Source organism: Rhododendron vialii, chromosome 13a (assembly GCF_030253575.1).
Source record: "Rhododendron vialii isolate Sample 1 chromosome 13a, ASM3025357v1".
NCBI classification, from domain to species: Eukaryota; Viridiplantae; Streptophyta; class Magnoliopsida; order Ericales; family Ericaceae; genus Rhododendron; species Rhododendron vialii.
Window position 1 is genome coordinate 17,752,672 of NC_080569.1, and position 144,179 is coordinate 17,896,850.

Consider the following 144,179-nt stretch of genomic DNA (forward strand, 5'->3'; position numbering starts at 1 on the left):
TAGGAATCCTAGGGCAACAAGGATGCTTGGGCAGCAAGCATTTGTGAATCTATAAATATGAGGTAAACCTAGAGGTAAAAGGTACACAATATGTTGCATTAATATCGTTCTTCTACTGATAATTAGGGTTTTATCTGGTACATGATACTAACTTAGGCATCGGAGGGCCTTTGCCACGAGAGGCAAATGTGTGCTCACCCCTTGTCTGTTTTGCAGATTAGGGTTCCGGCGAAGGCATTAGGGTTCCGATCAAACAGCATGGGTAAGTTGTAACATTACAACGCTGTTCTAGGTACTATTCGTTTTTCTCCACCTACATCGGGTGCCAAGCCTTGGAGGCTGGCTTGAAGACCTGGGATAAGCAACGCATATTGATACAACCTTATTTTGTATCGATACGCATTAGCTTCGTGGGAAGGCAGGTTATATTGTATCGATATGGCCTTAACTCGTATCGATACGGGATCACAACGGGAAAATGACCCTTTTCAACTTAGCAGTGTGGTATCGATACTTTGCTTAATCCGTATCGATACCACGAGTCTTTGGCCAGATATTTTGTTACTTTTTGAACTTTTCACTTATGGAATAGTTGCCTTTTCTAGGATATTTTTAGATATTTTGTGAGATAGAAACCCATTTTGTATAAATAGGGGGTTCCATCTCTCTCCTTTGTATCTAGTTCATTATTAGCTTTTAAGTCTTTTTAACTTTGGAACTCCATTAAAGCTCTTTAAGTTTTTCAAGTGTAATTTCCTTAGAACTCAAGTAAGTAATTCTCGTTTGTTAATTTCTCACTTATTAAAGTTGTAGCTACGGCTTGGATCTTTCTTAATATCAAGTTTATTTTTCATTTCATCAGTTAAAAATAATGTCTCGTTTTTATGCTTTCTTTTGTGCTTTACCTATGTGTGAGTAGTCGTTTGGCTAAGTCTCGGGGTAATCTTTCCCGAGGACTTAGGTTGTTATTTGGTTCTCAAACCTCTTGGGTTTAAAATCATGGTTTTTGGAATCGAATTAACCTAGCCATTTTGGTCTAAGCGAGGAGTGTTAACTCCTTAGTATGTCGTTTAGTCAAGCGACATATTGAGGGCTCGTGGTATCCTACGTGTTAGATACATTAGCAAAAATAGGTTGATTTAATTCTGTTTAATCTCATCTTTCTATAAACATAGTCGTTAAAGCTAAATCCTCCGAGCGAGAGCACGCGATCGTGTCTCTCGTTTGAGTTATAATTGAAAACCGATAACGGCTTTTGTCAAGGGATAGACGATCCCTAGACTTGCCTCTTTAAGTTTATAGAGCTCATTTCTAGTATTTCGTTTTACCATTTCCACCTTTTAAAGCGAAACTAAGTTGGCCGCCTTAAACGCCACAATCCACCATATAAAGCCTACAATCCGATTTAAGCTATATTCGATTCTCTGTGGGTATGATCTCAGACTTCTGGAAAATATGCTATGGACAATCTAGCCCTACGCTTGGGGTTTCTCGAACCTTATATCTAAGGCAAAGGTCTTTTTCGGTTTAAGCAAGGGCCCTGGTGCATTTAGCCTCTTACCAAGAACAACTGATGAAGTGTTACAATAAACACGTTCACCCCCGAGAATTTGATGTTGGAAACCTTGTACTTCGAAAAGTACTTGGCAATACCAAAGTGGTGAACGAGGGCAAGCTGGGGGCAAATTGGGAAGGCCCATATCGAGTGACTGAAATTGTGGGCATAGGGGCCTATAAACTGGCAGACCTACACTGGAACCCAATCCCAAGGCCCTGGAATGTCCACAATTTGAGAAAATTCTTTGTTTAAAGGAGTTTAGTTTTATTTTTATTCTGTTTCGGATGCACTATGTGATTGTGTGGGAGTTACGAATAAAATTCCCTTGTTTTATTTTATTGATTAGCTGCAAGGGGTACGGATAAACGCCCCCTTGAGTTCAAAGATTATGAATAAAATCAACTTTTTTTCAATATCTCAATTTTTTAGCAATTTTGATTTTTTGTTTCTCTAAATACGACAAATGGCCTTGTATTCCTTTTTTTTTTGTATTGGGGAGCAGGGAATGGGTATGGATTTTTTGTTTCTCTAAATACGACAAATGGCCTTGTATTCCTTTTTTTGTATTGGGGAGCAGGGAATGGGTATGGATGCCCTGCCACATAAGCATACACACATTAATTGTCTAAAGTATGGGAAACTTAGACTGTTCAAGAATGAAAAAACTGGTATATATGCACAGATTGCTAAGTACGACAAAACTTAACTGGCTGTTTCAAGTATGAGAAAACTTGTCAGCAACTTATAAGCAAGTATGAAACGCTTGCTTCTTGTCCAGGTATGAAACACTTGGATGTAAACGTAACGAGCATATGTTCAGACGTATTTGGCTAAGTATGAAATACTTAGGGTTAAGTTTAAGTATGAGAAACTTGGGCATAGACACAATGAAATATGTCAAGACAATTAGACTAAATATGAAACACTTTGATAACATATGCATCCGAGTATATGCACTTGGAGCAAACTCGAAGCCTACACAGATGGTGATATGAGGTACCAGACAACATTTCAAAACAAGAGTTTATGGTCATGAGGGGCCGACCAAAACGTGTTGTCATGCCACAAAGGGCCGATTACCTGTATTATCCAAAAGTGTAAAAATACTGGTACCACGCAGGGCTAAAAAACTACGGTCATGCAGAACCTGCAAAATTGACTTAGAATATTTAAGGGGTTACTCCACGAACTTACCTTTCAGTCCAAGTTTTGGACTTCTGGAGGAGTTTCACCTGGAACCTCTATGTTGATTTCAGCAGTAGAATCACTTCTAGCTGTATTCTCCTCCAGGTTGATAGGTTCATTAGATGTTTCTCGAATAGGTGAATGCACGGGATGAGCATTATGAGAGCCAGTTGGTATATCCTCTTCGGCATTAGCAAAGTCATCAATCTGTTGCTCCACATCATCCTCATGTTGCCCCATGGGATCTTGAGTATGAGGAAGCCGGCTGCTCGGAAGATCATTCTCAACACCATCTTTCGTCAGGCACGCTTCCCAGCATGCAGCCCAGATCTGATCCTAGATGGCCTGCATCTATTCAACGTAACTTGCAGTCGCAGCATCAAAGCCTTTTTGATATCCATCACCATAAGCCACCTTCTTGGTTCTGTCAATCTCAGACAGTGCCTGGCTAAGACTGTCCTCAGTAGTTTCAAGTTTCACCTTCATTCCATCCACTTCCAGCTTTGCCTTGTTTCTTTCTCTTTCGAGCCTAGAAATAGTTTGCAACAGTCTGGTATTGTCCCTCAAGAGCCTGTTTCGCTCAGATTCTATCTTTTGCAGCTTATGTCCAAGTACCATCATCTTTTGAATAAACTAGTAAGAGCCGAATATTTTGAGGCGATTAGGATCAAGCAGTATATGCAAGGATTCAAGATTGATACAAGGGGACAGTCACATTACCTTAATACCACTGACTAGACCAGTGGACACCAGCCGATCAAGAGTGGCAGCTACTTCTTTTTGCATATCAATAGGCACCAAAAGGCCTTGGGCAAGTGCCAGTGTAGTTTCTGAGGAACTTGCACTATCCCCAACATTAACGGGCCGATCACCCTTAATGAATTGAAGGGCCCAGGTTTGAGGAAGTATATGGGTACTCGACAAAAGAGGTTGTTGAATCGAAGTTGTGGCCTATGCGGCGGCATCCCCGGAGTTTTCAGTTCTAGGACGTTTGTCCCAATGAGCATCACCGGCTTCATGGACGGTATCGAACCCTCGAAGAGATGAGGAGGACCGGGTAGAACCGCCCCTATTACGGCGGGGTGGTGGCGGGGCATGACCGGTGGATGAGGCACGGCCAGAGGTACCGCGTCCTCATGCAGATACAGTCAAAAGAGAACTCAGATTCATCAGTTGACGAGACATCGTACCTATATTTGGTGGAGATGGGGAATAACCAGATGAGAAGGACTGGCTAGTGTCACGATCAGGCACTGGTTGTTCGGGTTGTTGTTGGGAGACAGCCTAGCATTGGGAGGACCTTCTAAAGACTACGGGGGGGTAGGGGTATGCCTTTAGACGCTGGAATTTCACCAAGCTGTCCTGCGATTGTCACACCGGCTTGAGATCTCGAGATCCTCGGCTGGGGAGCAGATAAAGTGGAAACAGCACTGGTGCTTGGGTTGGCTAGCCTCCTATCAATAAACCCTTTGTAGGAAGGGTCGTATCCTAGTAACACGTCTTCGTTGCGACCCCGACCAGTATTTGGGGTACCAGGCTTACCTTTGTATTTCAGAACCTTATTGATAACTGTTGTTCGGATGTAAATAGGTTCCCTTCATGTACGCTTGTTAGCATTAGTTGCTGAAAGAACAATCACAAAAATAAATTAGAAATGCAAAGAGAATGCAGAAGACGAAAAACAGTTATAACAATAAGGAAGCAAAATTAGGAGCATACGTGGGTAGCCCTATTCGTGGGGGCAATGGAAGCCCACCACTTAGCCATCTTCCCCCGTTGGCTCGAAGCCTCCAGTGACATAGAGAAAGTCGATTTCATGATCACGAGCAGAATCCGGCAAATTAAGCATGAGACGCTTCTCTGCTTTCCTAACCTTGAAGTAATAAGTGTTGTACTCAGGGTTTAGCATGATGCTATACCACCACTAAATATCCCAAATCCCAAGTGAGTTCCCAGGAAGGAATTCAGGGCTACAACCCCCATTACTAATCGGAAAACATTGGCAGATACTTGCATGGGTGTAAGTCGATACCAGTTTAGAACATGACGAAGCAATGGGTGGAGAGGGAAACGAACTCCTCCCTCTACAATAGCTACAATTGGGATACACATTCTATCCCAAGAACCCGCATCTCTATCTGCACCTAGAGGGGCGAGTTCAAGCACTACATTCTCTGGAACATTATACTCGGTCCTAAAAGCAGCCATGGCTGCAAAGGTTTCACAGAGTTTCCTAAATTTACTGGGTTTCAGGGGATTATCATTTTCATCCGCCATGGGGTACTGTTAAAGAAACTACCAGCACAGAACAAAAAATCTGACAATGAAGGCGATCGAAACAAATCAAAATCTGGAAGTGGGATCGAACGAAACCCTAAGTACAGAAGGATCTGAGAATGAAATCTCAGAATGAAATGGAAAAAGAGAAGAGAATGAGAGTCTTACGAAGACGTTGCAGAGGTCGCTTGGAATGCAGTCGAGTTTATAGACGGCGGCGATGGCAGAGGTGAGGTGAGCTTTTCGCCTAATTTTTACAAAGAGAAAGATAAGATTCATTTTTTAAGAAAAAACCCAAAAAGATCCCTTTTAGGAGTTCAAAGGGAACGAAAGGAGGTGAATCGACGCCTCTGACCCCGTTTCATGAAAAGTAATGGAGTAAGGGCTTGAGAGAGAAAGAGCCATAGTAACGCCGTTCTGATAGAACGTTAATTGAAATTAAATACAAAGTGTACGAAACACGCCACATGGAGTCATTACTTCGAGAAAAATAATGACCAAAGCCGCCAAAAACATCAACAAGTATAGATACTATATCTACACAGAACCTGAGGAGTTCGGCCTAAAATCTGTTTTCTAAGCTTCATTCGATGCACCCAAATAGTGACAAAAGAGTAAAAGCTGAGGAGCAATTGTAGGGAGGTATTCCCGAACAGGTAAGAATATTAGCCAAACAAATGGTATACGGGGATCCGTGTAAAGAGTAAAGTAATGTAAAACACCGTGCAAGATGTAAGGAGTTACTGGAAGAAATGGTCTGTTCGGCGGTAAGGCACCAAAGACATGAGAAGTCATTAATCTGTTCGGCAAATGAGAGTGCCGGACAAATAGAGTTATCTGGAAGAACATAACCTTAAAGAGATAAGGCAATGGGAGAATTCTACAAGAAGAACCCAATATCCCGTCAAGATAAGTAAGAAGGCAGTCCTGTTATGGAACGAGTCCCACAACAGAAAGAGTCCTTATGAGTTAAGGATCTCGGTTGATTGGGCAGGAAGATCCCCAGTAAGGCCAGGTTTCCCATACGAGGGCAACAAAGATGCTTGGAAAACAAGCATGCTCATATCTATAAATACAAGGTAAACCTAGAGACAAAAAGTACGCAATAAGTTGCATTCATTCAACACTTTCGCACGGATAATTTGGGTTTGCTACAGTACGAAATACTAACTTAGGCATCAGAGGGCCTTTGCCACGATAGGCAAAGTTGCTCTCAACCCTCGTCAATTTTGCAGATTAGGATTCAGGCGAAGACGTTAGGGTTCCGATTGAACAGCGCGTAGAGTCGTTGCAATCCAGTGCTGTTCAAGGTACTGCTTGTTTTTTTCCACCTACAGTTGTTATGGGTAACGTTTCTATTAATGTGGTAAATATCTTACAGCAAATACAATTGTCGTCTTTTTACTAGTTTAGGGTATCACGTATGATGCCAGTGTGGTACCCTATTTGTAACCAAAAATTTCTCGGAAAGTGGACTTGCCGGGATGATGTAGACACCCTATTTTGGACTATTCAGATTAGTTTACTTACGGTATTTGATTCCCCAATGATGAAACGGATCAAGAACACCCCGGGAATGTTAGTGTATTTGAGCTTTGTGCAGTTAAACCCTGTTAAACCTTTTAAACCTAACCCAAAAAGCCTCAGCCAAAACCCTACTTGCATATGCTGGTCCCACACTAGCGTCCGCTGGTCTGCTTGCCACGTGTCAATCATCGATCAGTTTTGACCATTGACTAGGCTTGGACCCGCACATGCAGGTCAATTACCGGCGTACGCCGGTTAAACCTAGTCCTATCATCTTTATTCAGCCATGATCACAGGACTTTTGGGGCACCCCAGGCTCTGTTTATTCGTCTAAGAACAGGTTTCGGACAAGGGGATGTTCCCTCCCCCTCTCACACAACTCTCATCACCTTTTCTCCTTCATTTAATGGAGGAAGACTTCCTTGCCAAGCCAACCAGCCATCCTTGGCTGGTTACACTCCATATCCTCCTCCTATATATATCCCCTCCATTGGTCTTAGAAGGGGTTACAAGTTTGGTTGTGTAGACACCCCATTCTGGTCTGCCCAGATAACGTTATTTGTCGATCTTTTATCCCCCCAATGATGATTAATGGTCGAAAACAGTCTAAGGACGAAGGTGTGTTTGAACTTTGAGCGTCCCAAGCCTCTTGCAAACCCATATCAAACCCTTCAAACCAGAGCCAAACAGCCCCAGCAAAACCAAACTGGCTTACGCCAGTGTCTTGAAGGCGTACGCCAGTTATCTGCCACGTGTCAGTCATCGACCAGTGGCCCAGCTTTTACTGGCGCACGCCAGTCAAACCCAGTCAAATCAACTTTATTCAGCCACTAGGGCGGGACTTTTGTGCCACCCTGACGTCGGCTACAGTGTCCCTGATGATTACTTTCGGCAGAGACGTTCCCTCTCTCCTACACCTCCCCATCAAGCCAAGTCCCATGCATTTAATGCATGGAAGGCTCCCTTCCTCTTCCAACCAGCCAAACAAGGCCTTGGTCCCAGACTGATCTCAGTCTCTCTCCCCTATAAATACCCCCCTTGCATTCATTTGCAAGGGGTTAGCCTCATTAAGAAGAAAAAGCTCTCTTCTCCCTTCTTTCTTGCTCTCCATCTCTTTTCTTCCATTGAAAGAGAAAGGAAAACAGCCCACTTCCACACACCCTACTGATATCCAGTCACCATCTAAGCTTCCATCTCCAAGCTTTAAGTTCAATACCACCTTCAAACCTCAACACCCAAAAAGGTATATCACCTTTGTATTCCTTGCTGTTTTCGGCCCCTGAGGGGAACCAGCAAGGCCCAGGCTAGTAAACAATACTAGTCCGGGCCTTGAACTGGTAAAATACAACAATCGTATGCGATGATACGTGGCGCACGCCAGTTTCTACATGCCGTACGCCAGTCATGGCAGTACGAGCACAACTGGCGTGGGGATCATGGATCGTCATTCCTTTTTATTTTATCTTTCTGTCAATCACCCTTGCATGCTAAGTAACCAGTTTACTGCTTTCGGTATATTTAGAACTGCTTAGATATGGTAGTTATTGCCTACTCTTTGTCTATTCAAAAGGCCTCTGGGATCCTTCTGGTCATGTTCCAGAGCCCAGATGATGCAAAAGCCAAGCACTGGATTAGGGTCAAACGTGCGTACGGCAGTCCATGACTGGCGTACGGCAGTTAAAACTAGGATCCAGTGACTGGCCCTTGCATCTTAGTTTAATCTTGGCCCCTTTTATATCCCCACACTGTTTTTGGGGTATTATGCTACTTTTCTTGGCTTGAAGCCATCTCTCTTGTCTGTAAATGTATATGTTATGTTCTATTAAACTGCATGGTTTGTCCTGGGTGTGCGCTGGTCCTTTTCCAGAGCCCAGAGGGTTGCAAACAAAGACTGTGAAACCAGATAAGTGGAGTACGCCAGTCTTTCTCTAGCGTGCGCAAGTCAAACCAACATGCAGTGGCTCGACCAGTGCATGCTGGTAGAACTTGCTCATCCCCCTGCGGGGCAGCGTACTGCAATTTGTCCAGTTTGCTCCGTGCTTGTTCTCAATCTATATTTAGCATTGCAATCAAGTCATCCATAAACATTTTGCCACATAAATCACAGCTTGTTACAGTTTTAACCCCCATTAACTGTTCCCCCGCCCTAACTGGCTAAAAAATGATCAAATGAGAGAAAAATGCAAATGTTTTATAAAATGCCCGAGTAGAGACCGATCTCCGGATTGGGCGAGAGGGGTGCCATAAAACCCTTCCCCTCTCGTAACATGGCTCCCGAACCTCAGATATTGAAGGTGACGACGGACCGGTCTATGCCTTTTCAAAATCAAACAAACGTGGCAAACGTTTTCGAGTTCGGTTCCTTGGGTGTTTTCACCGCTAAAACCCGAGTGGCGACTCTGAATTGAGGCGTTTCGCCGCGCTATTCCAACAAAAAGGGCCGCACCCCAATTTTACAAACAAAATTTCCGGGTGGCGTGCCCACAGGTTGCTAAGTTATAAGTTGCCAAGTTCAAAAGAAACCACCAAACAATCTCTAACCTCTTATTCATCTCTTCCTTACCAAAGGAAGACACTAACAAGCAAAATACCACTCATTCACATCCAGCCATAAACATCATTCATCATCCAAGCCACTACTCAAAGCTCAAACATCCAATCAAACTCATAAACCCAAGGTATAACACCTTTGTCTACTCTCTGTTTTGATCCCTGAGAGGGGCTGGCAGAGTCAAGGCTAGTAATCTATACCAAGCCCTAGCCCTAAAGCTGGCAAGGTTTCAAAAACCATCATGGCAAAGACCAGTGTGCGCCAGTCTATCATACGCGTGTGCCACTCTTTGGCTGCATACCCAAGACAGCGTAGTGTTTGGTGCCTTGTTATTTTATGTTCTCATTTACATATACCTCATTGCAAGCATAATATAACCAGTCTACTGTTTTCCTTTGTTAAAACTGCTAGTTTTTTGGTAATATTCATACCTGCTGCTATGGAATACCCCTGGGGTCTTTCTGAATATGTCTTAGAACTCAGAAAATGTAAAACCAAACACTGGTCAAAGAGGTCGAACCTGCGTGCTGCAGTGGTTTACCTGCGCACGCAGATCCTTTCCTGACTAGTGGCTGGCCTTTGCATTGGGTAACTAGGCTTTGGCCTCTGTTTTGTTCCCACACTGTTTATGGGATGTCTTTTTCTTTTGTGGCTTTGTAGCCCATTCAAACTGCTTATAACTGTATATAAGACTTTTTGGTTTTGTCCTAGGTGTGCACTGGTCATTTCTATAGCCCAGAGGGTTGAAAATAAGAACTGTGGGCTTAGGCTTACTGGTGCATGTGAATGCTGAAGTGGCGTACGCTGGTTGAATCAGCATGCAGTGACTTGATCAGTGCATGTTGGTTTCCTCTTGCCCACATCACTCCAGAACAGTGCCTTCCAGTCTGTTTAAAACTCCCACATGAGTCTATTTTCATCCTATACTAATTGTTTCAATAAGCGAGCATGCCATTTGTCACATCCTGCCAAACGTGTTACGGTTTTAATCTCCTTTAACTATTCCCCTGCCCTAATTTGCTAAAATTCGATTAATGAGAGAGAATCAAATGTTTTACAAATGCCCGAGTAGAGACCGATCTTCGGATTCGACGAGAGGGGTGCCTCCCCTCTCATAATTTGGCTCCCGAACCTCAGATATCAAGGTGACGACAGACCAGTCTACGACTTTTCAAAATTAAACAACGTAAGAAATGTTTCAAGTTCGATTCCTTGGGTGGCATGCCACAAAAATCCAAGTGGCGACTCTGAATTGAGCGTTTCACCGCACTTTTTCAAAAGGGCGCACCTGACAAAACAAATTTTTAGTGGCGTGTGCCCACATTGGCGACTCTGCTAAGTTGAAGAGGCTGTACAGGAAATGAACCAGAAAATGGACAAACAAATTATTATGGTCCAGGGGCTGGTTGACCTTTTTACCTCTGCCATATCAAAGCCAGATCTCGGGCTAATCAAAGAACCTCCATAAGCCTGCCACACTTCTGCGGTCAGAATCAACCTATTCACGAAAGACATGTTCAACAGTCTGGCCGATTTCCATAAGGTTAGAGTCCACCCAAAGGAGGATGCTGATTCCTTGTCCAAAGCCAATCTCGAAAAGGAAGATATGCACGGCAATGAAATCAGCCTCCAAGGCCAAAGAGTGCACCCAATTGCTGGCATAATTTTGTGCAGCTGCAAAGCAAGCAAATGTTCCACCTTGAACCCTCAATCTAGTCGTTGGAACCAACCAAGGACTTTTTCATGCTTCCCTACACCTTTGGCCTCAGTTTACGAGAAGCTCATCGATGCTGGTTCCATCAGGCCTCTAGCCCCAACTCCATTGCCTAAGGTTCTCGCTGTCAGCCACAACCCCAACCACTTCTGTACGTACCATCAAATGCCTGGCCATTCCACCAATGCCTACTGCAGACTCCGATATGCCATTCAAGATCTCATCAATAATGGCACCATTCCAGCCCCACTCCCATCAAAGCCCAATGTCATCTCCAACGTCATGCCTCAACACAATTCCAACCTTCATGTAGCCTTCCAAGGAAGAATTAAAGAGGAAGCTTAATCAATCAAAGGAGAAAAGGAACCAGCTAAGGTCCTTCAATCATGAGAGCTTGGAGCTGCTGTTCAAGGTATTCTCTCAAGAAGGTTTGGTCAAAGATGCTGAGGAAGCTGAAGTGCTAGTGCTTGGGCTTGATATCCCCGTGAATCCTATCTCTCCGACTGTGGAGGCCAAGGGTAGCTGTTTACACCCGTTTTTGGCACGCAGTCCTGGGCAAGCGTTGGAAGGCCATTTAATAATCGTTTAATTAAATTGGGCCAAAAAATATAGATATATTGGGTTAAAATTAATGGGCCAAAACAATATTTATTGGGCCCGATTAATTTTAATTTAATTTGGCCACGGACTTAGTGTTCTGGGCCTATATATAAAAAGAAAGAATAGAAGGGACCATAGCCCATGGAAGTTGATTATGTCTCTGGAAGCATTTTTGTGGGTTAAACACATAAGTAGGCCATTTAATTTGATTAAATGGCCCATTGCCCTTAAATCCCATGAAAAGTGGAAGGTGGGTAAGTGCTTGTTGACTTGCAAAAAGACATTTGACCAAGTCAAATGACTGGTGGTTTTTGATAACCCACGGAAATAGCAAATGGAGGTGGCCCACTATCTTCGTAACTGCCCATGAACAAGAGTAAACACATGGGTAATTCTCTGTTAACTACCCATGACCCCATGATCCCATGAAGTGGAAGTTACAAAGGACACATGGCGCCACAAGAGGAGGACAACAAGGCCTTTGCATGCAGAAAAACCGTGGAGCACCTTGCCTATAAATACTAGAAGACAAGAAGAAAAAAAGGTTCCCACACCAATCAAGCTCATCGCTTAAAACCAAAGCCTTCCTAGCGAAGCAATTATCTCATTTCTCCCTCATTTCTATCTCTCTTGTACCCCAACTTTATTATTACGACATAATAAAGTTATTCCTATCTCTCTTGCACCCCCAGCTTTATTATTACGATATAATAAAGTTATTCTTACGTTGTTACTTCTTTTCCTACACGGTTAGAAAATTATTAAGTCCTCGCTCGTAGAGGCAAAACCACAAACCTTCATTGCAATCCAGCCCTTAGGTTGCAGCACTATCGCCCTCACGGTTAAAAAGTCAGAAAAGGGGTACTTAGTCATTTACGTTGGACGCGACAAGTCCTGGCACGCCCGCTCAGTCCTTGAGCCACTTCGGAGCCGAACATCTTTTGGCGCGCCCGGTGGGACCCTAATCGTCTAAGGGTTTTATTATGGCAAGGAAGCAATAGCAGCAGCAATCGGATCCACCCATCCTGGATCCACCACAGAGTCCTGAGGGAGTGGCAGTCGACGTGCCATTACTCGAGGAAGTTGGTCCTCAGATTAGCGCCCAAGATCTTAGCGACGCTACCGACAGCGTCAAAAATTATATGTTTTTAGCAGGACGTGAGATCTCCCGCGACGTGACACACTCAATTTCACAATCATTCTCTTAGTCCTTGGAACCTCTGACCATAGCAGTCCATAAAATGGTCGCTACGCTTACAGAGCTCCTCAGCAGCAGGGCTTTCCACAGTTTGGTGTTTGTGGCAACGGTCAAGACCAAGCTGGCTTATTGGGGGTACCTCACCCTCCTCAAACATTCTATCACACTACATCATCTAGCAGTCCTGCACTCGGGGGGCAAAAGGAGAAAGGAGTCGTGATTGGAGGAGCCCAGTCGCCTTCAGCAAATAATGATCAAAGGTTTGTTTTGGTTGAAGACTTGAACAAACCTGACAAGTCGGACAGAAGGCCTTTGCAAGGAGGCCAGGGCTCTGGAAAGGACAAAGGAGTTGCCCATACTTCTCAAAGCTTTGATACTCAGGGGGCAAGTCCAACCCAGAACCAATAAGCACAAGAGGCACACCCGCAACCGCCTCCTATGCCAGACCTTACTATGGGAAGGGATCAAGTCCTGAACTTACTCCAGGAGCAGTTAGGGCTTGGTTTCAGACCTTTGGGAAGGCCAATATATAGGAAGCCTCATACCGAGGAGGTGGACAATACACCTTTCCCAAAGGGCTATAGGGTTCCAGAATTCCAGACCTTCAATGGTGAAAGCGCGCAGTCAACAGTGGAACGCATTGCCAGGTTTCAGGTTCAATGTGGAGAGGTTGGCACCATTGATGCTCTAAAGTTGAGGCTCTTTCCCAATTCTCTTACAGGGACAGCATTTACTTGGTACATCAACTTGCCGTCTAACTCCGTGCAGACCTGGGCACAGTTGAAGGAGATGTTCCACCAGCAGTTCTACAGGGTAGAACCAAAAGTGACGCTGGCAGACCTGTCATGCTATCGTCAAAGCCATCTAGAATCTATGGAGTCCTACCTCTTACGTTTCAAGACTACTAGATTCAAGTGCAAAATAGTCCTTCCAGAAGCCGAATACGTGCGTATAGCATTAAACGGCTTAGGCTTTAAAATGAAGAAGTTCTACGGGACAGAATTCAGAGACTTATTTGAATTGTCCTCTAAGGCCTCTCATTATGGAAAGTTCTTGGCAGAAGAGCAGGACAGGAAGACAGCATCCAAGGGAACGTATTACCGGGACCCTAATTACGAGGTTACTGCAGTGGAAGCAGAGCCAGAGCCAGACGTGGCAGTGGCTGAAATTATCAACAAAAAGCCATACGTTTGCAAGGCCTTTATCAAGATGGAGCCCACAAAGCAGCCAATCCAAAACACCTTTAATAGGCCAACCAGGGCCTATACTTTTGACGTTGGTAGGGCTGAAGCAATCTTTGATCAACTCCTGGCCGACAAGCTGCTCAAACTACCCTTTGGTCATAAGATTGCAACTCCGAAAGAACTGAAGGGCAAAGAGTATTGTAAGTACCACAACTCTTGGAGTCATACAACTAATAACTGCATAGTATTTAGAAATGATATCCAGGACAAAATTGACCGGGGGGAGTTCAAATTTCCTGAGAAGGACAAGCAGCTCATGGGGGTCAACGGCAATCCTTTCCCTTTAGGGCTGAGTACAAATATGGTCTCTTTCGACATGAGAGGCATGCCTAAGAATGTTCTTAGGCAGAAGATAAGTTTGGGAGCTTCTTCCAGGGCAGCTTACAAGTCCAACCCAGGTAGGTACTGGTATCCTTATTATGATGAGAGGGATTTCAACACTGAAAGGGTCAGAAGGTTTGAAAAGCTAAATTCATGGTGGAACCCAGGCAGGTACTGGGATCCTTATTATGATGAGAAGGATTTCAGCACTGAAAGGGTCAGAAGGTTTGAAAAGCAGAATTCATGGTGGTCCAGACCTATAGGGGTGAAGAAACCAGAAAGGCCAACCTGTTCCATGATATGCACGGAGTGCGGTCATCATGCCAGTCCTAGCAGGCCTATCAAACCAGCCCTAAAGAGCATTATCGTGGGAAGGACTGAACCAAGGTCTGAGGAGTCACACAGGTCTAAGGGAAGGAGGGTTATACGTGAATCTGTGTCAAATTGAATTCAGCCAGGGTTGGTTGAAATTGAAGATGACCTGGAGAACTTAAGGATATCTGCTCCTTCCAAGGACAACCAAGGGTTATGAGACCTCCAGTCACTCCTCTAGATGAGTGGCACAGGGTTGAACATCCAAAGTCTCCTTCTGAACCTCCATCTTTGTCCAGATCTCAGAAGAGGCGTCGCTAATGATTCAGGCAAGCAGCAAGAAGGGCTGAGGAAGAAGCAGATCTATTGGACGACCCAATGATGGAGGATGATCCCAAGGGGAAGACGAAGATGGAGATCCCAGTGGAAGAGCCTATGGTTGAAAAACCTAAGGCTAAAAGAGTATTCAAGCCTTTGGAAAGGACTATGGAAGAGGCTATCGTTGAGTCTCCTCCAAGGACTTTACCCGAGAAGCAAGTCCCCTTCAAGAAGACGTACAAGGAGGCCATTACCCAACCACCTCAAAAGCAAGCAATTGTATCCAAGAAACAACCTCTCTTGGAAAGAACTCTTAAGGAGGCTAGGATTCAGCCTCCATCAAGATAAGTCACTTTGCTCCAGAAGACAGCCCTTGAACCTAGAAAGCCAGACTCGGAGGGCGAGTCAAATCTGAATCCACAGGCCAAGGAGTTCAAGCCTGGACAGGGTTCTAATATGCAATGCAACATGGTTGTGTTCCTACTAGCAGATCTGAAAGCCAAAGACAACACCCCAACAGCCATGGAAGGAGATGTTGTGGAGATGGGGTAGACTGCTGAAATTCTAAACGAGTCCTTCTCTGTAAGACTGAACGGGCCTTCAGTGATTGTGCTAAAGGATGAGACTGAAGGAAAGACTGAGGATCAGGCAGCTAGTGTGATCTTTGAGAGGCCAAGTCTTAAGATGAACAAACACATCAAGCCCTTGTACATCACGGGTTGTCTTGCTGGAATGCCAATCAATCGTCTTTTTGTGGACAATGGGTTAGCAGCCAATCTTATTCCTAGGTTTATGATGCAGAAGGAAGACTGATCAAGACCTAGTCTTCTACACTTCAACCTTGACTGATTTCACTGGAAAGGAGATAGCTTGTCAAGGTATTCTGATCATGAACCTAACAGTAGGATCCAAGACCTTAACAACACCTTTCTTTGTTGTTAATTCACACTCTTCTTTCAACGTTCTGTTGGGGAAAGATTGGATTCACTCTTGCCTGGCAGTTCCCTCAACCCTTCACCAATGCCTCATTTTCTGGAATCAAGACGATGTGGAGGTGATATGGGCTGACCGCAGACCTTTCCAAGCCTCTACGAATCATGCAGAGGCCCATTTATATGATGAGGGGGTGGGTCCAATGAAAGTGGCAGGCCTTGACAAGTATGGCCACCACAAGATAGCTCATATACACGGCAACAAGTCAATAGAAGAGGTGAAGGCACTTTTTCAAGAGTTAATCGGCCCAATGATCATGGAGTCAAGTAGGCCGATTACGACTTCATTCAAACGCCCTTCTCTCTCAATGTCAGTAAACCCTTCAGAAGAAGAAAAGAGTGTGGCCCTTCACGCCACACTATCAAAGTTTGAAGCCTACTTGCTTGAAAGAAGGCTGATGGGTGTTCAAGAATCAGAGGAAGATCATTCGGCTTGTGCGGCCAAAGTAATCAATGAGGATGAAAACCTGGTTGAAGATCTAGATGAAATCAGACTGGAAGACCTTGAAGTAGCCCCAGCCAAGTTGGATGATCTAAAAGCTGACGTGCAAGATCCTTTGGAAGAAGTTAACTTGGGAGATTCAGAGAATCCCAAGCCTGTATATATTAGCCAACTTCTCCCAGAAGATGTCAAGAAAAGGTTTATCCAACTATTAAGGGAGTTCAAGTCATGTTTCGCCTGGACTTACGAAGAGCTTCCTGGTCTGTCCAGAAACCTAGTGGAGCACAAGTTGTCTATTCAACCAGAATTCAGACCTTTCAAGCAACCACCAAGGAGGATGTCCAACGAGGTCTATTTGCAGGTCAAGGATGAGATCGAACGACTCTTCAACTCTGGGTTCATACGAACAGCCAGGTATGTTACTTGGCTCTCTAATATTGTGCCAGTCCTTAAGAAGAACGGCAAGGTCAGAGTATGTGTGGACTTCAAAATTTTGAATTTGGCATCTCCAAAGGACGAGTACCCAATGCCAGTTGTAGATCAATTAGTAGATGGAGCTTCTGGTCACAAGGTCTTGTCCTTCATGGATGGACATTCTGGTTACAATTAGATCTTCATCAATGAGGCCGATACCGCCAAGACTGCTTTTAGGTGTCCTGGAGCCCTAGGAACCTTTGAGTGGGTCATAATGCCCTTCGGCCTGAAAAATGCAGGTGTTTCGTTTCAACGAGCAATGAACGCCATATTTCATGATTTCATTGGCCGTTTTATGGAAATCTACATCGATGATATTGTGGTCAAATCTCAGTCCTATGACGAACATTTGGAACACTTGAGGAAGTCATTCTTGAGGATGCAATAGTTCGATCTGAAAGTAAACCCCTTAAAGTGTGCCTTCGGAGTGTCCGCAGGCAAATTTCTTGGATTTCTGGTCCACAACAGAGGAATTGAGGTCGACAAGAACAAGGCTAAAGCAATTATGGAAACAAAGCCTCTTACCACCAAGAAGGAGTTATAGAAGCTCTTAGGTTCATTCAACTTTTTGAGAAAGTTCATCTCAAACCTAACTGGAAGGGTCTAGGTCTTTTCTCAACTCTTGAAGCTGAAGGACCATGATACTTTTGTTTGGGAGGCAAGCCATCAGAAGGCCTTTGATGAGATCAAAAGCTACTTAGCAACGGCTCCAGTTCTTATGCCTCCCATAAAAAACAAGCCATTGAAACTCTACATCTCAGCAGCTGAAGGCTCTATTGGAGGCCTTTTATCTCAAGACAACGCTCAAGGAAAGGAACAGGCGATTTATTATTTAAGTAGGTTGTTGACTCCTTGTGAAAGGAGATACATTCCTATTGAAAAGATCTGTCTTGCCTTGTACTTTTCAGCAATAAAGTTGAGGCACTATATGCTCCCTGTTTTGGTTTACATTATGAGTAAAACAGACCTAGTTAAATACTTGCTTTCTCGGCCAATCATGAGAGGCCGAATTGGCAAATGGTCTTTAGCTCTAATGGAATTCAGTTTTCAATACATTCCACAAAAAGCTGTGAAGGGCCAGGCCTTAGCAGATTTTCTTGCTGATCATCCGTGCGTAGATATCGACGATGAATCCGAACAAGGGCTGAGCACTTTTGAAGTATCACTCATTCCTTGGACACTGCTTTTTGATGGATCAAGGACTCAAGAAGTCTCAGGCTGTGGAGTAATTATCATCTCTCCCCAAGGCATGAGGACTGAATTGTCTTTTCAATTTGATTTCCCATGTACCAACAATCAAGCCGAATATGAAGCGGTTGTTATAGGCCTTGAAATTCTTAGGGATCTAGAGGCCAAAGAGGTGCAAGTTATTGGGGATTCAAACCTTGTTATCAATCCCTTAGCAGGGACATTCAAATGCTATAATGAGGACTTAGCCCCTTATTATATGGCAGCCATGCAATTAATTCAAGATTTTGATAATGTCACGGTCAAACACGTCTCAAGGAGTATGAACACTGAAACCAACAGCTTGGCTTAGGCCTGTACAGGCATGAGGTTAGCTCCAAAAACTATTTGTAAGACTATCACAATCCAAAAGAGATTGTTACCTTCTGTAAGGAGAAGAGGTCTAGGACTGGAAGTATTTACTTCTGATTTCACGGGAGAAGAGTCAGACGATGAGCTCGAGAACGATTGGCGTACACCTATTATTTCTTTCCTCAAGAGGCCCCATCATAGAGCCTCAAGGAAGGTAAGGAGAAGAGCAATGAGCTATATCCTCATGGGTGATGAATCATACAAGAAAAGCTTTGAAGACGACTTACTTTTAAGGTGTTTAGGGCTTCCTGAGGCCATGAGTGAGGTCCATGAAGGAATCTGTGGAGCCCATCAATCTGGGATAAAGATGAGATGGTTAATCAGAAGGTATGGATACTATTGGCCAACCATTTTAGAGGATTGTATTCGTTTTTTAAAATGATGTCAACCCTGTCAAGCCCATGGCCCAATTCAACGTGTCCCTGCAGCTGATTATCATGTTGTGGTCAAACCTTGGCCATTTAGAGGCTGGGCCCTTGATGTAATTGAAAAAATTTATCCACCCTCTTCTGGAAATCATACTTACATCTTGGTAGCCACGGACTATTTTACTAAATGGGCAGAAGCGGTGCCATTAAAGTCTGTGGATCAACAAAAAGTAATCAAAGTGATCAAGGAAAGAATCATCCATAGGTTTGGATTGCTTAAACACTTGGTTGCAGATAGGGGTACAATATTCATGGGAGAACAAGTGGTCAATTTTGCTGCCCAGCAAAACATCATTATGTCCAACTCTACTCCTTACTATGCAAAAGGGAATGGCCAGGCCGAGTCCACCAATAGGACTTTGGTCAATATTATAGAGAAAATGATGGAGAACAACCCAAGGGCTTGGCACGAGTTACTTTCTGAGGCTTTATGGGCCTACAAAACTTCAAAGAAGGAAGCTACCAATATAACCCCTTATATGTTGGTATATGGACATGATCCAGTCCTACCAATGGAAGTGGCAGTGAAATCAGCAAGGATAGCATATCAACATGGCCTCACTCCTGCAGATTATACTCAGGCTATGTTGGTAGAACTTGAAGACTTAGATGAAATTAGACTCGCAGCCCTTGACCACATGTTGGTTCAGAAAAGAAGAGTTGCTAGATCTTATGACAAGCGTGTGAGAAAGAAGAACTTTTCTGAAGGTGACTTAGTTTGGAAAGCTGTATTTCCTTTAGGGGAAAAGAATTCAAGATATGGCAAGTGGTCCCCAACCTGGGAAGGTCCTTACCAGATTGCTCAAGTCTTTAGAGGTAATGTGTATCTTCTTATGGACTTAAGTGGTGGTTTGTTCAAACATTTAACAAATGGAAAGTACCTAAAGCATCATTACCCTACTATGTGAGAAATGAGAGAGTTTGGGGAAAATCAATCTAACTAACCATAAAAAGCTACCTGCAAGGCCTGAACATAGGCCATGATACTTGTTATGCCAAATTCATAAAGGCCTCAAGTTCAAGCCACATAGCATCAAACTAAACCTGTGCCTTTGGCCAGTTAAAGAAAAGTTCCAGGCCATGCACAAAAGGGACAAATTTAAAGTTATTACAGGCCCAAATCGAAAGAAGGAGTAAGTTTTAGAGGATAAGACCTACAGGAGGCCTTCAAAGCTGTTTTTGAGATTCTCCCAGGAGGTGTTGAAGCTAGCAAGCTGGGCTTCAAGTGTTTCCCGCTGCCCTCGAAGATTGGGAACTTCTTCGACCAGGAGATTCAACTTCATCTTCTGACTTTTTGATCCAGCCTTCAGCTCATCATGATACTTGGCCAACTTCTTGGATTCCATTCGAAGTCCTTCCAGACGACCTTTAGCTTCTGCCAGTTTAGTCTTGAGGTCCTGGATTTCATCGGAAGTTGCAGTGATGTTAGCCTCATTGGTCTTGACGTCCTCTTTCAGCTGGTTCCATTCAGTACTGAACCTGGTTAGTTCCATATCAACTACGTCTAATTCGGCCAGCTTAGCATTTATCTTGTTGAGCTCGTGGGTAGAAGAATCATGAGACTTAATCATGTTAGGGAATTCCTTTTGAAAAAATACTGGAGGGAGGTCTCTCTGTTTCCAAGGCCTTTACCTTCACCAGCACGTCCATGGCTTTCTTGATGTTTGAGGCTCTGGTGGGATGCACGACTGCCTTAAAGCTCTGAAGGAGGGCCATCCTGAGGGTTGTCTTGGCCTCGTTAACTTCTTCTGGAGTAAACTCAGACTGAGAAGTTGAGCCAAGACCACTACCTGAAGTACCGAATGTGGCTGCCTTTAACAAGTCCAGGGCAGATTTGAACAAAGAATCTAGGTCCTCGTCTTCCTCCTCCTCCTACACATTGACAAACTCAGGCTCGACGATAGGGTCGGCTAGCGGTGTGGACTGTATGATTGGAGACCTAGGCTTCTCTGGAGTCCTCGAGGATGCTTCATGTTCAGGTTCCTGTTCAGGCATGTTTAGTCCTTCATCTGCTGGTTCTGCCTCTTCCTCAAAGTAATTGTCGAGCTCCTGTGGATTGAAAACAAGGGGAAGTTGATGATAATAAGGAGCCATAAATGGTTGGAAATTCCTGTCACAATACATCCTTACGATGGGATTATGTTCTGTAGCAGACATGGTGTTTTCAAAGTCGGCTGGGGCAGAAGTTTTCTTTCTCAGTCTTTTCTTTTTGGTGGGAGCAGATTTAGCTCGTCCTTCTTTGATCTTGGAGGTGGCTTGGAAGAAATGGAGTTAATGGAGCATTCAAATAAAGCACAAGGAATAGAGATGAGAAAAGTGTAGACCTTCTCCGAGGGGTCAGTTTCAGGGAAATTGGTCTTGGCACTGCTCCTAGTTCTTCCAGCAACCGCTGTCTCTAACGCCTGAAAGAGGAATAGATACTTAGGCTGCAGATTCTTGACAACTATTCTCACTTGATCTTCCTCGGAGGGACAATTCTTCATCTTGGCAGTTTTTTCTCTCCATCTAGCCACGAAGGTAACAAAGTCTTCATTTGACTCCTGCTTGGTCATCTCCAAATCTCGGGTGGTTAACTCAATTTGGACATTGTATGCGTACTGCTTGATAAAAGCATTGGCAATTTCGGGCCAAGTTTGATAATGCACAAATTTCAAAGTGAGGAACCAATCAAGGGTGCTTCCAGTGAGAGTTCGTTGGAATAGTTGAGCAATGAGCTCGTCATTCAAGCCCATTGGCTTCAAGGTGTTGATAACATGGCAGACATGGCTGGTATGGTTGCCTGTTCCATTGAACTTCTCAATGTTTGGCATTTTGAATCTTTCAGGCAATTGAGAATCTAGGAAGAGGTAGAGTCCCTCAAAGTCTAGAATTCGGTCCCCCTGTGAATGGGCTAGAGCTTGTTTGATCTCCTTGACTTGTTTGGCCAATTCAGGGTTCTCTGTTGTTATTACTTTAAGAGGATTCTCATCTTCTATCGATTTTTCTTTGTCCTCGTCATCTCTTGCAGCTTTCTCTGCTAGCAAAGTAGCGATTTGAGCTTGGAGATCGGCAATAGTGGCGTCATTGTCTGCCATGGGAGTGGGAGGATTGCTTGGTGAAGCTTGAGATTTGATAGACAATTGGGTTTGTTGAGAAGATGACCGCGAAGTCCCTGGAAGTGATTGGGACAGTTGCGGTGAAGGTGTTTTGACAAGCGAAGGTGACAGACGAGACGGTTGCAAAGACCTCTGTTTGGCATGGCTTCGGGTGTTGTAAGAGTATAAAACTGGCTGTGGTTGCTTACTTGGCTTATTTATCGTGCCTACTCTAAAGTAAAATACCTGTAAGTCAGTACTTGGCCGTATAGAGTTAGGATTTGGGCTGAAAATCCCAACCCTTCTGCACAGAAAAAGATGTTACAACAACAGTCTACACAGGGTGTGAGGAAGAATTTCAAAGCAAATGCAAGAAAAAAAACTTAATCTGCAGGTTCCTGCCTTATTTTGATAACTTCTATGGCTCTCTAACACATGTAAGGTTTGGGTAGTCTCAAGGGTGCTCCGTTGTCAAAGGGCACCAGTCCTTTCGCCAGCCCATCATCATAGGCGGTGATTGGGTGATTTCCTTTTTGATATACCACTAGGTACCAAGTGACTGTGGAGTTTGCTGGAACCCCTAACATAGCCTGTGACATGCCGGGATATCAGGTGAACTCAACGAGGTTGCCCGCTCAATGCATATGATAAATGAGTTAAACAAAACATGTGTTAGTCTTATATCGAACTTTCTAGTTATGGCTCTTAGTCCCCAGCAAAGGCGCCAAAAATTGTAGACACCTCCTGAAAGCGGAGCATCGCCGTACAGATTGATCATCGTTTGTTTGTTTGCTTTCTACTTCATAAACCAAGATCGTGGATATTCCTATGGCTAGGAATATCGCCACACGATAGCGGTTATCATCAAAACAGAGTCGCCACCTAGTTTATAAAAACTAAGAAAAACAAATAGAGAGTCTGGGTACGGGAGCCAAAAGTACAATAAGAGGAAGGTGTTAGGCACCCCTCTTTGCCCAGTCGTGAGACTGGCCCAGTTGTTCGACATATGATTAACTCACGCTTTACTTAATTCTAAACACATAAACTAGTTATTAGCCTTTAACAGTTGACATGGTGAGCCAGAACGATAATTAAAACATGCATTATAAATAAAGCCAGATATATAAACTGTCCCAGGAAAATAGATCCTTCGGCCGGTGAATAGATGTCACGGCTGAAGGATTCCACTGGATCGATGTATCGGCCGAGGGATTAATTCCCCAACCGATGTTCTTCCTCACACTAGACTAAATGATTAGCAGAAAATCAAAATGCTATGATTATAGTACAAAAACGTAAAAGAGATCTAACCATAGGCTCTTGGGCCTCACCACCTTGATCCCTCAGTTGCTTGATTGCTTCGGATTGAGTGTGATTGACTGATTTTGCTCCTCAAAACCCTAGGTTTAGGGTTTGAACTTCGGGGTTTGATCGTTGGATCGCGGCTGCCTTCGGAAGGTTAGGGCTTTTGTAGAGGGGAGTTGAGAGAGTATAATGGAAGCATTTCGTGGCTAAAGAGGGTGTATTCTGTCTCTAATTTCGGAACCCAAAAGCCCCTTTATATAGGCAATTGATGACTCACTTCAGCCAATCAAATGGCATGAATCAAAATGGAATTCTAGGGTTCACAAACCTCTAAACGTAATCTGCTGCGTGGCCCGAATGCATCGAAAAAAGGCTGCTAGGGTTTTGGTGAACGAATCAAATGATCGACAGAACATTCCAGAATCTGAAAAATAGGCGATCTGGTGGCCGAGCAATAGATCTGGCAGCTGAGGAAATGATGTTGCGGTCGAAGAATGGATCTGGCGGCCGGCTAATCAATCTCTCAGGGAGATTTTCAAGCAACAGGTTTCACGGGTGAAGAAATGATGTTGAGGCCGTGAGATCAATGTTACGGCCGATAGAAAGATTGTCCTAGGATTTTGTATTTCTATCTAAAAGGCTATTTGGCCCTGGGTTGGGTCCTCTAAGTGGCTAGAAGTTCTCACCATAAGTCCTGAGATTCACGAGAAGTCAATCAGCAATCACTGTATCCATATATCATCATTGGGATAGTCTTTAAAGTTGGACTTGAAATAATCGTTAGGCCAAATTGGGGTGTCTACACCAGTTGTCAGCTCCAGGTATGCCACAACAAAATGGTGTAGTAGAGAGAAGGAATAGGACTCTTACGGATATGGTAAGATCAATGATGAGTTATTCAGATTTACCAATTTTGTTTTGGGGACATGCACTAAAAACAGTAGCGTATATTCTTAACTTAGTACCATCTACACCCACAGAACTATGGACTGGGCACAAACTTAGTCTGCAGCATGTTCGGATTTGGGGTAGTCTAGCACATGTGCTGAATGGGAACGCAGATAAATTGGAATCGAGGACAGAAGTTTGCCTGCTTGTGGGGTACCTTAGAGGAACGAAAGGCGGACTGTTTTATAGTCCTACAGATCAGAAGGTCATTGTTAACACTAATGCCTGATACTTAGAAGAGGACTATGTAATAGACCACAAGCCCAGAAGTAAAATTGTTTTAGAGGAATTGAGAGGAGAGAGACCAACACAAACTTCTTTACCACCAATAGTGCAGGAGGAAATGCCACAAGAGACATCTGTAGAGGCACCTACTGACACACCAGTACCTCGTCATAGTGGGAGGGTTATTGTTCCACCTAGTTAGTATACGTTGTTGAGAGAGTCTTTTGAAATGATCTCTGATGATCAACATGCCAAATGTAACGCCCCTGAATTTTAGTCAATAAAAATTTTGTTAAATATTTGAATTTTATTTTTTACTTTTTATATTCCTTCTATATTTCCGATAATTCGTGATAATTAGATTTTCGTCCCTAAATTTTAACCATTGGCTAAGTAGTTTCCCGAGCACATAGAACTAGATTCTAAACCGATTAGTTAGAAACCAACTACCTAGTTCCTTGGATCCTTTACCCATTGGGTAATAACCGTTAGGGAAGTTTGTGACCCTTGGGTAATAGAGTCTCATGACCAATAAAGTACCGATGTGACTAGGGAATTTTCCAATAAATTTGTTTTGACTAGTCATAATAAAGGAATCTTGTACCTTGTTTCCTAAAAGCCAACCTTGTCACTTCAAACTTTCTCATCAAAGTTACTTTATTCTTTATCCATTGGTCCATAATGTTAGGGTAACTTTTGTCCATTGGTTAATAACCTTTTCATTATTATATTTTGTTTAAAGTACATATAGGACATGTAGCCTTTTAAGAAATCTTATTTTAAGTATAAAAGTACTTGTACTTCTTTTATCCATTGGTCTTTACCCGCTAGGGAAATTATTACCCATTGGTTAATACCATTAGTCATTCGTTAATTGACTTGTACTTGAAAGACTAGAAGATTTAAGTTGTACCTTGAGATTCTTTTGTACTTTAATATTATAGTTTAATAAAAACATGTGCTTATTTGATTTCTTTAATGAGGGAATCTTGTACTTGCAATCTAGAAAGATTCGTATAGTACTTAATTGTAGTTGTACTTGGTTATATACATATATATGTGTGTGTGTGTGTGTATACTAGCATGAGAGAGAGAGAGAGAGAGAGAGAGAGAGAGAGAGAGACGTGGGAGAGAGAAAGAGAGGGAGGCCGGTTGGGAGAGGAAAGAGAAAGTGAGGTGTGTGCTAGTGTGTAGTACACTCCAAGCTACTTATTAGCCCTAAGCCTATTTGCCTAATGACGACCTATTGATGGGCCATTATGACACAATCCTAGCTTTTGTTAGCCTAAGATTTTGACTACAAGCTAGACCTAGGTTGTAATTACCTAGATTCACCTAAAAAGCCTAAGATCTTACTTGATTCTATAGCCTTACACATAAGATATGATTGGACAAGGCATGGCATGACATGTGATGTGATTTGACAACTTAATGGAGCAAATCCATGGAGGATTTGGAGAGAGAGAGGGACGGCCATGAGAGGGGAGGGAGAGCCCAAGATTTTGGCTATAAATAGCACCCCATGTTTCTCATTCAACTCACACCTTCACCTAGCAACTTCTCTCTCTAGAAAATCCTAGTGTTCTAGTTTGTTCTTACTTTGTTCTTGAGTGTTCTTGAGTTCTTCAAGAAACTCATCCAAAGCCGCCACTAAACTGCCACCCGACCACCCTTCAATCCATAAAGTGGTAGTAGTATTAGCCAAGAACAAGTTTCGAGGGAAACCTTCTCTTTCGAAGCTACAGGAAGACCACCGTAGGAAGTTATTCCGTCCGACCACCGATTGCCGTCCGTAAGCCGTTACTACCGCCAAGAAATAAGGTAGGATCTCCTTATCTTCCATCCCAAGTAGGAAGTAGGTTATCTTTATTTACTTTCCATCTCAAGTCTAACGTATGTTGTTTTGATCTCCAAGAAAGAACGGTTTTTCAAAAGTTAAAACTTTACTATTTGGATCGAAGTATTCGTATTTTGATATTTCAAGGAGTTTGAGTTGCATATGTGAATTGATTGTGTTACTTGTGGTATATTATGGAGTTGGATGATCTTGTTAGATTCATGCTTGCTTTTGTCCTACCGCGGAGTCTTTGTATGGAAACGAGACACGAAAATCGAGAAAGTAGAAATAAGGCACCTAGGGTGTGGTCAATGAAAGAAAATGTATTCCGAGGAAGGAAATATTTTGAAACTACATTATGACCGGTTTTGGTTACATAATGTGAGTTGTGTGTGTGCGTGTGTAAAAGAAAGATTTGTGAAAAACCCAATGAGAACCCGGAGCGGCGGAATCATTGTGGAGATACTCAGGAACCCGGAGCGGCGGAACCGAGGGTTTTGAATTGTGGCTTGGTTATCCGCGGTACGGAGCCAATGCAATTGTGTACCAATGGGAACCCGGTGTGGCGGAACCATTGTAAGGATACTCGGGAGACCGGCGCGGTGGAACCAAGGTTGGGTGTGTGGCTTGGTTATCCGCGGTACGAAGCCAATGCAATTGTGTGTCAATGGGAACCCGGCGCGGCGGAACCGAGGTTGGGTGGGTTAAACAAATGATTTTGGGAAATGTTGATTTGTATATGAAAATGGAGACACGGTCTACGATGAGTTGCGTAGGAGAAACACGAAAATCTTGGGCACCAACAATAGATGATTAACGAATGTGGATGTGTGATTGTTAGTGTTGTTGTAAATGATTTATTGTTGTAAGGTTGGTGGGTAAGGATTTCCTATTGAGCGTTGTAGCTCACGGTGTTACCTTTTGGTGACCCTGACATATTATATGGGTGGCGACGCCGGTATAATGTGTCAGACCTCATAGATGAACAGGGTAAGATGTACACCTTGGAGGCCTTCGGTGCCGAGGAGCTTGCCAGAATGGAGGAGCAAGCGGAGCAGTAGTTAGGAGCCCTAGTTCCTCCCTTGTTGAATAAATGCACCCTTTGGTGTATTTATGATGTAATAATGAGCCAGACTCTCTTTATTATGTAATAAATGCCTTATTAACGTACCCAAAATTCGGGGCGTTACATCAAACCTGTAACTACAATGAGGCACTTTAAGATAAAGATGTGAAACCTTGGCAAAAGGCTATGAAATCAGAGATGGAGTCAATGTACTCTAATCAGGTCTGGGATCTTGTAGAACCACCTGGAGGGATTAAACCCATTGGATGCAAGTGGATCTACAAGAAGAATGAGGGGCGGACGCGAAGGTGCATATCTTCAAAGCTAGGCTTGTTGCGAAAGGGTATACTCAGAAAGAAGGGATCAACTATGAGGAAACTTTTTCGCCAATAGCCATGCTTAAGTCCATCCGGATTCTCTTATCCATTGCGGCTCATCTCAATTACGAGATTTGGCAAATTGATGTCAAGACCACGTTCCTTAATGAAAATCTGGATGAGTGTACCTATATGGTGCAACCAGATGGATTCATAGCAAAAGGTCAAGAGCACATGTTGTGCAAGCTTAAGAAGTCTATTAATGGGCTTAAGCAGACATCTAGATCTTGGAACATCCGTTTTGATCAAGCAATCAAGTCTTTTGGTTTTAATCAATGTCCGGATGAGTCATGTGTGTATAAGAAGCGCAACGGAAAAGTTGTGGTGTTTCTAATACTATATGTCGATTATATCTTACTCATCGGAAACGATGTGGGAGTGTTGTCTTCAGTGAAAGTGTGGTTATCCGGCCAATTCAAAATGAAGGACTTGGGAGAAGCCAGTCACATCCTAGGCATTAAGCTTATACGAGATCGTAAGAATAGGATGTTGGGCTTATCATAAGCTACTTATATCAATGTCATTATTGCCCGTTTTAGCATGCAAGATTCAAAGAAAGGGTTCCTCCCTTTTAGACTGTAACAACTCTGATTTTTAGTAAGTAAAAATTTCGTTAAAAATTTGAATTTTATTTTAATACTTGGATTCGCTTCCAAAAATTCCTTTTGTATTTCTAAAAATCTGTCATAATTAGAATTTTAGTCTTTTAAAATTATATTTCTTGGCTATAGAGATTCTACTTGGCAAGTATAGTTAGATTCTAACCAATTAGTCAGAGGAACCTAACTACCAATTCATCTAGTTACTTTCTCCTAACCCTAAATGAGCCTTTTAAACCTCCTTGAGCTTTTTTGAACCTTTCAAACACTAGTGGAGCCCTTTGGATCTTTAACCTTTACCCATTGGACGATAAAAGTTAGGAAAACTTTTATCCATTGGACAATAGATCTTTCATCCAAGATCTTTTGATAGATTTGTTAAAGTGCAAGGATATAGTTATATATAGGTATATATACACATGCCTAAATGACATATGGTATTATTCTAGTGTATATAGTACCTCACCATTTTATCCATTGGTCAATAACCGCTAGGGAAATTATTATCCATTGGATAATAGAATTAGCAAGTACTAGGATTTTATTTAACGGGGCGGTTCCGGGAACACCTAAAAAAATACCTCATAGTTTCCGATCAAATTTTTATGATCTAAGCCGCTCAATGTGATCAGAACGTGATTTTAAGGGTACCAATGAGAAATCGGCAAAAAAAATGACCGGGAAGGGCTTGATCCGAATAGTTTCGAACAGTTTTTTATTGAACGGTTCAAATAAAAACTGTTCAAATCAAGTCTTTCCCGGTCATTTTTTTTGCTAATTTCACGCGGGCACCCTTAAAATCACATTCTGCACACATTGAACGGTTCGGATCATAAAAATTTGATCAGGAACTATGAGATTGAGATTTGGGGTGTTTTTTTAGGTGTTTTTTTGGGTGTCCCTTGAACCATCCCGTTTATTTAATAATCATTTCCTAGATTTCCCATGTGATGATATATTTGTATAAATATATATGTGTGTACTTTATAATATACCCTAGATTTCCCTAGGATTCTCTAAGTACAAAATCTAGTATTTTAATGGGGCATGTGCCTATTTGATTATTTTAATGGGGAATTTTGATCTTGTAATTTTTTATTAGATATTTGAAAATCTTACTAGATTTCATAGTACTATTATATATATACTTGGACTTATATATTTATATGTATACTTATTTTATTACAAAGTACACATGTGTTTAATTGAATAGTTTATTAGGAAAATCTTGAATTTGAAATCTCATTAGATCACATAGTACTTTAAGTACATTTTATATATATGTTTATTTGTACGTAGGAGTGTGTGTATATATATATGTACTAGAGAGAGAGAGAGAGAGAGAGAGAGAGAGAGAGAGAGAGAGATTTGGTTGTACCTTGCCTTGATCTTCCATGATCTTCATACATCCTTTCAATCTAGGGTTATATATTCTTTCAAGCAAAAATTTATCCTCCATTGTCCTTATATATTTACCTATTCACACAATCTTTGAACCATCACCTTTTCTCCATCAAATCTTCCAAAATCAAATCCAAAGTACCAAATCTAGCCATGCAAGCCTAGAATTAGATCTTGATCTTTCAAAGATAGCATGACAAGTTGAATAAAAAAATAGATATGGAGAGGGAGAGAGAATTCGGATGGGAGGGAGAGAGAAAGGAGCCTTGGACTATAAATAGCAAGCCATTCCAAGCTTAAACTCACACCTTCACTCCTTGCTCCAACTTCTCTCTAGAATTTCTAAGCTTCCTTTATTCCAAAGTTCAAGTTTCTTGAGTTTTCTTGAAGTTCTTGAGAGCTACCACCAAACCACCTCCAAAAATCACCCATAGATCTTTAAAGTAGCCTAGTTTAGTTAACAAAGTTGTTTCTAGGAAGAGAAAATCCATCTCTCTTCCTTTCGAAGCACTTTGAAGCTGTTACGCCACCGATTTGCAAAACCGACGACCTATTCTCAAAACCGACCTACCGCCAAGAAGAACGGTAGATTCTCCCTATCTACTACTCCAAAGTATAAGTAGAGTTCCATATACGCTATCTCTAAGTATATGTAGAATATCCTTAACCGTTTTCTATAAGTATATAAGGTTATCTATTGCAAAGTAATGTTTGGAATGAATGATAGTTAGTAAACTCGTTTTGCTAATGGTGGTATGAACATGTTGAATAATTGACTTTTACTTCGATAAACATATGTTGTTTAGAACTTGCCAAAAAGGAAGAAAGAACGGCTTTCGAAAGATAGACTTATCGTTGATAGAAGTATTCGTATTTTGATCTTTAGGATGGTTATGAGCATGAGTACTAATATAGAATTGGATGATCTTGCTAGTTAGTTTCAAGACTACAATGAATGATTTATGATTACTTTTGTGAAAAGTCCTACCGCGAAGTCAATGCATGAAACGAGACACGGAAATCGAGAAAGTAGAAACATGACACCTATGGTGTGGTTAACAAAAAGGTGTGTTTTGACTTGGATAAAATATTTTTGAAACTACACAATGGCCGAACGTAGTAGCCATTGTGTGGGTGTGTTTTTCGAAAACCCAATGGGAACCCGGAGCGGCGGAACCGAGGGTTTTGAATTGTGGATTGGTTATTCGTGGAGAGGAGCCAATGCCAAATTCAATGATTTTGTGTGCCAATAGGAACCCAGAGCAGCGGAACCATTGTGAGGTTGTGTGCATTTCCATGGGAACCCGGAGCGGCGGAACCAACGTATGGCTTGGTTATCCGTGGAGAGGAGCCAATGCAAATTTTGTGTGCCAATGGGAACCCGGAGCGGCAGAACCGAGGTTGGGTGTGTAAAAACGATTGTGGAAATGATGATTTGAAAAATGAAAAAAAAATGGAAAATGGTGACACGGTTCACGACGAGTCGCGTAGGAGAAACTCAAAAAACCATGGACACAAACGATAGTTGATTAGCGAATGTGGATGTGTCATTGTGAACTGTTTTGTTAAATATGCATGTATTATGTGGAAATCGTTAGTATTATGATCTACTGCTTGTAAGTTAAGGGTTAGTGGATATGGGTTATTCTATTGAGCTTTTGTAGCTCATGGTGTTACCTTTGGTGACCCTGACATATTATATCGATGGCGACACTGGTATAATGTGTCAGACTTTGTAGATGAACAAGGTGAGGTGTACACCTTTGAGGCTTTTAGAGCCGAAGAGCTGGCTAAGATGGAAGAACAGGCGGAGCTGTAGTTAGAAACCTTAGTTTCCCTTCCCTTGTGTAATGAAAGTACTCTTACGGAGGTTGTGATGTAATAAAGAGCCAGACTCTATTTTGAAGTTGCAATAAAATTGTCTATTTAACGTACCCAAAATTGGGAGCGTTACATAGACATAGAATCAACCTATCCAAGGATCAGTGTCCTAAAACACCTGAGGAGATGGAGAAAATGAAGGCAATTCCTTATGCCTTGGTAGTAGGAAGCCTTATGTATGCTATGTGTACTAGACCTGATATTTGCTTTGCCGTTGGCATGGTTAGCAGATTTCAGTTTAATCTAGGGCAAGAAACATTGAACTGCAGTGAAACATATACTCAAGTATCTGAAAAGAACTAGAGATCATATGTTGGTGTTTCAGTCAGTTAGTCTGGTACCTCATGGGTACACATACTCAGACTATAGGATTCCATAAAGTCTACCTCGGGATATGTGTTTACCTTGGGAGGTGGAGCCATAAGTTGGAGGAGTGCCAGGCAATCTTGCATTGCTGATTCTACCATGGAGGCCGAGTATGTGGCAGTTTCTGAAGTAGCCAAGGAGGCCATTTGGCTCGGAAACTGCTTGTTGGATCTGGAAGCGGTCCTTTCAATGTAATCAGTCATTACACTCTATTGTGACAATAGCGGTGCAATTGCTAATTCGAAGGAGCCAAGGACTCACAAGAAGGGCAAACTCATCGAGCGTAAGTATCATCTGATTCGAAAGATCGTAGAGAGAGGTGATGTTGTTGTGACCAAGATTGCATCGGCGAACAACCTGACAGATCATTTTATGAAGAGCTTATAGGCTAAGACTTTTGATAGTCACGTAGAGGGAATGGGAGTGAGATGCGTGGCAGTATGGTTTTGAGTCTTAATGAGAGTTTGTTAGGAGGTTATGTAAAAGTTATGTTTTTATTTGATGGATTAATATTTAATTATTAATCAGATTTATCCCCCTTTTTATGAGAATCTTTTATGGGCAATATTTGTATGATATTTTTGTATGTTGTGCATATGTGTCTTTTATTCTACATAGTAGATAATCAAGTGTGTAGAGTACGGCTTACGCACAAAAGATTGGATCATCGTTTCTTGTGGAATATAAGTTATGGTTCACAATCTTAGATCGAATTTGACACACCATCGGTAGGACTGTAGCACAATATTTTAGTAGGTTTGTCTTGACTACAAGGAATGGTACTAATTTCAACTCATTGTGCTAGTATACTTTGTGTGTATTGAACGTGACCGCATTGAGGTAATTGTCTTTGTACTAACTTTATAAGACAATTGGAACCTTATGGGTATTGTGGATACTTATGCTTTTAATCCAAAGATAATTATTAGAGGTATATATTTAATGTTGTTGACTTTGATTCATTAAAGAGCGAGATCTTTATACGGTCAATAGTCTTGGTGAGTTGGGTTGCAATATTATGTATATGACAACTATTAATTATTAATGGAATCCATGTCCCGAGAGGGATTGATGATACCCCATTGAGTAAGCTTATAAGTTTCAAATATGTCAAACCCTGCAGGTGGATTTTGTATCCGACATATTGAATAAGTTAAGCGGATAGTCTCAAGGTAAGATGTTGATTAAGTGGGAGATTGTTAGTAATTTATTTTAATTAACGGGTATCTATAATCTTAACATAGGGAGATTAATAAGTATTAATATCATGGAGCTCGTAATATAATTGAGATAAGGACGGGAGTGCAATTATAATTCTGTAGTGGGGTGAATTATAATTAATGAAGTAAGAAATAGAATCCTGGTGCGATTAGGTTTTCTTATTTACACTAGGAGTCTAGACTTATTACTCCTTAGGTCCCTATTGTAGCCCTATATGCACATTATGCTTTATAGGTCAAATACACATTTTTCTATTATTCACAAAATAGAGGCAGACTTAGAGAGAGCAAACAGATCACGAAAGAGTCCACAATCAGTTCGTGTTCTAGACGTGCAGGGAATACGATAGAAGATCGTAAGGTACGGTCGAACAGTATTCGTGGTTTATAGCAAGACGTGCTATAACAAGTTCAACTAGTGTTCGTGTCACAGAGAGTTGAGGTAGAACCCTAATTTCGCCTTGTAGGGTTTTGCAATTTTTGTTATCTAATCAGTACGTGTCATTACTAGGTTCTGGGAATTGTTTCCCATGCTACTGCCGGAACTCCACCATCGTCGCCTTCATGAGTCGTCGGACACTAGAGCACCAGATCCACCACAGAGGGTGGAGAACCAAAAATAAAGGGAAAAGGCCAAAGGAGATCCAAGAACGCACCCAACAAAGAGAGAATATCTCAACCCAAATCCACACGAATGGTAGAGAGGAGAGTGGAGAGATCAAGTCTGGGAGAAGGGCGATTGATAAGAGATGAGGAAAGAAGAGATCGGGGGGAGAGGAAGCGGAAAGTAGGGGGAAGTGGAGGGGATAGGAGGGGAAGGTGATGGGGGGGGGGGGAACCCACCCCAAACTCACTCTCTCTCTAACTCTCGAACTCTCTACACCATCTAGTATGCATTTGTTAGGACAAAACTAACTTAATTTCTTATAAATTTAGGAGAACTCACCTAAAAGAGAGAATACCCAATTCAAGTTTGTTTGAGTTGTTTTTATCTGCTCCATCAACAAACCAAAATCTACCAACATAAATGCCTAGTAACCCACAATGATAAAATAGAAACAATAAGTCTATAGACCATGAAACCAACCCACGGCCCAACCCACAACCACTAACGTGGTGGTGGCCCCAAGTCAGCAGTTGGGGGGAAAAAAATCTGGTTCTCTCTCCTCCTTCACCAATTCCCCCCCCCCCCCCCCCATAACCCACTCCCACCCACTGCCGTTGCCTCCAATTCCACCCAAATAATCTCCTGCAAGAGAAAAACAAATTTCATAAAAGTTGCAAAAAATTTGAGTTTGGAACACCCACCTGACAATTTAAGAAGTTTTGGAGGGGAGGAGACTGGAATTGGGCAGCGGAAAAAGACTGCTGGAGGCGAGGGCGAGGAGGATGACGATGCCGGAGACCGCTATATTTCAAGATTGAAAACATGTCTAGAAAGAGTTGAAACAGAGATGATATTTCATTTTTGGTGGGTGCATGATTGGGTCTTCAATGGAGGTCGTTTGGGTGGAATCGACAGCGTGGGTGGGAGTGGGTTATGGGTGGAGGCGCGGCAGCGACAGTCAATGTTCTAAAACTCGATACTCGGTACTCGCTCGGCCGGCCACCCTGTACCTTGTAGGCCGAGTACTCGGCAATTACTCGATGATTACTCGGCGAGTAGAAATTACTTGGAATTTTTTTTTATATGTTCCCTAAATGATATTCATAATGCATAATGAGAAGTTCAATGTTCATAATTCAAACCAAATGAAACTAAGTACAAAATTACTAGTCCATTGCAAAGCTTAACGTTCAAACCAAATGAAACCAGATACGAAATTAATAGTCAATTACAAAGTTCAACGTTCAAACCAAATAAAACGAAGTACGAAATTAGTAGTCAATTATTCCTCGAAGAAGAAGAGGAACAGCAGCAGTAGCTTGATTGGTGTGTTCACTCGATTAGGGCAAGTATAAAACTATACTGAAATTACACTAACGACCCTTCAAATTTAACATATTATGTATTTTACCCCATTTTTCAGTTTTTTTTCGATTTTCTCCCCACTTCCGAGTAATCTCGTTTTACCAAGTAATCGGTACTTGCCGAGTAATGCCGAGTAATCGGCTGGCCGAGTAATTCCACTGAGTAGCCCTAACTCTACTCGGCTAGGCACCGAGTACCGAGTACTCGTCCAGTATTTCCGAGTTTTAGAACACTGGCGACAGTAGAGGTAGGAGGAGAGGATGAGGGTGGACCGACACGGGTGACGGGGCGATGACATTGTGGTGGGTGGAGGCCCGGAGGGTTTGTCACCGGAGGTGAATTTGATGGTGCGCCTCTCTCTCTCTCTCTCTCTCTCTCTCTCTCTCTCTCTCTCTCTCCCCCACGTATATGAACCAGAATGGGGGTGGGAAAAATTGATTTTTTAGTTTTTAAAAAAAAATTTGGGCTTTTGCTAACATTGCATGGGGACCCACTGCCACGTCAACAGGCATGGGTTAGGTCATGGGTTGGTTTCATGGTCTGTAGACTCATTGAAATAGAAAATACCTAGTAACCCACCGCGCTAAGCAAAAGCTAACCATTTTGGGAGAAAAATAGTGGACATATGCAAAGGGCTGTCCACCTTCGACCACCCACTTCCTTTTTGCTTTTTTGTTTACCGGTCTTGTAAGCTAATCTCGAATTTATTTAGATGATCACATCGTTCATGTATAAAACTTGCTTACCAGATCGTCCTTGACAAATAATTTCATGATTTGAATTTTTTTTTTCTAGCTTGACATATTAGAAATTTTGAAGTATATCAAATCATTTTGTGTTTATGTTTGATAAAGTATAAATTGATAATTCATATGAATAATCATCTCAATGAACTTTAAGCAATGAACAATTTAAAATTATTAAGCTGGGCGAAAGATTATCGAAGTAAGAAAATTTGGCTTGCCACTTCTGCGTAACTATTGGAGTATTTATTTATTTATTGAATTATTTGGCTCGTTTTTCTTAAAATAATTTATTAAGAGTTCCAGTAAAAAATCAACTCGATAGAATATCGGTAAGGGCTTTTTCAGAAATCGTAGGGCGAATCGGTCCGTTTCGCTTTACGATTTCTAAAGAAATTCTTACCGATATTCGATACAGCTGATTTATTATAGAGACCCTTAAAAAATACTTTAAAAATAATGAGTGGTTCGGATCATCTTTGAGGGACCCGAGTTGGGCCCCACAGAAATGTATGTGCACAATCTGTGCAAAATAGTCTGTGCAAGTAGCACGGCTCCCATAAAAAATTGCATCGAGAGTAAAAATTGTAGAGCATCAGTAATGGATTCGGTATATTTGTGTGTGTGTGTGTTAAAATGTGTATTAGGAATAAAATGTTTGTTAGAATAAAAAATGAGTCTTACAAATGTGTATAAAGAGTAGTGGACATTTATGTTTTATAGTTAGAGTTTGAATTTATAGAGATGAGACTCACTTATTGTTTGCTAGCATCTTCGCCAAACTTGGCACATATACTAGCATGCTACAAGATTTACCGCACTCTAACACATAAACTAACTAGCGTTTGTGCCCATTCAATGCATGGGATAAAAAATCAAACAGGCACAACGCTAGTCAGTGGCGGACACGGAAATTTGACATAGCGGGGGCACCAGTTTTCTTTGTAACAATAATATATGAGTTACAGTTAAACACATTCACACAAAAAAAATTAGCATTCATGATAAAGTATATATGTACTTTAATAACCAACTACTTAGGCAAATTTGCACACCTTGACTATTTGTTAAAACAAAATTATCATATGTTCATCATCTATTTTCCTATTATTAACTCTATGAATACAAATTTCGGAGACCAAAAGTGTATAAATGCAATGTGCGAATTCATATTGATCAGACATATTGGGAGAGTGGGGAAAACCTTGGTTCTGGCTATGGGAGGATGGATTTCTGTTTTTTCATTTTTCCTCCCAAGTGCGGAATATTTTCTAGTGTCAAGCTTTTGGAAAAAAAAACAAAAAAAACTTAGGGGAGTGGGGGAAGATTCGAACTCACACTCTTGTTCACAAAGCCAACATTTTACCATTGCACCGAATATTACTTAGTTGCACGTATTTTACATATAATATATATATATATATATATACACACACAAAATCGAAAAAAAAATTTAAAAGAAAAAAGGCTATGGGGGCACGTGACCCCACGTGCCCCAAGGTGGGTTCGCCCTTGACGCTAGTGATAAAAAAGATAATTTAATATTTTTCGGTCCCGAGTTCGATGCACGCTAGCATTAGTCTCATTTTATGCACTGAAAGGACATGTATGGTGAAAAATGAATTTGAAGTACCGCGTGATGGTACCCTACTGAGGCATAGAATAGTTTTTCCTCCATATTCAACACCCAAGTCTCTCTCTCTCTCTCTCTCTCTCTCTCTCTCTCTCTCTCTCTCTCTCTCTCTCTCTCTTTATTTTTTATAAACAAAAAAAAATAAAAAATATAGAAAATTAGGATTAAAAACTTTAGAAGCTTTTGAAGAAAAAACACATATGCTAATATTAGGAAAATGTGAATTTTTTTATCCTATGCATTGAACGAGCACAACGCTAGTTAATAGAAAGATAGTTTAATATTTTTCGATCCCTTTTTCGATGCACGCTAGCATTGGTCTTATTTTATCCATTAAAAGACATATGTGTGGTGAAAAATGAATTTGGGGCACCACTTGACGATACTCCAGAAGTATAGAATGATTTTTTCTCCATATTCAACCCCGCACGTCTCTCTCTCTCTCTCTCTCGCTCTCTGTCTCTCTCTCTCTCTCTCTCTCTCTCTCTCTCTCTCTCTCTCTATATATATATATATATATATATATATATTATAAAATATATTTTTTTGTTTGCTAAGTCTTATTGTCTTAATACACATAATTAAAATACTACTCCCTCCGTCCCTAATTAACTGTCCACTTTCACTTTTTCCAAATTTTTTAAAATGAGTTATATCTTTTAATTTATACTATTTTTCATAATTTTCAAAATTTTGTCTAATAGAATCAATCGAGATCTATCAAACAAGATCCATATTGCATATAAAAAATATTATACTTTGGAAGATATAAATGATTTTTTAAAATGTCCGGAATAGTAACATGGACAGTTAATTAGGGACGGGGGAGTAGTTACTAAACCCTTTGTGGATGTGAAACTCTTTGAAGTAGTTTCCATTTCTTAGGTTTCTCTGCCCCTCTCTCTAGAACCAAAGGCAAAAAACGAGAAGTTGGGTTTTCTCCGCCCGGGGGGGAGGCGGCGCCCCCCCTCCTCTTCTCCTCCATCTTTCTCTACCTCTCTACCACCCTATCTCTACCTCTCCGCCTTCTCCTTCTCCTCCTCTTCCGCTTCTTTTTAACCTCTTTTTCATTTATTCTTCAAATCTGATTGGCGTGGCATCGAGTTGGAGGTGATGGTGGTTTTCGGTGGTGGTGCTGGTCGTTTGATGGGTTTTGCTGGAGCTTGTGGCTGTCTACAGGTGGGTTCTTCCAGATTTGTCTTTTGCGTGTTGATTTTGGTCAACGGATCATCGTTGGGGTTTCTCGATCGCCAGAGAGCGGTTTTGGTTAGATTTGTTTCGTCTGGCAAGAATTCGTTTCCCTCGTCTTCTCCGGCTCTGATCTCTTTTTTTCCGACCCCCTTTCCGTGCTATGTGAGCTTGTTTCTCTTGTTTGTTAGCAGGCTTGTCGTTCCCGATTGGAGGTACTGCTGGGTCCTTTGATTTCGCTTAATGGCATGGATTCTCTCGGGTTCGGTGGAGCAATCGGCGTTGGCTCCCGCTGTGGCCGTCATTGGGCAGCTCGATTTTTGCCTAACGGCTTGGTGTAGCTTCCATGACTTGCTCTGGGTTCAGGCTTCTCTGTCGTGGGTGGCCTATGGAGGGGTGGTGATTATCGGTGGTGTTTTCCGGTGGTGGTGGTGGCTCTATCTGAGGCGAGTGGCGGCGGCTTCTAGGGTTAGGTTCTGGATTTCTTTTGGATTGGGTTTTATTTGCTGTATCTAGGCTTTTGGCTTTTTGGCTTTTGTGCTTATTGTTTATCTGGGCGTTTTGGGCCATTAGGTGTTGCATTGGGCTCCTCCCTTTGCTTTGTTTCCAACTTTTTGCTGGAAACTTTCCCCCTCCCCTTAATAAATTTTGCTTCGCCGTTCAAAAAAAAAAAAAAACCCTTTGCGGATGCTCTAAACGACTAGAGTGCCCAGATTGTTTTCTTCCACTTTCTCAGTTTCTTTATGTCAAAGTAAAACATCTGTGTGTGCGCAGCAAATTGTATTTGAATTTTGAATGCCTTAAGAAGGAGTTAAGATGAAAGTGTTAGCATGGCTTTTCACGTATAGTGTGTTCTCTAAATGCTAGTTTTCGTTACTATTTTATAGGGGTGCTAAAGAAAACCATCCGAACCGCAAAATTGGTTTGATTTGGTCTGGACCGTCATATTTGGTCCGGTACTACGATTCATTGGTCTTGTTATGGTTCCAAAAAAGTAAGAACTATTAATTTTGGTTGGATTATTGGTTCTCAATGAAAGAACAGTGGTTAGAACTGAATCGTTTAGAGCTAATATATATATATATATATATATATATATATATATATGTGCGTGTAATAAAGTATGCATTTAGATTTGATAGGTTAGAGTGTCAAGTAGATAGGTTAGGAGTTGCTTTAGTGAGGGTAGAGTGTCAAGTATTTCGTGGACCATATTGAGTTTCGATTCTTAATAAAATTTCTATTATTATTTTATAAGTTATTTGGTGCTTTAAATTTTTAAATTTTTGAGTTAATATTTTGTGATTAAGTGTTCGGATGCTAACTGGATAAAATCGGAACTGAACCAAAACTGGACAGGTCTTTCGGTTTGGTTCTGGTTAGGTTCCATGCATATATTGGTTAGGTTTTAGTTCCTAATTTTCTAGAACCATTTGAAAATGGTCCGGTTACTGATTTTCGAAAGAACCGGACCAATCTGTACCGTGTGCACCCCTACTAGTATTTTTTTATATTTTTTGGATTAATCATTTATTCTCTTGACAAATAATATTTGAAAAACTTCTGTTTGGAAATTTTTTTTTTTTCTATTGTTTGGTTGGAAAAGAAAGACGAAAATACAAATTTCAAATTTAGTAAATAGTAAATTTTTCTTTTCTTTTCCTTTCCATTTCTTAAGTTTCAAATGGAGTAGTGCTACTGGTACAGTAGCTGCTGTACAGCAGTTGCGTACAGATCTCTTTTGCACCCGCCTCGGGTTCCGCAAAGATGATCGGAGCCGCTCATTTTATTCAAAATATGTCGTTTAAGGTCCTTGAAAAAAATGACCTCAATCCGATATCGGGAAGGGTGTTTACGAATCATCCAACTTTGCTTCAAAATTTGGATGATTCGTAAACACCCTTCCCGATATCGGATTGAGGTCATTTTTTTCAGGGATCTTAAACGACATATTTTGAACAAAATGAGCGGCTCCGATCATCTTTGCGGGACCCGAGGCGGGAGCAAAGGGGATTTCTACGCAGCTGCTGTACAGCAGCAGCTGCTGTACCAGTAGCATTTTTGTTTCAAATGGAGCCTACAAAAGTTCAATGAAAAGTAAATAATAAAAAATCACCAAGACGAAAATGTTGAGCAAAGAACGGTCGTCGGCCCCACGCACAACAAAAGAAATTGTCCAGTCTTGCACGTACCATCCCCACTACCAGAACACTTCCCCCATTCTTCGGGTTTCTTCAATAGATCATTCTGGAAGCCGCCTGCCTTCTTTCCACAACCCCAAAACCTACCCCACACAGAGCCGCGAACGAACCGAGCGGTTCACGACTCGGCTCGCTAAAAGCTCGTTCAAGCTTGACTCGTTCATAAACGAATGAGCTCGAGCTCCACTACCTAGCTCGTTTAACAAACGAGCCGAGCTCGAGCCACCTTGAACTCGCCTCGTATGAGCTTGCAAGCTGACCTTTATATATATATATATATATATTCATACACACTCAGACAAATGTTTTAACTTTATTATTATTATTATTATTATTTATTACTACAAAAAGGGTTATCATCCCCCAATCCTAATGTACAGCTGTCTAGCTACTAGCTAGAGCTTCTTATACACGAAGTGGCTAGGGAGCCCACGTATAACCTTAAGGGAAAGAGGTGCTTTTATAGTAAGAGAGATGTTACAACCATGTGTAAATTTAGGTGTGGTTGTAGAATTTTTTTTATAGTAAAGTGAATGCCTGAGTAGTCTAAAAACTCTCCATGTGGGATTAAAAGTGAAAGTGAAAAACTTCTTCAAACTCTATTACACAAGTCCCACATCCAAAAAATGAAGAAGTGGTGCCCAAAGAATCCTCTACAAGTAGAGCCTCCAGACCATTACAGCAACAGACAACTTTTCTTGTGCTTACCGAGCCGAGCTCGAGCTGTGGTGCGATGTTTTGAGCTGAGCTTGAGCTAAGTTTGTGCAGCTCGAGCCGAGCTCGAGTTGTGTGAAACTCGGCTTGACTCGGCTCGTTTGCAACCCGCCACACCTCGTATCTCTCTCCTTTTTAGTACTAGTATGTAGGCTCTCCTTTTTAGTACTACTAGTACGTAGGCTCCGTTTCTAAACGTGAATAAGAACTTATTTTTTGCTTATTTTTTGTCTAATAATAAGACATGTTCTACAAAAAAGAAATAAATAATTTTTTTTAAGAAGACAATTTCAAACTCAAAAATCATATATTTACACAAATAATTTTTTTTATTAATATGGATTTTGTTTGATAGATCTCATTGAGATCTTTAATACGGTACAAAAAAATTTAAAAATTATTTTTTATTTACATTATTTTTGAATTTAAGAATGTGAAATAAATTATTTATTTTAGTTCTGTGGAACAACTCCTTTTTTTTTTTTTTTTAGAAATTCTAAAATGAGTACTTATTTTTAAAAAAAATTTCTGGAACGGGGCCAAATTCTTTTCTTTCCTTCGAGGCGACGCTTCAGAATCCCTTCCCCTGCTACCTAAGGGTGCTTCCGTCATTCAACACAATTGCAGTTAACTCCCCCACCTCCCTACAAAACCCTCCTCCTACTCCTACGCACACTATTCTTGTTTTCTTGAGAGAGAGAGAGAGAGAGAGAGAGAGAGAGAGCAATCATCAATGGAGCGAGGCAATTACGGCAGAGGAGGCGGTGGGCGTGGGCGAGGCGGCGGAGTTAGAGGAGGGAGAAATGGTGGTGGTGGTCGAGGAGGCGATCAGAATCAACAACAGCAATATCATCATCATCAGCCGCAGTACCAAGGTGGGGCCCGAGGAGGAGGAGGAGGAAGGGGTAGTAGGGGTCCTCCTCCAAGTTACTTCGATTCTGCTTCTGCTTTTCCTGTCCAACAACCACCTGCTCAGGCGTGGGGTTTACGGCCTTGTGGTAATCAGGGTCCGTCGCCTGCTCAGGTGTGGAGTCCACGCCCTGGTGGTAATCAGCCACCGTCCGGTCAAGATTTGGGACGCGGGAGGCCGGAATCCGTTGGAGGAAGAGGGCCTTGGGGTGGAAGGGGGTGGGGCCCTGCTCCTGCTCCGGTGCCTTCTTCTACTACCACTCCTCCAACTCCTCTGAGATCCACTCAACCTCCTCCTCCTGGTATAGAATAGATCCCTAAAACCCCTTTGCGTTCGTCTCTATAGTATCCCTTAAATTTGAGTAAAAACTTCATTTGGCATGTGTGTTCGAATGGGTAAACCCAAACCTAAGCACAAACAGTGGAGGACCCAGAAAATCACAACGGTGGGGGCACATAATCTTTTGTAATCTTAGAGAAAAAATTTGTAAAAAAACAAATGACGCAAAGCTTAAATATTTAGTACCGAATAAAATTATATAATATGTATATTTACAAAAAGTTTCTACAATACATGTACTCCTCCATGTTTTCAATAAAAAAAAAAAAAAATTTCTCCTTGACTTTTACACAAATAAGATAAACTTCAAATACTACCTAGTTAAACGAAAAGCCTTATCAATGACAAAGTACAAGTACAAATAAGGCTACAAAATACATTAAAAGCCCTAATTTTTTCAATATAGAAAGTTGTGATTTGTATCAAACCAAAATTGCAGCGGTGGGTTAGCTTGTTGTGGAACAATTCCTCTTTGAAATCTGAGGGATACAATCTAAAAGGATAGCAAATACAAATACAAAAAAAAAAAAAACAAACCTCTGATTTGGGTTTTCATTAATGGCAATATTGTGAATTTAAAGGTGTGAAAGTTGCATTAAAAAATTTGAGTAAGGGTTTGAGTCTAACCAAATTTGAGTGGTATAGGTGTGGGTAAGGAATGGAGGAGGGTTTTGGGTGACTTTTACTCAAATTTGAGTTTGGGTCAAGATTTGAGTAAGGAGTGGTGATGCTCTTAGTGCATGCAAATAATACTAGCAAATGTTGTTGTCATGTTAATTACGGCTTTCTTCTTCTGATTAGATGTAGTTATTTGATTGTTGTTTAACTGGGTTTTTTGTGCGGTGGTTTAAAGTGTTGATGCGCTTATTTATCTGTGCGCAAATAGAGAATGATTCGTTTAGGTTGGAGACTTGTAACGATGGTTTCAATTTCGTTGGGGTTTCTTTCTTGAATTGATTTTTATTGTATTTCGTAGTATGTTGATCGTTTTGTTTGGGTTTTGTTGGTTTGTAAAATTAAGGAATTAGAGGACTTGGTATAATTTGAGGGTTTGCTGGTTTATTATCTGATCAAATGCAATTGTTCGATTGCCTGTTTGGATTGGAGGATTTGATGATTAATGTAATAAATAAGAAAAGGGAGCGAAAAGAGTATGGACTAAAAAAAGCCTCATTCCATTTCTCGCCTAAAGTGCTGAGATTTGGTGACAACCGCTGATCAATCGTGTTATTTTCTCACCTGCGTTTCTAACTGATAGTAACTTATTCTGTGACTAGTTTTATATGGATGGGTTTTCTTTGTTGGTTCATGTTAATGATCCGGGTTAAGAAGAAGCTGATTTAGTTTCTTAGAAAGTCTGATGATTCATAATCACAGCCATGTCCTTTTGAATAGAATCATTTTGTTGGCTCTTGTGAGCATAGGCTTTTGAGTGCTAGTTATGGAGCTCTTTTGATCGTTTGGTTTTTATGACTACTTTAATTAGTTGGAAACTTGGCTTTCTATGCAGATCTTTCAGTTGTGAAAGATATGCAGTCATTGAGGTTATTGGAACAGTTGGCTGCACAATCTGTTTCAAGAACTAAGGAGAGCAATCTGCTTCCTGTGAAGCGACCTGACAGGGGCGGCACACTTGCCATCCAGCGCCCCAAACTTCTTGTCAACCATTTCCCAGTGCAATTCAATGCAAAGACGGTGATTACACATTATGATGTAGATATCAAATTCGAGGATCCTCCAAAGAAGGGCCGTTCTTCCAAAATCCACAAATCCCATCTTCGTATGATCAAGGATAAACTGTTCTCTGATGACCCTTCTCAATTTCCTCTGTTGAGCACTGCCTATGATGGTGAGAAGAACATATTCAGTGCAGTGGAACTTCCCACTGGTACATTCAAAGTGGAGTTTGCGATGGCGGAAGATATGAATAGTTGTTCTTACTCTGTTACTATAAAGGAGGTAAATAAGCTGCACTTTGGCAAGCTGAAGGATTACTTAAGTGGGGATGTCCTATCCATTCCTCGTGATATACTACAGGGTATGGATTTGGTAATGAAGGAGAATCCCTCTAGGTGTAGAATTCCTGTTGGTCGTAGCTTTTATCCCAAAACATTCAATAGAAGAGACGACCTCAATGGTGGAATTACAGCATCTAAAGGATTCCAACAAAGTCTAAAACCCACATCGCAGGGTCTTGCAATGTGTTTGGATTACTCAGTTTTGGCATTTCACAAGCGCTTGCCTGTTTTAGATTTCCTCAAGGAATATGGGGAATTCAAAGAGGTAAATGATGTGAACAAGTACAAAGAGCAGGTCACGGAAACACTGAAAGGGTTGAAAGTTACAGTAACTCATCGTGTTACCAAACAGAAATACACGGTTGCGGGGTTGACTGCTCCAACACGAGATTTGTCATTTGAAGTTGAGGATCCAGAGGGCAAGGCTCCGCCAAAGAAAATGAAACTTGTTGACTATTTCAAGGAGAAGTATGGCAAGGAAATCATGCACAAAGGTATCCCGTGCTTAGATTTGGGAAAAAATAACAGGCCAAATTATGTACCGATGGAATTCTGTGTCTTGGCAGAGGGGCAGAGGTACAACAAAGAGCAGCTTAGTAGAAATGGATCCATTTTGTTAAAGAACATGTCACTGGTTCCACCAAAGGACAGAATGAGCACGATCTATGAAATGGTGCGGGCTAATGATGGGCCATGTGGGTATGTTTTCATCTAGTGTATGTTTCCTGTTGCTTCTTGAAAGATATTTGCTTCTTCTACATGCTGTGGTTCGTCGATAGGTTTTGATGGATATGATACATCGATTTGGTGATGCAATGATGACCGGAATAGTTAATTCTCAGCAATCTCTGCATCAAGCTAGTTTGTTGGGGGTAGTTCAAATAAATTCGTCATACATCGTTTTTATCCTTTCTTTTTTCTCCATATCGTGAAGCTTAGTTGAAAGTGGATGTTTTTTTGGCCCCCGAATATGGTCTGGAGTAATAATTTCAGCACTTGAGTGTCTTTTGCAAAAAGCTAGTTTGTTGAGGATGCTTTAAATTGGTGTATTTCCTGCTGATTTTTGTCCTCAATTAAAATCCATGTTCTGAAGCTCTGCTTGAATCAAGATTCTTACTCTTCTCTAATCTGATTCTTATTTATCATTTGTTAATGAGGTCTTTTGGCCAAAGCAATCTGTTTATTTTTTTAATCCACCCAAAACTAATATGTTGAAGGTGGTTTAAATGATTTATTTCATGCTGATTTTTTATCCTCTCTTCTTTTATCCTTCATGCACTGGACCTGTGGTGCTTGTTGTGTTGACGTTTGTTTTTTCCTTGTTTTCCATTCACAAAATCTGGTATGTAATACTCTAGGACCTCTACATACTTGTCATTACTTGTGCTCCTCTAGTATTCTCATGGTCATAGTGGTAGCAAAAGAAATATTTGAAGACTCTGGCTATTTTTGTCTTGATCACACGAGTTGATGAAACCATTGGCTAAATTTTGCATTTATTTTATTTTCCTAAATTTAACTCTTTTTAATGGAGTTTCTTATTCATACTCATTACTCGTGCTCTACTATTTTTGTGCAAAGAATAATAGAATTTGAAAATGTTATGAGATACTGCAATTTCTTTTGATCACTTACGAAACAGTTTCCTAAATTTGCTCTGAAGCAGTAGTTATGGAAATGCATTCTACTATTATCAATCTCCCTTGTATTTCATTATTGGTAACCTTACTATATGGTAGTTATGCTTGATGAGGCCCAAATATCATCGGTATTGGTTGACTTGACCAGCAAGCTCACATCTGACTTGTATTAAAAATGCACCATCACATTCTTTGAATCGGCAACCTTCCTTGTGTGCTTCAAATGTAGTGGGCTGGTGGCTGGCAAATATTCATTATGTTTTGGTTGCTTTTGCATATATCTTAACTTGATTTAATTTACTCTCTTTTTTGGTTAAATTACTGTCAGTGGGGATGTTGCTGAAAATTTTGGCATCCAAGTCATCAAGGACATGACAAAAGTGGAAGGGCGCGTCATTGGGCCACCGCTATTGAAGCTTGGCAACATGGAGGAAGTAAGACTTAACAACGAAAAACGCCAATGGAACCTTGTTAAGAGCTCAGTAGCAGAAGGCAAACCACTTGAGCGATGGGCTTTAATAGATTTCAGTTTTAGGGATCGCTTCCAACTGGATAGTTTGAATTTTGTTGAGAAACTCAGAAACCGTTGTGGAAAGCTAGGGGTCCGTATGGAGCAACCCCTGGTTTGTCACTCAACTGACATGAGACCATTCTCTAACATCAATGAACTACGGAGACTTCTTCTGAGTGTTATTGCAAAGGCTGAAAGGGTAAACCGGGGTCGATTGCAAATGATTGTCTGTGTGATGACTAGGGTTGACCCTGGGTACAAGTACCTCAAATGGCTCTCTGAGACAGAGATTGGGATAGTGACCCAATGTTGTCTGTTGAAGCATGCAAATGAAGGAAAAGATCAATATCTCGCCAACCTCTCCTTAAAAATAAATGCCAAGCTTGGAGGAAGCAATGCTGAGCTCAGTAAGCCGCTTCCCCGTTTTGAAGGTGAGGCCCACGTTATGTTTGTTGGGGCCGATGTCAATCACCCTGCTGCGCGAAACACAACATGTCCATCTATAGCGGCAGTTGTTGCCACTGTTAATTGGCCTGCTGCAAATCGCTATGCCGCTAGGGTTTGCCCCCAGTACCACCGGAAGGAAAAGATTTTGAACTTCGGAACCATGGTTTTGGAACTTATCCAAACTTATGAGCTGATTAACAAAGTAAAGCCTCAGAGAATTGTGGTCTTTCGCGACGGTGTCAGTGAGGGTCAATTCGAAATGGTTCTCAATGAGGAGCTGTTTGATATGAAAAAGGCCATTTATGCAGAAGATTATCGCCCCACGATCACTCTTGTTGTGGCTCAGAAGCGACACCAGACCCGTTTGTTTCCTGAGACCAAGGACGATGGAGGTTCCAATGGGAATGTGCAACCGGGGACAGTTGTGGACATTGTGATCACTCATCCCTTTGAGTTTGATTTTTACCTCTGTAGCCATTACGGGAGCTTAGGAACTAGTAAGCCTACACACTACTATGTCCTTTGGGATGAGCACAGATTTACTTCTGACCAGTTGCAGAGGCTGATTTATGAACTGTGCTTCACATTTGCTCGATGCACCAAACCGGTTTCTTTGGTCCCACCGGTGTACTATGCCGATCTTGTTGCTTATAGAGGACGCATGTTCCAAGAGGTGTCGATGGAGTTATCTCCTGATTCAGCAGCTTCTCCATCTTCTTCAGCGTTGACATCCTTGTCCTCTATTTCGTCGTTTGATGATAGTAGGTTTTATAAGTTGCATCCTGAACTTGAGAACATTATGTTTTTTGTCTGAAGGCTCAAAATGGTCATCAAATCATCTTCTTTGGCTATTTAGAGAATAGAGAAGGGAGATTCTGCTTGTTACTTTTTGGCCCAGCAACCGAGGATCACATCTCCTTTTCTTCACGGTAAAGGAGTTTGTGCGTGAATCTAATGGGTTAGATTTCCATCTGTTTCTTCAATACAATGTGTGTTCTAGGGTTATGGTGTGTTTTTCTTTTGGATTAGAGATCAAGGGTTATGGTGTTTTGGGTTTCATGTTTTGTCAACTGAGTTGATCCTACTATGGGGTTAACATATCTACCTAAATAAGAAGAAAACCTGGATTCTGTAATATTTCTCTTTTGCTTTTGTTATTACTTGTTGATTGGTGCTTTCCGAAGATTGATCTTCTCCCTTATTACTGATTTATGTTCAGGGGAAATTTTCTACATTTGGGGGCGATTGGTTATGCAAACAACTCAGTGTATGCATGCATGTATATCATGTCCACATAGGTGCTAAGGTTTCTTAACGTGTTTCCGGGTTAGCTTGCTAGGACTCAACTCCATCGTCTACTTGTGGGAAGTCAGATTAAAGCTGGTATAGACTGGCCCGTAAGAGTAGATAGCACCTAGGAAATTTCGAAACGGAGACCTTTTTTTAAAAAAGGTGATTAAAGAAATTTGACCTTAATGGAATGAGTTTTGGGGGTATTGTTTATGGAGGATGGGCGATTTTTATGGAAAGTCGATAAAAAAGTAGTTGGTTTGGATAATGTATTAAAAAATGAGAGATAAAATATTACTTGGTTTGGATGAGGGATAATATTGTTTTATTGTTAAAATTTTGGGGGAGGGGCCTCATCCGTCAACATTAAATATGGATAGGTCAAAGGGTGTCCAAAACTAATATCCCATAGGGGGCTGATTGGATGCGGAATGAGTTTTGGAGAGATTATTATTGGAGGAGGATACGATAGTATGAAGTATTATTTATGGAGGGTGGGCCTACATTGAAGTGATTTGTATGGAGAGGGATGAAAAATAGTTGGTTTAGATAAGGTTTTAGAAAGGAGGATAAAACAGTACTTGGTTGGATGGGGGATAAGGAAGGATAGATGATATAAAAAATTGTCAAATGACTTTTTTTGCCATTGTACAGTCCCAAAATTAGTTATTCATTATATTAATTATATAATTGCAAAATCCAATAAATTTAATTAGTTTTGGACAATTAAGCTATAATAATTTATTTTAATAATAAATTAATTAGTTTAATAAATTAAAAAATGAAAAATTTATTTTTTAAGTGTTTGTTATACATTTCGGTTTTTTTTAAAATATAAATTGTAAAAATGTTAAGTTTGGTTATTGTGTTAATTAATTATTATGTTCTAAATATTGTGTGGCATGCACATATCCAAGAAAGTATTAATTATTGTGTTCTAATGTATTATTTTTTTTTTCAGTTTGGAAATTGCAATTTTTAATTGTGTGGCATGCACATATCCAAATAATTTTTTTGATACTGTTTATATTAAAAAATATGTTTAAAAAATTAAGTTTTCCAATTTTCAATCCGTTTGAACTAATGCAAAGATTTTATTTTTCTAATAATTTTATTCTGAAGGGTCATAATTAAATTTTGTCTCTAGGGCTCTTATAATCAAGTTTCTGTTTCAAAGGATATCAAATAAATAACATATACTTAATTATACTTATGGGTACTAGGGTTGAGGGAGGGTGGATGAGGAGGGGCAAGATTGTCAAAAAGCCAGCTGGATTAGCCAGGATAAATTATGGACTGTTGAAAAGCTATTCAAAAATAATGCGGTTGCCTCTCCTTTAGATTGGGAAATTTTGTAGTGTAAGGCCCAGCAAGGCATCCTGTAGGGTGCACACGAGCCATCGATATTGACAATGAGTGATTGAGATATGATTTTTAATTATGACTGGTAAGAATCATTTATTACGGATCATAATTGATTTTTGATCTGGACCGTTGATTGATGAGATCAACGGTTATGCACTGCACTACAACCCCTGTAGGGCATTCTGCTCTACAGGATCCCTGGATCCCCTTCCTTTGGCTGGTTGGATGAGTTTATAGGGGGAGATTTAGTCTATCCAAACTAAGGGAAAGCTAGGCCCTATTGGGGTCCACCCATGGTGGTGGAGTTATTTTGTGTAACACCCTTAGTGTTGGGTGTATTTACCTTTGGAGTCCATATATATATGTGTGTGTGTGTGTCTTGTAAACCCTAGGATTAGGGTGTGACAGAATGTGAGGGAGAGGATGAGGTGAGCGTGGGGAGCCAGTTTGTGGCTTCCCAGAGAGGAATCAAGTGTTGGTTCCTGGAGAGTTTTTTCATCTTTGTGTATATTGTGTGAATATATATTCAAAGGGAGTTTTTTTCTCTAAAATTGCTGTGTGGGTTTGTAGGAGTGGTGTTTCTCCGGTGAGCGATTTCAGTGAATATATATTATTCGACTAAATAATATATACTGTGAATATATTATTCGACTAAATATGTATATTGTGTGAATACATATTTTGCCTTTGTTTGTGTGAATATATTATTATTCGACTAAATAATATCACCTTTAGTCGAACAGGATGATTGAATCAGGGTGTGATTTTGTTTGCCAAACCAAGGCAGAAACATCACATCTCCTCATTTGGGCGGATTACATCATTTCTGTGTGGCCCGTGATCCTTTGATCTGGGATCCTCCTCCGTTTGTTCGTGGATTTCTTAGCCTTCTCTCTCAATCCTGCACAATGAACGCACGACTAAGACCTGGCCGGGGTTGCCCGGCAAGGCCCTTCGGTGAGAGGATGAGAATGTGCAGAGAATCAAGTAAGAGACTAGGGTTTTGAGATAGCGTAGCGTGTGTGTCGAAGCACGTACCTTTTAGGGTTGCCCTCGCTTTCTATTTATAGAGTCCCCTTAACTTGCCCCCCAAGTACGGGCATGTGCCTTGCACGAGCTTGACGACGTCTCATGACATCATTGGATAGAACCGGTAACTGTTTTTTGGGGTGAGCTGGCATGGTCATGTGCGCTCATCATTATCCTTTGGCATAACCGTTTCAGCACGTGGGAGAGCACGTACCACGGTGGGTGGCCGAGCTCCATAACTGGCCGAGCCCAGGGGACAACTCAAGTGAAAAACCTATCGGAGCTGTTTCCTTGGAGGTGGCCGAGCCCGGGTGGGCTCGGCGTGAGATGGGCGCCATGTAGGCGGGCAAAAAGCCTTGACTCATTGCCGAGCCCCGGGACAGGCGCTCAGGCACGGCCGTGAGTGCTAAGGCACAGACGGTTACGTTCGGTCTGCCACAATAGCCCCTCAATCACTGCCGACGCCGGACGCGAGGTAGCAATTGATGTTGAGTCTTGGCCGAACTTGTCGATTGCCGAACCCGAATCAATGATTTTGTTTTGGCCAAGCCCTGCTCATCCTTATCCTTGAGGTTACAGCAACTGCCGGGGTTAAACACCAATGAGTGAATGTCAGGTGTCGCTACCCATTTGGACACAGCTGGCTGGAAGGACATCGGGACCGTGGAAGGACTCTGCCAGGTCGTCCTATCAATGCCACGTGTCAAACGTCGATTGGTCAATGGTTCGGCGGTGTCAGAACGGGTGGGAAAATCGAATCTCAAACCCTTCCCCTATATAAGGGATGACGAAAAGGGAGAAAAAGGTTACAGACTCTCTCTCTCTCTCTAAAACTCCATAGCTAGAGCCCTTTCCTGCGTCCGTTCATTTTCTGATCTCAGTTCCCAGTAGATTCGTCACCAAATCTTGTTGAAATCTCCAGGTATGTGCTCGATTTTCACCCCTCTAGTTGTTCTTATAGTTCTTATACCCTTTCTATACCTTTTCTTTGGGTTTTTTTATCCCGTATGAACAGTGCATCGCTGGGGATGAGTGGTCTGTTCATCTTCATCTTCAACCTGTTCTTCCGAGCCCCAACTTCGATGCTGGGGGGTCCTGGCCGACGATGGTGTTGGCAGAGCCCCGCAACTAGTCTTTCACGTTTCCCGAGCTTGAGTCATCATAGGACGTACGGTGGGCCAGTAGGGTAGCCGAGCGTAGTGAGATCCTTGCCCTCTGTCCGGCGATGAGGTTCCTCATTATTTTCCCATTTGTTTTGTTAGGTCTGGCTCACCCAGTTATTATCATCTCATCTGACTCTGAAAGCTTGGGGGACGGCTCTAGTGATCTAGTCATCCGAGAATACTTGGACAGGCGCAGGAGCCGACGTCAAACTTCTTCTATTGCTTCAAACATGTTAGGCTCCAGTGATTCCAACGCCGAACGCGATTATGAGTATGATGGCGGTTTCAACACCGAGCCTGAGATATCCTTTACCACTGCAACTCAATTCGACGCCAAACACGAGCCGGGACCTGAAGCTGAATCTAGGTTTCGTTCACAGGCCGAAGCTACTACTTCTTCCTCATCTAGGCCTAGCGAAACCCCATCTGAGGATAGGGAGTTCGCTGACCTTTACGAGAGGGGCAAGGTTTGCCCATATGCCCATTATTTTAGTGGGGATCCAATCGAGTATGAGAGTTTTTGCCGAGAGTACAACATTCCTGACGACGTTGTTATCAGTCAGGTAGCCAGTAACCGTATAAGAGATAAGAGAGAACACCGTCCCGAGCACATAACGGTTCCTTTGATGGCCATCTGTGAGGCTGGGCTCTGATTCCCACTCCACCCGTTTTTGAGGGAATTGTTTGCCCGGTTCGACCTGGTCCCTCATTACTTCGCCATCAACAGCTATAGGATAGTGATGGCTGTGATCAAGTTGAAGGAACTCCATAACCTCGAGTTTACGGTTGCCGACCTATTCCACACGTATATAATGTCTAGGCACGGCAAGACCGAGCGTAGGTATTTATTGACGCGAAGTAACAGGGAGCCATTGATAGGGGCTGCCTGATACCGATAAATGGGCCAATTTCTACGTCGAAGTTAGTGGTAATTATGAATTCGGTAATCAGCTAACGCGGCTGCACCATGTGCTGAAGATAAAAGACTTTCGAGGTTGTCTTATTTCCCATATTTCGCCGAGCCTGTCTATTGATTTGTTTATCTTTTGAGTCTTTAGTGTTGATTGGTTAACGCTTTTTGCAGATCATCGTGCAATAACTAAAAGAGAGCAGTCGCTGGCCGTCGAGCAAAATATTGAAATTTTGAAGGCCCAAATTTGTCATGATGCGCCGACTCTGTTGGGCTACGTTCCTTCGTACAGCGGGAAGTTGAAGAGAAGGGAGAAGGGAAATTTGCCGAGCATGAAAATTGATGGTAGCAGGAAGGTTGCTGAAAAACAGGTTGGGAAATACAAGCAACCGAAGCCGAGTGACAAGGAAAAGGAGCTGAGGGTGAAATTCCCCACATTCAGGAAGCCTGCTGAATTCTGGTTGCGCGAGAGCCAGCCGCCTGAGCATATCCTGGTATAGACGTTCCCTTTCGAACTCTTGTTCCTGAATTTGCAGAAGAAATGGGAAGAAGGAACGTTGTGCGAGTGAATATTAGGATGGCGCCGCGATTCGTCAAAAAGATGTTGAAGTGGCCGAGCTTGCTGAAAAGAGGCAAAAGGTTACTTATGACTTTTCCCGACGGGACAGCCAACGCCACATCCGAGGGAAAAGAATTCAACTGAGTCTTCAGCTGTAGGTGCCTCGAATGCTCTGGAGAAGTCGGTGGGTTCAGGCGGTAGGGCAATTGTACAAGAGTTTGCACTGTCGTTTGCAATGGCCGAGGGGAGGGTCGTTACCATCACTATCCTTCACGGCCTTGCATTGCCAAGAGATATGGAGAGGGTCCCATTGGAGTTGTAGCCGAGCATCGTTCACGCGAGCGCCTACCTTGTTCAGGTCTGTTTTTTATTTTCATTTCTTTTGATGTCGCCAAGCTTATGTACTTGTTCTGTGCAGGCTGGACAGGCCTTGCTGCGAGCTTCTAACCAGGCCGAGCTTCTGGCAGCAAAGAGGACCAGGTATCGTGATGATATCAAGACTGAGCGTGATAAGGCGAAGTCCCTGAAGAATAGTCTGAAGCTGGGAAAGAATAAGATTGCCGAGCTTGAGAAGGAGAGGGATGAAGTTGTGGAGAAGGCTAAGAAAGCCGAACGTGAGCTTGGGCAAGTTTTGCGGAGGAGAAGAGGAAGATGAAAGAGGTTGATGAGAAGGCCTATCAGGCCGGGTATGACCGAGCGGGTGCTGAGTACATAAGGGATGCTCGGTCAATGGTCATTGATGAGGTAAAAATGAGGGTTCCAATCGCATACTGAACAGCGTACAAAGACGATGTGAAGGCAGCGTGTGGTGTCTTGCAGCTTGAATTCGACCTTAACATGACAAAGTCGATTCCTGGACCCACAACCCCTGATCTTGTCCTTCCTTACACTGAGGAGGAGTGTGCACCACTCCCTCCGGAAGAGTTTCCTGAGAGTGAGGACGATGTTGACGATCTTACCAATGTCGAGGTCGACGGTAGAGACGACTTTGGGGAGAAAAATTGTGAAGGGGGAGAGAAGGCAGCTGGGAGTGGTGAGCCGGAGCCCATGAATTTTGATAAGGTTGTAGGGGCCGTTGATAAGGGGGCTGAGACTGTTGCTGATGTTGCTTCTGAGGATGTTCCTCAAGTTTAATTGTTTCTCTTTATGAACTTGTTTTTAATTTTGATCTTTTAGTTTTTGTTGGTCTGTACGTATTTGAGCTTGGTGTAATAGTTTGTGGGGGGTCGGTGCCGAACGATATTCTATGCCATACCTCCTAGCTTAGGGATTTTTTTGCAACACTTGTTCCTTTTGAATGAATGAATGTTTGATTTCTGCTTGCAACACATCTGTTTTGCCAAATCTTGATTGAATGTCTTTGTCCTTTTGGAAAATTCTGATAGGCTTGCTTGTTTGAATAGTAATTTTTCGTAGTCCCCACTTTGGTTTTGGTTCGGCTGAAAAAATGAGTTGTTTGCCGAGAGAGAAGTGGCTATCTTTAAGTCGCTTTTGCCGGGCCTATACCAAAGTAAAAAACTAGAGCTCATTGGTCGTCGATCTTGTTTTCTGTCTGCCGTCATTCTGCAAGTATCGTAGATGAGTCTTTGATTGGGCCATAAGAGTTCTAGAAGCCTCCTTGCTTGTGCTTGGCTACTAGGCCAAAGTGCCAGAACATGGCCAAGGTATGGAGGACTTGAGATTTTGAATGTCTGTGGGTGGTTTGCTCATCAAGCGTGATTATAACCTGGGCGTTGGCCGACCTTGATGTCTTGCCAAGCCGTACCGAAGCCAAATTCTAGCCGTAACGAGTGTCTTTGCTGTCAGCCGCGAGATCTATCTCACGGCCTCAACTTCATTTTTTCACTCATGAAATGTGTTGCTTGAAAATCTCCCTTAGAGATTGATTACTCGGCCGTAATATACTTTCCTCGGTCTCCAGATCTATCATTCGACCGCCAGATCTTCCTTTTTGCAGATTCTGGAATGTTCTATCACTCATTTGATCTGATGTTCAAAACCCTAGCAGCCAAATTCTGATGCGATCAGGCTACGAAAGGAGATTACGAAAAGAGATCTTGTGCATATTTACTTCTGATTTAATCAAGCTTTGTGATTGGTTGGAGTGATGTCATCTAGTGCCCATATAAAGGGGCCTTTGGTTCTAAAATTGACAATAGAATCCACCCTCTCTAGCCACGAAACCCTTAAAAAATACTCTCTCATACTCCCTCTACAAAAGCCCCTAACCTTCCAAAGGTAGCCACAATCTGATGATCAAACCCCCCAAGTACAAACCCTAGCCCTAGGGTTTTTGAGAAGCAAATTAGTCAATCATCATCAATCCTAAGCAATCAAGCAACTGAGGGATCAAGGTGGTGAGGTCCAGGGGCCTATGGTTTGATCTCTTTTATGTTTTTGTACTATAATCGTAGCATCTTGATTTTCTGTTAATTAATCATTCTAGTGTGAGGAAGAACACCGGTTGGGACATCGTTCCCTCGGCCGATACATTGATCTAGTGGGATTCCTTGGCCGTGACATCAATTCACCGGCCGAGGGATCTATTTGTTGGGGTAGTCTTTCTGTTCTGCTTATTTTTGATGCATGCTTTCATTACTGTTTTGGCTCACTGTATCAATTGTTTAAAGGTTAAAATCAGTTTACGTGTTTAGAATTAAATAAAGCAAGTAATAGTCATATGTCGAATGATTATGAGCCAGTCTCACGACTGGGCAAAGAGGGGTGCCTGACACCTTACCCTTATTGTACTTTTGGCTCCCGTACCCAGAATTTCTACTTGTTTTTCCTAGTTTTATAAACTAGGTGGCGACTCTGTTTTGATGATAACCGCTATCGTGTGGTGACGTTCCTAGCCATGGGAATATCCACGATCTTGGTTTATGAAGTGGGAAGCAAACATGATCAATTTGTATGGCGATGCCCTGTTTGGGAGGTGTCTACAACATTACTGCTATCAGCTCCAAATCGTGAGTTGGCTTTTCATGCGGCCTCAATTGTCGATCCACAAGTGACGACCTTTCCATTTTGTATGATGTAGCAGGCCGAACATGAGTTCGCTATGTAACGACCGAGCCCGTGCCATGCCGAGCACGAACATTGAGCACGGCTCCCGTCCCTGCTCTACGTCGGCCATTACTTTTGCCATGGACTCGTCGGCAGGTCGTCTCATTCTCGGCCACCTTCCATGACGGGTCACTTTTGACTGTCCTCTCCTATCAATCTGGTGCCCGATCGACGAAGGCGTGTTCGGCCACCCGCAGAGCGAGGCCACTGCCGACCACGGCTAGCCGCTGATTTGCATATCTTTCCACGTGTAAAACCGGTTAAAACAGAAGATGATCATGAGCGCACATGGGTGTGCCAGCTCAGCCCTAAAAACGGTTACCAGATCTATTTGGTGACATCATGATGACACTGCCTGACCCGCGCAAGGCACGTGCTGGTGCTTGGAAAGCAAGTGAAGGAGCTCTATAAATACCAAGCAGAGGAAACCCTAAAGAGGTACACGCTACTACATACTCACTCTCGTAATCTTCTGCCTACTCTCTCTGCACTTTACTCATCCTCACGCCGGAGGGCCTTGCCGGGACAACCCCCGGCCTGGTCTTTAGTCGTGCGCTCACTGTGCAGGTTAGGAAAAGATTCGATCACCAAGCCACCAGCGGAGGAAGAGATCGAGGATCACGGGCCACACAATTGGTGAACCCGACGTGAACTCGCTTCTGATTCAAACGGCTCTCACATCCTCCAAACCCCCCACTCCTCCGTGAAACGACGACCAAACCACTCACCATGGGCGGAGATCAGACGGGTGTAGCTATCTCAGGGACTAAAGACGCTAGCGGAAATGTCATCCCCATGAAAGGCACATGTCCATCTCCCTCGCACCAGGATCCGGCCTCTCACCAGTCACGGACGACGTAACGACGGCCTACATCCGATTGCTGCAGTGTCGTGACGACGAACGCGATAACAAGTTGGCCGCGCTAAGGGCGGAGGTGGCCCAAATGAAACAACACATGCAGCAAGACACCACCCCCGCCGCATCCAGATCTGGTGGAGGAGGGGGTGGAAGAAGGCGAACACCACCTCCACCTCCACCACCACCGCAAAGACGTCAGGACGAGGAAGGCCAACGAGGGTCCGTGAAAGACCGCCTAGGCTTCACCCCGGCACTGGGCGACGCCAGAGAAATTATCCTTTACAAGCGACCCACCGCATCCAGAACACACCGCTCAAAAGAACACCGCGATCGAACCAATACAAGAGATACCGAGTCGTTCACAAGCACCTACTCTACTGGCCGCGCAGAATTCTCTCACACAACGGTTTCGCACCGTAGCCGGGATTCCGCGCAGACCAGACGCCATGTATGTGAACGACTCGGAGAAATCCCTGCAGAAAAGTCCGAGAACAGCAACCGTGGCCGACGAAACGGAAAGGGCGTGCGTATTGACGAGCCAAAGGAGACCAAATCCCGAAAGGACAAGGGGTAAATGATTGATGAACATTGCCGGGTAACAACAAATCTACGAGACAAACTCCGGCACCGGAACCGCGAGAAGTCTTCAGATAGAGAGTCCAAGAGAACAAGGACAGACGAGCACGGCAGGCCGCCACGCCCTGGTTTTGAGCGGCAACTAAAGGATCTCGGCGTCTCTCCCTTCGCCCCCCACATAATCAACACGACCGCCGAACCCAACTTCCACCTGCCAAAGTTTACAAAGTTTGACCCCACCACATGCGAAGCCTACACCCATCTTATTCACTTCCGTCAAACCATCGAGCTATGCACTACAAGAGACGAAATCAAATGCAAAGCATTCCCATCCAGCCTCGGCTCTCTTGGACTCCAGTGGTTCAACAAATTGCCCGCTGGATCCATACGGAACCTGGCCGACCTTGAACGCGCCTTCAACACTCGCTTCATCACCAGTAACAGGACAGCCAAGGAGCCTGAATCCTTGTCCCAGATGAGGAAGCTCCCAAATGAAACGCTAAGACAATATGCCGAACGTTATTGGCAGCTGTTCAACGAAATCCCTGGAATCGATGAATATTGGGCTGCGCGTACTTTCAAAAATGGTCTGGAAACCGGCAGCAAGATCCTAGACGAACTCGCCATCCGCCCACCACACGGCATGGGAGAATTAATGCGCGTCGTAGAGAGATTCTGTGCTCTTGAAGAGTTTTATGCGGATCGTGCGGCCCAGGGCATCCCGAGCTTGACAGCATCCTTCACCTCGGCCGCAGCCCAACTGCCGGCACCAGCAATCATCCAACACCCCCAACCCAAGAAGCAGGTGCACAACATCAAAGAAGGGAAAAAACGCCAGCCAAAAGAGCATGACTACGTGGCCGAAACCACCCACTTCAAGGAACCCATTTGGTCTTTTCTGAAAGAGATAATGAGGCAACCATGGTTCAAGTGGCCGACGGGCAAGCTCGGCACAGACAACGGCCAAGCTGATCAGAACCCGAGAAAGAAGTGCTCGTATCACAATGAGCTCGGCCACTACACGACGGCATGTGCCCCCTACAAGGCACTGTTGGAACGTTTGGTGACTCAAGGCCATCTCGATAAATACATTGACCGATCAAAAATGCCCACCCGGTAGACAAATCCCAACCCCAATGAACAGCGCCCACTAATACACGTTATCCACGGCCCAGTATCAAAGGAATTTGAATCAACTCTTCAGGCCGACCTTAGCCGCGCATCAACTTCCAAGCAGGTACTCGCAGTAGGACCTGGATCCAAATGTCCACGAATAGAAGAGTTGCCCAAATGGACGATTACTTTTACCGAGCGCGATCTTGAACGTGTGCAAACACCACACTCCGACGCTCTCGTCGTAACCATCCAAATTGGAGTGCATGACGTCAAACGCATTCTTGTCGATCAAGGAAGTTCAGCAGAGGTCATGTACTACGACCTTTTCAAAAAACTGGATCTACCTGAGTCAGCCCTACAACCTATCGACGTACCCCTCATCGGCTTCAACGGTGCACCCGTCTGGCCGCTTGGCCGAATCTTCCTCCCAGTCGTCGTTGGCTCAAAAACTCTGACCGTCGAATTCATTGTCGTCAACGCACCAAGCCCATACAACGCCATCCTTGGCCGAACCTGGCTCCACGGAATGCAAGCCATCGCTTCTACCTACCACCAGGTCGTCCGCTTCATCGGCGCCACAGGACGACAGGAAGATTTGCGGGGTGACCAAGTGGCCTCCAAAAAGTGCTATGTCTCTGCCGTCCACAACTCTGCCAAAGCCAAACAAGTACAATGGGTTGAAGTCCCCGACATGGTAGTAACCGACGACGTCGGCCAAAAAGCAGAAGACAAAGCAGAGGAAGACCTCGTCCAGATGCCGATCAACGACGATGGCTCCCGATTCTTCCTCATCAGCTCTTCCATCAGCGAGGCTGACCGCGAAGAAATGTTTCAATACCTCAAGAAAAATATCGAAGTCTTTGCTTGGACCCCCAACGAAATGCCGGGGGTCGACCCGAAATTCATCAGTCACTCCCTCAACATCAAGAAGGATGCTAAACCTGTCATCCAGAAGGCACGGCGATCTGCAGCCGAACACGCTGACGCCGTCGTCGAAGAAGTCAAGCGTCTGCTGGAGGCCAACGCCATCCAAGAAGTACAATACCCGACATGGCTGTCCAACACTGTGGTTGTTAAAAAGAAAAACGGCAAATGGCGAGTTTGTGTGGATTATACGAATCTCAACGACGCTTGTCCAAAGGATTGGTTCCCACTGCCGAAAATTGATCAACTTGTGGACGCAACGGCAGGACATGCTCGGCTTAGCTTTCTGGACGCCTACCGTGGCTACCACCAAATTGCCATGGACCCCGACGACATGGAGAAAACTGCTTTCATCACGCCATATTGCATCTTTTGCTACCGCGTCATGCCCTTTGGACTCAAGAATTCTGGGGCAACGTTCAACAGAGCAAGATGTTGGAAGAACAAATCGGCCACACTGTGGAGGCTTACATTGACGACCTGGTCATCAAAAGCAAGAAGGAATCCAACCACCTGCGAGACTTGGCCGAAGTTTTTGACATCCTCAAGCTACACAAGCTACGGCTGAATCCTGAGAAGTGCGCGTTCGGGGTAAGCGCTGGGAAATTTCTCGTACGCCTGGTCAGTCGAAGAGGTATCGAGGCCGACCCCAACCAAATCAAAGCTGTTCAAAATTTGTGCCCACCCAGGACGATCAAGGAAGTTCAAAGGCTCACTGGGATGGCAGCGGCTCTCAACCGATTCATCAGCAAATCCTCAGACAAATGCCACGCATTCTTCCACGCCTTGAAGGGCAAAAGCCGACGCAGCTTTGAATGGACCCCAGATTGTGACTCAGCCTTTGCCGAACTAAAAGACTACTTGAAATCGGCCCCGCTGTTGGTAAAACCTAAAGAGTTCGAAACTCTTTATCTCTATCTCGCCGTGTCCGCCCACGCAACCAGTTTTGCACTTGTACGGTGGGAAGGCGCCGATGACAAGCCCATCTATTTCACAAGCAAGACCCTCCTTCCAGCTCAATCTCGTTACCTACCGCTTGAAAAGTTAGCCCTTGCTCTTGTCTCAGCGGCCAGGAAGCTCCTGCCCTACTTCCAATCACACTCAATCGTCGTCCTAACAGAACACCCCCTTAAAGCTCTCTTTCGAAAGGCGGATCTGTCTAACAGGGTCTCCAAGTGGGCAGTTGAGCTAGCAAACTTTGAAATCCGTTTCGAACCACGAACGGCTATCAAAGGACAGATTCTTGCAGATTTCATTGCTGAGCTTACTCCAGCAGACACTGAACTCCTCAACGTACCCATCCCAACACAAACCATCACCGAGCATCAATTATCACCAGCACCTTGGCACCTTTTCCAAGGCGACATTTGGCGTCTGCATGTCGACGGAGCGTCAAACAGCAACGGAGCAGGGGCTGGGGTCGTCCTAGTCTCCCCCTGTGGCACAATACACGAAAGTGCTATCAGCATCGACTTCCCCGCCACCAACAACGAAGCTGAATATGAAGCCCTCCTTGCCGGCATACGCTCAGCCATCGCAATGGAAGTCACCAACCTTGTTGTCTACTGCGACTCCCAACTCATCGTCAATCAAGTACTCGGTGACTATGAAGCTCGGGACCCTCGAATGTCGAAATACCAAGCCACGACAACTGAGCTCATCTCTAAGTTTCACAATTTCAGCATCGAACAGATCAACCGAGAGCACAACGCACACGCGGACGCACTTGCTGGCCTCGCATCGGCATCCACAGCCTCAGAATTCAAAACCATCAACTTCGGCAGCATTGGCCTTCCGTCCTTTGAACCCACTCCAGAGGTACTCAACATTGAACTCAGTCCAAGCTGGATGGATGAAATCGTTGCGTTTCTAAAGCACGACACCCTACCCACAGACAAGAAGGAGGCTTACCGTGTGAGGAACAAGGCCGCTTACTACTGGCTTTCTAAAAGCGGCCAATTATACAGGAAATCAATCTCCGGACCGTATCTCCTCGTCGTCCACCCCACCCAAGTGCCCGCAATTCTGACAGAACTTCATTCAGGCAACTGCGGATGTCACTCCGGCGGCCGCTCCCTCTGTCAACGTGCCATGAGCCAAGGCTACTTCTGGAAGAACATGAAGAAAGACTGCGAAGAAGTTGTCCGCAAATGCCGACCTTGCCAGCTGTTTTCACCTATACCAAAGCAACCCGCCAAGAACCTCTCCCCTATTACCAGCCCTTGGCCCTTTGCACAATGGGGGCTCGACATTGTCGGAAAACTACCAACAGCTCCAGGAGGATTCAAGTTCTTGATCACAGCAACGGACTACTTCTCCAAATGGGTAGAGGCCGAACCACTTGTGACAATCACAGAAGCTGACGTTCGCAGATTTGTCTGGCGAGACATTGTTACAAGATTTGGAGTACCATACGCCATCGTATCAGACAATGGAAGCCAATTTGTCGGTAAAGACCTAACCAGCCTCTGTGAGGAATTTGGCATACGCTTCTTCAACTCCACACCAGCATACCCTCAAGGGAATGGACAAGCCGAGGCTACAAATAAGACTGTCTGCGCCGGGATTAAGCGACGACTGAACTCCAAGAGAGGAAAATGGGCTGAAGAATTACCACGTGTCCTCTGGGCTTACCGTTTTACACCCCGATGCTCAACTGGCCAAACACCTTTTTCAATGGCATTCGGCATGGAAGCAGTAATCCCACTGGAGTCCAAGTTTCCCACTCTGAGGACTGAGAATTTTGATCCAAAGACTAATGAAGAAGCAGTGGAACAAGAATTGATTTTGGCAGAAGAAAAGCGCGACGACGCTCAGCTAAAGCTCGCCGAATACCAACAAGCAGTTGCAAGAGGCTACAACCGAAGTGTTCGAACCAAGACCTTCAAACCAGACGACTTGGTTTGGCGAAAGGTGGTGCAAGCTAGCAAGAAGCAGAAGTTCAAACCCAACTGGTGTGGGCAGCGTGCCCTTCGGAATTTCCGGATTCCTAGACGCAAGGGGCCCGGGGTCGAGGGAGCGCGAGCGGGGAAGCAAGCGCTCGCAAAATACAGAGTCGCCACTCGGGTTTTGAAGGTCCGACACCCAAGGAACCGTATTTCGTAGCACTTGCCGCGCTGATTGATTTTGAAAAAGTTAAGGAACCAGTCCGTCATAACCATATCTGGGTTCGGGAGCCAGGTTACGAGAGGGGAAGGGTTTTATGGCACCCCTCTCGCCCAATCCGGAGATCGGTCTCTACTTAGGCATTTGCGAAAAATGTTTGTTTGCGATTCTGTTTGATTAATCAATTTTTAGCCAATTAGGGCGGGGGAACAGTTAATCGGGGATTAAAACTGTAACAGTTTGCAGGATGTGATGGATAGCATGCATGAGCAGTTAGTATAGGATGAGAACAGATTGGTGTGGGAGTTTAAACAAACTGGGAGGCCCCTGTTTTGGAGTGACGTGCGTAGGAAGAAACCAGCATGCACTGAACAAGTCACTGCATGCTGTTTACTCATGCGCGCACAACTCCAAGACACGCGCGCGCCGGTGAGCTCAAACCCACAGCTCTTATTCTCAAACCATCTGGGCTCTGGAAGGACCAGTGCACACCCAGGGCAAACCACGCAGTTTATAGGCAGCATAATATATAGTTTAAAGGCTGTAAAGCCTTACAAATTAATAAAACACCCCATAAACAGTGTGGGGACAAAATATACAGCCTTACAAATTAATAAAACACCCCATAAACAGTGTGGGGACAAAATAATGGCCTAAAACTAAGCTACCCGTGCAAGGCCACTCACTGGTCTGAGGCATACTGTCGCGCGATGGAGTCACTCTGGCGCGCGAGGATGCGCCCTGGCGCACTGTCGCGCGATGGAGCCAGTCTGGCGCGCGATGGTGCGCCCTGGCGCAGACCAGTATTTGGTTTACACATTTCTGGGTTCTGGGACATGTCCAGAATGATCCCAGGGGTACTCCAAAACAGAAGACATGCAAATTGAACTACGGCTAGCAATTTCTAACAAAGGAAAGCAGTAAACTGGTTATTAATATGCTCAACAGAGTGATCTATACATAAAATAAAGCACAAAACAGTAGGACACCAATCCCCACGCGGTCCATCTCATGCAGCACCGGAGTGTCGCGCGAGAGAGTGGGACCATCGCGCGCTGGTTCCTACCATGACGGTTTTTGAAACCTTGCCAGCTTTAGGACCAGAACTGGTATTGATTACCAGCCTTGGCCCTGCCAGCCCCCCTCAGAGATCAAAACAGAAAACAGAACAAAGGTAAGCTATACCTTCGGTTTTGAGTTTGAAAGGTGTTTGAACTTTGATGTTTGAAGGCTTGATTGAGGAGTTTGGGTGGTAGAAGCAAAGAACAAGCTTTGTTCTTGGATGGTTGAAGTGTGAAAATGGAGGATTGTGAGGTTTGGAAGAAAAGTACTAGAGCTTGTGCTTAACCTTTCATTTTTTTTTGGAACCCAAGGTGTATGGATCTTCTAGCACTTCATGTATCAATTTTTTTGAACCCTTTTAATGGAAGAAGAATGGGGGTATTTATAGGGATGGATGGTGATCAATCTGGTTGGTGTAATGAGAGGAGCTCAACCAGTCCACGAGGTTGGTTGAGGTTTGCTTGGTGGCTAAGCATCCCAGCTGATAAAGGTAATGGGGACAGCTTTGACCATCGCGCGATGGAGTCAGTCTGTCGCGCGATGGTGCGCCCTGGTGCACTGTCGCGCGATGGAGTGAGTCAGGCGCGCGATGGTGCGCCCTGGCACGGGATGGTTGCGCCCTGGCGCGCATCAGTAGGGTTTTTGGTTTTTGAAGTGGCTTAGGCTAGGTTAGGTTCAAGGGTTTTGCAAACACTCAAAGCTCAAACACACTATCATTCCCGGGGTGTTCTTGATCCGTTTCATCATCGGGGAATCAAAAACCGTAAGTAAACTAATTTGGAAGCCCAGATTGGGGTGTCTACAGTAGCCCCTCTTTGACGGCACTTAAAGCACCATCGACTTGGTACAAGTAACGTCAAAGAATTCTAGACACCCCTCAAGGCAATCCAGAGCAAAGCATACTAGCAAAGTAGACAAGTATACTTACAGAACCTAATTGGTTGAATGGACGGACGGACCGTCGCTGGGGATGGAAGTAGAAGTGGACGAATGCATTGCCGCTTGTTGATCGAATTTGGACAGGACAGGCTGTCGCTGCAGATGTGGACGGGACAGGCCGTCGTTGCTGGGGATCAAGCTATCCTCGGCACAAAGTATTCTAACAAACACGGGTAGGTAGTGTCAGGCAGGTTGAATTCCATCTGTAGGGAATCAGAGCCAATCTCCTTATCAAAGACCATCCGAGACAGAGCAACAAGCCTGCTGGAAGATGCACTTGCGGCTAGACTGAGGGTGATTGTCGTTCGGGACAGGCCAAGACAGACTCTCCTGGGGAACAATCAGTTGCGGATGAACGGACTATCGAATGATGTTCTGGTCGTTGTTTGTGGATTTAACAGGAAACGGGCTGATCAGTGTACCGAAAGATCAAGCCGTTGGGGGATTTGACAGAAGACGGGCTGATCAGTGTGCAGAATGATCAAGCCGTTGATTTGGTGGAGATAGACGATATGACTGACCGTCATGGATGATATGGCTGACCATCGTTGAATGACTGATATGGCTGACCGTCATTGAATGACTGATATGGCTGACCGTCATGGATGATATGGCTGACCATCGTTGAATGACTGATATGGCTGACCGTCAATGATGATATGGCTGACCATCGGGTTGATTGGGTCGGACGATATGGCTGACCGTCGTTGATGATATGGCTGACCATCGGGTTGATTGAGTCGGACGATATGGCTGACTGTCGTTGATGATATGGCTGACCATCGGGTTGATTGAGTCGGACGATATGGCTGACCGTCGTTGATGATATGGCTGACCATCGGGTTGATTGAGTCGGACGATATGGCTGACCGTCGCCACTGTGCAGAATGATTAAGCCGTTGTGAAAAGGACAGGACTGGTTGTCGTTGATTGAGATGGGCGGATCATCAGTCTAAATGATCGTGCCGTTGAAGATTGGACAGGACCGGCTGTCGTTGATTTGAAAAGGGCGGATCACATGGCAAATGAGACAAGGAAAGTGGTGTGTGGCATTCCCCCATACTTGCGCTAACCCACAGAAGCGATTCCGTCATAGAATTTTCCTGCTTTAAACATTTGATATACAATATGCAAAGATGCATACTAAGAAAATGCACAAATTGAAAATGTAGATGCAAGCTAAGGGCGGTTCCTACGAGGACAACGACGCCTAAGGACTACCACTGAGCCCAAGTACTTTACTGCCTTTTGCCCTGAAGATGCGCACCAAGATAGAGAGACATTGAACGGGCTGGCGTGCCCAATTGACATGTAGCAACAGTAGTGGGCCTGCGTGCCCTTTCTTTGATGCTTGGGCGGACGAGCCCCATGGATGTGCTTTGCTTGGCCTTGGGCTGACGCGCCCTTGCTGCTTCAAGAGAGTCCACAGCTTGTAAATTACAGAAGCTAGGGTAGCAATGTAAAAATTGCATTTTTCCAGTTTATTGACAAAAACTAACCGCTAATATCTAATTTGCATTGTCAAGTGAACTGAGTCGACACACAGACACGCGCACATGCACAAACTCGCCTAGCTCGAACGAAAAGGGGGAAAGAGCCCCAGGGAACAATGCGAACCCTTAGACAAACGGAACATAATGAAATTTTTGGGTATTAATGAGCCAAAAACTCACAACATTCCTTTAGACAGGTGAAACTGACACTTGCGAAAGACGCAAAAAGGCACAAAGACCTGTACAAACAAAATCAAGAAAAACATCTCGAAACGACAGTTGATTGAAAAGCTGGAAAAATGTCGCAAAAACGGACATAAGACGCAGATAATAACTCGTATAGGCCCGGACTGAAACCGACACCCCCATGCAGTCACATTAAGTCCATATGACTTGCATGGTATGACAAGACTTGGCAAAAGCCCTTGGAATGACATTCGAGGGTAGTAGCTAGCTGCTACTATCTTTTGCAAGAAGCGTGCGCAGGTTTGAGACCAACGCGCATCACTTCGAACAAACGCGCTACGGTTGCTTATACCAGACTTCGCTGAACTTAGAATAAATTGTGAGCCGGTTAAGGCCTCTAGCATTTCGTTCTGTTTTTTATGCTTCAAATATTTTAAGACTTATGCTCAGCCTGTAAATTGAAGAAGCAGTTTGTAATAAAATTGAAAGACAAAGGTTTTCCCCCTTCTGATTCCTCCAATGCAGCTTGATCTGATCTTCGATCCTCTTCGACCTTTGATGTGTACCCAAAATGTCAACCATGGATCCAATTGATAGAATGTGACCGAGTCTCAAAAAGAGACTGCCTACGTATCCCATGCTAAGGAATCAGGTCAGAACGTAGTTCAGGCCAAGGTTCACTCGAGTATTTTACCTCACCTTTTACGCTCTAACTTTTGCCTAGAACCGCCCATTCGGGTTTTCGGTCTAGCGAGCTTTCAAATGTTGCCTTTACTTTTGCCTAGACCTCCTTCATAGGTTCTTGGTCTAGCAGGCTGCTCTAACTTTTGCTTGGAACTGCCCACCCTTGGGGTTTTCAGCCCAACGAGCTTCTCTCAGGGAAAAGGCTTTTGAATTGATCCATGCTGACCAAGGTATTTGAAATTGATTGCTATCGAGGTCGTCGAGATTGATGATCTCTGGCCACAGCCTCAGATAAAACGGCTTTGATAGCGTAGAGTCCAGTGTGCTTCGGTTGACATGTCTCGTTCTAGGCCAATTTTGAACTTTCTAACTTATACTTGGTGGAACGCTGTTCCTACAAACTTGAACATGGTATGAGGTGCTGGACCTTTTGAGCTTCTGCTTTTTGGCTTGGCATCAGGTAGCAAAGCGATTCGATGTTTCTTTATCTCAAGATCAATACCAGGCGTGTCTTTGTGAGACCATGCCAAGTCGTTGCTGAATTCTTCGAGCCTGTCTGACCGGGCGCAATGCTCCTTTGGGGGCAGTGCTTGGACCAACCTTGAACCTTTCGGGAGGTTATACTTGTCTTTCAAGTTTATTTGAAACTACTTCTCCTTTTAATAGGCTGAGCACACCTTTTGTCTTCCCTTTCGGCGAGGGAACACATTTCCTTGGGGATGATCCCATCGAAATCTATCCCTTCGTCGTCAGAGTCAACACAGTTTATATAAAAGCTAGCGAAGTACTTAGAAGCAAGATAAAGCATATCATAAAAACTCTCGGGGTTTGTCAAGTACAGCAGACTCAAAACTTGAAACAAAAGCTACGACGTGGAGGGCCAAGAGGCACAACCTCCGACTCAGAGCTAGACTAGACAAATGCAAAAGACTCTGTGTCAGACTCAGACAAAACGCCAATGCAGACTAGACGCGATTTGAAAATGCAATATTTAAAAAGCTACCCATAGCTTCCACAAAAAGAGGTAGGATCCAACGGGTGTCAGGCCCAAGCAACAGCACTTCGGCTTCCTCAGCTTCTTCGACCAAACCTACTCGGTGCTCCCATGAACAATGGACCTCAGTCCGTCAGTCTGCTCCTTCATAAGTTCCTTATTACTGTCAATCTAGGTGTCGGCAGTGAAGACCTCAATTGTCCAACCTACAGCCATCATGTTAATCTCCGGTTCGAACGGGATGGATACGATTGGTTTAGGTTGGCTCTCTGGGACGATATAGTGGCTAGGGTTGAATATGGTGGAGCTCAGGTTGATTTGAGTAGAGGTGATAGATATCTGACCAACCAGAGGGTCAGAGTTGTGTTGAGGCAAGGAGTTGGAAATGACGTTAGGCTTTGGTGGAACTTGAACCGTGCCATTGTCAATGAGATCTTGAATCTCATGTCGAAGACGATAGCATGCATCAGTGGGATGGCCAGGCATTTGGTGGAAGGCACAGAAGAGGTGAGGTTTATAACCAGAAGGTAGAACTTTTGGCGGGGAAGTTGGGATCAAGGGTTTGAGATGCCCAGACTTGACGAGTTTTTCCATCACTGCGGATAGAGATGCCTCGAAGACAGAGAAATTCCGAGGCTGGGTTCGAGCCCGGTAGCTTTGGGCATTTTGAACTTGGTTGACATCGGCTGTTGATGGTGGTGGGGTTGTGATGATACCACAATCAACGAGATCTTGAACGGCATGTCGAAGCCGAAAGCAAGCATTGGTAGGATGGCCAGGCATCTGATGGTAGGCACAATAGAGGTTATACTTGAAGTTGGGTGATGGATTTTTGGGTAGAGGAGTTGGATTGAGGGGCTTGATGGAACCAGCATCGAGGAGCTTCTCATAAATTGAGGCCAAAGGTGTAGAGAAGCGTGAGAAAGTCCTTGGTGGGTTTCGGCGAGTGAACTGAGAATCCAAAGTGGAACCCTTGTTTGCTTCGCAGTTGCAACACATTGCCTCATCAATAGGATGCATTATTTCGCCTTCGGGGCTGAATTCATCACTAAGTATGTCCTCCCCTTTGGCAATGGCTTCGACAAAGGAATCAACATCCTCCTTCGAGTGAGTCTTAGCCTCATGGAATTCAATCAGGTCATTGAACATGTCTCCTGAGCATAGTTTGATTCCGACCGTTGGAGAGTGGTAGGCTTGAGGAGGTTCTTTGACTAGCCCCATATCTGGTTGCGGGGCTGTGGAGGTAACGAGGCCAACGAGTCCCTGGACCATAATCATCTGTTTGTCCATCTTGTGACCCAATTCTTCTACAGCCTTCTTAAGCTCAGCCAGCTCCATTTGTACTGCCATTCTGAATTGATGAACGAGGTAGGTGATATGACCTTAGAAGCAAAGGTGCAACAGCTCCGGCAGATATTCCCAAGCAGGTTTGGCTCTTCTTTTCAGTACTCTCTGACGATGCAATGGCCTTAAGCTTCGGACAGCAAAGTAAGACAAAAGCTCAGTGGTGTTCCTACAGTAAAATGCAATGTACATGTCGTTGTCGGTGTCAACCCTAGACTCTAGAACTAGAGACAAGTCTGTCTCATGATGTTCGGACGCTGCCAGAATCCTCGGAATTCTTTTTGAGGGTGTATCCTTTGAATAGATCAAACTGATCCTAAGAGATGTCAAAACAGACTAAGTCTTCGACTAGTCCCATTTGAAGATTCGACTTTGAATTAGAAACAACTTGGTATTGACGGCGTGACACCTTAACCGGGGTTGGCGTGAGCAACGCTGTGCTTTAGCCGGGGTGGTTGTAAGTGACAAGGCACTTGTAACCTGAATGATATCGATGTCACGACATCAATACTTTGTGGTTCCTTATTGTCGGTCGAATCCTTAATCGGGCATGAGCCAAGGACTTAATAAGGTTTGATTTCTCAAAGTCTCGCTGATCTAAGGACTTTGAAAAAAAATAACAACGTGCACCATCGAGATGCATGACTCTTCATCGGGTCTAGCAGCGTCCTAATAAGCATAAGACAGACTCGAAAGAGAGAGACAACCTAGAAGCCGCCCTAAACATGCTCCTACGCAAAACAGAATGTATGTATGTACAGTTCCAGAGACGAGTTTGCCTCACGAGTTTCAGACGTTGCCGGAATCCTCAGAATTCTTTTCGGCGATGTGTCCTTGAGTAGATCGACAGATCCTAAAAAAAGTCAAAATAGACTAAATCTTTGGCTAGTCCCTTTTGAAGATTCAACTTCAAACTTGGAACAACTCAGCGTTGATGGCGTGACACCTTAACCTTGAACACCGCGGTGTATAGTGACAACGCACTTGAACCTGGGTGGCGCAAGTGACACGGCATCACCACTTCGTTGTTCCTTATTGTTGGTTGAATCCTTAATCGGGCATGAGCCAAGGATGTAGTAAATTTTGATTTCCCAAAGTCTCATTGAACTAAGGACTTTGCGATTGATAACGAACATTCGACAGAATGAACGACTCCTCATCGGGTCCAACAACGTCTTAGACAGCGTAAGACAAACTTGAAAGAAAGAACCACCTTAAGCGTGCTCCTATGCAAAACAGTGCATGTACAGTGCATGCGATAGGGAAAGCAGTAACACGTAGACAGTATATGGGGTTAGATGCAAATAGATCTTAACCTGTAGGTACCTGTCCTAGTTTGGAGAGTTCTAATGCTTTGTATATGCAAAGGCTGGTTTTGGTTTGTAACGGGTTCCTCGGACTAGAGCCAAGATATACCTCCCGCTGCCCGCGTAATCGCAGAGCAACAGTCAAACGGTAGAATGACTCATCATCGTCGAAGGTTGTTGGTCATTCGGGGTCTCCGAGATCCGGTAAACCGTGTCGGATTGCCAAAACGATCCAACGAGGCTTATTCCACATCGATGCAAATAAGAATGCTAAAAATTGATTAATGGAACAGAATCGCAAATTCGCAAATGCCCTTTCAAATTTGGCTCTCTTTATTGATCAATACTTAAAAGAAACTACACGAGAGAACAATCGGAAAAGCCCCAGATTGGATGGCCGGACACGAGGTCCTGTTAAATCACCAATCCTTTCTTTAGCAGCGCAAAGCTCACTATTTTGACAGACTTTTGTGGGATTGTTCTCGAGCGTATTAAAATCTAAGTATAGACCAATATTGGTTCGTCCCCAGCAGAGTTGCCACTGTGGGCAGCGTGCCCTTCGGAATTTCCGGATTCCGAGACGCAAGGGGCCCGGGGTCGAGGGAGCGCGAGCGGGGAAGCAAGCGCTCGCAAAATACAGAGTCGCCACTCGGGTTTTGAAGGTCCGACACCCAAGGAACCGTATTTCGTAGCACTTGCCGCGCTGATTGATTTTGAAAAAGTTAAGGAACCAGTCCGTCATAACCATATCTGGGTTCGGGAGCCAGGTTACGAGAGGGGAAGGGTTTTATGGCACCCCTCTCGCCCAATCCGGAGATCGGTCTCTACTTAGGCATTTGCGAAAAATGTTTGTTTGCGATTCTGTTTGATTAATCAATTTTTAGCCAATTAGGGCGGGGGAACAGTTAATCGGGGATTAAAACTGTAACAGTTTGCAGGATGTGATGGATAGCATGCATGAGCAGTTAGTATAGGATGAGAACAGATTGGTGTGGGAGTTTAAACAAACTGGGAGGCCCCTGTTTTGGAGTGACGTGCGTAGGAAGAAACCAGCATGCACTGAACAAGTCACTGCATGCTGTTTACTCATGCGCGCACAACTCCAAGACACGCGCGCGCCGGTGAGCTCAAACCCACAGCTCTTATTCTCAAACCATCTGGGCTCTGGAAGGACCAGTGCACACCCAGGGCAAACCACGCAGTTTATAGGCAGCATAATATATAGTTTAAAGGCTGTAAAGCCTTACAAATTAATAAAACACCCCATAAACAGTGTGGGGACAAAATAATGGCCTAAAACTAAGCTACCCGTGCAAGGCCACTCATTGGTCTGAGGCATACTGTCGCGCGATGGAGTCACTCTGGCGCGCGAGGGTGCGCCCTGGCGCACTGTCGCGCGATGGAGCCAGTCTGGCGCGCGATGGTGCGCCCTGGCGCAGACCAGTATTTGGTTTACACATTTCTGGGTTCTGGGACATGTCCAGAATGATCCCAGGGGTACTCCAAAACAGAAGACATGCAAATTGAACTACGGCTAGCAATTTCTAACAAAGGAAAGCAGTAAACTGGTTATTAATATGCTCAACAGAGTGATCTATACATAAAATAAAGCACAAAACAGTAGGACACCAATCCCCACGCGGTCCATCTCATGCAGCACCGGAGTGTCGCGCGAGAGAGTAGGACCATCGTGCGCTGGTTCCTACCATGACGATTTTTGAAACCTTGCCAGCTTTAGGACCAGAACTGGTATTGATTACCAGCCTTGGCCCTGCCAGCCCCCCTCAGAGATCAAAACAGAAAACAGAACAAAGGTAAGCTATACCTTCGGTTTTGAGTTTGAAAGGTGTTTGAACTTTGATGTTTGAAGGCTTGATTGAGGAGTTTGGGTGGTAGAAGCAAAGAACAAGCTTTGTTCTTGGATGGTTGAAGTGTGAAAATGGAGGATTGTGAGTTTTGGAAGAAAAGTACTAGAGCTTGTGCTTAACCTTTCATTTTTTTTTGGAACCCAAGGTGTATGGATCTTCTAGCCCTTCATGTATCAATTTTTTTGAACCCTTTTAATGGAAGAAGAATGGGGGTATTTATAGGGATGGATGGTGATCAATCTGGTTGGTGTAATGAGAGGAGCTCAACCAGTCCACGAGGTTGGTTGAGGTTTGCTTGGTGGCTAAGCATCCCAGCTGATAAAGGTGATGGGGACAGCTTTGACCATCGCGCGATGGAGTCAGTCTGTCGCGCGATGGTGCGCCCTGGCGCACTGTCGCGCGATGGAGTGAGTCAGGCGCGCGATGGTGCGCCCTGGCACGGGATGGTTGCGCCCTGGCGCGCATCAGTAGGGTTTTTGGTTTTTGAAGTGGCTTAGGCTAGGTTAGGTTCAAGGGTTTTGCAAACACTCAAAGCTTAAACACACTATCATTCCCGGGGTGTTCTTGATCCGTTTCATCATCGGGGAATCAAAAACCGTAAGTAAACTAATCTGGAAGCCCAGATTGGGGTGTCTACAACTGGGAGGGTCCCTTTCGCATTGTCAAGATCGCTGGTGAAGGTGCCTACGTGCTGGAGGACATGAATGGGAAAGTTCTCAGTAACCCATGGAATGCACAGAACCTCAAGAAGGCATACATGTAGCCAAAACCCCAACAGTGTGCCACATGTTCGGCCACTACCTATCCTATTTTTCTTTCGGCTTCGGCCCATGTCTTTACAATTTCAACCTGTACTTCATGATTGAAGAATCAAAGAAATTTTATCTGACAAGCTTTCATTTTGCAATTCAAAGCTATTCCTTGTTACTTTATATATACTATCTTGGCTAACTTAGCCGACCACAAACGTTGACCTCGGTCACACCCACAAACGGCTCATATGCCTCTGCTTTGGCCACTATTTCTGCCCAAAGAAGCAAAACGAACATCAGGTCCACCGAGCCCAAAGACGCACAATACGGCTGGAATTTGGGCCGCGGTACAGCTTAGCAAGACATTATGGTCGGTTACAGCCCGGTTACACTCACGCTTTGGTGAGCAAACCACCCACAAACATTACACTTTACTTACAGACCAAGGCCAGAAAAATTTACCGAGCCCCAAACTACTGTTGTATATCCTCCACAACTTTGGCGAACAATCTCACTATCAACTATACTAGCAACTAGCCGAGACCAACACACGCTCGGCAAGCTCTCTTTATTCTTTTACTCTACTTTGGTTCAAGCTCGGCAATACCTACAGCTAGTAACTTAAACAATTGGACAGACATTCCTGCAAATAGGCCGAACCCAAACCAAAGTGGGGGCTACAAGATAACTACTACCATTAGCCAGGGCTCGGCAACTCTTCACATCAACACATCTAATATGGCCCAGACTCGGCTCTATTATTATGCATTGTTCAAGCTCGGCAAACACCAAAATGATAAAGCAATTTCTACTTTGTTACATGTCAACATAACTCAGCCGACCAAAAATAATCTCAAAAACAAATTTCAAATCGAGCAAGTATGACATTCAAGAAAGCGTTGCAGAATAGAAGTCATTCATTTAAACAGATCAAGTAATGCAAGCTCGGCAAAAAAGGTTACAGCCAGAGACCATTACATCTGGAACGGTAAAATCCGAACTTGGATCCGTCCAGTCCAAGAGTTCAACAAATACGAAAAATAAAAAGGAATGAACTACAGCAACATCTTTGCCGAAACCAGCACCCGCGTATCACTTCTATCAACCTTGGGCAGCCTCTCCAACTTCGACTCCTGTCCCAGCTACATCTGCACCAGCACCATCTTCGGCAAAAGCATCCTGATTGACAATCATAGGCTCTTGCTCGGCATTAGGAGCAGCTGTCTTGCCATCACTATCTTTCTCCAAACCAGTCAGATCTGGCGCAATGACGTTGGCGTCGGTCAGGTCCTCGACTTCATCCTCGCTCTCGGGAAATTCTTCAGGAGTAAGGGCTGCACACTCCTCCTCGGTATATGGCAGTACAAGCTCGGGAGTGACTGGGGCTGGAATAGACTTGGTCAAATTCATGTCAGCCTCCAGCTGCATGACTCCACAAGCTGCACTCACCCCATCTTTGTATCCTGTTCGGTAGGCGATGGGGATCCTCATTCGGATGGCGTCGTTGACCATGGACCGAGCCTCCCGCATGTACTCGGCACTGGCTCGGTCAAAACCAGCTTGGTACGCCGCCCCATCCACCTCCTTCATCTTTCTCTTCTCCCTCCTCAAAACTTTGGCCACTTCACCCTCGGCCTTCTTCATTCTCTCTTCCATCTCATCTCTCTCCTTCTCGAGCTCGGCCATCTGTGCTTTCACGGTCTTTAGGCTTCCCTTGTAGCTCCTCACCTTTTCTCGCTCGACCTCAAGTCATCATGAAATCGAGCGCGCTCGGCGAGCACGAGCTCGGCATCCTTTGATGAGCGCAACAAGGCCTGTCCAGCCTGGTTAACAAAAAGCGTCGACATATAAATACTCGAGGATAGAAAGTGAAACAAAATAACCAAGGTCGGACAATACCTGAACAAGATAAGCACCAGCATGAACCAAACTCGGCTGGAGACCCTGAGGAATTTTCCGCATATCCTTCGGCAGTGCCAGACCTTGGAGAATGGCAGTGGCCAACCCGGGTTCAGCTTTCACAGAGTCCTCCACCGTCACGACTCTGCCCTCGGCCAAGGCGTATGACGGAGCGAACTCCTGAGCAACAACTGGGTCGGCCGAACCTAAAGGCCGTTCGGATGTCTTTGAGCCACCAGCCGCTGATGACTCTATCTTCTCCCTCTCGCTCGGATTGGAACTCGGTGGCTTGGTCGGGAAGAAATCATGGGTGACCTTCTGCCTCTTCTCAGTAGGCTCGGTAAACCCAGATCCCTGTTGAACCGCTTTCCCATCTCGTATGTTTACACGGACAACGTTCCGACGGCCCATGTCACTGGCAAGATCGGGCACGAGAGTTTTTAATGGAACGCTAACTCCTGGTTGTTCGGCTTGTTGAGCTTCTCCAAACCAAAACTCTGCTGGTTTCCTGAACGTCGGCAACTTCACCCTCGGCTGCTTGCTGGCTCCTGTCTGCCTCGGCTTCTTTCCTCGGCCCTGACCTTCTGTGCTCGGCAACGCCTCCCTTCCCCTCCTCCTTAGCTTGCCCTTGTAAGACGGCTCGTAGGCAAGAAGCGTTGGCGCATCCCTACAAGCTTGAGACAGGAGTATGTCAATGTGCGCATCAACAGACAAAGATTGCTGAGTCTTTGTTATGGCTCGGTGATCTGCAAAAGTATTCATCCGTTAGGGAAACTACATGCATCGAAAGAAAAGTTAACGTCGGCTGAGTAGAAGAAACGTAGTTACCTCGAAAATCCTTCGTCTTCGGCACTACATACCTACGTACAGTCTGGTCGCCGAACTCGAAGTTGCCCCTCACTTCGACATAAAAATTTGCCCATTTGTCAGTGTCGGGCAAACCATCTACTAATGGTTGTTTCTTGCCACGTGTGGACAAGTACCGACGCTCGGTTTGGCCGTGCCTAGACATAATGTAAGTATGGAAAAGGTCGGCTACGGTAAATTCAAGGTTATGAAGCTCCTTCAGCTTAATCACCGACATTACTATTCGGTAGCTATTGATGGCAAAATAGTGAGGGACGATGCTGAACCGAGCAAGAAGTTCCCTCAAGAAGGGATGGAGAGGGAACCTCAAACCAGCCTCGCATATCGCCATCAATGGGACAGTGATATGCTCGGGATGGTCCCCCCTCGTATCCGTGATTCTGTTGCTCGCCACTTGGTTGAGTATTACGTCGTTTGGGATGCTGTACTCTCGGCAAAAATCTTGGTACTCCCTAGCACTTCCGGTGAAGAAATGGGCATAGGGGCAAACTTGGCCCCTCTCATAAAGATCGTCTAAACCTCTACCCTCGGATTGGGATTCACTGTGCCCTGAAAGGATAGGGGTTGGGGCGTTGGCCTGTGGGACGAATCTGGACTCGGCCTCTGGTCCCAGTTGAGGCTCGGCATCAGAATGAGTCGATGGTGTGAACGATATTTCAGGATCGGTTACAAACTCATCGGCGCCGTATTCAAAGACACGTTCGGCATTCGAGTCACATGAGTCGGAGGACATATTTAAGGCGATGGATGATATTTGGTGTCGGCGTCTGTGTCTTTCCAACCACTCGCGGAAAAACGAGTCCCCAGAATCTTCCCCTGAGCTTTCAGAGTCGGAAGAGATGACAATGGTTGGGTGAGCCAGACCTAACAAAAACAAGAAAATAATGAGAAACCTCGTCATCGGCAAGAAGGCAAGGGATCTCTATGCTCGGCTACCCTATTGGCCCACCCGATTTGTCTCTTCAAGATTCAAGTTCGGGAAATACTAGGACTCCAAATGGGGCTCGGCCTGCCCGCGTACAAGATTGGGCTCGGCCTGCCCGCGTTCAAAATTGCGCTCGGAAAATCCCAACGGGGCCGAGCACGGGCGTCGTTGCAAGACTCGTGCTCGGAAGAACAGATCGAAGACGAAGATGAATAGTCGTCCATCTTCAGACCTCTTACTGTTCACTCAGAACAAAAAACTCCCAAAAACCCAAGAAAGCAGAAAGGAAAGCATGGAAAAATGACACGAACTACAAGAGGGATAAAGATCGAACACATACCTGTAAGTTTCAACGAGATTTGATGAAAATCTGCTGAGAATCAAGGCTGGAACGCGAACGGGCAAGGAACGGAGCTCTGGCAATGGAGGTCTAGAGAGAGAAAGCAACGGTGGCTTCTCTCTCTAACTCCAGCTCTTTATAAAGACGTGGGGTTTGAGATTCGAGTTTCCCGCCCATGTCGCTGTACCGCCGAACCTGCAGCCAATAAACATCTGACGCGTGGCCTGATGAGACGGGTTGGCAGAGCTCCACGCGTGCCCACCGTCTCCCTATCAGCCGTACCCAACAAGAAATCGACACCTGGCGAATCCCCATTGGTCCCCGTCGCTGACCGTTTTATTGAAAAGGGTTTTAGGCTCGGCTAAATTCTGTCCAGTAACCGAGTTCCATGCTCGGCCAAAGTTAACATCAATCCCAACCGTGCACTTGGTGACGACTGAGATTGAGGGGCTATTGTAGCAGGCCGAACATGAGTTCGCTATGTAATGACCGAGCCCGTGCCATGCCGAGCACGAACATTAAGCACGGCTCCCGTCCCTGCTCTACGTCGGCCATTACTTTTGCCATGGACTCGTCGGCAGGTCGTCTCGTTCTCGGCCACCTTCCATGACGGGTCACTTTTGACTGTCCTCTCCTGTCAATCTGGTGCCCGATCGACGAAGGCGTGTTCGGCCACCCGCAGAGCGAGGCCACTGCCGACCACGGCTAGCCGCTGATTTGCATATCTTTCCACGTGTAAAAGCGGTTATAACAGAAGATGATCATGAGCGCACATGGGTGTGCCAGCTCAGCCCTAAAAACGGTTACCAGATCTATTTGGTGACGTCATGATGACACTGCCTGACCCGCGCAAGGCACGTGCTGGTGCTTGGAAAGCAAGTGAAGGAGCTCTATAAATACCTAGCAGAGGAAACCCTAAAGAGGTACACACTACTACATACTCACTCTCGTAATCTTCTGCCTACTCTCTCTGCACTTTACTCATCCTCACGCCGGAGGGCCTTGCCTGGACAACCCCCGGCCTGGTCTTTAGTCGTGCGCTCACTGTGCAGGTTAGGAGAAGATTCGATCACCAAGCCACCAGAGGAGGAAGAGATCGAGGATCACGGGCCACACATATGAGTACAGCTCTCAATCCATCCTTGGATGCGTTGCAGTACACTGTATAGCTTTTACCTTACTGTCATCTAATGAGATTCCTTGACACTAAGTGTCCTAGGAACTTGACTTCTTTCATTCAGAACTTGACTTCTTTCATCTAGAATTCGCACTTGCTAGCTTTTGCATACAAATGATTGTCTTGGAGTACTTGTAGGACAATTCTCAAGTGGTCTTCATGTTCTTTCTCCATTGGAGAGTATACAAGAATATCATCAATGAACACTACCACAAACTTGTCCATGTACGGCATGAAGATCTTGTTCATCAGACACAAGAAAATGGCAGGAGATTGGTTAGACTGAAAGGCATGACTACGAACTTGTAGTGTCCGTAACGTGTGAGAAACACCGTCTTAGATGTGTCACAATCTTTGATTCCCAATTGGTGGCATCCGGATCTTTGATCAATCTTCGAGAAACAAGCCAACCCTCTCAATTGGTCGAACAAGTCTTCTATTCTTGGAAGAGGGTATCGGTTCTTGATTGTGGCTCTGTTGAGTTGGCGGTAGCCGATACAAAGTAAGAGCATGCCCTCTTTGTTCTTGACAAATAGAGCAGGGGCTCCCCATGGCGAGGTACTGGGTTGGATAAAACGTTTTTCTAAAAGTTCCTGCAATTGTGTTTTCAACTCTAGTAGTTCTGTCGGAGCCATTCGATACAGGGCCATGGAAATTGGGGCCGTATCGGGCTGTAGCTCGATGGGGAAATTCATTTCCCTTGGTGGTGGTAATCCAAGTAATTCCTAAGGAAACACGTCCTTGTATTCGCAAACAATGTGAGGAAGGCCCAACTCCATACGATCTATTTCTTCCAACTTGAGGCTAGCTAACCGTGTAGAGAGCTTATCATGCCACCTTGCTTTGTGCGCATTGGGTGCAGAAGGGTCTTGCCTATCCCCTTTAAATGAGTAAGACCTCCCTTGCGGGAAAAGATTTTTCGCTTCTCTTATCACAATTGATAATAGCGCGATGGGCTAATAGTCGACCCTTGATGTAAAGGTCAATTCTTTTTGTGACCTAAGATTCATAAACCAAACGTAGGCCTAAGACTCCTTCTACTATGATCTATCTGACGGGCGTACGGAACTTGAATTGGAGTGGAGGTGTGTCGTGGAGGTAATCGCTCATTTGAGTTGCATAACCTAGTTGATACTCTTTATTGAGTTGGGGTTTGAGTTGGCATTGATCTCGAAATTCACGTAATCATTGTTTTCGACGTGGGTAACATGATAGTTGGCATCAGGGTTAGGTGCATTGTTAGTTACGATGGGATTGCCAGCATGACAATAGAGATTGACATCGTCGGTGTTCATAGTGACTAGTCCATGAAATTAAGTTTAGGGTCTCGAGGGTTTCCGACTATCTGGTTCTCAAAAAAGGAGTGTGTGCAAGGATTTTATAATCACAATGGTAAGGTTTTGGTTTCAAGAGTAAGGACAACAACAATTTATTATTATTATTATTATTAAATGATGTAAGTACTAATGATTCCATAAGTAGTATGTATTTACACAAAAGATGCCGTACAAGTAATGCATAGTATGGATATACTTAACCATTAGTCAACAAGTAAGGCCTATGTTTTCTTGCGGGATGTTCTCACACTGGACCTATTTTCGATCATTATCTACCTAGAGAAAGGAAATTCTTCTTTGACGGGTATTCTATTTACTGAGTAGCCTCTTTCGACAGTACCTTTTCCTTCATTGTTGAGGTTTGTCTCTTTGTCTTCTTTGTATTGGGATTCATCGTCTTGTTTGATCGGCCAACCAATTATAAAAGGAACGGCTCCTTTATCACTTCCTTCTGATCGGAGCCAACGTTATGTGGGCACACGCCCCGAAAATCGTATCGGGTGCACCCTTTTAGCGGGCGAAATGCTCAGTTCAGAGTCACCACTTGGGTTTGAAGGTCCGCCACTCAAGGAACCGAATTTGAAACTAAACTTTGTATTTGATTTGAAAAAGGCTTATTTTTTGTCCATCGTCACCAGAATATCTTAGGCTCAAGAGCCAGGTTACGAGAGGGGAAGGTTTTTAAGGCACCCCTCTCGCCCAATCTGGAGATCGGTCTCTACTCGGGCATTTGTAAAAGCATTTGCGAATTCATTTCATTAATCAAGTTTTTGCCATTTATGGCGGGGGAATAGTTTAAAGGGATTAAAACTGTAACAAGTTTGCAGGATGTGATAGATGGCATGCTTGCTTGTAAAACAGTTAGAATAGGATGAAAGATCACTCATTCATGGGAAAGGGGCAGCTTTGGTTTCACCTGCGGTAATGAGTGTCCACAATTTATGTATACTAGTCCGATGGTACTGTGCTGGTGTAGGAAGACAAACTTTGGCTCCTTATTTTGTGCCAGATGATTCGATGGTAATGCACTGTTAATGGCGAACAGGATCGAGGCACTTGTACTGTCTTACTTTTAGGTTATAGTGAGCCTTGGGAAATGGGATGAGGGTGTAGTAGACCGGTTGGAATGGGCGTGGTGTGTAGGGTTCTTTAGGGGGTTCCCTTGTCAGATGCCAACATCTTCGGATAGAGCCTCTTCTCAGTGCCTAGTTCCTCTGTAGTAACTATTCTTTAGAAGTGGGTTCTATGCTTGACATTAATGGGTTAGGATGGAGTATTAGAATCACGGTCTGCTTTCCCATTTTTGGAGACTTGTGGCGATTGTTGTTTAGCTGAGGGCGGGTTGTTTTCTAGTGAGCCTTGGGAATTTGGATGAGGGGGTAGTAGATCGGATGGAATGGGCGTGGTGCGCAGGGTTGGGCGCCCTGTCGGATGCCGACATCTTCGGTTCGAGCCTCTTCTCGGTGCCTGGTTCCTTTGTAGTAGCTATTCAGCCCCCCCTCGATGCCGAGTTGCTATGTTGCTGCAATTCCACAATGATGGTTCATCAACTAGTCATTTTCGATCGTGACTACTTATTTTATTTCCTAGCCTGGCGGGATGTGCCAGACAGTAGTTAGATTTCATGTTATGGTTACTACTCGTATCACTTCGTATCATACCCCATTGGGCTGTCTTTCCTCATAGATGGATAGTGCAACAGGGGTATGATAACAAAACTCATTGCATGTTTGCTATTTAACTTACTTTATCCTACTCTCCATGCGGGTTGTGCATGGGTTATCGCACTTTTTTCACTCTTCTTCTTTTTCCTTTTCTTTTCCTCCTGGGGCATGCCCCCTGCAGATTGTACATTCAGTTAACCTTTTTTAATTTCAAGTTAATTTACCCCCCAAAAAAAGGGACAAATCATACTCAAAAAGCGATAAATATCAATCATGCATTAAACGGAGTTAGCAAACCTTCAAAAGATCAACAAAGGACTTTATTAGCTTCTAATGAACTTGGATACAAAAGGAATGGGACTACAAAAAGTGTAGTGGCCATATGCTAGCATGTTCGTCTACCCTTGGCCACTACTGACCATAAACTACCCAAGGCATGGCAAAAACATGCCGACCAAGTACCAAACAAAGTTGCGAATAATAAATAAAGAAAAACTACTAGATAAGTTGAATTAAAACTACTACCACTACCACCAGATTTACCCAAAAAAAAAAACTACTACCAACAGTGTTGCAAGAGCTCTGACATGTAGGCGATTAGGGCGACTTCTGATAAAGTGGTGGAGAACTGGTGATTCTCCATGGTAGACGGTACAATCTCCATGATGGAAGGGCTCGGTTGCAAAGCTATTGATTCCAATGGAATGAGAAGAAAGCAGAAGAACTCCTCTGAAGCTGCTCCTATTCTCGGTCCTCAAATTAATTCGATTCCCATTCGGTCTTCTCCTTCCAATCCCACCCACAAACCTTTCGATCTTTGCCCTGGTGCTCTACCCCCATTGGATTCAACTACTAATCCATCTCCTTCAAGTGACTTCAATTTGGGTTCAACTCTCAAAAATGCTGTTCATGCACCATCTCCAGCTGGGTTTGGGGCGTTTGGCCCTAAAACGTTCAAAAACACTAGTCCTTCTCGGAAATTAAAGCAAGTTTTTGAAGAAGCATTAGTGGGGGAAGCAGAGGAGCGAGTGACCAATCTCCTTGACAATAACCCCCAGTTCGAGCGTCCACAAGGAAAGGTACAACTTTCGAACCCTAATCTTCAAATTTTGTTAAACGCCAGAGGAAATCCCTATGCGGAGGGTGATCCCAATCTATGTTATAGTATAGAGGATACTAAACCTTGGTCTTCTAGTCTCTCCCCACCCCAACTACAATCGGATCCTTCATCTAGTTTTCCTCCTCATAACCCAGTTGCCAACCTACCTCACTCTCAACCTATATACAAGCCTCTACCACACCAGTCCAATCACAAACCCAGGCCGGGCTAGAATAAATCTAAACCTAAACCAAAACCTAAAAATTGGGCCTCTCTTCTTCAGTCACAGAGTCCTTCTATGGAAATGAAATTGGATTATTTCCCTAACTTACAGAGAAGGAATGAAGCTTTGGTTGAAATAGAAATAGAACTGACTGAGGTGGGGAAATGGAACAAATATTTGGTTGGTCATTTCCTTGATGGACAAATGCCTTAACCCCTTTTGGTATCCACTGTTCAGAACCAATGGAAAGACCTCTTTGTGGCTGTCAAGCCTAATGTAGCTGGGTTCTACTTGTTTGAATTCAAGGATGACTGCCTAGTATACATTCTGTTGTTTGTGCATTTGGTTGCTAGGTTATCATTTTGTTGCTGTCCAGATTGTGATGCTGTATCTACTTGACTAGATAGCAAGTCCTGATTGCTTTCTATTCTGCTGCTGTATAATCTTTAAAGGTTCAATTACCTGTTGTTTTCTGCGGACATTACTGCTATAGTCTCATTGGATTGTTGTCTTGTGTTAGCTTTTATAGTATTGACTAGTCTGGGTTTGTCATCCTCCTTTGTAATTTCATTTTTCTGATTTTTGGCCTATCCTTGGGGGGTTGTCCCTTGGAATGTATTTGCTTTTCTTGGGGGCTGTCCCTAGTTACTAGTGGCTATCTGTCTTTGTGTTGCTACAGTTCTGTTTGATGATGATGCTGCTGCTGTTTCGTTCCTTCAGCTTTCTGCTGCAACTGTTGTGTTGCTGATTTGTATGTTGCTAGTTGTTTCTGCTGCTTTCAAGCCTTATTCCATTGCTGCTGTTTTCAAGCCAGGCTGCTACTACTGACCTGTTAGGAACTGCTACTGCACCTTTAGGCAGCTCTGCTGCTACGCTGCTACGTGTTCAAGCAAGCTGCTGCTGCTGTTCTGTTTTCTGTTAATGCCTACCGCTGCAGTTTGCTTGCTACTGGCTATTATTGCTGCTGCCTGCTGATGTTGCAGCTGCTGTTTGTTGTGCTGTAATGGCGGCAAATAGCTGCTGATCTGCTGGTGGTGGTTCCCATAAGGAGTATGTTGGACAAGGACAAACATCGCGCATGCCTTCGGCAAGATGTTGGTTTCTTTGACAGCCAAGATACTTCTTCCACTACGTTCCAAGTCATATTTGGTGTCTCGTCTGATGCTCAATCAATCCAAAATGTTATAGCGAAGAAGGTTTCAATGAGAATGTTGGAAACATCTTGCAACTGTAGTTGCTATGTGTGGCCATTTGCCTTGCTGCTACTGTAGTTGGTTCATACAACTGCTACTGTTCTTACAGTTCTTTGTTATGGTTATTGCTTGAGCCAGGATGGCTTATTTTAAATCTGCAAGCTGCTGTTTTGTTGTGGGCAGTATAACAGCTCTGCTCTGCTGCTGTTCTACTGTTTTTTCCTTAAAGATCAGCTCCAGGAATGGGGCTGTATTCTCTAGTTCATGTGGAAGTTTTGTTTGAGGCTTTCGAGATGGATTAGCTCATAAGGAATGTTGGGGCCTTGGACGCAATTAGAAGCCTGTCCATCTGTTTTGGTGGTCTATTTGCAGGGTCGTTTCATGGGAACTATTGCTAGCTAACTCCAAGGATTGGTTATGGATAATTGGTTGCTATTACTTCTATGTATGAGCTGGCCTTGTTTTGCTATTTGGAGATAGTGCAGTCCCCATCACTTTTGGGGCCATTTTGTTGTTTTATACGCTTTTGTGAATTGTTTTCTCTTCCTCTGTTAGATGAACAGGAAACAATTGGATCATTCCCCGCTAGTCTATGTAGCCAATTGGCATAGGCTCCCTCTACTTACTTTTATTCTTCTTTTCTTTTTCTTATGTTTTGTTCCTCTTGGGGTATGCCCTTTGTAGTTTGTATATTTGGTTAGCCTTTTTTTCTATTTCAAGCTGATTTACCCCCCAAAAAAAAAGAGAGGAATGAACAAGCTAAAATGCAAGTTCTAGAAGAAGGGCCCTATTTCTTCTCTCAAAAGTATCTTGTCCTCAAAGATTGGCACAGGATGATGAAGCTTGCTCAGGACCAACCTTCCAAAATACCAGCTTGGGTCAAGCTACACGATCTACCTTTTGAGCTTTGGAATCAGGAGTGCTTAAGTAGGATGGCAAGTACAATTGGGAAGCCTCTACATGTAGATCTAGCCACAGCCAAGACTGCTAAGCAACTTGGCCTCCTACATACTAAATCCACAAAGGCTAGAATTTGTATTGAGGTGAGTGCTGAGCAAGTTCTCTCTAATGAGGTTACAGTCATTGTTGTAGGAGAATCTGTAGTTGTTCTAGTAGAATATTAAGTCCTGCCTCCCATGTGTGACATATGCCATGTCTTTGACCATCACACAATTAAATGTGCTAACAAATCCTCCACATCTTCACTCCCTCCATAACCTGCAGCTCAAGTTCTGACTCAAGTTGGGAATGAGAAACAAAAGGTTGACTGTGAACACCTCAAACAATCCAGCATTTCACCTCCTGATTGCTACTTACCACTCCTTCTAAGACTTCTAGCAACTCATCTTCAGAGTCACTCAGCTCTTCCCCAAGTGAATGGGTGAGCAACCTGATCTTGTAGGTCTAGGAGTCAAAGGGGAAGCTGCTGAACTGGTTTTTTTTTTTTTTTGGGTAAAATAACTTGAAATAGAAAAAGAGGCTAAGTGGATGTACAGCCGTCAAGGGGCATACCCCAAGAGGAAAAAGAAAAAAAAAACAAAGATTGATGAAAAATGAACTATACCAAGTGGCTACACTGATCAAGCCAGAGGCTATAGTGAACGAAGCTACTCTGAAAAGGGATCCACATGTTTCCAATCCTTCTAAGAGAAGAGAAGGAAACACATGCCAAAAGATTGCGTTTTGCACAGCTAGATTTAAACCACATATAGTTGACAGAACTATAGGCATCGTGTCCAATCCTCCCACTCAACTGCTGAAGAACAGGCATAGCACTGGATAAGACAGCCAGAACAAACAGCTAAGAACAGCAACGGAGGCTACAGAACAACATTAACAGCAGCGGCCACAGTCTGTATGTACAAACAGCAACAGATCAAATCTGATCTGACAGTACAGCAGCAACAAAGCCTTCACTATGATAGAGCAGCAGCAATCAACAACAACAATGGGGTTAAGGCCTCAGCAATAGCTGGACTCTCAGGTAGTAGCAGCTACTACCGAGGGATCAGCTCCAATTCAAGCAGCCAGCTCCTTTACAAAAGCTGAAACAAGGACTCAGACGGGCCCAACAGAAAGTGTAGAGAGCTAGGGACAAGCCCCCTAGAAAAAGCTTCAACCACACAAGGGACAACCCCCCTAGGGTAGGTACATTGATTAAGGGACATCTCCCTAAACGCACATGATCTGGAGGAATACAACTAAATTAGAAGTTTGTGCAGAAACAGTGTAGCTGACAGTGTCAGTCTGCTAAGAAACGTTTGAAAGGAAGAGTCAATATGTTCCTTCAGCAGTGGAGGGAATTATATCACACCTCCAAGAGAAAGAATAAATGATATCCTTTTTTGATATCCTTTTGAGTATATGCAGTACTACTTCTTTCAATCTTTGCATCACCATGTTACTTTGTGATTTTGTTTCCTATGTCTTTACAAGCTTTCAATGTAGGTTTTTGGAACATTCGTGGTCTGAATGACCCCATTAAGCAGAAAGAAGCTAAATCTTTTGTGAGCTCTAATAAACTTAGTCTAGTTGGCTTTCTTGAACATAAAATTAGTCTAGATCGAAGGTCTCTATGGCAAAATCTAACTCAGTTCAGGACCTCTTCACCTTGGGTGGTAAGAGGTCCTTGGTGACTTTAATGCTATTAGACATCCTAGGGAGAAAGTTGGGGGTAATACTCAGTGGTCTCCACACATGGAAGACATTAATTACTGTTTGTTTGCCTCTGAACTTGATGACCTTAGGTTCACAGGGTGCTTATTCACTTGGTCCAATAAACAGGTCCCTCCTCATTTTGTGGCCTCCAAACTTGATAGAGTTAGTGAATGAGCCATGGATGAAAACTTTTACTCAATCCACGACTCATTTTTTGGTTCCTTTGTATTTCAAACCATTCTCCAGCTGTGGTATATGTTCAGCCTAATCCAAGGAAGTCAATTAAGCCTTTCAGGTTTTTTGATTTCCTTGCAGACCATCCACAATTCCTTGCAATTGTTCAGAGGGTTTGGAGGACAATTGTAATTGGCAATCCCATGTTCTGTGTGTGTGTGAAACTTAAACACCTTCAACAAGAACTGAAGCAACTTAATAAAGCAGAGTTCTGTGGCATCTCTGAGAGGGTGAGTGCCATTAAGCAAGACTTAGAAAACATTCAAGCAACTATAGGCTCTCATCCCAATAATAGCTCTATCATAGAACAAGAGAAGGTGATACACAAACAATATATCACTCTGTTTAGGGCTGAGGAAAGCTTAGCTAAACAAAATTCACGAATACAATGGGTGAAACTTGGAGATCAGTGCACTTCCTATTTCTTTAAAGCTGTGAGCAATAGGAGAAATAGGAGCAAAATAAAAAGTTTAGTGTTGAGTGACAGCTCTATCACCCATGATCTCAAGGTTATCAAAGAAGAGTATGTTAACTTTTACACAACTTTATTTGGTACTCCCCATCCCACACCTCACCTAGGACCAACTAGAGTTGGCAAATTAATTAAAAATAAAATCGGTCTTGAACAAAGTCAAAATATGGTCTCTCCTATCTTTGACTTGGAGATCAAAAAGACCTTTTGGTCCCTAAATCCCTCCAAGGCACCTGGCCCTAATGGGTACAACGGAGGTTTTTTTTTAGAAAAGCTTGGTCTTTCATTGGGAATGAGGTCACATTAGATATCCAGAACTTCTTCAGGTCTGGATAATTGCTCACCAAAGCTAACTCTACTATTGTAGCACTTGTCCCTAAGGTACCAAACCCTTCCAAGGTGGGTGATTTTAGGCCCATATCATGCTGCAATACCATTTACAAATGCATCTCTCGGATCTTAGCCAAGAGATTTCAATTCGTTCTTTCTTTTTTTTTTTTGGGTAATATAATTTGTTCTTTCTTTGCTCATAGATCCTATCCAATCAGGTTTTGTGAAAGGTAGGAGAATAGCAGATAACATATTCCTCACCCAAGAACTCATGAGAGGTTATCATAAGTCATCCACTTCTCCTAGGTGTGCCATGAAAGTTGATATAATGAAGCTAATGATCATGTTAGGTGGGAGTTTCTATGGGATGTTCTTTCTGCAATGAACTTTCATCCTACCATGATCAAGTGGCTAGAGCATGTGTAACCACTGCAAATTACTCACTATGTATCAATGGGGAAGTGACAGGTTACATTAAAGGAAGAAAGGGTCTGAGGCAGGGGGATCCTTTGTCCTCATACCTCTTTGTTATTGTGATGGAAGTTTTTAAAGAGAAATCTCACCTCCCTGACTTTAACTTCCACTGGAGATGTAAAGCTAATCAGTTGATAAATCTTTGCTTTGCTGATGATCTAAAGATATTTTGCAAAGGAGAGCTTCCATCTATCAAACACATCCAGAATGCATTGATAGAGTTTGAGGCTCTTTCTGGTCTCTCCCCTAGCCCAGGGAAGAGTAGTATATTCTTTTCTGGAGTTAGTGTGGGAGTTAAAGAGACTATTTTGCAAAAGCTTGGATTCCAAGAGGGTTCCCTTCCAGTGAGATATCTGGGAGTCCCATTTTTTTTGGGGGTAAAATAGCTTGAAATAGAAAAAGAGGATAAGCAAATATACAACCTACAAGGGGCATACCCCAGGAGGAAAAGAAAATGAAAAACAAAGATTGAGAAGATTGACCTAAGCCAAGTGCCTACATTGACTAAAAACAAGGATTACAATGAGGTAGAATATAAGCCATGAGATTCACATGTTTCAAGGCCATCTAAGAGATGGGAGAGAAACACATGGGAAAAGAGGGGATTTACGAAAGTTGAATTTAGCCCATTGGCAGCCCATTCCTGGTACTACCCCATTCCTGGTAGTGATCCTCACGGAAAAAAATAGCAGAACAGTAGCATAACAAGGGTCCATTTGTGACACCTAAACAAACATGTACGACAGCAGCCCTTTTAACAGCTTAACAGCCCATTTGTGACAGCAAAATAGCAAAAAATAGTGACAATCATGTGATATGAGTAAAGCCGTAGCAGAACACATAACTAGACAGCAGAATCACTTCATGGTTCATCGACAAAACAGCAGCAACAGAGTAATACAAAAAACAGCATTGCAGCGCAGCCATACAGGACAGAAGCAAAACTGAGCAGCAGTAGTAGAACTCAGCAAAGCAAACCAACTGCAGTAGCAGCAAAGTAATCGGCCACACAACAGTAAGCATGGATAGCAGCACATACTTCTCTAAACAGAACATCAGGCATAGTAGAAAATATACTATACAGAGGACGTCCCCCTCTGTGAAGGGAGATCCCAACTACAAAGAGCTGTTGACTTTCAGAAAATATATTATCTACTAAACTCAAAGCTTTCGACTGTCAGAGATTGGTAGATAGTATCACTGCCAAAACTAAAAGTTGAACTAATAGGGACCTTTTACTTATGCTAGGCGAGTCCAACTTATCAAGAACATTTTGTTCTCAATGCAAACATATTGGTCCTCCCTGTTCATCTTACCAAAAAAAGGGTCATTAAGGAAGTTGAATCTATTCTTAGGGCCTTTTTGTGGTCTGGCCTTGACCTTAAAAGAACAGGGGCTAAGGTAGCTTAGGAGCATCTATGTGCTCCCAAGGATGATGGGGGTCCTGGTTTCAAATCTATGGAGGTTTGGAATAAGGCTGCGGTTGTCAAACATATATGGTTCTTGATTTCAGATGGAGAACAATCAATGTGGTGTCAATGGGTTAAATCCTATTTATTAAAGGGAAGGAACTTTTGGAGTCTTAAAATGCCAAGTGATCCCTCATGGGTTTGGAAAAAGTTACTTAATCTAAGAACTTTAGCTCAACCCTTCATACTTCATATTATAGGCAATGGGGAGAACACATCCCTGTGGCACGATCATTGGCATCCATTAGGCCCATTGTTAATAAGGTTGGTTCCAGAATTGTTTATGATTCTGGCCTTCCCTTGAATGCCAAAGTGTCCCAAATAATTTTCAGTTCTGTATGGGCATTCCCAATCACACAAACATGGGAGTTGAATGAAGTTAGACAACAACTTCCCCCATTGAGAGGTACAAGGGACCAAATTAGATGGACTCTCAACTCAAATGGACAGTTTAGTATTGCCTCTCTCTGGGAGGAATTGAGATAACCATTTCCCAAAGTAACTTGGCATAAGGCTGTTTGGTTTTTTGGCCATATCCCAAAGTGCAGCTTCATTACATGGATTGCCATCCAAGGTAGGCTTTCCATTGAGGATAGACTAGTTCTTTTTGGGATTAAATCTAGTTCTCAGTGCAGCTTCTGCCAAGGTAGTGAAACCCATGATCATTTGTTCTTTAATTGTGTATTCTCCACACAAGTTTGGAATGCTATATTAGCAAAAATTGATGAGAGGTGGTCCCCCCCAGTCTTGGGCTGCCTGGATTACTCACTTCTCCACTTTTATGGGAAAATCCCTTAAGAATGTTGTCACTAGATTGATATTCACTGTTATAGTGCATCACCTTTGGATTGAGAGAAACATGAGGAAGTTTCAAACTACAACTAGCACCTGGGAAGTAGTAGTTCACAAAATCTATAATATGGTTAAGGGTAGACTACTGTCACTGCCCAAATTGCCCAAAGGCTCACATGATACTAGATTTATTAGTGAATGGGGCATAACTATGGAATAATCATATATGTTGCATGGATTATAATGTGCATGTGTGACTGTGAGTTGAGTTGCATTTGGTTTTCTTTGCTTGAGTTGCATTTGTTTTCCAAATCCTATCTTGCACATGTGTTTTACTTGGCAGGTTGTGATTTGCAGCTCCATTGGTGCCATACTGCTAGTACTTCTATTTTTGTTTCCCGAATTGGAAACCTTGTTATCTTCTGCTCTTCAGATGGTTGAGTGTGCCAGCATATGTGTGTATCTGTAAGCTGTGTGCTTGAGCCCCATCCTTCTTGAGAGTGGAGGTAATATCTAGTGGGAGACATTTTTTTGAGGGAGAGTGGAGAGAGTTGAAGCTCCCTTATTGCTTCTAGTTGGTGGAGAGTTAGGCTTTGAGGGAGTAGCGAGTGAGCAGATATGTTTGCTCTCTTCGTGATTCAAAGTTGGAATTATGAAATTGGTTTCCTTGTCAGTCCATGAGCAGTCTCCTTTTCTGTTACTGCTGCGTTTTGTACCCTGTCATACATAGAACATCCTGTGTTTTGTAACCTGTCATATTGCTATTTTCTGTTACTTCTGCTACTGTGTCTGAGCATCCAGCTTGGATATGAAGGCATCATAGAGCATCCTGAGTTGAATGTGTAATTTTGGAGATCTAGAGGCTGCAGATCAACATCGAGTTTACAAGTTTTGCTCTGTATTCTGTTTATGATGCATTGCTCTAGTCATCATCTCAGGAAGTTTGTATAGAATTTTGAGTGTTTCAATATGAAGCATATGCCTAACCAACAGGGGCTGTCGTTGGGATCTCCCTTCGTAGAGAGGGACGTCCTTTGCATAGTGATTAGTTGTTGGTGTTCTGCTATGGCTATTGTTTTCGAGCCAGGATGGTGTATTCTAAGGCTGCAGTCTGCTGTTTCCTATGTCTACTGCTGCTGTCCTATTGTGTACACTCTAACAGCTCTTTGTTTTGCTGTTATGTTTTGCTGCAATTCCGTGAGGAGCAACTCTAGGAATGAGGTTGTATTGCTGGCATTCTTGGGCTGCATATCATCTATTTTGCTGATGTTCTTGACGTTGCCTGTCTACTGTGTGCAGTCCAGCATTTGAATTTTTTACTGCTTCTATTGGAAGCTGGCAGCTTGTTGCTGCCCATTAATATTAGGTTGTTGTTTTGCTGCTGCACCGTGAGGATGCTAATTTTGTCCAAGAGATGGTACCAATGCCTCATCAGTTAGAAGGATTAGAAGAGGCCACGATCTGGTCCAAGCTTCATTTATATATTCTTGTGTAATTTCGGTGTTAGTTCTCTCTCCTCTTCGTAGATGGGTGAGAAGTACTTGGAAGTTCATTTTGTAAAGGCCTGCGGCCTATTGGTTTCTGTAGTTCACAACCTTTTTGCCCTTGGTTTTTCCTCCATCTTGTAGATGGATTAGAAACCCATGGATAGGTCATTTTATTTACCTCTAGCTCTTTGTAGCCACTTGGCACAGACATCTCATTTTTCTCTTTTCTCTTTTGTTTGTTTTTTCTTTCTTTTTTTTCCCTCCTGGAGTATGCCCCTTGTAGGCTGTACATTCTGTTATCCTCTTTTCAAATCAAGTTAATTTACCCCAAAAAAAAAAAGGACTATTGAGGCAGTTGGAGTGGTTAAAAGAATGACTCCAAAAGATTTTGATGAAAAGCGAACCAAAGGGTTATGTTTTGGATGTGATGAGAAATATTACAAGGGGCATGTATGCAAGAAAAAGCAACTTTTTATGATAGCAGCTGAGGATGAATTTCTGGAAGCTCAGCAGGAGTTAGTCCAGGATGACAACCACGAGGAATTCCAAATTTTCGTACATGCTTTATTAGGGGTGCAGTCTTATAGAACTATGAGAGTCAAAGGGTTCATAAGGAAGGTTGAGGTGAGCATACTTGTCGATTCTGGCAGCACACATAACTTTTTGGACCCTGGAGTAGCTAAAAAGACAGGTGTTAGGGTCTTACCAACCATCCCTTTGACAATTGTGGTGGCTGATGGAACTAAAATCAGTAGTAAGGCCATGGTAAAAGACTTGCAATGGAATGTGCAGGGAATTGATTTCATCTCTGAAGTACGATTGCTGTCTTTAGGAGGTTGTGATATGGTATTGGGGGTTTAGTGGTTATCAACTCTTGGACTAGTATTATGGGATTTTCAGAACCTTCAAATGTAGTTTTCTGTTTCTGGGTAGAAGTTGTTGTTGAAAGGGGACAGCACTACATAGGTTTAGCTAGTGGATGCAAAGAAGATGCAGTAGTTGATCAACAAAAAGACCCCAGGTGTGTTGGCTCAAATGTGTAGTATACAAGCTGTCCAAACTACTGAGGTACCTTCTGATTTACTTTCCATTCTGCATGAACATGAGGATATTTTTAAAGAACCCAAGGGGTTGCCTCCCTTTAGAGCTCATGACCATCAGATTCCTCTTAAGGTTGGTTCTCAACCTCCCAGCATCAGACCTTATTGCTACCCTTGCATACAGAAAAATGAAATAGAGAAGATAGTTAAAGAAATGATAGCCTCAAGAGTTATGAGGCACAGTGTTTCCCCATTTTCTTCACCAGTTTTATTGATCAAAAAGAAGGACAATACATGGAGAATGTGTGTAGACTATCGAGCTTTGAACAAGAATACAATCAAGGATAAGTTTCCAATTCTAATAATTGATGAGTTATTGGATGAGTTGCATGGGGCTGCATATTTTTCTAAATTGGATCTGAGATCAGGTTTACCGCCAAATCAGAATGAACCCTAAAGATGTAGAAAAGACAGCTTTTCGTACACATGAAGGTCATTAAGAATTCTTGGTCATGCCATTTGGTTTGACAAATGCACCTTCAAGTTTTCAGAGCCTTATGGATGATGTGTTCAGGCATTTCTTGAGGAAATTTGTGCTTGTTTTCTTTGATGACAAACTCATTTTCAATAAAACATGGCCTGACCACTTATACCACATTTCACTTACCATGGCCAAATTAAGAGAACATCTGTTGTTTGCCCAAATGTCCAAGTGTGCTTTTGGTCAATAAGTGGAATACTAGGGGCATGTGATCAATGATCAGGGGGTGGCTGCATATCCTACTAAGATTGAAGGCATGATTAATTGGCCTAAACCTCAGTAAGTTAAGGGTCTCAGGGTTTGGATTAACTGGTTATTATAGAAGATTTATCAAAGATTATGGTAAAATTTGTCAACCTCTAAACTTGCTACTTAGAAAAGATGCTTATGGTTGGACTAGTGAGGCTGAAGCTGCTTCTAATCAACTCAAAACAACAATGTCCACAGCTCCAGTTTTGGTATTGCCAGATTATACTAAACCCTTTGTGTTGGATTGTGATGCCTCTGGTAAGGGTATTGGGGCTGTATTAATGCAGGAGGGAAAACCAATAGCTTATTTTAGCAAAGCTTTATCACCCCAAGAGGAAAAAAGAAAAGAAGAGTGAAAAAGTGCGATAACCCATGCAAAACCCGTGCACAACCCGCAAGGAGAGTAGGATACAAGGAGTGCAACAAACATGCATTGTGCTTTGATATCTACCCCATTGCACTATCCATCTATAAGGAATGATAGCACAACGGGGTATGATACACAATGAAGTGAAATAAAGTGAAAAAAAATGATAAGAGAACTAACAATATCCTGGCACATCCCGCCAGACTAGGAAATAAAATACATAGCCATAGCCGAATAAGGAGACGATGATGAACCATCACTGAATCATTGCCGATACAAAGCACCATGGCATCGAGGGAAGCTAAACAGTAAACATAGAAACTAGGCACCGAGAAGAGGCTCGATCCGGAGATGACGGCATCCAACAGGAGGACCAACTCTACACACCACGCCATTCCATCCAGTCTAATACACTCTCATCCAGATCTCCAAAGCTCGCCAGAAAGCAACCTGCCCTCAACCAAAACCTGTAGCCACAGGTCTCCAGAGATGGGATAAGAAGACCAAGATTTCAAAGCTTCAACCTAGCATAAGAGCATCAAGCATAGCACCCACTTCTAAGGAACAGAACTGCAGAGGACCGGGCATCAAGAGAGGCTCGATCCGGAGATGATGACATCCGACAAGGCTACCTCCCCAAGTACCTAGCTCACCACGCCCAATCCAACCGGTCTATACTCCCTCGACCAAGTACACAATGCTACGTATAACATAAAAGAGAGACATAACAAGGGCCTCGAATCTGACTACCATTAACAAAGCATTACCTCCAAATCATCTGGCATCCCATCAATAGTGCGAAACCACTGAATCATCTGGTCACAAACTGAGGCACACAAGACTGCAGAAGGAACCAAACCATCCAGCTCAATCAGTGAATCATCACTAATCTAAAAAGGACAGGCACGGTCACAGCCCTACTACACTAGAACAACGGCCTAGAGAAGCAAAGAAATTTGGGTTATAAACAAGCCTAGCAACAACACTAACACCTTAGCCCTAGAATTGGGCAAAAACAACCTGTGATCCTACAGCAATTACCAATCTACTACAATTACCCATCATCCGGCAACACACCGGGGATGTCAATTAAATCCAGAAGATAACCCAATCTCAGTCCAACAGATGACTGCCCATCGAGGTTCTCAAAATGATCTACAAGTCTAAGGAACCATTCGAGTTTCTCAAGTTGGATATACACATCAAAGACATTTCAAAACCAGCTTGAACTAAACTGGCATAAGGAAATTGGGCATAGTTGCGCGCGTCCCTCGCACCAGCACACGCCACCATGAGCTAGCTCAATTGCCCAATACCAACAATAGATTTGTAAAACCATCTGTGGTCATGTCTGTTACTAAGTGGAGGCATTATCTGTTGGGCAGACAGTTTATCATTAAAACAGATTACCAAAGTTTGAAATTCTTGTTAGAACAAAGGGTCACTACTTTAATGCAACAAAAATGGCTGTCTAAACTCGTGGGGTTTGACTATGAGATCATCTATAAGTCGGGGAAATCCAATGTTGCAGCTGATGCCTTATCTAGAGTTGAGGGGGAACTTCAATAAGCTTCAGAAAATCAAGGAACAATAGCAGCATTGACAGTGGTTTTGTGTCATTGGGTTGAGGAACTCCAAGACAGTTGGACACACAAGATCAAGAGTTACAAAAGTTATTGGGAGAACTGCAACAAAATCCTGTCGGTCATCCCCCTTTCTCTTGGCAACATCAGATGCTCTACTACAACTATAGGTTGGTGGTTGGAAACAATGCTTCCCTTAGGCTCAAACTAATTCAAGAACATCATGCTAGTCCAATAGGGGGACATTTAGGAGGAGAGAGAACTTATCAAAGGATAAAGCAAGCTTTTTATTGGAAGGGTCTAAAGCAAGTTGTACTCAAATTTGTGGCAAAATGTGATGTTTGTTAGAGACACAAGAATGAAACAGTGGCTTCTCCTGGGCTACTCCAACCTTTGCCAATTCCTGAGAGGTTATGGAGTGATATCTCCATGGATTTTAAAGAGGGCTTACCTAATTCTTTAGCAAAATCTGTGATATATGTGGTGGTTGACAGATTGAGTAAATATGCTCATTTTATTGCCCTTGCTCATGCTTTTACTGCTACTACAGTTGCACAAGTTTTCCTGGACAACGTTTTTAAGCTTCATGGTATGCCAAGCTCTATTGTGTCAAATAGAGATAAAAATTTTACTAGTACCTTTTGGAGTGAATTGTTTAGACTGCAAGGTACTTCCTTAAACATGAGCACAGCCTACCATCCACAATCTGATGGCCAGACTGAGGTAGTGAATAGGTGTGTGGAAAATTACTTGAGATGCCTGACTAGTGATTGACCTACAGCCTGGACTAAATGGCTTCCTTTGGCTGAGTGGTGGTATAAAACCTTCCATATTTCTATTGGCATCACACCTTATGAGGCCTTGTAAGGTCAATCACCTACAACTTTGGTACATTATGCTCATGGGGGTACTGCAGTTGTAGCTGCTGAACATTTATTGCAAGATCGTGACACTATCCTCAAACTCCTCAAAGAACATTTGGCTATTTCCCAGCATAGGATGAAACAAATTGCAGACAAGCATAGATCGAGAGGGCTTTTGACGTAGTTGATTGGGTATTCCTTAAGCTTCAGCCTTTTAGGCAGGTGACGATGGCTTTTCATAAAAAGGCTAAGCTAGCTCCAAAATACTTTGGTCCATATCAGATTACACAAAAAGTAGGACCAGTTGCTTACAAACTGGATTTACCTCCTTCTAAGATTCATCCGGTGTTTCTTGTCGCATTGTTCAAAAAGAAGTTAGGCAATGGAGTGGTAGTTCAATCAGAGCTGCCCTTTACTGGGGAAGATGGTCAATTGCAGTTGGAACCCGTCGCTATCTTGGACAGGAAATTGGTTAATAGGAACAATCGAGCACACACTCTGGTTTTGGTTCAGTGGTCCAAATCCATTCCTGAAAATGCCACTTAGGAGACTTGGCATGACTTGCATCAACGGTTTCCTCATTTTCAACCTTGAGGACAAGGTTGTTTCTAAGGGGGTAGTAATGATAAGCGTAGGGAGACTCTGCTACTGCTGTGTTGCTGATGCATCGTGAGGTGCAACTTTAGATAACCTAGTATTAGGTTTCAAAGTGGTGGCAACATCTATTCCAAGGGCTGCTGCCTCCTTTGCAGCAGTTGTTGGGGGTTCCTCCTCCTTTGTCATGTACCCACAGAGTCCAACTGATGCTGTTCAATTCCCCGGGCAGTCCTATTGGTGATCCAGGATTCATTTCACTAAGTTGGAATGATGCTATATCCCGTTATAGATGGTTCGGAAACAAATGTATATTCTCCTTTGTTTTGGCTCCATCTCATTAGTACACAAATGTAGCCGCTTGGCTTAGATCTTCAATTTCCACAATCTTTGTTTTGTTTTGTTTTCCTCCTAAGGTATGCCCCTTGTAGCTTGTATATTCGGTTAATCTCTTTTTAATTTCAAGCTGATTTACCAAAAAAAAATAAAAATGATAAGCGTAGGGGCTTAATTATAATCGTAGCATGTATTTAGGGCTTACTGTGCAATATTGTAATTGAAGTCATGTTAGTCGGTTATTTTGTTAGGAAGATATAAGGGGGACAAGTGTATAGGAGCGGGGTATGCGAGTTGTTGCTTCTCTCTCTCTCTCTCTCTCTCTCTCTCTCTCTCTCTCTCTCTCCATTCTTCCTCTGTAATTCTTTCCCAAATCCATAATAAGAGCCGATTGTCCCAATTCATGGTTATTTTTCACTATTAAGATCTATCAGATATTTTTTTTTTTGGGTCAAACAGAAATTATGATCTGTTAGATATATGCTAACTAATCAATATGGAAAAAAGGCTAAGAATTACCTACCGAGATTAGGACTTCCGTTAACGCTAATCCTCTCTTCCTCGTTCACTCTCTCTGCGCCGCCTTCTTCTCTTATGAACGTTTCTTCTTCTTTTTTTCCTTTCGTTTATCCAAATTCTCCTACGTCTATTTCTAATTTTCCTTTGTGTCTATTTTTTTTTATTTTTGTTTTGTTTCTTTTTATTAGATATGTATCACATACACACACATGCACAACAAATGCTTTCCACGTGCACACACAGCACATGCCATCTCTTTTTTTACAACTTAAACCCAATAGTTCTAGGAAATCACATTGAGGGTCCACATAAAAATAGACTCACAATTATCCTCCCATTAAAAGAATTTCGCCGCGAAATTCACTTACCTTCTGGAAATAGATGTGGATATTGAACTCTCATACTTTCCTTAGTCTCCCAAGTTGCCACCTTAACCGCGTGACTCCTCCACAAGACTTTCACCAATGGAATAGTCTTATTGCGCAAAACTTGATCTCTGAGATCTAAAATTTCCACCGGCTGCTCTACGTAAGTTAGATCATCTTTTAGCTCTATCGGCTTGGATGTCAATACATGAGATGGGTCCGCAATATACTTTCGTAACATGGAGACATGAAACACATCATGAAGTCAACTCAACTCCGGTGGCAATGCCAAGCAATACGCGGTAGACCCAATCCCCTCAATGATCTCATACGGCCCAATATATCGTGGACTCAACTTGCCTTTCTTCTTGAACCGCATAACCCCTTTCCATGGTGACACTCGAAGAAATACCCAATCACCCATTGTGAATTCTAGATCCCTCCTTCGTTTATCTGCAAAAAATTTCTGGCAACTTTGTGCAATTTTCAAGCGATCAAGAACAACTTTAATTTTATCGACAGTGACTTGAACCAACTCTGGTTTCGACAACCACCTTTCCCCAACTTCACTCCAACATATAGGAGTTCTACACGTCCGATCATATAAAGCCTCGTAGGGTGCCATACCAATGCTAGATTGATAGCTATTACTATAAGCAAATTCCATCAACGACATATAAGCATCCCAGCTGCCTTTGAAGTCCATTACACAAGCACGCAACATATCCTCCAAAGTTTGAATAATCTGCTCAGATTGCCCATCGATCTGAGGGTGAAAAGTTGTACTAAACTTCCAAGTAGTACCCATAGCTTGTTGCAAACTCGGTCAAAATCTGTAAGTAAATATAGGATCCCGATAGCAACAATCGACACTGGAGCCCCATGCAAACGGATATTCTCATCAACAATTTGGCATACCTATCAATCGTATAAGCAATGTTAACAGGTAGAAAATGCGCGGATTTAGTCAATCGATCCATAATCACCCAAATAGAATCATAGCCTTTTTGAGAACGACGAAGTCCAGTCACAAAATCCATTGTGATATCCAAGATGAAGCTGTACTGCCACCAGCCACACTACCTACCGATGGAGAAACAACAGATGTCACAGGACAATCACGAATCTTGTGCCCAGGTTGGTTGCAATGATAACATCTCTCTTGTTGTTTTCCCTTACAATCTTGCACCACATGCCCACTCGCTTCACAACTGTAATAAGTAATTTCTTGTGTACCACTACTTGAGGAAACACTAGTTTGCTATCTAGGTTGTTGCTTCTGAGAACTCTGACCATGGTGACCACCAAATGGAACATTCCGTTGTGGCCTACCTTGCACACCCCTCAATTGAGATCCCTGAATCCGCTGTCTAGTTGATCAAGCCTCAAGTCAACCCCTCCTATATTGTGTTTGCCTTTCTTTTTTCTCATTGACGCTTTTTTCCACAATCTTTGATTTGTGTATCAAGTTAGAATATCTCTTTTCTTCATGGGTAGCAACTCCAAGTCAAATGTCAGGATCCAAACCAAATTGAAATCTTCTCTACACTTAGCATCCTCTATACGGAAGCAAACTGAGATAATTTGATAAACAACAACTGACATATTACCTTGCCTCAAACTAGGAAACTCATGCTCCATATCATATTGATACAATAGTGGGAAGTATTGCTCATTGAAGGCCGCAATAAATTCTTTCCAAGTAACTTTTTTTAGCACCGAAGGCTACAGTTCCCTAATTGTTGGTGTAGTCAGCAACCTTTTAGTAGCTTCCCACCAAAACCGAGCTTGATCTTTTATCATGAAAGGGGCAAGAATAACTTTTTGATTGTCAGAAACACTCATGACTTCAAAAATAGACTACATCCTCTTTAGCCACTACTTTGCTTCCAATGGTTCCACACCACCAGAGAATGTTGGAGGTTGAAGTTTCATAAACTGTTCATGGATTGTACTACGCAGCTGATTTGATGAGCTTGCTTGTGCACCCGTTTGAAACTCAATAAACCGTGCAAGAGCCTACATGATATCTGATTGACTTTGAGTATTAGGTTCACCTTGACCCGCTTAACCCCCTGAATCTTTCTCCTGACCATCCATAACTTTATCTGCCATTGAACTCAAGATAAGCAACAAATATCATTGCAGTTCAGTATTTATCACGCATGCAAAGATAAGCTAACCCACTCACTCAACTGACTCCATATGGTCCACTGCAAGTTCTAGACTCCAAAATGTCTAAATACCCTAATAACCATAGGCTCTGATACCAAAAATTGTTACACCCCATCCCGAAAAAGCCACAATTAATTATTTTCCAAATGGGATGGACCCACACCCTGGCCCTGTTCAAACAATAAATAAAAACACTAGCCATGTGTCCAACTCATGAAGGCTTAACTTACAAATATACGGAAAATAACTGTCATACAAGATGTGCCCACACGTATTTACAACGTAAACAAACTCCAAAAATAGGCGCATAACCAAAAGAGTAAAAAAAAAAAACTAGACTACTATATCCACAACTCTTGTCTAGACTCTGCAGTGGACCCACGTGCCGTCACGCACCTGAAAAGAAAACACTGTGGGGGTGTGAGCTATCAACATGCTCAGTGAATGCTCTTATCCATAATGAGAGAAGCAATATGATAAGTGCTTTAAAAAGAATTAAGCGACAATATTTAGCTCAACAAATAACGTCCCATCTCTGGAGACCTGTGGCAATGGGTTTTGGTGGAGGGCAGGTTGTTTTCTGGCGAGCATTAGAACTATAGATGAGAGTGTATTAGACTGGATGGAATGGGTGTGGTGTGCAGGGTTGAGCCCCCTGTCGGATGCCGTCATCTCTGGATCGAGCCTCTTCTCGGTGCCTAGTTACTCTATGGTAGCTGTTGAACCTCCCCTCGATGCTAGCTTCATAGTGGTAATTATTCAGTGATGGTTCAACGTCTCCTTATTTGACGATGACTATTTATCTTATTTCCTAGTCTGGTGGGATGTGCCAGGATATAGTTAGTTTTCTTGTCATTTCTTTTCGTTTCATTTCACTTATTGTATATCATGCCCCGTTGTGCTATCTTTCCTTACAGATGGATAGTACAATGGGGTATGATATCAACTCTCAATGCATGTTTGTTGCATTTCTTACATTATACTAGTCTCCATGCGGGTTGTGCATGGGTCATCGCACTTTTTTTTCACTCTTTTCCTTTTCTCCTCTTTTTTTTTTCTCCAGGGGTATGCCCCTTGTAGGCTGTACATTTGGTTAACCTTTTTTGATTTCAAGCTAAATTACGAAAAAAAAAACTCTTACTAATTTATAGGCTTTTGACCATGGTTGTGTCAACACCAATATACTACTCGTTACGCCACTAAGGCAATATTCATAATCATGCCACTAAGGCAATATACTTTCCACCACTAAGGCAATATTACTCGCATCGCCACTAAGGCCATATTCATAATGCCACTAAGGCTATATAGCAATTAACTTCAAGCCAAGCATGATTATGACCATTTACCATTTTTCACAAGCTATACACATTACCATAGTCTTTTGTAAAAAACAGATATTTAGTTTATGTTTTGCTACTCATATTTAGTTTAGTGGATACCTCTAACCGATCTTCATATCATAACCTGAGGTGTAACGAAGCTAAGCTAAATATCAAGTTTGTTTTTAGTTATTGTAGTTGCTATAGTTGTTAGCTTTAGTTGATTGCATTGCTGAGCTGAGGTGGTGGCATAACCCCTCGCATATCATGTTGTTGAGAATGAGGTGGCGGTATTGCCCCTCTAGTCTGGTAGGTAATTAGCTATTTAGTATAATTGTTTTGTGTATGCCTGTGTACCAAAGCCCTATTTAAAATCGGCTTCATCAATCTTCTTCTCCGCCTAAAATCCGGAGTATTACTCGGGCATATCCAGCACATTCTCTGCCATCATCAACGCAAAGGCTCAATGGCCGAAGAAGCTGCAGTCCATACTTTGTGGGAGTATCTTAATCCAGAACGGGCTCCTCTAGTATCGCCAATAGTTATTCCGACTCCGACTGCTGGGAATACCTTTGATTTCAAAGCTGAGTATCTCCGGGTGGTTCTAGAATTTTGGGGGCAAGAGTTGGAGGATCCGTATTCTCATATCCGTGAATTTGAGACTATTCTACACTCCTTTGTTACAGTTCAGGGTCAACTCGATCAGGTTCGCCTCAAACTTTTTCTGTTCACTCTAAAGGACAAGGCAAAGCAATGGTTTAATTCTCTCAAGCCTCAATCACTGCACAATTGGGGAGAGGTTCAAGATGCCTTCACAACCAAGTTCTTTCCGGCCAACCGAACAAAATTGCTTATGGATCAGATTCAGAACTTCAAGCAAAGGGATGGAGAGACTTTTCACAAATATTGGGAATGGTATAAAGACTTGCTTATGGCGGTTCCACATCATAATTTCCCTATGTATTTAAGGATCAATTACTTCTACATGGGGTGTTCTCAAGAAAGTAAACAACTTCTAGACACTATGGGTGGAGGTGACTTTATGGGGAAAGCACCTGAAGATGCATGGGATTATTTCGAGTCGTTAGCAGAAAAAAAACCCAAACATGGCAGTTTGCAGATCCTGGAGAGAGGGCAATGTTCAATCAAGGTCCTCCCTGTTCAGGAAAATTCTCTATTGTTGAACATAGTGCTTTTGAAACTCGCTTGGAGGAAATCACTCGGTAGCTTGATAAGCTAGAATTGAATTGATTGCTGTCCTACGGCTACAAGCTGCTGTTATGTTCTATTGTTGCTTCTTCTACTGCTGTAATGGTAGCAGTTAACCGCTGATCTATTTTGTTTGGCTGCTAGGCTACTAAACTGTCTGTTCTGTAATTATGGCTCCGGATCTGTTCGTTTGTTGCTGTCCATAATGCTTCTAAGACTTCTCCCCTGTTGTGCCATTCGGAGGTTCAAGTAGTGCTGCTAGGTTCAATTAGGTCAGTCCTGTAAAGTATTATTTGCTTCTCTGTTTTGGTTGTGTTCAGTTGTCTAGTATTGCACTAAGTGTAATCTTTTGCCATCTGTTTCATATCCCTCTTCTAGATGGATGGGAAACAGATGTTCGATCTACTTCTAGTCCTGTGTATTCAGTTGGCATAGGCTTTCTATCCTTTTGTTTGTTTTATTTTGTTTTCCTCCTGGGATATGCCCCTTGTAGACTGTATATTCGGTTAGCCTCATTTTATTTTTCAAGCTAATTTACCTAAAAAAGAAGAAGCTAGAATTGAAGAGTACTCAATCTCAGGAGGTGAAAGTAATTCACATAGAGCAAGAGTGATGAAAAGAAGGGTTGAGAGCTTCTTTCTCTACTTTAGAGAGAGAATGCACTCCCTTTCAAACCCTAACAATTTTCCCACTGATTTTGAGGTATCTTCAGCTCTCATCGGATTCCAAACTATATTCACGGAGTGGATCTAAGCTCCATTCGGAGCTTTCCATTTACTGTGCCAGCATCATCATCTATCACCACTTATAGGTGGTATATATCCCATCATCGGACTCACGATGGCCAGCACTTGAGGTGGGTCTAACTGGCTGTTGTTCCTATGGCCGACTCAACCTCGCCGGAAGTCCTAGCCACTGAGTCTAGGGCGGAGATCTCTGATCTCAGATTCAAATCTCTGATCTTTGTTGAATATTCAAAACATTGTTCCTATTCAACTGTCTATCAACTGTAGTCTTGTGGGCATTTAAAGGTATAATTCCAAGTTTTATTTTTTGAATCAACTTCTTCAGATGTTGTTGCAAAATCATTAGGTGTGGAGTTATACTTATCAACATGGATTCTTGTAATCTACCCCATAAATACATGGATTTTTGTATTTACTGGAAAAAAAAAACAACAAATGGATTCCTGCTAATTGTGGGTTTCTGCTGCTGCTAAACAATGGATGTTAAGCCATAGAGTGGGAAACCTTGTTCTTGGCTATTGCTTTACCATTGTGGGTCAATACTAACCATCTCAACATTATTTCTCTCGTCTCATGGCGATGGGAAGAACTGCTGGAGTGGGTTTTGATTTCGTGTAGTCCGATTTTCTGAAGGCTAACCTATTTTGGACCCTGGTTTCCGATTTCACATTTGGAAAAGAGGAAGAGCGTGAGGTTCATGTACTCAAGGAGAGTGGGCAACTCAATACCAGTGTTGGAAAACCATGTCTCGGTTTTGTTTCAAACTGGGTCAAATCTTGTGGACCACAACTGTTGTTTCCCTTTACCACTGCACTTGTGCTGTGCACACTTGGTCTGGGGAATTACACTTGGATGATATAATGAATTACATGTTAAATTGCGGGCTGCTCAAAACTGGGATTATGCCCAACTTTGGAGCACATCTTCAAAACCCTTGATTTCTTTATTGTTCTGGGCCTGATTGTTCTATGCGTGGTATGAGTGTAGCTGTGACTGTTCTTATTAGATGGGTGGTAATTCGCTTGTTGAGCAGAGCAGTTTATAGTTCCCAGCAGTTTGTGTGGCCTCATTGATTCGGTGGCAGAATGTTGGCTCCTTCTGTCTGACTTCTAGTTTTTGGTGAGCCTTTGGTAATTGATTGATGTTGTGTGGTTCGTGTCGATTAGGCATTCATGCGGGGTTTGGGAGTGCCCAAGTTTTGGATGCATCTACCTCTTTATCGCCTCCTCGAGGTCGAGATCCTCTACAGTAGTCGGTTCTATAGAAGTGAGTGCCGCGTTGGAAATCGTTGGGTTCAATTGGAGTACTAAAATCTTGGTCTACTTATCCCTTCTCTGGAAGGCTAACGGTGTTGGGTTTTGGTTGAGGGAGCAGGTTGTTTTCTAGAAAGCCTTAGGACTTGGATGAGGGAGTATTAGGCCAGATGGAATGGGCGTGCTGTGCAGGGTGGGGCTCCCTGTTGGATGTTGACATCTCTTGTTCGAGCCTCTTCTTGGTGCCTTGTTCCTCTGTAGTAGCTGTTCAACCTTCTCTTGATGTCGATTTGCTATGCTGCAGCTAGTCCTCTGGGATGGTTATCATTTGGTCATTTCTGACCGTGATTATTTATTTTATTTCCTAGCTTGGCGGGATGTGCCAGGTAGTAGTTAGCTTTCAAGATATTCTACTCGTACCACTACATATCATACCCTGTTGTGCTATCCTTTCGCTTAGATGGATGGTGCAATGGGGGTATGATCTTAACACAGATGTCATTTTTGTTATCTTACTTAATCTACCCTACTCTCCATGCGGGTTGTGCATGAAATATCGCACTTTTTTCAATCTTTTTTCTTTTTTACCTTCTTTTCCTCTTGGGGTATGCCCCTTGTAGACTGTACATTCGGTTAATCTTTTTTAATTTCAAGCTAATTTACCCAAAATAAAAAGAGGAGGTGAAAGTGATACGTCAAGTGGAGGAAGTTTGTGTCATATGTGAAATGGTGGGACATTCTAATGAGGCTTGCCCTAATATCCCCGCTCTAAAGAATGTGATCCATTAATTGCATCGGAGGAAGTGCATGCGGTCCAATGTTTTGACCCCTTCTCTCAATCATACAATCCGGGGACAAGACAACATCCGGCCTTCCAATGGAATCAATCGAATGATGCGGGCTCTTCTCAAGTTCCACCTCCCGATCCTCAATTACCTTTGAAGCAACCTCAAAATGCTTTTCGTTTCCCTTAAGCGCAAGGTTCGCCAGGTTTTGTTCCGTCCGGGCCGTTCCCACATCCGAACCAATTTCAGAAACAACCCCCGAAACGTTCGTTTGAGGATCAATTCAACGCTTTCTTGCAAGGTCAAACAATTATCAATGAACAACAAACTCAAATGATGGGTGACATTAGGAAGTAATTGGGCAAATCGACAACTACAGTGGGTATGTTACAGCAAGAGAAGGGGGAGTTCCCAACGCAACCTCAACCTAATCCGCAAACCACTTCCAACCTGCCTAACGCGCTTTCTCAAGGTCTTCACTTTGCTAGCTCTTCGGTGACTTTCCCTAAGCAAGCAAAGGCTATAAATCTCTTTGAAGTGGAAAGACGGTGGATAATCAAGTGGTGATGCCTCCGGAACCTGTCTTATTGTCCTCTCCTATCGATTGTTCAATTCTAACATCAACCCTTGGGGAATCTCCCAAGGAGGCAGGCAAGGAGGCTTTAAAAGGAAAGGAAAAGGGAAAGGAGAAGGAGAGTGTACCGGATCCTCAATTATTCTGATACTGGCACCATACCCTAATCGCTTGAAGGCCTTGGCAAAACCAAATTTCAATGCGGAGTTGTGTGAATTATTCAAGCAAGTTAAGATCAACGTTCCTCTCATGGATGCAGTCAAGCAAATTCCCTCGTATGCAAAGTTTCTTAAGGATTTGTGCACTCGGAAACGTAAGCTCAATGTTCAAAAGAAGATATTCCTTACCGAGTGTAGAAACCCCAATTTGGCCTAACAACTATTTCAAGTCCCACCTTGGGGACCATCCCGATGATGAATGGATACAGTGATTGTTGATTGACTTCTCGTGTACCTTAGGACTTATGGTGAGAACTTCTAGCCACTTAGAGGACCCAATACAGAGCCAAATAGCCTTTCAGACAAAAATACAGTATTCTAGGAAAATCTATCTTTCGGCTGTAACATCGATCTCACGACCTCAACATCATTTCTTCACCTGTGAAGCCTATTGCTTGAAAATATCCCCGAGAGATCAATCACTCGGCCGCCAGGTCTATCCCTCGGCCGCAAAATCAATTCCTCGACCGCCAAATCCTTTAACTGGCTGCCAAATCATCTATTTTTCCAGATTTTGGAACGTTCTGTCAGTCGTTTGATCCGTTCACAAAACCCTAACAGCCAAATCCCGATGCGTTGAGGCTACGCAAGGAGATTGCCATGAGGAGTTTGTGTTGCCTTATAATTCCAATTCAATCGATCGATTTGATTGGTTGAGGTGTGTCATCCCTATGCCTATATAAAGGGGCCTTTAGGTTCCGAAATTATATAGAGAATACACCCTCTCTAGCCATAAAATTCTGCTATTATACTCATAACTCCCCACTACAAAAGCCCTAACCTGCCGAAGGCAGCCGCTAATCCGACGATCAAACCCCGAAGTTTAAACTCTAGACCTAGGTTTTAGAGAAGCAAAATCAGTCAATCACACTCAATCCGAAGCAATCAAGCAACTGAGGGATCAAGGTGGTGAGGCCCAGGGGCCTATGATTTGATCTCTTTTACGTTTTTGTACTATAATCATAGCATTTTGATCTTTTGTTAGTCGTAAAGTCTGGTGTGAGGAAGAACATCAACTGAATCTTCGATCCATCGGCCGGTATATCAAACCAGGAGGATCTCTCGGCTGTGACATCTATTCACCGGCAGCGAGATCCATTTCCTAGGGATAGTTTGTTTCATTTTGCTTATTCTGATGCATATTTCAATTGCTGTCTTGGCTCACCATTAATTGTTTAAAGGCTAATAAATAGCCTATGTGTTAGAATTAAACAAAGCATGAATTAATCATATGTCGAACAACTATGGGCCAGTCTCACGACTGGGCAGAGAGGGGTGCCTAACACCTTCCCCTTACTGTAGCTTTCGCTCCCGTACCCGAAATCTCTAGCTGTTTTTCCTAGTTTTTTATAAATTAGGTGCGCGACTCTGTTTTAATGATAACCGCTATCATGTGGCGCTGTTCCGAGCCATGGGAATATCCACGATCTTGGTTTATGAAGCAAACAACCAAAGAAACAAGCGTGATCAATTTGTATGGCAATGCCCTGCTTTTGGGAGATGTCTACAGTTTTTGGCGACTCTGCTGAGGAATTGAGAGCCACAACCAAAAAGTTCGACATAGGACTAATACATACTTTATTTGATTCATTTATCATTGCATTGAGCAGGCAACCTCATCAAGTTCACCTAATATCCCGACATGACACGGGCTATATTAGGGGTTCCAGCAAACTCCACAGTCACTTGTAACTAGTAGTATATCAAAAAAGAAACCACCCAATCACCGCCTATGATGGGCTGGCGAAAGGACTAGTGCCCTTTGACAATGGAGCACCCTTGAGACTATCCAAACCTTACATGTGGTAGAGAGCCATAGAACCTATCAAAATAAGGCAAGAACCCGCAGGTTAAGATTTTTCCTGCATTTTACTTTGAAGTTCTTCCTCACACCCTGTGTAAACTGCTGTTGTAACATCTTTTTCTATGCAGAAGGGTTGGGATTTTTAGCCCAAATCCTAACTCTATACGGCTAAGTACTTACTTACAAGTATTTTACTTTAAAGCAGGCATGATAGGTAGACTAAATAAGCAACTTTAGCCAGTTTTATACTCTTACAACACCCGAAGTCACTCCAAACAGAGGTCTTTACAGCCATCCCGACTGTCATCCTCTCCTGTCAAAACACCTCCACCGCAATGGTCCCAATCACTTCTTGGGACTTCGCGGTCATCTTCTCAACAAATCCGATCATCTACCAACCCTCAAGCTTCACCAAGCTATCCTCCCATTTAAAAAATGGCAGACAATGACGCCACTATAGCTAAACTTCGAGCTCAAATCACTTATCTATTAGCCGAAAAAGCAGCAAGAGATGCTGAAGACAAGGAAGAAGCAGAGAATCCTCATGAAGTGGTATTAGCAGAAAATCCTGAATTAGTCAAGCAAGTCAAGCAAATCAAACATGCCTTGGCCCCTTCCCAGGGGGACCAAATTCTGGACTTTGAAAGGCTTTGCCTTTTCCCAGATTCTCAACTGCCTGAGAAGTTCAAGATGCCAAACATCGAAAAGTTCAATGGAACTGGTAATCCTACCAACCATGTCCGCCATGTCATTAACACTCAATTGTTTCAAAGGACTCTCACTGGAAGCGCTCTCGATTGGTTTCTCACTTTGGATTTTGTGCATTATCAAACCTGGCCGCAAATTGCCAATGCTTTTGTTAAGCAGTATGCATACAATGTCTAAATTAAGTTAACCACCCGAGATTTGGAGATGACCAAGCAAGAGTCAAGCGAGGACTTTGCTACCTTTGTGGCTAGATGGAGAGAAAAGGCCGCCAACATGAAGAACCATCCCTCTGAGGAAGATCAAGTGAGAATAGTTGTCAAAAACCTACAACCCAAGTATCGCAGGCATATCTACACTCAAGCCATCACTCACTTCAAACGCCTGCATGCTACTGGGCTACAGATTGAAGAAGGAATCAAGCTGGGGCTCATTGGAAAAGAAGAAACTCCTCCACCCAAGAAAACCTTCCCAACCTGTACATCTCATGCCTCTATCAACACCCTTAACTCAACCTTACCACAAGACCCTTTCCAAGCTAGTTCATCTCGAAACTCAAATTGCCCCCGCTGCAACTTTGACCCTCTTTATATGACCTCATCCTAAGCCTTAGCCATTCTGAGCCGTCCAGGACATCTAAAGCCCTTGAACAATCCACCTCCTCAGCCACCCTATGGCCCAAACTATGATGCCAACAAACAGTGCGCTTACCATCAACACCCTTGGCACGAAGAATTAGTGTATGACCCAAAAAAAATAGTAAAGATGGCAATTTGGGGCGATCTGTTCTCTGTACTCTCTCGTCTGCTAACCAAAAGGTGGTCACATGGCTGACGGTACGATCCCATTTGCTGATGGCTTGGCCTTCAAAGCGCTAGACTCCAATAAGCTTCGGCGAAAACAATACATCCAAGATCAATCGACATCTTCTCAGTCTCATCTACTTCAATCGGACGTGGAAGCCCTAAGGTCGAACATCACCATTGATTTCAATCTTGGAACTGTTCCTAGGGGTGCTGCTCCTTCACCGTCAGCAGCTGATTTTGGGGATTTCAGTCCAAAATCGTTAAAGAAAATGAGCCCTTCTCAGAAACTTCAACAAGTCTTCGAAGAAGCTCTTCAGAAGGAAGCGGAGGAGCGAGCGGCTCGACTAATTGACACTTGTGAACAAGATCAGGTACGGAGTCCTAAAACTAAAACTACGATCCTGTTTAACGCTAGAGGTACTCCATATGTGGAAGGGGATCCTAATATGGGGTATAAAATAGAGGACACCAGACCGGTATATCAGTCGGGTTTCTGGTTCTTCTCCTAACAAACTTGAGTCGAAGCCTCCACTCAGTTCTTCAACTCACAATCCTTCTGAAAGTCTGCCTCAGGAAAATACCACAGAAACCACATTCAATAATCACTCTCATGCTACCCAAATTCAATCGAACCATTTAACATCTCAGCAACAACAAGATGTTCACAAGAATTCCACCAACCCACAACAGTTCATTCACAAATCCAGGCCGGGACAGAATCAGCATGAACCCAAACCTAGAAATTGGGCTTCTCTCCTCCAATCACAGAGCCCCTCTATGGATTTTAAATTGGACTATTTTCCTGATTTACAGAGAGGAAAAAAAGCTCTGGTTGAAAGTATTTGATTGGGCATTTCCTTGATGGTCAAATGCCTTACCCCCTTTTGGTCTCCACTGCTCAGAACCAGTGGAAAGATCTTTTTGTGGCTGTCAAACCTTTTGTAGCTGGGTTCTACTTGTTTGAATTCAGAGATGAACAAGCTAAAATGCAAATGCTAGAAGGAGAACCGTATTTCTTCTCCCAAAAGTATCTTGTCCTTAAGGACTGGCATAGGATGATGAAACCTGCTCAAGATCAACCCTCCAAAATACCAGCTTGGGTTAAGTTGCACGATCTTCCTTTTGAGCTTTGGAATCAGGAGTGCCTGAGTCAGGTGGCAAGTACAATTGGGAAGCCACTTCATGTTGATCATGCCACAGCCAAGAATGCTAAGCAGCTTGGCCTTCCCCATACTAAATCCACCAAGGCTAGAATTTGTATTGAGGTGAGTGCTAAGCAAGCTCTCCCGGATGAGGTCACAGTCATTGTTGTTGGAGAATCTGTAGTTGTTCCAGTAGAATACGAAGTACTGCCTCATGAATGTGACATTTGTCATGTCTTTGGCCATCACACAATAAAATGTGCTAGCAAACCATCCACATCTCCAATCCCTCCACAACCTTCAGTTCAAGCACTGACTGTGACTTCTGTTGCGAAAGAAAATCATAGAGTTGACTATGATCACCCCAAAGAATCCAGTAGTTCACCACCGGACACTCACTCCTTTAGGGAAGAGCTTAGTGATTCCGAAGATAAGCTTCTAAAAAAAATAGAAGGGGTAGTGAGTAGCAATCAAGAGGAAGTGGTATTGAATCAAAGTGTCAAGACAGCAACCTCTCTGGCTAAAGTTCAATCTGAGCTCAAGTCCTCACTAGCCACTGACCCACCTGATCAGTTAGATCCTGGAGTCAGCAAGGTAGCTGCTAATCTGGTTTCCAAGGGAAGCGCTGGCTTCAACAAGGTCCTCTCCAAGTCTGCTAAGAAGCGTTTGAAGAAGCAAGCGAAGGAGAAGTCAATCAGTACCTTCAGCAATAGAAGGAATTTAATCATTCTTTAAATTAGGAATAATTGATATCCTTTTGGTATCCTTTTGATTAAATGCAGTACTTCTTCTTTCAATCTCTGCATCTTTTGCTTCTGTTTGATAATGTTTTGTATGTCTTTACAAACTTTCAATCTAGGTTTTTGGAACATTCGTGGTTTGAATGACCCCATTAAACAGAAGGGAAATTTTTAAAAATGGTCCCTCTAGTTTGCACGAGTTCTCATTTTCGTCCCTCTACTATTAATTGTATCAATTTTAACCCTATAGTTTTCATTCCATCTCAATTTCGTCCTTCTCCCTGACGCCGTCCATGAAACAAATGGAATTGAAGGGCAAAATTGTCATTTTCTCTCACAGAGGGACCAAATTGAAATTTTATGCAAACCAGAGGGATTATTTTTAAAATTTTACCTTTTACTTTCATTTTTTGCAAATAAAATAAAAAAGACCATAAGTAATGTATTTGACAACTGAATTATTTTTTATTGGGTAATCAAACTATATTGAAAATTTTATATTTCATTACACATTACAAAAATATTAGAAAATGTACAAATCAACCCCTTAGCTAATGTCTTTGTATAATGTTCTTATAATGTTCTTATTTTTTCACCCAACAAAAAAAATGTTTAAAATCCGTGTTTATTTGTTATATGAGTGATCTTATGAGTAAGTCCCAAAATAAATACACTTATACCCATATTTTAATGTATTTGATCTCTTAATATTTAATAGTGTTTCATTGCTTAATTAAACACAATTACAAGATTTCTAAATACTACTGAACAACTTTTTCTTTTTAATCATGTGACAAAAAAAATAACGATAGTGAAAATTCAATTGAAAAAAAAAATACAAGACCAAGACAATTAACATAAGGGTTGTTTTTCGAATTTTCTCATATTTTTTGTGATGTATATAATAAAAACTTTACAAAATTTCAACATATTTTTTATTATTCAATATAAAATGAGATGAGAAATATATTATATATGATGTATTTTAAATTTATTTACAAAAACAAAAGTAAAAAACAAAATTATAGAAATAGTCCCTCTAGTTTGCATAAAATCTCAATTTAGTCCCTCTGTGAGGAGAAATGACAATTTTGTCCTCCAATTCCGTTTGTTTCATTAACGCCGTAAGTGGGAGGGACAAAATTGAGACAGAATGCAAATTATAGGACTAAAAGTAACACAATTGATACTAGAGGGACGAAAATGAAAATTCATGCAAACTAAAGGGACCATTTATAAAAATTTCCCTAAACAGAAAGAAGTTAAATCCTTTGTGAGCTCTAATAAACTTAATCTAGTTGGCTTTATTAAGCATAAAATTAAGGCAATTTGGGCCGATAGAATCACTCAATACATTTGTCCTGATTGGAGTTTTGTGAATAATTACTCCCAGTCGGCTTTAGGGAGGATTTTCGTGGGTTGGGACCCTGGTGTATTCTCTCTTACCGTGTTAGGTCAGTTTGACCAATGCATTCACTGTGAGGTTCAACTCAAAGATGGGAGTGCTCTCTTTATGGTCACTATGGTCTATGGGGCAAATTCTAATTTGGATCGTAGGTCTCTATGGCATTGTCTAACTCAGTTCAGGACCTCTTCACCTTGGGTGGTCCTGGGTGACTTTAATGCTATTAGACATCCTAGGGAGAAAGTTGGGGGTATTCCTAGTGGTCACCACACATGGATGTCATAAATCACTGTTTGTTTGCCTCTGAACTTGATGATCTTAGGTTCACCAGGTGCTTATTCACTTGGTCAAATAAATAGGTCCCTCCTCAGTTTGTGGCCTCTAAACTTGATAGAGTGTTAGTGAATGAGCCATGGTTGAAAATATTTACTCAATCATCCATTCATTTTTTGGTTCCTGGTATCTCGGACCATTCTCCTGCTATGGTATATGTTCAACCTAATCCAAGGAAGTCAGTTAAGCCTTTCAGGTTTTTTTGACTTCCTTGCCGATCATCCATAATTCCTTGCGATTGTTTAGAGGGTTTGGAGGTCAATTGTTATTGGTAATCCCATGTTCTGTGTGTGTGTGAAACTCAAACATCTTCAACATGAGCTGAAGCAGCTTAATAAAGCTGAATTCAATGGCATCTCTGAGAGGGTGTGTGCCATTAGGCAGGACTTAGAAAACATTCAAGCTATTATAGGATCTCATCCTAATAATAGTTCTGCCATAGCACAAGAGAGGGTGATACACAGGCAATATATCACTTTGCTTAGGGCTGAGGAAAGTCTAGCCAAACAAAAGTCACGAATACAATGGTTGAAACTTGGAGATCAATATGCACTTCCTATTTCTTTAAAGCTGTAAGTAATAGGAATAGAAGCAAAATAACAAGTTTAGTGCTTAATGACGGCTCTATCACTCATGATCTTCAGGTTATCAAGGTAGAGTTTGTTAACTTTTACACAACTTTATTTGGTACTCCCCACCCCACCCCACACCTCATTTGGGACCAAATAGAGTTGGACAATTAATCAGAAACAAACTTAGTCTTGAACGAAGTCATCATATGGTCTCTCCTGTCTCAGATTTGGAGATCAAAGAGACCTTCTAGTCCCTTAATCCCGCTAAGGCCCCGGGCCCTGATGGGTACAATGCAGGGTTTTTTAGGAAAGCTTGGCCTGTCATCGGGAATGAGGTCACTTTAGCTGTCCAGAATTTCTTTAGGTCTGGACAATTGCTCACCAAAGCTAACTCCACCATTGTAGCACTTGTCCCTAAGGTCCAAAACCTTTCCAAGGTGGGGGACTTTAGGCCCATATCATGCTGCAATACCATTTACAAATGCATCTCTAGGATTTTAGCCAAGAGATTGCAATCTGTTCTTTCTCTACTCATAGATCCTGTCCAATCAGGCTTTGTGAAAGGTAGGAGAATAGCAAATAACATATTCCTCACTCAAGAACTCATGAGAGGTTACCACAAGTCGTCTCCTTCTCCTAGGTGTGCCATGAAAGTTGACATAATGAAAACTTATGATCAAGTTAGGTGGGAGTTTCTATGGGATGTTCTTTTTGCAATGAACTTTCATCCTACCATGATCAAACAGCTTTAAGCATGTGTAACCATTGCAAATTACTCACTTTGTATCAATGGAGAAGTGACTGGTAACATTAAAGGTAGGAAGGGTCTGAGGCAGGGGGATCCTCTGTCGTCATATCTCTTTGTTATTGTGATGGAAGTTTTAACAACCTTGCTTAAGGAGAAATCTCATCTCCCTGATTTTCACTTCCATTGGAGATGTAAAGATAATCAGTTGATTAATCTTTGCTTTGCTGATGATCTAATGATATTTTGCAAAGGGGAGCTTCCATCTATCAAACACATCCGGAATGCATTGGGTGAGTTTGAGGATCTTTCTGGTCTCTCCCCTAGCCCAGGGAAGATTAGTGTATTCTTTTCTGGTGTTGGTGTGAGGGTTAAGGAAACTATCTTGCAAGAACTTGGATTCCAGGAAGGTTCTCTCCCTGTGAGATATCTGGGGGTCCCATTACTATCTACTAAACTCAAGGTTGTTGATTGTTAGAGATTGGTAGATAGTATCAATGCCAAAATTAAATGTTGGACTAATAGGGACCTTACTTATGCTGGGAGAGTGCAGCTTATAAAGAACATTGTGTTCTCAATGCAAAAATTTTGGTCTTCCCTATTCATATTAACAAAAAAGGTCATTAAGGAAGTTGAGTCTATCCTTAGGGCCTTTTTGTGGTTTGGCCCTGACCTTAAAAGAACTGGGGCTAAGGTTGGGGGTCTTGGTTTCAAATCTATGGCGATTTGGAATAAGGCTGCAGTTGCTAAACATATATGGTTTTTGATTTCTGGGGGCGAGCAATCAATGTGGTGTCAATGGGTTAAATCCTATTTATTAAAGGGAAGGAACTTTTGGAGTCTTAGGATGCCAAGTGATCCCTCTTGGGTTTGGAGGAAGTTGCTTAATTTGAGAAACTTAGTTCAACCCTTCATACTTCATATTATTGGTAATGGGGATATCACATCCCTGTGGCATGACCAATGGCATCCTTTAGGCCCATTGTTGAACAAGTTTGGTTCCAGAATTGTGTGTGATTCTGGCCTTCTCATGAATGCCAAAGTGTCCCACATAATTCTCAATTCCGCCTGGGCATTCCCGGTCACACAAACTTGGGAATTGAATGAAGTCAGACGTCAGCTTCCCCCATTGAGGGATGCGAGGGACCAAATTAGATGGACTCTTAACTCAAATGGACAATTTAGCATTGCCTCTCTTTGGGAGGAATTAAGGCAGCCATTTCCCAAAGTAACTTGGCATAAAAATGTTTGGTTTTCTGGCCATATCCCAAAATGCAGCTTCATTGCTTGGATTGCCATCCAAGGTAGGCATTCCACTGAGGATCGACTTGTTCTTTTTAGGCTTAAATCCTCTTCTCAATGCAGCCTCTGCCCTGGCAGGGAAAGCCATGACCATTTGTTCTTTAATTGTGTATTCTCCAACAAGTTTAGAATGCTATTTTAGCAAGAATTGATGAGAGGTGGTCCCCCAGTCTTGGGCAGCTTGGATCTCTCACCTCTCCACTTTTAAGGGAAAATTCCTTAAGAGTGTTGTTATCATATTGATATTCACTGTTACAGTGTATCACATTTGGATTGAGAGGAATATGAGGAAGTTTCAAGCTACTGCTACCACCTGGGAAGTAATAGTTCACAAAATCTATAACATGGTAAAAGGTAGACTTCTGTCCCTGCCCAAATTGTCCATAGGCTCTCATGATTCCAGATTTATTAGAGAATGGGGTATAACTATGGATTAATCTTATATGTTGCATGTGTTTTCTTGATTTGGAGTTGCATTTGTTTTCCAAAGCCTATCTTTTTGGCAGGATGTGGATAGCAGCTATTTGGTGCCACACTGATAGTACTTCTATTTTGTTTTCTGATTTGGAACCTTGTTTTCTTCAGCTTTTGGTTGGTTGAGTGTTCCAGCATATGTTTGTACCTGTAAGTTGAGTGTTTGAGCTCCTTCCTTTGAGAGGAGGTAATATTTAATGGGAGGCATTTTGTGAGGGAGAGTGGCGGGTGTTGAAGTTTCCCCTTTTGTTTATAGTAGGTCTTCAGTTAGGCTTCGAGGGAGTAGTAAGTGAGCAGATATGGTTACTTCTTGGTGGTTCAGGTTGGCTCTCTATGTGAGTGTCCGTGTTCTTAGGGCATTCTACATCTGTTTTCTATGTTGCAGGTCCTTGTGTGGTACCAGATCTAGACAGGTTTTGGCATCTTTTGTGGTACCTAATTGTTGTGCTGGTTTGCTAAGTGGGCTACTCAGTTGCCCTGTGAGCATTTCATTGCTTTTTCTGCTGATAATGGACTGTATTATATTTTGTTATACTGTGCAATCAGCAGTAGCTTTGTTATCATATCACTATTTTGTCCAGTGTTTCTGCTTCTGTATTGCTAATTATTCCCTTGGCATTAGTTGATTCTGTATTGTCTTAGCCTATCCTTGGGGTGTTGTCCCTTGGAACGTTTATGCTTTTCTAGGGGGCATGTCCCTAGCCATTCTACTCATGTTACCAGTTGTTCAACTTATGGTTTCTGTCAAGTTGTATTCTGTCAAGATATTTATTGTTCTGTTTGCATCTGCTGCATCTACTGCTGCTGTCAATGTAGTTACTGCTGCTGCTATGCAGTCTTTGCTGCTATTTTGCAGCTATTCTGCTGCTAATACTACTTGAGCCGCTACTGGATGCTAACATAGAGGGTCCAGTGTTACAGCTGCTATTTTGCATTAAATTTGATGATTGGTATGATACAAATGTGATGCTTGTTGCTGCTTCTCCTACTACTTCTCTACAGCCGTGTTATCTGTTTTGAATCTCAAATTTGATATAGTTTGCGGCTATGTCTAGTGCAACTGTCTAGTTCGTGGACCTGCTCCGTGTTAATGCTTATTTTGTCTTTTGAATGTGAGAGTTCAGTTGCTGCAAGTTGGCTCTCAGTTAATGCTCGATGGCTCTGATCTGCTGATGCAAGTACCTTCAAGTATTGTAGCTAGGCAATCGGCAGATCCGTTCGTCATTTCAAAAGGCTAACTTTTCTTGGTTGTTTTCAGTATATGTAATTTGGTTCTCATATAGTCATATTGGCTCTTCTCTTGTAGTTCGGTTGCTCTAAGTGTCAAACTTCATGTTATTCTGAATTCCTTTTGTGGAGGTCTTTAAGGCGTGTTGTTTCCCTTCCCTCTTTCTAGATGGATTGGAAACAACGCATATCTTTTAGCCATGTAGCCATTTGGCTTAAGGTATTTTCTTTACTCTTATTTTGTTTTCTTTTTCTTTTCCTCCTAGGGTATGCCCCTTGTAGGCTGTATATTCGGTTAGACTTTTTTTCAATTTCAAGCTGGTTTATCCAAAAAAAAACACCCTGGGCACAAGACAGACTGTTGCATACGTCTCCGTCATGATATCCAGGATCTCATTAATAGCCAAGCTATAAAGCCACCCAAACCTAATGTGCAAATCAACCTGCTCCCCCACTCCCAATGCTGAACTACCACCTCGAAACATCAATCTCATAGGCCTATCCAACAAATCCACATATAACCGTACCCAATTCATCATCTCAACTACCCAAGCCAAACCATCTCTGACTTTCCCTGAGGATTGTGAATGTCTTACGATAGAGGAGGAGTTCAATTTCCTTCACATTTGCGCAATCAATGATGGGGATTGGTGGCTAGAAATGGGCCAAACCCTGCCAAGTGATTGGGAAGTTGGAAGAATTGAGCTTGCCGACCCTTGGGGAGCTCAAGAAGAAGAGATAGGTCATCTCACCAGAAGTGGAAGGGTGTACAAACCTCCCAAGCTTAGTAGAGAAGGCTCGGTCACAACCCGAGTAATGGAGGAAGAAGAGAAAAGTCAAAGAATGGAACCTGAAGAAGACAGAGTATTAAGACAACTGAAGAAAATTCAAGCTGATATTTCTACCCGGGGACTACTCATGTCTTCTTATGAGCATCGAAATTCCTTCGTCAAAGCTTTAGGAAAGGCCAAAGTTTCCATCGATATCACTCCTGAGAATCTGGTGGGCCTTATAACGGCATCCAAACCCGCAAAACCAACAATAGCTTTCACGAACAAGGATTTACCTCCTGAAGGTCTTGCACACAACAAACCTCTCTACATCTCTCTCAAGTGCTCACTAAAGGGATCCCACTAGTCTTGGTGGATAATGGGTCTGCTTTAAATGTGTGTCCTCAAAGGACCCTTGACAAGTTAGGGGTAGGCACTGCTAATACACGCCCCTCAAGCCAAGGTGTAAGGGCTATGACAACTCAAAGAGAAAAGTGGTTGGGTGTGTTACCCTGCCAATAGAAGTGGAAAAGATTAAGAGAAACGTGGAATTCCATGTGATGGATATACCAGCCACTTTTAATTTTTTGCTAGGAAGGCCTTGGCTACATGACGTTGGGCCAGTACCTTCCACTTTACATTAGAAGGTCAAGTTCGCGGTAGACGAAAGGGTCGTAACCATCCTAGGGGACTCATCAATCCAAGCTCATTCCGACACACCTGTGCAAGAAGTAGGGACTCAGGAAACCTTTCTTACTGGATTCAGTCTTCAGGAAGCAACTGCTGTGCAAGCTTTGATGGCCGAAAGAAGTTTCTACATAAGCACTCCTGCCATACGGATGATGAAGAAGCAGAACTACTATCCTGGATTGGGTTTGGGCAAAAGATCACAAGGCATCCCGCAAATGATTGATCCCCCGCATAATCAATACGCCTTTGGTCGTGGTGACACCCCGACAAAGGCCGAGATACAGGAGAAGAGAAACATAGAAAAAGCAAAAGCAAAAGGAAAAAAGGGCAAATAAGAGAAGTTCGTGCTTCCAAAAATGCTCAACGGTTGGTTTGTGAGGGAAGGAGAGGATTTCCCATTTTGTGGTTTCACAGAAACATGGGAAGATGAAACCACCAAACAAAGGCATCCCGGGATGCAAATCTTCTTTGATCAAGAATGGATTGACCGTGATATGGAAGAAGAGCCGACAAAATCGTCCCCCATTCCTGAAGATTGGATCGAGGTGCTATCTGAGTTTGACCTAAAGATTTTGTTTGGCAAAGAAAAGGGTAAAGAAGAGTATAAAACTATGAAAGGCAAGGAAAAAAGAGCAACTCCTGAGATGCTGCAGTAATTGCATGACATGGCAAAAACATTACTTTCATTTCCTAAATCAAGCTAGGACGTGTTTGGGGCCCCTGTTTGGGCATTTTCTATAGCTAAATAAACTCCCATTTTATCTTTTCATTTTGTGCTTATTGAATGACTTGATCCTAATTTGAAATGCAATTGCTATACACTACAGTCTCTTTGCCAAAGAAGGGAGATCTTAAGAATCAAAATTTCTTATGTTGCTAACAAAAAGGAAAGAAGGGACGAGCCTTGATTACTTAGAACTAGGTTTTTGTCAAAACTTAGAAAGAAGACGCTATCTCCGTGAGAACACTTAGAGTTAGCTTTTCCATCACGAAGGTACAAACAAAAAAGAGATTCAGAAAAACATCTCCAATTTCCTCTTCAAAATACAGAAAACCTCTTGTGAGAAATGCTCGTTGGGAAGCCTAAGAAACCCAAGCAAAAGTAAGAGCAAAGCCTGTTAGGACAAGAAACTGCAAAAGCACAGTCTAGGCAAAAGTTAAGTTATTTGAAAGCTCGCTAGGGACTCAACCTCTATCTGGTAACCTAGGCAAAATTTAGAGCACATGGGAAAAAAAAGAGAGAGTAAAAACCCAACCTCAAAGGTGGTAATTTTGGAACTATGTAAAAGGCCTAATTCCCTTATTGGGATACGTACGCAATCTCGCTTCGAGATACGGCCCAAACATTTAAAGAGAAGGAAAAGTATCAAATAGATTTGTACTCAATGATGGGTATAGCTAACCCTGCGTATTGAGCTCGCAAAAGATGAGCTTGATCATTTTTCAAAGAATTGACAAAAATCAAAGGTCATAAGAATCATAAGGAACAAAACATCCCAGAAATCCTAAAGCCTGGCAAAAAGACTGTGGAAATGGCAAAAGTAAATAAAAGGCATGAACCAGATTCAAACATAAGAAGGAAGGAACGCCACTTGGCCAAAATAAATAAATAAAAATCAGCTTCTTTAGGAAATGGAAGTAGTGGCCGAAAAATGGAATCCTCGGCCGAGGGATCCATTCCTCGGTCAATGTTTTGATTTACCAACCCAAAGAATAGTTTCGCTGCAAAACTATTTACTCGTTCAAAAGACATCAAAAACCTGTTCAAAATAGTTTTAAACCATGCTCTAGAGCTATTGCATAATCCCGAAGCATCTCGGAGACAAAACATGAGTTTAAGTTACAAACTCGCCAAACATGCTGAGATTACTTCGTAAAAATACATATCCTTGTTTGTTTTAGGAATAATAATACAGGTACAAAAGGAAAAGCAAACTACTGCCCACGACCCCTCTTGGATGCGGGTCGAGAAGAGGAAGGATGAAAGCGCTCAGGAACTAGGACACTGATCCTCTATCCCTCACCTCGATCATCAGCTCCAGCACCTCCATCACCAGCCCTTGTACTCTTACCTTCGCTAACGCCAGCATTCTGAGTGACAAACACTGTTGGCGCTCGCTTCCCTTCAAGCTACAAAACACAAATGTTCAGATTCACGCAAGAATACATAATGAAAAAGGAGAAAATTAAAGGATACGTACCGCAACTATCCGATTGCGGTGCCTCCGAACTAGGGCCTCTGCACTTTGAAATGCACGCAACCACTCCTGAACTATGTCAATAGGCACCTGAAGAGGAAATGGTCATATATGTAGCAAAGCATGGGAACAATGTCAAAAGAGACCAAAGTAAAATTACCTGTTGAACTCCGGTAGGAAGCACGTACAGCTGAGTAGCACATGGAGTCAACGCCAAACGCTCTTCTTCTCTATTGGCATTGTGGAAAGAGACAAAGCTGGGGGCCTGTGGCCAAATGGGAGGAGCAACAGTAGCAGCCGTAGTGGGCAAGGCCAGCGAGGCCAAACGGAAGGCCGAGTAGTCTCCCGCCTGGAGAGAAGACTTGTGGCTGGCTGTCTCTCGAGAGCGAGAAGCAAACCCTCTCCTGTCAAAAGATGAGTCAACCTCTTGCCAGCTGGAGGAGGAAGAGGAAGCTGCAACGCCTCTGAGCGTGGGAAGTATTGACTCACCACCCTTTCTCCAAGGTACCAAGCCCTTGAGAAAGGGCCTTCCAAAAGGAAGTGCTGGCTGTCTAAAGACCGGGCCGAAGTCAATTCCAAAGGTATCCCAGGGATCAAAACGCACCTGTTATGAGCAAGACATTGTCAGTGTAAAAGAATGGAAAGATAGCGTGAGGATAAAAGGATAAAACATGTCATACCTGGTTCACTGTCAAACTGTCCAGGACTCGCCAGCAAGTCCATGGCAGGTGATCGCGTCCTTCGAACTCCTTTCAGCTAGCAGACCGCCCATGGAACAAACCGCGGCTCCCTATGCCTCATTGGAGGAGGAAACTATAACAGGTGCTCAAAAGCCCAGAGCTATAAGAAAAGATAAAAAGACAAGCATGAGTTACAGAAACCAAGGTAATAAAGGAACGACAAAGAAAGCTAAAACATATACCTCTAGAATGCGGTGGTGCCCACCTAGTGAGAGGCTAACTCCCCGCGAACAAGCACTTAGATGCCCATACAGTATAGCCAAAGCAGGAGTCCCCCAGTCGAACTCTGCCATAGCATCCAAATTCACCAAAGTAGCCAAGAACTGGACGTGCACTAAGTTCTCCTTATTGGAGAACAAGGTTTGGCCAAGAAGATAAAGGAGAAAAGCCCTCACCAATTGCTGCATCGATGCTGAGAAGCAAAATTTGACGTAAATAAAGAAAGAGAAACCAACAAATTGAAAGTGGTTTTATCGAGAATGGAACTCAAGAAATCAAGACCGGCCCGCTTTTATTAATTAATCTAACCAAAGAATCAAGCTACTATAGAGGGGACAATGGCAATTTCAAATAGAGTGCTCTTGATTAAACGCATCTAGTGATAATCTTCCATGGCTGATGGCACCATCTCCTTCACGGAGGGTTTGGGCAACAAAGCCATGGATTCAAATGAAATGCGTCGAAAACAAAAGGGACTTGGTGTTCCCATAATCAAAGAACCACTTACCATGGAAATCCTTCCAGTCACGGTAACTCCTTGGCTGCTATGGAAACTCTTCCATAATACCCTAATCTCTCAGATCCCTAAATTAATTTTGGGATACACAGCCCTAACCACAACAAGTTCAGAGCGACTCACGTACAAGCAACACAGTTCCATCCAGTCCCATCGGACTTGGAAACCCCAAAGTTGAACAGTTCTGGTGGGCTCAACCTAGAATCCCCTCAACGAGGTACTGTTCCTCCTCCATCTCCAGCCGAGTTCGGGGAGTTTAGTCCTAAGTCGCTCAAAAATCAGAGTTCATCTCGAAAATTACAGCAAGTTTTGGAAGTAGAATTAGTGAGGGAAGCTGAGGAACGAGCAATCAATCTTCTTGACAATAACCCCGGGTTCGAGCATCAACACGGGAAGGTACAATTTTCAAACCCTAATCCTCAGATTTTGTTCAATGCTAGAGGGAATCCCTATGTGGAAGGTGATCCCAATCTTGGTTATAAGTTAGAGGATACAAAACCTAGGGCTGGAAATCGTTCATCTACACAATCAGTGTTGGAATCCTCATCTCCTACTCGGGTTTCAGCTGTTAACCAACCTCAATCTCAATTTAACCACAACCCACTACCAAATCCAAAACATCAATCCACAGTCAGGAAACCAATTAATGGTCAGGCTAAACCTAAACCTAAGGCTAAGAACTGGGCCTCTCTCCTCCAGTCTCAAAGCCTTTCTTTGGATATGAAACTCGAATATTTTCCAGATCTTCAAAGAGGTAAGGAAGTTATGGTTGAAATCGATATCGAACTGACTGAAATAGGCAAATGGAATAGGTATTTGGTGGGCCATTTTTTAGATGGTAAGATGGCTTATCCTCTACTTGTATCAACTGCTCGCAATCAATGGAAAGATCTTTTTGTGGCTGTTAAACCTAACGTAACAGGGTTTTATCTATTTGAATTCAAAGATGAACAAGCCAAAATTAAAGTTCTTGAAGGAGGACCTTACTTCTTCTCTCAAAAGTATCTTGTTCTCAAGGATTGGCACAGGATGATGAAACCTGCCCAAGAACAGCCTACCAAAATACCTGCATGGGTTAAATTTCATAATTTGCCCTTTGAACTCTGGAATCAATAGTGCTTAAGCCGAGTGGCTAGCACAATTGGGAGACCCTTACATGTTGATCAGGCCACTGCTAGAACTACCAAGCAACCTGACCTCCTTCAGACTAAGTCCACAATAGCTAGGATTTGCATAGAAATCAGTGCTGAACAAGATCTCCCTCAAGAGGTCACAGTGATAGTGGAAGGCGAAACTATTATTGTTCCTGTACAATACCAAGTCCTTCCTCCCATGTGTAAGCAATGTCATGTATTTGGGCATTCCTTTAAGTAGTGTGTTAAGAGAGACTCCATCTCTTCTTCTCCTTCCACATCTACAATTCAAGTTGGGTCTCAATTAGGCAATGGTAAGCAAGTGGTAGTATTGGAACAGGTGGCAAGGGACTCTATGCAGCCGCAAATAGATTCCACTAAAGATAGGCCTTCCTTGCCTCAGAAGCAGCAAGTTACCTACTCAGTTGACTCTTTGAATGAGTTAGAGTCTGAGGAGGAATTGTTAGAGGTTCTAGAAGGAGTGGTCTGAAACTCTCATGAAGTTTCACATTCACAGCTTAAATTGGAAGGTATGGGCAGCAGAACAGATCCATCCCCCTCAGCTGTACCAAGGGGTGGAATGGTAAACCAAACACTCTCTCCTAAACCACCTCAACTCAGCGGCTCTAAGCCCACAGCTCAGCGGCTTTACACCCTTAAACTCATCATTTCAGCGGCTCTACGCCCACTACTCAACGGCTCCAAGCCCACTATCACAGCGGCTCCATGCCTATTGTCGTCTCATATCACTCAACGACTCTACGCCTATTACTATTAGGCAAACTCAGTGGCTCCACGCCCATATTCAGTACTGCTCAGCGGCTCCAAGCCCACTATCACAGTGGCTCCGTGCCTATCATCATCTCATACCCACTATCTCAAGCGGCTCCACGCCCGTATTCACCATCTCAGCGGCTCCAAGCCCACTATCTCAACTGGCTCTACATCGTAACAATCCTCTACTGGCTCTACGTCGTCCCAACCAACAAGATATCATCTGTTCTCAAGCTCTAAGCCTGAATGCTCAAAATCTAACATTTTGAACGCTTGAAACTCTTCGAATGCCCAACCACTTTGTACTGGATGCTCAAGTTCTACACTTGAATGCGCAAGCTCTACGCTTGAATGCCCAACCACTGCATACTGGATGCTCAAAACCTGCACTTTGAATGCTTGGATTCTGCTGTCCGAATACTCGAGCTCTATGCTCTAAATGCTCTAGTCCAGAACTTGAAAGAAGCTCTACGCTTAAATCAAACACACACACACGGGCCCGTGCACATATTGCATCAATCCCATCGAGTTAGCATGGTCATCATCATATTTGCTCACATCTAACAATCATCATCATCACATATACATATTTTGCATTTCTCTCACTTGTGAAACAGGTCAATCCTGCAATCAACCAACTCTACGCCTCAGTTGTATTGATCGGTCCAGCGCCTCAATCTTTTGGCTCTATGCCAAAAATTTATGATGGGAAAGCTCCGTGCACAGACCTTCAAAATGCAATCAGCTCTATGCCTCGGTTCTTTCTCTACAAACTCTAAGCTCCGACTCCTCAGGCTCTCGCCTTACGAATGCAACTGGTTCTACGCCTCAATTCTGTTAAGCTCTGTGCTCAGACCTTCAGAATGCAACTAGCTCTGCGCCTCGGTTCTATCACCTCAAGCTCTAAGCTTTAAATTCTCAGGCTCTCGCCTTATGACTGCAACCGGTTTCGCACCTCGGTTCCCTCGTCTCAAGCTCCACGCTCCAATTACTAGCCCCGTGCCCCCATATCTCAATATCGGCATCCAATTCGTCTCCAGAAGATGGCTTAGGTTCCACCCCATATCTCAGAACCGGATCCGATTCATCCCCAGCAGATGGTTCGGATTCCACCCAATTACATCTATTCCATCAAGCTCATTCGCAAGGATGGGCTACTCTACCGAGTTCTCCTCAATCAAAGTAAGGATGACCAAGAAAAGTAAACGACTCACCCGCTGTGTATTGATCTACCCCAAAATACTAAGGACGCTCTCCGCAAAATTTTCCCTGGTAGCCCCGCGCTCCTTCAACTATTCTCCGCCAAAATCCTAGCATTGCCCAGGTACGTTGCACTACGGCTTTTTAAGCCCGAAGGTACGTCTTCTGTTTCTAACCCTCCAAACTTTTTATTTTTCTTTATTGCCCCCCGAACTACGGTTGGTCTAAATTTTCCTTGTGGAATACGTAGGCAGCCTCCCAGCCCGACCATAACTAGGCTTCGGTACCAATACCGAGACAGTAAAGGTATCGGTACCGAGTGGATCAGGACGAAGCTACTAAGAGCCTCGGTACCAGTACCAAGTTAGGTAAGGTATCGGTACCGAGTGGGATAGAAGAGTCAGCTTAGTGGCTTCGGTACCGATACCAAAGCAGCAGAGGTATCGGTACCGAGGGCCTTCGGAGCAGAATTTTTAGGGCATCTTTGGGAATATTCTATATGAAAATGGGGATTGTATAAATTCCTTGTGATTTCACAAATCCAAATAACTAGATTTTGCTGCATTTTTAGATCTAGCCTAGGGTTTCTTTTCTTGTTGCTTACTCTTATCATTGTTCTTCATTTTCTTAGCTTAAAAACTACATTTTCTGCTTTAGTTAATTTTGTTTTGTTGTTTTCATCTTCATTAAAGTTGTAGCTACGCTTCCGATCTATTATAATCTCTAGTTCATTTCAAGTTTGGTTGATTCAATATGTTAGCTAGATTTTGTCTTGCTTCTATCTCTCTAGATATGAGTGAGTAGTTTTATAGGGCTTGGTCATGGGGTGATTAGCACCCTATGGCTTGAGTTAAAATTGCTTTTCTCATCATAAAGTTTCAACCTTTGGTTCGAAAATCAAGTCAGTTCGGGTTCGTTTGTCAAATTTCTATGGTGTTAACCTCCTTGATCATGTGTAGGCAAGAGTGAGCTACTTGCCCCACATGATGCTTGGAGCTCTGTCATTCGAGGTGTTTGCCAAATGAATTCTAGAATTCGCTCGGTAATCGAAGCACATTTCTTTCAGGTTGAGATCCTTAGTTATGTATCTCAAACTGCGTAATAGGATGAGAAAAGTAGTTTGACTTAAGTCGTGGGTGTTAGGATCTCCTAGACCTAGCCTTCCTTTTATCTTAGTTAAATCTTCGTTTTAATTTGGCTCTTTATTTTTCACCGCTTAAAGTAAAACAAAGTTGGTTGTCTAAGGGCCAAAAACCTTGCTTACTTCTACAAATCGATCCAAGCCGTAACAAATATTCCCTTGGGTACGATACGCGATCTTCCGAATTATTATGCTTATCTCGACGTATTAAACCCTACGCTTGGGGTGTTATTCCTTTATATCAAAGACGACTAAGCACATTAGTGAATACAACAAGGAACTAGAGAGCCTATTGCTATTATCAGCTCACTCTACACCTCCCTCGAAGCCTAATTCACCAACAATCTAGAACCACTAGGGCGGGTCTAAACTCCCTCGCCTCTCCCTTACGAAAAGCCTCCCACTAATTATTACCTCCACTCACAAGAAGATTGGGGCTCAAGCACACATCTCATGACTCACACATATGCTGGCACACTCAAATCCATCTGAGAGTTAGGAAAGGCCAACTTTCAAGACCTCCAAATTTGACTTCATAAAAGTAACCATTAAGAGATTAAGTTAACTACCTTTTAGATAGAAGTAATAACAAGAATGGACCCTCCAATATGCTGGTACAATCAAATCAATATGAAGCTACCTTCAAGGATGCCAATACAGTGAATAACCTGCCCTATTGAATCATAAAGCCATTAGAAATTTCAACAAATACAATAATTTAACAGTAACTAGCACAGTAATTTAGCTCACAACAGTGTTCCACACATTTACAATCGACTCTGCTTGTGAATGAGGAAAATTAAAAAGTGATAAAAGCTTGCTCTCACCATAGTGCAAATTTTATGAACAACTATCTCTCAAGTACAGTTACTGTAAAGCCTAATCTAATGATTACACTTTTGAAAGACTTGCCTTTAACATTTGATAACTAGAAAGTCTACTGGCACAACAAATCTATGCACAGATTGTGCACAAATTTCTATGTGGGGCCCACTAAGGGTCCCACACAAGTAATTCGAGCCGGAATGAAAAGTTAGACGATTAGATCAAGCACTTATAGGTATCGGATTGAGCTGATTTTTCGCGGGGGGCCTTGAAAAAATGTTTTAAACATAATGAACAGCTCGAATTACTTGTGTGGGACCCTTAGTGGGCCCCACATAGAAATCTTTGCATAGATTTGCTGTGCCAGTAGATTGGTTCTTTGATAACAGAGCTACCCAGTCTACCCAAGATCTAGCAGGCCATGTAGCATGGAGTTTCGCCTGAATGGTATCCCACACCTACTTGGTGAATGGGCAGTTAAATAAGAGATGGTCATGGCTTTAACTCCCCTGACACAAACCACATTGTGGAGAAATATTCAGACCAAATGACACAAGTCTATCAACAGTGGGTAGCCTATTTTGAATGGCAAGCCATGTGACAAAGCTGCATTTTGGTATGTGAGCAGAGAACCACACTACCTCATGCCACAAGACCCTAGGAAAGGGAGTTCTCAATTTGTCCCCATAGAGAGGCAATTGTGAACTGCCCATTGGAAGTAAGAGTCCACCTTGTTTGTTCAGCCCCATTCAACCTGGACTGAACAAGAGGGAGCAGAGTGTTTCTTACCTCATTTAGTTCAAATGTTTGGGTAATAGGGAACACCTAATTTGAATCATTAATAATGTGAGACAAAAAAGTATCTTGTGGGATACCAAAGTCATATGCAATTCTTGGACCAAATCTAGTATACTAAGAACATATGGTTTAACCAAGGGTCTGAGATTCAAAAGTTTCCTCCAAACCCATGTGCAATAATCACCAGGTATTTTCATATTCCAGAAACTCCTACCTCTTATTAAGTACGATTTGACCCACTGACACCACATTGACTGTTCTCCCCCAGAGATTAGGAACCAAATATGCTTTGCAATGGCTGCCTTGTTCCAAATTTGCAAAGATTTGAAACCAAGAATGCCTTGTTCCAAATTTGCAAAGATTTGAAACCAAGAACGCCCCCCCCCCCCCCCCCCCTCCTCTTTAGGGAAGCACAGATGCTCCCAAGAAACTTTAGCACCAGTTTTCTTTATATTAGGGCCAGACCAAAGAAAAGCCCTACGAATTGACTCAATTTCCTTGATTACCTGTTTGGGAAGGATAAAACAAGGATGACCAATATGTTTGAATGGAAAAAAGAACATTCTTAATTAATTGAACCCTACCAGCATAGGTTAGGTCTCTATTAGTTCAAGTCTTAGTCCTAGCTATCATGCTCTCCACTAAACGTTGGCAATCCGAAGCCTTGAGCTTACCCACTTCAATTACAAGATACTCCCTCCGTCCCAATTTGTTTGTCCAATTTTGACATACGTGCTCTTCAAAAAATTATCTATATCTCATAATCCATAATGTTTTACATGATTTCGAGAATATTGAATTATAGATCTAATTGAGATCTATCAAACAAGATCCATATTGCATATACAAAACATTATATACCGAAACATATAGACAATTTTGTAAGAGGTCTCAAATAGTGAAAAGCGACAAACAAATCAGGACGGAGGGAATATATGCTAACTAATCAATATGAAAGAGGCTAAGAATTACCTACCGAGATTAGGACTTCCGTTAACGCTAATTCTCTCTTCCTCGTTCCCTCTCTCTGTGCCTTCTTCCTCTCTCCTGAACGTTTCTTCTTCTTTTTTTTCCTTTCGTTTATCCTTCTTCTCCAACGTCTGTTTCTAATTTTCCTTTGTGTCTATTTTTTTTATTTTTGTTTTGTTTCTTTTCATTAGATATGTATCACTTACACACACATGCACAACAAACGCTTTCCACGTGCACACACAGCACATGCCATCTCTTTTTTTACAACTTAAACCCAATAGTTCTAGGAAATCACATTGAGGGTCCACATAAAAATAGACTCACTTTTCCATTTTTTGTACTTGTTCTTCTTTTTTTTTTAGAGAACCGAGTCTCATAGAAGCTCTGTCGAAATTCCGCCAGGAGCTGTCTAATTATCCGAAATATTGCCAAAAAGCTACCTAATTCCTGTCGGCACTTTATCTCTCAAGCATAACTGAAGCTCTGTCCGAATTTCTGGAGATTTATTTTCTCTCTCAGCTTTTGTACTCGGGTCACTACTGAGAGTCTGTAAGCAACTAAAGATTTTTGTCTTTTGCTTCAGTTACTTACTTTATAGCCTCGTAGCTAGGTAATCGAATAGAAGAAATCCACGTTCCTGTACGGTAGTTGAGCGCACGCCTTAGAACCCACAGTGGTCTACCTATGCAGAGTGTCAGATTAGGGAAAGACAAAAAAGAAATGTTGGAACTACGCCTGACGTGATTTCTCCTTCGACCGGAGATACGTAGGTTGCCCGACGAGGGCTCGGTCATAATCTATCCCCATTCTCACTTCACTTTACCATTTTACCCCCACTGTCGAAACTACCCGACTTGACTTTTCTTTTGCCGAGGAATACGTAGGCTGTCCGATGAGGGCCTCGGTCAGACTCTATCCAACTCTCTTTCTAAGTTGTCATTTCGCATCGAAGGTGCCTCTAATTACCATTTTGCCCCTCGAAGGACCACATCTAAAAAAGATAAAAATACCTTTCTCGCCCAAGTGGAGATGTTGAAAACACATTTTTACCCCTCTTAGGTTCATGCATAAAAACTATCTTTCAAAAGACAATAAAACACCTCTCACCCTAAACTGAGTCGTTATTATCGCCTTTTTACCTTTCTACCCTTCCCGAGCCTCAGTTGACTTTTTTTGGGCCCTTGGTGGACTATTTTTAGAAAATCACAAAATGATAATAAAATCCAACGAGGGCGGCCTTGTTGCTCGAATTACCATTCTACCCTTCCCGGACCCCGATTAACTTTTTCCAAGTCCTGAGTTGACTTTTTTTCAGAAAATCACAAAAATGATAATAAAATTCAATGAGGGAGGCCTCGTTGCTCTTTTCACCTTTCTACCCTTCCCAAGCCTCGGTTGACATTTTTTGGGCCTCGGGATGACATTTTTCAGAAAATCCCAAAAAACATTTTAAAAATTTAGCGGTAGTAATTCATCACCCAAATTATCATTTTACCCTTCCTGGGCCCTGGTTGACTTTTTCTGAGCTCCGAGTCAACTTTCTTGGTTACCATTTTACCCTTCTGGGCCTCGGTTGACTTTTTTAAAAAATTGTACCCAGACAATGTTTCAACCCAATAAAGCCATTTTCGGCCCCAAATTACTATTTTACCCTTTCGGGCCCCAGTCAACTTTTACGGGCCCCAGCTAACCTTTTTACCAAAATTTCTCCAAATCAATGTTTTACCCCCACAGAGTCGTTTTTATCGTAAAATTACCTTTTTACCCCTCCCGGCCCCGGTTGATTTTTTTCCCGGCCTGGGTTGGCTTTTTTTTCCAATTTTTCACTGTGGACTCGTTTTAGACCAAATAAATCTTTTCTAGGCTTGTGATAAGCCCCTTTCATCCCCATGGGCCCGTCGAGGGTCATCCCCTTCTCAGACCCCGAACTATGAGGATCTGAATTCTCCCGCTCTAGAGATACGTAGGCAGCCTTTTGACCAATGCGCGGTCCACCGCTCCCCCTTCTGAAAAAGGTTGCTTCCCTAATAAGTATGAGCATGAATAAATCCATAAACATAATGACCATTTATTTCATTTTCATTCGGAAACAACTCATTTCTATTGCATGTTTAAAGGAGTGAGTACCGCAAGGGCGGGGAAGGGTGCTCCGGCTTCCCTACACATAACAGTGAATTATTGTGTCTTTTCTAACCTCGCAAACCTAAAGCATTTTCCTAAAAAGAAAAACGGAGCCATTCTTTCATAAAAATCTGGCTCTTTGACCTGCGATCTTTTTCTAAAATACTTAAACTATTCTTTGGATATTCAAGAGGTGATTAGGCACACCTAAACTCTGTACTTGGTGGCGACTCTGAGTTATTTTCTAAACCCTTTTTGTGGCCCGAACTACGGCTGGACCTAATTCTCCTTTCCGCGGAGATACGTAGGCAGCTTGATGAAAACTCGGTCCCTTTTTTAATAAAACCCCCCTTCATCTTCTAAAATTCAAACCTTTTCTAAAATATCCAAACCTCTTTTATAGAACACAAAACTCCTCCTTTTCTTTCTTTTCAAAAACCATGTCGCAATCCATAGGAATCAGATCACTTATCCTCCCAAATCCCACCTTCCTTTCCTCCCCGAGGGGTGAGGGCAAGACTTCCCAAAAGAGTGTAAAACCTGGGCGTGACACTACACATATTTTCCAAACACTAATCATGTTACAAAATACATTCTACTCATATCTCCCAAACACTTTACCAGATTCAAAATATATTCTAACCATAATCCGAAAAGCTAATAAGGCTATAAGTAAAATGCAAAAAGTCAAAAATCAAGATTCCCAAAAATCCCCTTAGTGTGGTGTCAATGGGTAAAGTCCTACCTTCTCAGGTGTAGAAACCTTTGAAGTCTTAAGCTACCTAGTAATCCATCATTGGTCTAGAGGAAACTGCTTAATCTTAGACCACTTGTGCACCCTACATAAAGCATGTTACAGGGGATGGCCTCCAAACCTTACTGTGTCACGATAATTGGCATCCTCTTGGTCCATTGTAATTGAAGTTTGGCCCTAGGATGGTGTATGTTTCAGGTGTATCTAATGATGCAACTGTTTGTATGATATTGAATCATAACAATTGGGCCCAAACGTGGGAGCTTAATGAAGTAAGGGATTCTCTCCCTGCTCATGGATATAGCCGTAGAGGGGTTGAGGATGCCTTTAGACACTCACTTCTTCAGGGCAATTCCTTATCTCATCTTTGTGGAATGCACTAAGAACCCACTTACCAATCATTCCTCGGCATCATGTAGTGTGGTTTCCCAGCCATATACCCATGTGTAGTGTCATTGTCTGGTTAGCTCTCCATAATAGGCTATACACTAAGGATAGACTTGTCCAGTTTGGAATCAAGTCTTCCTCCTCTTGCATCTTTTGCTTGGGAACAAAAACTCATGAACGAACATTTGTACATTGATTGCCCCTTAATAGCATGTGTAAAGGAGCATCTTCTTTTTTTTTTTGGGTAAAACAGGTTGAATTTTTTTTTTTTTTTTGGGTAAAGTAGCTTGAAATAGAAAAGAGGCTAACCGAATATACAGCCTACAAGGGGCATACCCCAGGAGGAAAAGAAAAAAGAAAAGACGAGAGAAAATAAAATTGCCTGCGCCAGATGGCTACATGGGCTAACTGATATGATATGTTTCCCATCCATCTAGTAAGAGGGAGGGAAAACAACGCCAAAGAACAATACCAATAGGTAAAGCAAAATAATATGAAGGTTGCCATTCAAAAGGTTTACAGTGAGCAACAAGCTTGAACCATTTTATAGTATCCAAAACTACTACAGCTGGGTCGACAAAACAAAACAGCTGCAGCAAGATAAAAGCAGTAGCAAGCAGTCATAACAGCAACAGCAACTGCATTTTGCCTCAGCTTGACAACAACAGCAGCCATAACTTCAAGCAGCAGCAGCAGTAGCAGTAGCTTGAGTAGTTATCAATAGACGATGTACACAGCAAAACACAGCAGACTATGAACTGGACACTTGCATAGAATAGCAGCCATAACTTCAGAAGACGATGTACACAGCAAACTATGAACTGGACACTTAAGGGGGAAGGAAAACAACACGCCTTAATGACCTCCACAAACTAGAGCATCCAGTCGTAGGCACAGTGGCTCACACTCCTTTGTGCATTGAGGGGGAAATCTCTTACCACCACCATCAGTAAACTAGTATTCACAGTTCTAGTCCATCACATTTGGGTGGAGCGAAATTATAGGAAATTTCAAAACATAAGTTGCCCTCCAAATGTCATTGCCACTAAAGTAATAAATGAAGTGCGATGTTGTTTACTTTCACTCCCTAAATTACCCAAAGATGTTCACTCTGCATATTTGCTATCATTATGGCAACTTGGATGATTGGTGCTACTTTTTTGGAATTTGGTGCTCCTTAGTTTCAATGTTTCCTTATTACATCTCCTTCTCATCTTTGTGTTATTAAGTCTTCACTGTAGTTCATTTGCTTGTTTGTGGGTTATGTTCAATCGTGTAATGGGCTGTGCCTCTGCCATGCCGTGGGCCAATGTTGTGAGTTGGCTTGATGCACATTGTGACCACTATTACTCCTATTTAAGAAGAAGTTAATATCTTACTCACTGTACCATACTAATACCATCAGATGGCATGATCTTATATAGCCCATATGGGCTTCTTTGGTTTGAAAGAGACCTACTAAACTATGTGATTCTCATTGAGTTTTTTTTGGGTCAATAAACCAGCTTGAAATAGAAAAAAGGGCTAATCAAATGTACAGCCTACAAGCAGCATATCCCCGGAGGACATAGAAAAACAAAGAAAAGTAAAATAGCAAAACAAAATTGGAGTAGTTGGCCAAGTGGCTACATAAATGTCATAACCACTTGTTTCCAATCGATCAAAAGAGGGAGAAGAAACACATGGACGTACAAAATAGGCAAATCATTAGCGAGATGGCAGCTACGTAGAGCTGCTACCAAAATGGTAAATGATAAATGAGGCCTGAGCTGAATTACTATTGGATTGGCCAACCAAGCTTTCAAAATGAACTCCTACATTGATGGCCTTTTGACAAGGAGACGGAGCAAACTTGTTCCGCAAAACTTCATACTGAAGGATATTGAACCGAACATCGCTTCACATACTATAATCTGACAATCCAAGGACACGTCATTCCCATTGAGTTTTTTTTTTTTGGGTAAATCAGCTCGAAATAGAAAAAAGGGATAACCGAATATACATCCTACAAGGGGCATACCCCAGGAGTTACAAAAGAAAGAAAAGAAAATTGAGGCTGCCTATGCCAAGTGGCTACATAGACTAGAGGAAATGAACCAAGTGTTTCCCATTGAGTTATGTGTTTGAGCCCAATTTTCTTAGAGAGGAGATATATTTAAAGGGGGAATCTTGTGAGCTTAAAGCGGAGGGAGTAGAGGATCCCGCCCTATGCAGATTAGAGAAAATATGATTTGAAGGAGTAGTGAGGCCTCGAGGGAGTTGGTGTGTGTAAGCACAAAACTAAATCAGGCCATTTTCTCATTGTATTTGCCGTTTGATAACTGTAAGTACCAAAGCTGCATATGGATTACCGTGTTCAATCATTTTGGTATGGTTGATAATCCTAGTTGACTGGGTGTGTATCTGGCTCCTTTTACTGTTGGCAGCTTTGTGGCCAACACGGGATGCATTTACTGACTTCAGTTCTCAACTTGAGTGGCTTAGTTGTATGCTATGTTACTTTATGAGTTGTGTAACAACCCACCTTTTTCTAGAAATAAACTCCAAAATATACTATATTTTATACACTTCCAGGCCCCATTCTCTCCATATACGAATTTACATCACCAAAATAAGACAAAAGTCTCCAAATAGATAATCCTCTAAATACTCCAAAAATATTAACTCGTCCAAGACTCTCCAAAAAAATCCTTAAGTGCTCCGATTCAACCTCCACTAATCAAGGAGTAAGATAACTACCTGAATACGTAGAAGTAGAAGCCCAACATGTGAAATACTTGAGTGTGGCTGCTTTGAATGACTTGGTAGCTGAATTATCTAGCTCCCATGCTTCCAAGGGGCATAACTGTGAAGCTAAATATACCCCTTGAATGGTGACCAAGTGATAGATTAAACTAGGATAACAGAACGGCAGCAGCACTACAGCTGGAAAATAGCAGCAGTGGCTTACTGGAGAAACAGCAACAACTATAAATAGAAGTAACTTCACCATGACAAACTGGCAGTAAGTAACTCTATGTATTAGTTCGGACAGTCCAATTGCAGATGGAAGGAATATCAGCAGCAACAGATCACTAACGAATGCTATTATAGCAGCAAACAGCAGCAGCAGCAGTAAGCAACGAAAAATAGGAGCAGCCAGCTATGTACAGCAACAACAAGAGGAACTAAAAACAAGCAGCTATGATAAGTAGGCACAATGCAGCCACACTACTTCTTATAGCAGAAACTAGAAGCAAAGAAGCTAGGGACATGCCCCCTAGAAAAGCATAAACATTCCTAGGGACAACCCCCTAAGGATAGGTCAAAACAAATTGAGGATACAACTATTGCTGTTCTGAGATGATCGCTAACAGTAGTCTTATGAATTTGTAGCAGTAGCAGCAGTATGTGCTAATATCCAAAAGCATACAAGTGCCACCAAATTCAGATATGATTAATTGTAATATGGTTAGTTTGATTCAGCACCCTTGGCATCAAATGTAATCCAACAAGCAGATTGTAAAAGTGAACAGCAACCTCACTACAAAGAACACAACAAGGGGCAACAAAGGGAAGCACTTGGTATTTATACTGCTCACCACTACTGCCTAAAAACCTCACACCTCCCACTCTCAAAAACAATACCAAGAGCTGGGGATCCACCTTCTCCCTTTACCGATTCTCACATGATTCCCCCACTAATTATTACCTCCTCTCACAAGGAATGTTGGGGATCTAGCACACAATTCACTAGGACAACTCACAATATAGTAAGGATCCACAGCTGCAGTAAATTCCAAGGCAGCGAAAAGGAGTAAGATAACCACCTGAATATATAGAAGCAATAGGAGCCCAAAGGGTGGAAATTTACTGCTGAGCCCTTCTGAATCACCTATGAACCAACCTTCTGAAAATGGAGGCTTATAAGATCAAGGGATATAGCTTTGAAGCTGCACCCCTTGACCAGAGACCTGCAAATGCACTTATGTGAGTAGAAGCCACTTTTCATTCTAACAAGTAATAGATTAATCATGAATATTCCACATAGATAGTAAAGGAGAAGGTCCCTTGAATTTGGATATGGACAACAGCCTACATCTAACTTCATTTGAAATTTTGTTAGCAACCACTCCTGAAGGGCAATTAAGATTCTGGAACTTTCTATAATTCCTCTCAAGCCATAATTGGTGCACATAGACTGTGAAAACAAGTTTAGCAATTGTGGTGGCCAAAGATTTACCCTGTAAAGTGGACAACCTACTCACCCACTGCTGCCAGGAAGTCAACCCTGCTATATGAGGGGTCTTTGGGGATAGAATTCCCTTAATCTGTGTAGCCATGGGGCACTCAAAAAAGAGGTGATCACGAGATTCAACACCCAAACACAGACTACAAATGGAGGTAGATTTCATGCCAAACGTAACTAATCTATCCTTTGTAGATAACCTATTAAGAATGGCCATCCATGAAATCACAATGCACCTAGGAATATGACCAGAGAACCATACCACTTTATACCAAGTGATAGCAGGAAAGTGTGTCCTCAAATCATCCCATAGGGATGACATGGTGAATTTACCAGATGCAGTGAGTGTCCAAATACATCTATCCCCAATGGAAACATTGATGGGGACAGAATGTAATTCAGATCTCACATCATTAAGATCAGGAGATTGGGTCGTAGGGAAGGCCCATTGATTGTTCCTAATGAATGATATCTTTCACAGTGGCAATCCTTGAGTAGCCCAGAATAGTAGACAATTCTAAGTCCAAACTTGGTTAAAAGGGGGCCAAGAGGATGCCAGTTGTCAAACCACAAAGAGGTTAATTTGCCATCTCCAATTTTATACTTAATGTGGGGCTGAATGAGTGATCTAAGGTTAAGGATTTTCCTCCAAATCCCGGAAGGGTCACTTCTAGTTTTAACACTCCAAAAATTGTTACCCTTAAGTAAGTAAGACTTAACCCATTCGCACCACATAGATTGCTCCCAACCAGAGACGAGGAACCAAATCTGCTTGGCTATAGCAGCCTTGTTCCAAATCTCCATAGATTTAAAGCCCAAACCACCTTCTTGAATAGGAGAACAAAGATGTTCCCATGAAACTTTTGCACCTGTCTTCTTAAGGTCAGGACCTAACCAAAAAAAAGCTCTAAGAATGGAATCAACCTCTTTAATTACCCTCTTAGGGATAATAAAGAGAGATGACCAGTAAGTTTGCATTGAAAACATAATTGATTTTATTAATTGAATTCTGCCAGCATAAGAGGTACCCCCAAGTACCTTACAGGTAAAGACCCCTCCTGGAAACCTAGAATATTCAAAATGGATGCTTTTGTGGAAGGATTGACACCAGAGAAGAAAATGTTAGAGCATCCACATTGTAATAAGCAAATTGGTATGGATAAGCAAACTTAACAACAATGCTAAAAAAACACCTTACATTGTAATAAGTAAAGTTACAAGTCTTTTAGCAAATAACCAAATTCCACCCATTCCATAACCAAACTTAACAACTTTTACCAATAACCAAAACTCAATAATCAAACCCAATAACCAAATTCAAAACTAAAAAATTAAAAAACACCTCACATTAGAATCGTCTCATCGAGACGAATAATTTGGTGTGGTCGGGTGCGTGATTGGAACTCATTTGCAATTGGACATAGATGCAATGCGTATTGTGGGGTTTTTTTTATAGGGATACAAAAATAACCAATGTGGAGGTCAAGTTTGTTAAGTTTGATTATGAACTGAATGGATAATCAAATGCTGACGTGGCACATTTTGGTTATCGATTTTGATTATTCCCATTGCGGATGCTCTTACTCTTGGTAGGACTTGGAGAGAGACCAGACCAATTCTCAAAGTTTGGTGTACTTACTATATTGTGTGATATCCTAGTGAGCTATGTGCTAGATCCCCAACATTTCTTGTGAGAGGAGATAATAATTAGTGGGGGAATCATGTGAGGAATAATGGAGGGAGAAGGTGGATCCCCAACTCTTGGTATTGAAAAGAGAGTAGAAGTAGTGAGATTCCAAGGGAGTAGAATAGAGCATTATACATACCAAGGGTTCTTCTTTGATTGTTTCTATGCATGGCTGCTGATAGTTGTATGATTGTGGAAAGCACATATGTGTTGTCCCCTGAGGTTTTGTGTTCAGGACAAGTACACCTGTTAATGTTCACTCCTTTCCTTTGGTAGCATTTATGTACTTGTACTATTGGAGAGAGATATTGGAAAGTGCATGTGCTGGATTTTTCTTCTGCTACTACTGTGTATGTTAGGTGTCCTGGCAGCTGTTAGTGTACTGGTTATACATATTCAGTTCAACAGGTCTCATAGTTGTTGTAACAAGGTTATGCAAGGTCTGAATTGCCTAGTTGCTTTGATTAATAGCTTACCATTTTGTTTTCACTTATCCTTGAGGGGTTGTCCCTTGGAATGTTTATGCTTTTCTAGGGGGCATGTCCCTAGCTTTCCTTTGCTACTATATCCTGCTGACAGTAGACATGTGGTGGAGTTGTGCTTACCTGTCATTACTGCCACTCCTCTTTTGTTGTATTCTGCTGATACATACTACTATTGCTACGGCTATTTGTTGTTTGCTGCTACTGATGCTGTTTGATGCTGCTGTACTGGTAGCAGTGAGCTGTCTGAAATGCTGTCTGCTACCTGTTTATCTTTGTGAAGTCACTGAGTTTCAGTTACTACTATCTATTAAGGTTACTGTCATTCAGGCCAAGATAAATTGCTTCCTAAAGTTGCTGCTGATGTTTGGCTTTGTTAAGCCATACTGCTACTGCTACTGTTCGTTCATCCAGCTACTGCAGTTTGTTTGGTACTCAAAAGAGTGACCTATTTGGTTGTATCCTTCTTGTTCTGTTATACTATTTTGTTACTGTCACTACGGCGTTGTTTCCATTCCCTCTTGCTAGATGAATTGGAAACAGCGTATATCATTTAGCTCATGTAGCCATTTGGCGTAGGTAATTTTATTTATTCTTGTTTTGTTTTCCGCCTAGGGTATGCCCCTTGTAGGCTGTATATCCGGTTATCCTCTTTTTCAATTTCAAGCTATTTTACCAAAAAAAACAAAAAAACCTCCACTAATCCAGCCTCCACACCTGAAGAATAAATTATCTGGGAAATATACGATACAATAAAATAACAATGGTTATATTCAAGTGGAATCAATAAATGATAATCGACTACCCAGTTGAAAAAAACAAGAGACCTCATACCACGTTCTTCTCAATACATGATTAGTGACCCTCACCAAGCCACGACTGACCCATTCAGGATATTGGACAGGCTATTGGTAAGGTCACTCGATCCATGTACTGAGCAATTCTATAGCCAACAATATCATATTTAATAACAATTATTCCACTTTTCAACAATATTCTATAGGATTGAACAAATATCACGAGATAATCAAGAAGAGAACAAAATAAGAATTAAAAAAGGATTCCGAAAGTGGGAATCGTATCGTACTCTCCCCGGATTACCTCAAAATATGTCGTGAACCACATAACCGAGTATGACACAGCGGAATTCACGAGAGACTAGTTAGTGTACTAGTTCAAACAAGATAAACAACTCGTCGTAACGAGCAAATCTTGCGCACAAGAAAGAAAGAGAGAATCTCTGCAATATTATTGATTAAAAGCTTAATAATTGAATAGGTTACAACCCTTATTTATACTAGTAGAGAAATCCTATCTGGGGTAGGAATCTAGTAAGACAATTTCTTGCTAGTCAAGAAATTATAAAGAAGAAAATAAAATAAAATAAAAAACATATAAAATCCTAAAAGGAAAGATAATAAAATTCCTAGAAGAAATCCTAAATCATGCCAAAACAAGAAGAATAAAAACGTGCAAAACAGGTAGCACAAATAAGATTTCCTAATAATATAATTTCAAAAATAAAATTCTAATCCTAAATAAGATTTTGGATTCTTATTTTTATAATTCTGGAATCATAAAAATAAGAATAAAATCATTCAAAATCTTGGTCCTACATCAGTCTTCTTTTCTTCAAAAGAACTCGACCTCAAGTTATCGTTGGAAATCTGCCATCTTCCATGCCAAAGAAATACATACTTCGAATACTTCAACCCCTTTCTTAACTTCAAATAAAAATTCAAGGAAAAGTGTACTTGCAATGATCTTTTCTCTTCATGTTTCAACTTGTTGACAAGATGCACTAAACGAACATTGGAAACCCAATCAAATTGTTGCACTCCAAGAAAATCAATTAAAGCAACATTAATTTTGTTATGCCCGCAATCATGGTTTGAATACATTCCATGTATGTATGCTCCGACTTGATTGTAGGCCGATTCTCTTGAATTTGTGTTTTCGAACACCAATTTACCTTCACCAATGTTGCTAACCAAAATCTCCCCCTTGACACCAGTATCAGTATTAATGTAGACACCTCCCAAACGAGGCATCGCCATACAAATTGATCATGCTTGTTTGGTTCCACATCATAAACCAAAATTGTGGATGTTCCCATGGCTAGGAACATCGCCACACGATAATGGTTATCATCAAAATAGAGTCGCCACCTAGTTTATAAAAACTAGGAAAAGAGATAGAGATTCCGGGTACAAGAGCCAAAAGTACAATAAGGGGAAGGTGATAGGCACCCCTCTTTGCCCAGTCGTGAAACTGGCCCATAATCGTTCAACATATGATTAGTATTTGCTTTATTTAATTCTAAACACATAATCTGGTTATTTAGCTTTTAACAGTTGATAAGGTGAGCAAAAACAGTAATAAAAACATGCATCAAAACAGAAAACAAATTGTCCCAGAGAATGGATCCCTCTGCCGGTGAATGGATGTCACGGCCGAGAAATCCTTCTGGATCGATGTACCGACCGAAGGATCGAACACCCAACTGATGTTCTTCCTCACACCAGACTTAAATGATTAACAAAAAACCAAAATACTTTGATTAAAGTACAAAAACATAAAAGAGATCAAACCATAGGCCCTTGGGCCTCACCACCTTGATCCCTCAGTTGCTTGATTGCTTCGGATTAGGGATGATTGACTGACTTTACTTCTCGAAACCCTAGGTTTAGGGTTTGTACTTCGGGGTTTGATCGTCGAATCGCGGCTGCCTTCGGAAGTTTAGGGCTTTTGTAAAGGGAGTATGAGGGAGTATATGTGCAGAGTTTCATGGCAAGAGAGAGTGATTGAACATATTAATTTCGGAACCCAAAGCCTCGTTTATAAGGCAACACAAACTCCTCATGGCAATCTCCTTGCATAGCCCGAATGCATCTGGATTTGGCTGCTAGGGTTTTGTGAACGGATCAAACGATTGACAGAACGTTCTAGAATTTGGAAATTAGACGATCTGGCGGCCGAGTAATGGTTCCGGCCACCAAGGAAATGATGTTGCGGCCGAGGAATGGATCTGGCGGCCGGCTAATCAATATCTCAGGGAGATTTTCAAGCAACAGGTTTCACGGGTGAAGAAATTATGTTGAGGCCGTGAGATCAATGTTACGGCCGATAGAAAGATTCTCATAGGATTCTGTATTTCTGTCTGAAAGGCTCTATGGCTCTGGATTGGGTCCTCTAAGTGACTAAAAGTACTCACCAAAAGTCCTAAGGTTCACGAGAAGTCAATCAGCAATCACTGTATCCATATCATCATCGGGATGGTTCCAAAGGTGGTACTTGAAATAATCGTTAGGCCCAATTAGGGTGTCTACAGATGCCCCTCTTTGACTGAAATTAGACGGATCGCAAGACATATTTAAGTAAGCTGTAAAAGCAACTCAATTTGGTCCAACCACTATACCAAGGGTTTTTGAAAAAGGGTTTAGTTATGATCGGGCCGGGAGGCTGCCTACGTATTTCACAGAGGAAATTCAGACCAACTGTAGTTCAGAGGGCAATAAAGAAACATAAAAAGTTGGAGGGTTAGAAACAAAAGACGTACCTTCGGGCTTAAAAAGCCGTAGTGCAACATACCTGGGCAACGCCAGGATTTTGGCGGAGTGTGGTTGAAGGAGCGCGGGGCTGCTGGGGAAATTTTTGCGGAGAGCAATCCTTAGTGTGTTGGGGTAGATCAATATACAGCGGGTGAGTCGTTTGCTTTTCTTGATCATCTTACTTTGACTGAGGGGAGCTCGGTAAAGTAGCTTATCCTTGCAAATGAGCTTGATGGAATAGATGTAATTGGGTGGAATCCAAACCACCTGCTGGGGATGCATCGGACACCGGTTTTGAGATATGGGGGCACAAGGCCAATAACTAGAGCACGAAGCGTTGAGATGAGGGAACCAAAGCGCGGAGCCGGTTGGAGTCATGAGGCAAGAGCTTAAGGAAACAAAGCTTAGAGCT

At 42.7% G+C, this 144,179-nt stretch overlaps 4 protein-coding genes across 5 annotated transcripts; 3 read left to right on the plus strand and 1 right to left on the minus strand.

Annotated features, from left to right (window-relative positions):
* Window positions 1–42,163: 42,163 nt before the first annotated feature.
* Window positions 42,164–48,490, plus strand: LOC131312922 (protein argonaute 2-like). The gene is made up of 3 exons (XM_058340947.1): window positions 42,164–42,701; window positions 44,250–45,456; window positions 46,726–48,490. The coding sequence occupies exons 1-3, from the start codon at window positions 42,224–42,226 to the stop codon at window positions 48,167–48,169; spliced, it is 3,129 nt and encodes a 1,042-aa protein (XP_058196930.1). The 5' UTR covers window positions 42,164–42,223; the 3' UTR covers window positions 48,170–48,490.
* A 34,194-nt stretch (window positions 48,491–82,684) lies between these two features.
* LOC131314389 (uncharacterized) lies at window positions 82,685–84,831 on the plus strand. 2 transcript variants are annotated; one of them, XM_058342984.1, is made up of 2 exons: window positions 82,685–83,234; window positions 84,292–84,831. In XM_058342984.1, exons 1-2 carry the CDS (start codon window positions 82,797–82,799, stop codon window positions 84,397–84,399), a joined length of 546 nt encoding a protein of 181 aa, XP_058198967.1. In that variant the 5' UTR covers window positions 82,685–82,796; the 3' UTR covers window positions 84,400–84,831. The 2 variants fall into 2 exon arrangements, with proteins under 2 accessions (XP_058198967.1, XP_058198968.1); XM_058342985.1 differs by having other exon boundaries at window positions 82,691–83,234; window positions 84,198–84,831.
* A 12,626-nt stretch (window positions 84,832–97,457) lies between these two features.
* LOC131313936 (uncharacterized) lies at window positions 97,458–97,775 on the plus strand. Its single transcript, XM_058342431.1, has one exon. It carries the CDS (start codon window positions 97,458–97,460, stop codon window positions 97,773–97,775), a length of 318 nt encoding a protein of 105 aa, XP_058198414.1.
* Window positions 97,776–99,308: 1,533 nt separating this feature from the next.
* Window positions 99,309–100,083, minus strand: LOC131313937 (uncharacterized). Its single transcript, XM_058342432.1, has 3 exons — window positions 100,030–100,083; window positions 99,848–99,961; window positions 99,309–99,788 (listed from the first exon to the last, which is right to left on the minus strand). Exons 1-3 carry the CDS (start codon window positions 100,081–100,083, stop codon window positions 99,309–99,311), a joined length of 648 nt encoding a protein of 215 aa, XP_058198415.1.
* Between the last annotated feature and the right edge of the window lie 44,096 nt (window positions 100,084–144,179).

What these genes read in the sequence shown, in the direction of transcription:
- LOC131313937 (XM_058342432.1), bottom strand. Translation starts at nt 100,083, where the DNA reads ATGGATTTTGTGACTGGACTTCGTCGTTCTCAAAAAGGCTATGATTCT. An exon ending in AAGGCTATGATTCTATTTGG is followed by an intron (nt 99,962 to 100,029) that starts GTGATTATGGAT and finishes TACGATTGATAG; the next exon opens with GTATGCCAAATTGTTGATGA. An exon ending in GAGTTTGCAACAAGCTATGG is followed by an intron (nt 99,789 to 99,847) that starts GTACTACTTGGA and finishes CAATCTGAGCAG; the next exon opens with ATTATTCAAACTTTGGAGGA.
- LOC131314389 (XM_058342984.1), top strand. Translation starts at nt 82,797, where the DNA reads ATGGTAGACGGTACAATCTCCATGATGGAAGGGCTCGGTTGCAAAGCT. An exon ending in TCGAGCGTCCACAAGGAAAG is followed by an intron (nt 83,235 to 84,291) that starts GTACAACTTTCG and finishes TTTTCAAGCCAG; the next exon opens with GCTGCTACTACTGACCTGTT.
- LOC131312922 (XM_058340947.1), top strand. Translation starts at nt 42,224, where the DNA reads ATGGAGCGAGGCAATTACGGCAGAGGAGGCGGTGGGCGTGGGCGAGGC. An exon ending in CACTCAACCTCCTCCTCCTG is followed by an intron (nt 42,702 to 44,249) that starts GTATAGAATAGA and finishes CTTTCTATGCAG; the next exon opens with ATCTTTCAGTTGTGAAAGAT. An exon ending in GCTAATGATGGGCCATGTGG is followed by an intron (nt 45,457 to 46,725) that starts GTATGTTTTCAT and finishes AATTACTGTCAG; the next exon opens with TGGGGATGTTGCTGAAAATT.
- LOC131313936 (XM_058342431.1), top strand. Translation starts at nt 97,458, where the DNA reads ATGGCTTTTCATAAAAAGGCTAAGCTAGCTCCAAAATACTTTGGTCCA.